The sequence below is a fragment of the Dryobates pubescens genome, chromosome 9 (genome assembly GCF_014839835.1).
Source record: "Dryobates pubescens isolate bDryPub1 chromosome 9, bDryPub1.pri, whole genome shotgun sequence".
Lineage (NCBI taxonomy): Eukaryota > Metazoa > Chordata > Aves > Piciformes > Picidae > Dryobates > Dryobates pubescens.
Genome location: NC_071620.1, coordinates 10,271,715 through 10,415,497, shown reverse-complemented (window position 1 = coordinate 10,415,497; position 143,783 = coordinate 10,271,715). Strand labels below are relative to the sequence as shown.

Genomic DNA, 143,783 nt, shown 5'->3' with positions numbered 1-143,783 from the left:
CTACATCCATATAAAATCATCACAGTGCATAGCATGAGCTTTGAGAAATCTAATCTGGCTTCAAAAAACCATCTTCATCTGATTTAGTTGAGTCCCTGGTGCAATTTTACTGTTTCACAGTCTTGAAATCCACTTACTGTGAGCAAGTGTGAAAAACAGACTTTAGCCAGTTGTAAGCGTACAAAAAAAAAGAAAGAACTGAGATCAGCGGCCAAAGCTCTTTTACATTGCAGTCAGTACTCACAGAATCACTTTCACATCTTTCTTTCTACAAAAAAATTGCACACAGGCCAATATTATGATGAATTATAGCTCAGGGTAGCTTTGTCTCATCTGTGTTGGACCTGTTTCCTCTTTGTCAGCACAAAATCTATAGGTCTTGTGGCTGTACAATAAGCAATGCAAGCAGCGTCCATCCTGCACAGCTCATCCTCTGCCTGCTAGTTTCCCGAGGGAGCAATTAGATGTGCAGCATCACGGTGTGATGGGATTTTGTAATGGATATAAAGGACTGACAGGAAAAGCAGCCAAAGTTCACAGGTTCAGTCAGTCCCGTGGATCTCTGCAACAGATGCAAGCTAATTAAAAGTAACACAAAATGAAATTAACTTCAAATAACTTACATTAGATTTGAGGATTGACTCAAATTAAATGACTCCCCATTTCCTTACTTTTGGTTTTGGTTGGTGATGTGGCCACTTACAGGCCATGCTAAATTTTGAAGCCTTTTTGAGAGGTTTGTTGTTTTGCTGGTGCTTTTTAAATCCCACTCTCTAGCTGCATAGAGGTCTCTGCTTGTATGGTCAATGCCCCTCACCCACAGACAAGACTCCTTGTGCAAGCAAGCATTTACAACTACAAATTAGACAACTAGACCTTACTGCCTCATGGCACTCAAGGAAGCAACCGTTTCATGCACAGATTAGAGGTTTTCCAGAGGTGAGCACATGGAGCAACATGGATGAAGACATGCTCAAAATGCTACCTGCAGAACACATGCCCACAGTGCCCAGGCTGGTGGGAGTGGATTTTAGGACACTTGCTCCTAGCTGCAATATGTTGCTGTACCTGCAGTGGGCTGCACAGTCGTCTCTTTATGATCTGCAGTTGCAGTTAAAGGGGGTATATTTAAATCAGAATACAGAATTAACCAGGTTGGAAAATACCTTTGAGATCATCAAGTCCAACCTATCACCCAACACCATCTAAATCAGCTAAACCATAGCTCTAAGTACCTTATCCAATCTTACTTTAAACACCTCCAGTGATGGTGACTCCACCACCTCCCTGGGCAGCCCATTCCAATGGCAAATCACTCTTTCTGTGAAGAACTTCTTCCTATCCTCCAGCCTAAACCTCTCCTGGCACAGCTTGAGGCTGTGTCCTCATGTTCTGTCACAGGTTGCCTGGGAAAAGAGACCAACCCCCACCTGGCTACAACCTCCCTTCAGTACATGCTGTAGCCAAGCTCCCATTACTGGCCTGTGGGGCTCAAAGAGCTTTTCATAGCTTGCAAGGACTTTTTCTGGGCTTCTCTTTGAATACAGAAAGCAGTGTTACCATGCTGCATCAGACCAGCTAGAGTAACACCCACCAAAATGCAGCTTTTTCCAAGGAGGACTGGGATGCTAACACCTTTGAAGTATCACTTAAGTTTGTCTTAGCTTTTATTTTGCAAGTGTTGTGGGGTTAGAATTGCCCCAACAATCAGAGATTCCCCTACCCCCACCCCCTGAATGGAAGGTTACCTCCAGAATAAATCACCAGACTAGCTCAGAAAAGTTCTGAAAGCAAAATGAAGCTGTACTTACAAAAAGTGAGCTAAGTATGAAATTATTTAAGGTGATAAAACATATACAAAGTATATTTACATACATTTACAACTCAACAACCATCAGAAAATGCTCCTTTATATAAATTCAGCTCTTCCCCCCCCCTCCCAAAGGAGGCTGTATACAGCTGACCTACTCTCTCTGACCTCCCTCCCTTTTTCCCATTACCTCACACAGTGTAATCAAAATAAAGGTTATCCCAGCAAGGTCAAAGGGAGAGAGAAGTTGCAAGCAGAAGCAACAGGAAAGAAAGAGAAAGAGCTGTCTGTGATACAAAAGATAAGCTTCTCAACACACCAATGGAATGATATTAACTTATCTGTTGTTATTACTATTCTGTGTCCAGTCCCCAATTTTATTTATCTTCTGCAGGAAGTCTCTGTGTCTAAGCCAGGTACTAGCTCAAACTGTCATAGCAAGCTATGCACTTGTTTGCTACTAGCAACCTAGGAAGACCTCTACTGAACGTGACAGAGCCAGGGTGATGTTTGTATGATTTTGACTAAATTACAAGATGCCTCATCCATCTCCACCCCACAACATTAGGCTGAACACCTCCCAGCTGGACCCAGCAGTAGTACAAGGGTGACAGGTCCTAGCTTGTGCCAAGCTGGGATCTTCTGTTGTGTCAGGCTAACTAGCCAGCATCCCACCAGTGCAGGAATCTCTGTACGCCATGCTCAGCATGATTTCTCAGGGCGTGACTGGTCCATTCTCATCCCTCTCCATTCTATCCTGTGCTTCTCCTTTGAGAATAGGCAATCTGTTTTCTTTGTTTCCTATTTGTAAAATGTGCTGAAGGAAAGCAAAGCTGCATTTATAGCAGCTATGCTGAACAGTTATAATGAGGGGCTGCATTTTTCATCACTGGAGACAAAGGAGCAGTAAAAGCCCAGAGACCAGTTCTAAGAATTACAGCAGGTGAGGGATTTGCTCTTAATCATGAGGTTTTGATTGCTCCCATCTCACCTTGTATGAACACTGAGAGCTGGCCTTAAACTGACAGAAGAGCTGGTGAAGAATTAACACAATTTACTATTTTCATCTGCTTTCCCTGCCCTCCTCCCAGACAATGCTTGCCCAACAGGGAAGGAGATGCACAGGGCCTCAGAAGGGTTGCAGGTGGTGAGGAAGCAATTGAGTACAGTGGGCAGCATTAGTGCTGATTCCCCAACTCGGGGGCTGCTCAGCCACTGTTTCACACAACAGAAGTAAAAAGCCCTTTTTATCTTGCTGGCCAGAGATCACAGCTCAGTGGCTTAATCTTTAAGCTCTTTTCCAGTCTCGGTCAGAGTGTTTGGTTAATGCTGCAAATACCACATTAATGCTCACAATTGATCAAACTTGGAGTAAATACATTACAGAAGACACCTGAGCTGATTCACTGTAAGAGAGTTCCTGATTTATAGTCTAGGAGTGTATGTGGAAAAGTCAGATGGAAGTTCTTAAAGGCTGATGGTTAGCAGCAATGAGATGTACTTTACTTGTACCCCAACATCAAAATAAATCCTGTGTTCCAGAATTTCTCTGGATGCTTGTCTATCTTACTTAGCCTGCTTTACTAAAAGATTAGCATTTCTGCTTACATCTGTTATGAGGACAGAGACACAAGTCGTAGCTTTGCCAGACTTTCCTGGCTCTGGAACACTTCCAGTGGGTGCAGTTTGGTCTGAGAGTACCTGTCTCTGACTTTGGAAGCTCCATGTACCAAGGAGTGCTGGTTACACCTGGGGTGTGCAACAGAACTTCACAGGCAGGAACCCAAAATTCAGCTGCAACTTGAATTAGACAGCCCTAAATTTCTGGGTACACATTGCTACACACAGGAGCTGTGTGTATACAAATGCATTAACACACATAGAATTAAATGTCAGAAATCCTGGATGGTATCTAAGCATGGGTTTTACAATTATTATTATTATTTTGACATTGTGAGTACTCTTCAATGAAACACAAACCAACAGTGATGTCTAATTGCAGGAACCATGATGGAAGAAAACACAGAATCCCAGAGACACAGCAAAATTGCCCTCTAAAAAATTCAGTTCTTCTGGAGGTTTGCTTTACACTGTAATTTAGTGTTTCTGGTATAAGCAACTCAGACCAACATTTAATTTCAATGGTTTGGAACTATGGAGCCACTGTGGAGCTGGGAATAGCTGGCTGCCACCATGTCTGGTCCAGCCCACTCCAGTAGCCAATTTCTGCTGTTGTCAGAGCATGAAGACTCTGTCATCCCTTCTCCCCAGCAGCAGGACTCAGCAGCATGCTACCTAGCTAGGGAGCTACACAGTGCTGCTGGGTAGGGTAAACCCTGAATAAAAAGGGTGCCTGGCATTAACAGCACCTTTTGGACCAACTGATTGTTAAAACTAGGCTACATAATTATTAGTGCACAGGTGGTAATTAGCAGCAAGTAATTATTAAATGAGGCTGGAAAACCTTGTTGTGCCAGCTCCTGAATCAATACCTGAGGAAAGATGTCCCTGCCCCAAGTTCTTACAGCATTGTTTGGTGACTGCTCCCCAGGTGTACACAGGAAACCACCAATATAGTGTGGGATTTATAGTTCAAGGGAAATTCTGTAATAAGCACATGCAAATCCTACATGCCACTCACAAAGGGAGCTGGTAGAGGGGAAGCTTGCAAAAAGCCTTGTAAAATATTTTGGGAAAGCACCCCACCTTATAACAGACTTATAACAACCCAGGGGTTGAAAAGCAACCTGGGATGAACAATCTTCATCTCTGCTCTAGGCTCCTGCTTGTTCCCTGCAGTGAGGAGATTGGTGAGCTGGCCTCTATTACTACCACAGGGAGGTCTAAGCATAGTTAATGTTTTGGGGAAAAAAAAAGTGTGTAGAGCATTAAATCACTGCAGACTATAGCCAGAGTAGGTGATGACATATAGATGAAAAACATCCTCTCACTGCATTAGGCCTGATTGGAACTGTTTCCTTGCAGTTGCAGGGTGGATTAAGGACAGGGTTTGGAACACATAGCATCATGGTCCCAGGGGACTACTTGTTCAAATTCATCTTCATATAATCATTGCAGTTTGCAATTTAAAACAAGAAAAGGATTTCAATCCATTTCTATCTGGATGTGTTTCCTCACCACAGAAACCACCACTGAAATATTTATGCAAAAAAAAAGTATTTCACCACCAGTGGGACAGAGAGCAGCTTTTTCTCAGGCTATCATTAAAGCCTGTTGACAGGCAGAGAGGCTTAGAAAGTTAGTGTGAAGGCGATAACTCCAATTAGGATTCATATTGGGGTGCTAGAGTGGTCCTACATTCTACTTGAGGCACCTGCACTGCTGGCTTTTTCCAAATCAGGTGGCTCTCCTTGGTTCAGGATATCCTTCTCTGCTTAATCCTGCCTATCAAGTTGCATTAATAAAAAGGCAAATCCTCTTGAGGCATGTGTGTGTGTTGGTCAATTATGAACACCCACCTGAGCAAACCAGTTACATGGGCCCAGTATGAATCCTGGAAAAACGTCACTGTGAGGTCATTTGGCAGGCTTGCCCAGGCAGAAAATCCATTTGTTCTCTGCTCTGAAGACATACTTCTGTCCAGCTTGTTCCCTTAAAGCTTTGCCTTAGTTTATGAAACCTACTATGTTATTTTGCCTAAGATTGCTTGTCCATTAAACATTGACATTGTTATGTCCAGGTAATGGCATTTAAAAGGTACTGCCCCAAGGATGCTGAATTAGATCAGGGTCACTGCTGTGCCAGGCACTGTACATGTGTGCACAGAGCTCCTGGCAGGATTTCAATTCTTTTTCTCTTAACCTCTTCCTACCAGACCTTCAGACACTTGAAGACTGATGACAGCACTGGTAGCCATTGTTAGAATCTGGCTGACTGCAGCTGTGGAGAAATTGCACCCAGTCCCGAGGGAACAGAAACTCCCTTGAAGCCACATATATAGCTCATCACACACTGCCTTAAGCATTCAGCCTCAGCCTGACCAGAGTTACAGCCAGGAAGGCCAAACAAACATGTTTCAAGTGCACAACTAAAGCCCCCCAAGGAGCCTTCTCCTCTGGGGTGAGAAGATGATCACAGAGTGAAACACACCATGCAACAGCTTCAGCCCAAAATTCAATCTGTTAAGGACACAAATGCTTTTCAGAAAATATGAAGGGGAAATTCACTTTGTTAGTTGTGGTGGGTTGAAATTCCCCCCACGCCCCAACATTACATTTGCCAGACCAGCTCAGCTGGAAGCAAATGAAAGCTCTATTTACAAGCAAAACTACAATCTACAATGGAATGCAATGAATATTTACAAAATTTACAGGTGTTTGCAATTAATAAACAGCAAAAGAATCCCCTTCCCGGGGGTAAAGACCAGTGCAAGCTATTACCTTCTCCTTCCCTGCCTCCCCCTTGCTCCCCTGTACAAAAGGGACAAGAGAAAGGAGCAGAGAGATGTTAGACTTACCCAGAACTATGCAGCCAAGGTCAAGCAGAAGCAAGTTAGTATCTCTCCCAGAGCAAAGAAGTGAGAAGAGAGAAGAAATTATTTTGGGAACTTAATCTTATAGTAGGTCATTCTGCCCCTGTACACTGCACTGGTTAGGCCACACCTTGAGTCCTATGTCCAGTTCTGGGCCCCTCAGTTTAGGAAGGATGTTGACTTGCTGGAACGTGTCCAGAGAAGGGCAACAAAGTTGGGGAGGGGTTTGGAACACAAGCCCTATGAGGACAGACTGAGGGAGCTGAGGCTGCTTAGCCTGGAGAAGAGGAGACTCAGGGGTGACCTTATTGCTCTCTACAACTTCCTTAAGGGAGGTTGTAGCAGGTGGGGGTTGGTCTCTTCCCCCAGGCAACCAGCACCAGAACAAGAGGACACAGTCTCTAGCTGTGCCAGGGGAGGTTTAGGCTGGAGGTTAGGAGGAAGTTCTAAACAGGGAGAATGATTGCCCATTGGAATGGGCTGCCCAGGGAGGTGGTGGAGTTGCCATCATTGGAGGTGTTCAGGAGAAGACTTGATAGGGTGCTTGGTTGCATGGTTTAGTTGATTAGGTGGTGTTGGATGATAGGTTGGACACGATGATCTTGAAGGTCTCTTCCAACCTGATCTATTCTATTCTATTCTATTCTATTCTATTCTATTCTATTCTATTCTATTCTAGATATCTCTCCAATGGGATTGTTTAGAATTATCTTTGTATTCCTTTTTACACCCAGCAGTGATTTATTTGCATTTTACTACTTTCTGTTCAAGATCTGTGAAAAATTTTAAAGGCATAGCCTAAAACTATCACACTAGTGGAGCCATCCTCTGTCCTAATAACCACAGAACACTTCTCTCCTCTGAGCAAACACCTTTATTTTCACTCTCTTCTTATGCTTCTCTCCTGCACACTAGCATATGTATTAGTGCACTGAGGTCCTTCTTCACAGTGCCACGGGAGACTGTTCTTATGTGGCAAAGAGAGGTGCTGAGAACACAAGCAAGCATAATTCCTACAGCATCCACCAACTGGTCTAGTATCTGTTACCAGTGACAGGGTTAGTGGAAACAGATTGACCTGCTTCCTTCACCTCACACTGATAATATTTATTTGATATAAAGGTGTCATCACTGCAGTATACAAAAGGCAAAATATGAAATCTCTCCCACTTCATCTGAGCCCTCAGCATGCTAAGAAGTTTCCAAAGACTTTTTAGACAGTGTGAGCTACTCTTTTATAGTGCTTTATAATATGAATACCCTGTCCTAAATCCCAGGTTGTGGTAGTGCTGCAAAATGGCTAAAAGTAACAGAATGGAAAATAGTAATAAAGTAGTTTTAGGATTCATTAATGTATCTTTTCTGCATCTTTAGGGGAGCTGAGATGCCCTTGCTGCTGCGTGGTGTTAGCCAGGATCATCTCAGTTGCTCACATCTCTGCACTGCATAGTTGCCCCGAGACTACTAACGTGTTCAGATGTACCAAAGGAGGAGTGTGGGCATATGAGGGAATTCAGGCTCCTTCAAATTCCTTGTCCATTGCCTTTCATACAAAAGGCATCCAGCCTTCCTGCAAGTAGTAGCTCAGCCTAATGTCCCAGCTTGGCAAATAATGCCAAGGCAGCAATCTGCTCTCAAACTGCCAGGCCAAGGCTACCTATGGAAAAGGTTGGTACCCCAATAAGATGAAAGCCTGTAATGGAAGGTCTCCATTACTTGTCCATAGCTGTGCTCCTAGAGTGCATAGATGCACATGGACTTCTGTAGGGCCCTGTACATTTGCTTAGCTGTTAATTCACAGAAAAGTTTCATGAAGCCAGCACTGCTTTTCTAACTGTGAGCCCCAGTTATTCAGGGCAAGTTTCATCTAGCTGCAGCATCATAGACTTCAATGTGCTAGTTCAGTTAGCTGAGTCCTCCCAAGGCAGACCAATGAGAGTAGCATTTAAAGGACACAATTTGCTTTCAGAGCTATTTAGATGCTTCTCTGCCTGGTAGCCATCAAGAGCAGAATACATATGAGCAAAACTCACTGAGCAACCAGAAAAGCTCATCACAGCAAATGGGGCAGATGCATGTAAGGCCTTTGTTTTCTTAGGGCCATTTGCCCTGGCACCTGAAATGCTCTGACCAGCAAATGCATCCTTGCTGTGTAAGAGTGTAGGCTTGCTGTGTAACCTAGTTACTCTAGCTGGGCTCAGTGTGACTTCTAGACAACTTCTGTCTCTGGTCTGTCTGAGCTCTCTCTTGTAGTATTACCACACCTTGTATATAAATGCCTGCAATATACTCTTGGAAATAATTATTTGCTTGTTTCTAATGAGGCATAGCGATAAAGAAGCAGACGCAAATGTTATTGTGAACATAATCCCAATGTGAATGTTTAACTAACTCACTTAAGTGTAAGTAACTGGTGACAGCTGGGTGAAGAAACTTCCAGTATCCCTTTCAAAGACAAATATTTTAACCCAGGTATGAGCAGTAAAGACAGTAACAAGCTAGGCTTGCTCAACTGACTGCTGACACTCATGGCCAGCATAGCTGCTCGAAAAGGCAGACCAGTCTCAAGATGCTCCTGGGTAATGAGGGCAGCCTTGAGCATGCTACTTCCCAAGGAGCTGCTCATGAAGCTGCAAACACCACTGGGGATGTTGCTTGAACACTAGAAGTCACTAAACCTCTTCATGTGATTTCTTGCCTGTAACCCAAAGATAAGGTTCTTGCTGTAACAAATGCATGGCAGATGCATAATTGGGCTTCCAGTGTCACACAGATGATGCAGTTTTGCTTCGTATATATGATTGAACTCAGCCTCTGCCAATCAATATCTTAGCCTAGGGGTATCCCTTAATCATTCTTTGAATGCTGTATTCTGACTGCTGACCATGTTATATTGGTGCTTTTCATTTCTCATGTGGTGCTCACTGAAAACAAGGTGTTTCAAATCTCAAAGCACACACAGTGTAAATAAGAACATGTAGTTGCTACCAGGAAACAGCTGAACAATATACAGTGCAACAGAAACATATAGGGAGCAGAATACACCCAGACTATAATAAAGGGCTATCAGGACCCATGCCCAGGATCCTCTGCACCTGAGGAGACAGGAAAAAGATCCATAAAAGAAAAGAATGGTTAGATAAGAGCTTCTTCTACAAAAGCAAGTCTGCTACTGGCCTACAAGGATGATGCTCACAGGATCACAGGATGTTAGGGGTTGGAAGGGACCTCTGAAGATCATTGAGTCCAACCCCTGCCGCAGTGAACAGGGTAATCCTCAACTAGGTCAGGTTGCTCAGAGCCCTGTCAAGCCTCACCTTGAATATCTCCAGGGCCTCAACCACCATATATATATATGGTCCTTCTCTAAGATTGTTTATATTGGAAAACATTTTGATCAACCAGTGCTGGTGAGAATTCCTTCTACTTTTATGTACTCTTCTCCTTTGCAGGCACTGGAAGAGGAGAATCTGGAGGGCAAAATAAACCAACAGGATTAATAAAACCCGTGCTCAGGAGCCTCTGCATCTGAGAGAGAGGAAAATGATCCAAAGGGAAAATAATGAATTTTTGGATGGAGAATGTCTTTATTTTATCAATATTCTCTTGTTCATACAGACATCTTTGGGCAAATCAACCTGTCAAAAGGCTTGCTCTGCAGGATGAGTAGGAAAGTAGTCAATCCTGAGTCTAGAAAACCACTGTGATCTTTATCACTTTCCCAGGTAATTCTGTGTTGATAATGGCTTGTTTCTCACTGCACACACACACAAAATTATCTTGTATTGAACCACTGCCCAGTTCTACTTCCCTGCAAGAATAACGCAAATCATTCCCTCTAGGTGGAACAACTAACTGATTGCTTACTTAAGGTCTAAGTCCTACAAATGCATAAGCATTTAACTGTGCTCTGGTCTCCCATAATACTGACAGCAAGAGACCTGTTCAGACAGTGAAACTTAAGTATTTATGTACACTGTAGCAATTCAGTTTTTTGCCCTTGCTTTTGCTATTAGTCCTGGCTCCTCAGAGTGTTTGTGAATGCAGGAGACTGTCCAAACATAGATGAACCATGAAATAAGGTCTGAACAATTAAGTGAAGGTCCAGCTGTGAATCCATGGCCTTTGCTTTCAAATTCTGCTTTTAATAGAGCAGCTAGATGTCAAGGGTTAGGGCTGGGCCAGCTACTAAACAACTCTAAACACTCCATTAACCCCTCTCCCTTCCCAAAGGGAAAAAGAAAGGGAATAAAGAGAGACTTAGGAACTGGAAAAGAGTCTAAAACTACTTAAATGAAAACAATAGCAATAAAATACTATATGTACAAATAAATACAAAACCAATATTGAACCCAAACCCTCTGATGGCAATTAGTCACTGCCACCACTGATGCTTTGGCAGAAGTCCCAGACTGGCCTCGGAAGCAGATAGGAACCAGATTCAGGAGCTGGATTCTGGAACTGGATTCAGAAGCTCATGGATCAGCATCAAAGGCAGAATGGACAGAACCCTATTGGGATGATGGTCATTGAAGAAAAGGAAAAAAGGAAGAAATAAAGGTCATTGAAGAAAAGAGAGAAGACATTTGTGATCCTTCCATTGTACTGAATATGATGTATATGGAATGGAATACCTTGTGGTCAGTTTGAGGTCATTTAGCCTGTCCAGTCCTCCCTGAAAGTGTCATCTTTTACTCTGAAATCTCAATGCTGTACACAAGATTTAGCATGGACCTTGGTCTGTGTGCCAATCCCTGGTATTAAGTAGAAACATCCAGCATCATTGCTACTAGAAGCAGATGCTGTTTGCGAAGACAGGCTCTTAATTTCAGAAATTGCAGTGGCTTAGAAGAGACTGAGCTGAAAAGTACAATCACTGAACAGAATCAGCTCTGTTCTAACTCAAACCAGTACACTGGAGCTGTTCATAAAAGCAAAAGTTTTCTTTGCAAGAGGGAGGATTTGTGTCAGAAACATTAAACTGTTCATCAAAGAGGCAGAAGCAAACTCAGTTGTGGTAGGTTTTCATTCCTCCTTTCCTCCTGGTGTGCAGCTGCTGCAGAGATAAATGCTTTAAAGCCAGCTGCTGATGGGAAAAGGTCAAAGACTTTGGATCCAGAGGGAGGGCTTCCAAAGACACTGCCTGAAGCATACCAGGGGGAAAGGGCTGCTGAAGAGGTTGGTTTTGGCATGATTTATTTGATATAACAGAAACTCATTTGGAAAACACATGATATAGTCACAGGCCATGTTAATATAAGTGGAGTGGGGGGACAGAAAGATGTGGTTGGACTTTCAACCATTGGGGCATCCCTGTGCATGTCTGAAAAAGGATCATGATGGGAGTTTGCTTTGGTTGGTCTCAACCATATTGAGAGACTGACAGAGGGTGAAGCCTAAAGATAAATCTAGAATTGTCCTTAATTCCTCTGGAGAAACTGGTGTCCCTTACTGGGGTCATCTTGCTTTTCTCTTATGTCAGCTGTTCTGCCAAATCAGGTAACGCAGCAGGTTTCTCTTACTTGGAGGTTTTACTTACTTGTTCAGCATAAGTTTATCTGGAGCAGAAGTTTTCTTCCTTGGAACAAAGGAGATGAGTTACTGCCCTTCTCTTCACCGTAAGTGACAACAAATGTCCAGACCAAGTAAGTACACACTACAGTTTGTGTTGGGATGCAGAACTGATGCAGAAGGCTGGATAAGGAGCGAGGTGCTTGGCTTTGGAGACAGAGCTAGGCTGTGGGCTGTGAGCCTGAAACCTGTGTGCTCCTGGTGAGGGTCAGGGGAAGGTGCAGAGAGGTGTCTGGTGACAGAAAGACACAAAATACTAAAAGCTGGAGAGCAAACGCTGATGTCTTGCTTTGCTCCCCTTGCTCAGTAGGGAGATGTAATGCCAGCTTCATCAGACTGTCAAAGAGAGGGTGTTGGCCCACTCTCCAGGTGATTATCAGGCAGGCTAGGGCTACACAAAACTAAGGCACCTCATCCTTGGTGTGGGCACATAGTGTCACAGACCGAGCTCCTCCCAGGCCACATCTTTTCCCCATGGAGACAGAACATCTTCTAAATATCAGGAGTCTCTCTCCCTGGAGGATTTGGCTTCTGTACAGCACTGGAAACACCATTAGTCAGCCATGGGAGCAAATCCTGCTGAGCTTGGTCACCAGTCAGCCTTATCAGAAATGATTGTACTTAGGACTAGGCAGATGCCAACAATTTAGCTGTGAATACAGTGTAATGGGCATGTCCCGAATGTACCTTTATGTATCAGTTGTAAGGATCCTTTACAAAGTGTCACATGTAAGGATTTAGACCCCAACATAATCGAACTTAATAAATTTGAAGCCATTAAAGGAGAAATTGGTCCATGATCTTTCCTTAAAAATAAGTTATAGTAATTTTTCCCATAAAGACATTTAAAAACCACCACCACCACCACCAACAAATCTTAAGGAAAAAAACCCAAACACACACATTCTCCAGAAATGCAAGTATCTCAACACAGTTCTAGGCCACAAATGATTTAGGAATCTCTTCCCCCTTCTCACCACTGAGAGCAGAGACTGAATTGGCAGGTTACTTTCTGAGCTTTTGAGACAACATTGCCTGAAAAAACAAGGCTCTGCATTCTTGACTTCATAGTCTGCAACAGCTGGTCACTTGTGTCATCATAATAGAAGCAAGGTGCTACAAAACCACACCTGGAATGTCTTGCGCTCAACATGCATCAGTGGAAATGACCTTGAAATGGACAAAATTGTAGAGAGCTGGACCTGTGAGTGCAAGAAAGAAAACCTTTGCACGGCCTCTGTACTCTGTCCCCTCTCTGCAGATCCACTGTGCTACATCTTCCAGACATGCAGTTGCACCGCACCAACACACAAGCACAGCCCCAGGAAACAGCCTTGCACCAACTTCAGCAAGGTGCTAAAAGGGAATGGTTTGGTAAAGATGGGCTTGGAAACACTGCACGTTGCTTTTGCACTTCTTCCTGTCACCAGCGCACGTGTGCTTGGGAAGCTCCCTGCAACTAGAGAGGGGTTTGCTGCGGAGATCCAAGGTGAGCAAGCCCATCCTCAGAAACAATTACTCTGGCAGTTCAGCTCAGTGTAATTTCTTCAGTCCTTTCCTCAGCTGCCTATTGGAACCACAAGAGAATAAAGTATATTTTATTTTTGATAGAGACTGATGAGAATTATGTCTTAATTACAAACATCTACCTCAGAGGGAGAGAGATTACCTCTCCAGCCTCTCTTTGGCATGGAAGAATAAGCTGAGCTCCAACTACATTGATCCCTGCACAGAAACCACATTCAGCTGTATTGGCTTTGTTTTGTGCTTGCCTTTTAAGATGAAGAATACATAGCTATGGATGTTCTCAACTAGTATTGCTGTATTTAGTATAATCTGTGTTTGGTAATTTTCCTGTGTCTTTTCTCTGATTTCCTCCAATACTCCATTCAATTATTTACATACTGCATACAAGCCTATCAACTGGAATGGATAATGGATTATGCTTTAAACTGTTCATTCATAATGTGTGCAGCTTGTTTGAAATTGCTTTTGGACAGTGGATGTTAAGACAGTACTCTCTGGTACTCAGTTCGGACTCAAATATGCTGTGAGCAGGGGCATGGTCTTTCAAAAATCATATTTAGAATCTGAAGAACTTCTAGGGCTCTTTTATATATGTTGTTGGACAATTAATTTCTTTACACTGACTGTGTGACTCAAGACACAGTTAAGAATTACGGTACCTGGGCCTAAGATCTGCTCTTGAGGGCAGGATGTGGAGAAGAATTAACAAGCATCAGACCCAAGTCTCTGCAGTAGCCTGAATGTAACAGTGCAACACAGATGTGTGTGGGGTTCTTTTTTCCCCTTGGAGCTGAAAAAAATATAAAAACATATTAAAAATGCAGACTGACCTTATAAGACAATCCTGATTTTGAAATAAAGTTAAATGAGCTCAAATATTCCATATATTGAATCAGTCAAAAGGGAAATGAGGGTCTGGGTTTACCTCTGTGTTTATTGTAAGACCACATGCAAAGACTAGTGCGGGGCAGGGGCCCCATGCTGTCGGTTCCACAAACTAAGGCTTTGTGTATCTTATCACGTTTAATTAAGGCCTGAAAACCTTGTGGCCAACAACAATTGTCTTGGCTCTGTTCATTTGTAATTAGCATGTCAATCCTTTCTCCTTAACAGGCTCTCAATCTGAAAGTCTTTAGCAAGTCACCACCCAAAACACAGATTTTGGATGCTGTTGGCTGTTAAGTCTTTTATCCCCTGATGAAAAAAGAGATACCCTCCACAGTGTTCTTCATAAATATTCCTGACTCTCCTTACCTCTGCTATTGTGTCTTACTCATGCAGTATTTGCTTATTCATTTCTGAAGGGAATTTTAAAACATCTGGAAGCAATTACCTTGTTTCAGGGGGCTTTTTATACCTGATTTTGTTGTTGTTGTTGGTTGTAATTTCATTCAGGCACTGGGGACTCTGAAGAACCCCTTGCTGTGTATACCTCAACACGGGTGAAATAGAACATCAGACTTTGCTTGCTGCCATAGGGCAGATTTTATTTCAGCTTAAATCTTAACTGATATTCTCAAACCTAATCCTGCCTCCTCCAAGGGCTCCTATATGGGAAGTATTAGCTAGTGCAGGCTATGCACTTGTCCAAAGAAAAAGAATCTGTAGAGCCTAAATCAAAAAGATTTGCATTAATTCACTGTTTTCTTCAGATCTGCTGAGTAGGTATGCCAGGGACATCTCCATTACAGCCCCCTGTCTCAGTGTGACATCTCCCAGTGAATAAAAAAGGGTGTCTTTTCAGCCATGTCAGTGTGGGTTCACGCATAGTGTCTCTCCTGGTTTCCAAGAGCTGGAGCTAATAATGGCTTATAGGTTGGACACGATGATCTTGAAGGTCTCTTCCAACTTGGTCTGGTCTATTCTATTCTATCCTATTCTATTCTATCCTATTCTATTCTATTCTATTCTATTCTGTGGCTGAGAGATAAATTGCCACCAGCCTCTCATGTACTTAGAGAAACAAGTACTTACTCTGAGCCAATTGTATGGGGCTCCTGGGTACCCTCACAGCATAGCCAGTGCAAGGTCCCATGCTTCTTTTCCTGGCTGTGGCCAACAGGAGGAATTTCAGACTAAAATGGAGGACATGCCACCACTTCTCATGAGAGGAAATTTCTGAAGGCACTGAGCACTTTGGGTCGTATACTAATGCAGGAGCAGTTGTAGCCCTTCTCCCACAACTCTTTGTCCTTGTCTACTTGATATGCCAAGCATTCACCTGTATGAACCCAGTCTGGACAATGTATTCCATATGCAAAACCTCTGGTCCTGTGTGACTCCTTGTGCACCAAGGCTGGCAAAGAAAAGGTAACAGCATCTTTCACTGGAGCCTCAAATGCTGTAGGGAGCATTTTTGACACCTGTATGTGTCTGCAGTAACTGTTCTTATTCTTATTGTTCTCTTGTGTCACATGATTTTTATTTTATGTTACTTAACACATCCAATAGAAATTAGTAAATGATGAAGGAAATACACATGAAATTGTGGTACTGATGATTTATGTCATTTCTTCCTATTGAACAGAGTAGGTTAAAGAAAGGGAAAAGAATTTTCATTTAAAAGATTGCAAACACATCTAAGTTTCAAGCACTTAAAAGGCACAAAAGGAGTAATATACAATACACAACTCATGCTGAAAAAGTCACTTCTGTTTGAAAAAGATAATCTGATGCTGTATAGTTTGGGATTCTTACTTAGCTTTTCTATTCATCTAATTGAATGGAGCTGTTTTCCTCTTATTTTTAAGATATACTCATTCTTACTCATAGGGAAAAGACATCTCAAAGCATCATACCTTTACCTATCTGTGCAGAGGTACACACACTCATACACCCAGTAAGGGCATATGTTACAATACACATGTATATGTATACATTTCAATATACTTTCAGATGCAAAACCACAAGGCAAATCCTCTCATCTCCTTGTCAGCTCTTTGTCATTGACAGATGTTTCTAACAAAGCAGAACCATTCAAAGGGTTAAAGGGCAGTTCTGCTGGAGTCAGTGTAGCTTCTGCCATGAATCTCTTGTAAGGCCAGAACTGCACTCCAATCTCTGCCCAGAGCAGTCTAACAGAAATGTTAACATCACAGGATTTCCACCCAGGTATGGATTCAGTGCTGATACCAAATAACCCGTGGACATCCCCTTCCTCCCATCCTTTTCTGAATGCTGCTAACAGCTTGAAAGACTCATGTCTAATGTCATAAGAAAACCAGAGAATATTTGAGCTAATAATGTACCTTGCCATTGCTCACATCTTTCTCTTGTATTTTCTGCGATTGCAATATATAAAAAAAATAGACACACTTCCTTATTTGCACATTATGTCAATTGACCACTTTTGCACAACACTGTAAATATGACTGTCTAGCTTTATCTGTAGGAGACAGAGCAAATAGCCCACAAAGTGAGGGTGCTTTGCAGAGAGTCTGAATCCACAAGTAATTTGGAAAGGCACTGCTGTGTACCCAGGAGTGAAAATCTCTCTGTCTGTTTTTTGCTCCCATTCAATGATGGGAAAACTTTGGGGGTTCTATTAGAAATGTTTCTGCTACCCATCCTAGTTTCTGAAATGGTTCTTTGTTAAAGCTAAAGGGAGACAGGAGACGTTTCCCAACTTCTTGTTTTCAGAGCAGTTTCAGCATCGGTTTTCCCTTCAGAATGCAAGGGTACATCTGCTCCACATCAAAGCTCATTCCACATTTCTCTGCCCTCTGTCATCTCATATTTGTAGTACATTCCCCTCACTTTCCTTAATTTTCTTTCCCTTTCCCTCATATTTGGCAAGCTTCAAGGACACTGGGAAATTCACCATTGCATGAGTTACAAAAACAAAGAAGAATAAGTCTTTGTTATTTGAGGATCGTCTGAACAATTTCTGATGAATTCTCAGCACCCTTGCATATGGCCTGCTTTGCTAATGCTGTTACTGATATAATTTCCAATATAAACTCTCTCCATACACTGTTTGTTTTATTAGGTTTCAGTGAGCTTTGCTGCAGATCTCCTAAAGGATTGCAGTTTAGGTTACAAAGGTACCTTTAACGCTGCAACAGCGAACATTACTCTGTAAAACATGAAACTTTCTGTTTGTTTATAGTGCAGAAGGTGCCAAAATCTGAAGGGGGGAAAAAATGTAAGTGTGACAAGCCTTGATAATGGTTGACCTGTCAGCATAGAACACGTTTACTAAAATGGCACGCTGCTGAGATCTCTGCTAGCTTAGTATGTTCCTCATAGAAGCAGCATAGGGGTAGAATTCAGCAGTGTTTTTCCTCACAAGGATGAAGCCAAAGGGTTCACCTGATGCTGATCTAACTTATGAACAAGTAAGTGGTTGGAGTGCATGTAAAATGCTGGATAAATTTGTGGCCTGGTCTTCTGGTGGGTTGTAGTTCTTTAACTTTCCATACTGCACGGAAGATACTGAGCGTCAAGAGTTCCCTTTGAAACAGGCTCTCTCATTTCCCCTAGTACCGTGTCTGGAGCTCTGCTTCTAAAGGACTGAAAGGATTCATGTTATAAAGCACAACACTGGGACTGCACTAGGTTTCAGTTCCACTCACCAAGACAGCATTTTGTACTTTGGACAGCTTATTATGCCATGTGTTAGAGCATGTAATGTGTTAACTTCATCATCTTGCTATTAACTCCCCAGCTCTGGCTTGCAACACACCCACTTCAGATTTGCTGAAATGAAAAATAAAGGTATTTTTGGGGTGCCACATCAGGCACAATAGAGCTAGGCCATGTGCTTTTCAGGGCAAGTGTCAACTAGGCTGCACCAGGGGAGGCTACCATGAGTGGGATGGATGAACCCTTTTCTGTCCCACTTAGCCTGGGCACTAGGGATCATGTCCTGCCATGGATATTGCTGTGGCTGCAGAGATGTATCTGAAGGCATTGAAAACTGCCCCACCAGTGATGCCAGGCAGGATTATTCCTCCCTATTGCACATTGAAATATGTAACAGCCCTGAGCACCACTTTTGCTGAGCTAGGAATGAACTTGGCTTCTATGGTGGGCACACAGATAATGAGAAAAGCTCTGAAAATCCTCCCTCTGCTGAAGGCTGTAGTGTGTTGAGTTGTTTTGTCCCCTGTTGTTTTCGTGTGAGCTTTTCAGTACCAGAATGTAGCATTGATGATCACAGCAGGCCAATAATTTGATCTGCTTGGAAAATGCTCTGAGAATATAAAATCTTCTCTTCACACAAACCAGGTAGCTTGTCCATAACTAATTTCCAAATGACTACACTATTTGTCCCCAGCTCCCTTACTCTTTCTACAGATTCTGCGTGCATAGTTTGCATGAATTTGAAATGGGAGAGGAAGACACAATTTTAGTTTTACACATACTCTTGGATTAGACTTTGGCACATGAAGCTCAAGCCACATCTTGCCTGTCTTTCCTCCTCTTGGGATTTTTTTAACAGCTAGCTCTCTCAGAGAACAGACTTGAGCCCTGGTCCTTTTTTCTTTCCCTTCTGTTGTCTTTCTTATCTGGGAAGACTGCTAGTGTAATACCTCATCACTTCAGTTCTTAGCCAGTGTGACAAGGGCCATTGTGGTGCTGAGGCCACTGTAAAAGACAGCATGGAAGAAAGTCTGTAGTTCTGGGATTCATTGGTAGTGTGGTTTTTTGTAATTCCCATCTGCTTTACATTTTGTGCCTCATTTTCCAGTCTGCTTTTGTTTTCAAGAAAGCATAAAAGCTTTGTGCCGTCACATTGCTTTTCTTGTCTATTACTAGACAAGGGGTAGCTGATGAGAATCCATTGTGGGTGTTCACCAAATCTCCCCTCAGCTCCTCACTTCTCTGCCTTTGAATTTTTTTTGGGAAAAAAAATCTCCCATTCTCTTGTGCCCATGAAGAAATATTTCAGTTTTAATCTTGCCTTTTAAAAGGGTTGTTCTGCTCTCCATCCCACTGCTGGTTTCACTGAACACAAGTAGTTGGAATATGCCATCTATGGGCCTAAGGAAGGCTTGCAAGATTTAATTGGTTATACAAGGCTGTTGTGCTATTTAAAAAGGGAGGGAAGCTGCATATTCCATTAAAGACAAAATGACAATGTTTGGAGGCAACTCCTAGCCCTCATTTTTAACCACTCCCATTCTAAATATAAACCTGTCTGACCACAAAAGTGCTTCCTCTAAGCAACTATTGATTGTGTCCTATTCAAAAGCACTTTACAGTAGGGATATAAAGAAAGAACAGAGGAAACAAAACTTATGTTTGGAGTTTTTTTCTGCTCAAGTATCCATGTGTTATTCATATGGATTAATGTCTGACTTCACACAGGTCCTACTAAAGTTCTGGCTGCTGAGACAACCTAAAGTTGCCTAAGGTCAGAGCTGGACTTTCTGTTACTGCTCCCAAAGTCATGTTTGGGGATAAATAAGGCTCATTTGGCTAACATCACCTTTTTAAGAGAAACAACATTTTGTTTGATAAAAAGCTGCAAGCTGAAGATCTCAGACACAGTTAACGGAGGTCTGTGCAAAGAAAGCTTTTCCTCAAAGTCCATGGCATGACAAATGCAGAGAAATCTCAATAACTGTGTAAACACAGCTCGCTGGCACTGAGAGATATTTAGGAGGGTCAGACTAATATTCTCATTTGTAAGGCTCCATTCACTGCCCTTCACACTGGAGCTGCCCAAGTATCACTAGAGCCAGAATCTGGCCTTGATCCATGGCATGCACTTCAGCAAACAGGGCTGAGGAGAAGAGAGGATTTCAGGCACGTGGTCAGTGGTCCCCTGATTCATGGTAATTAATTAGCCCATGTGCAGACTTTTAGCCCAAGGGAATGTGTTTTAACCCTCGATGACAGGCAGTTAGCTGACAAACTCCATCTCCTGAGCTCTGTCTTGAGCTTAGAGCATGCACAGGGACACTCACTCTGTGCAAATGTCTCTGTGCCTGCACTTGCCCACACCACCCAGGTGGGCCCAAATTCTGCTCCCAGTTACTTGTGCCTATGGAAACAGACATGTCATGAACTGAGATTAGTGGAAAGTGGTTCCTGTCTCAGTTTATGTCATGACCACCAGGAACTGACCCAACGAGACAGCAAGAATATCAGCCACCACTTTCAAATTTGGAGTCCTTGGTGCAGGCTCCAAGGACTATATTTAGGACCTTTTGACAAAGGAAGGGACATTGTCTGTTCAGCACTTCTCAAAAGAAAGCAACTTACTTAGTTTTTTTAATATGCTAGGCATTCAAACCAAAGAGGACAGCTGTTACTGTCTCCTTGGAGGGTGCCTATCAACAGTATGTCAAGCAAAGTCTTTCCTGGGATGAGCAGGTTGCTTTGCATGAGAATTTGCCTTAAGCCTATGTGGTTTGTTCACAGACACAAGAAAAATTGTTCCCAGAACAAAATGAAACATAAAAGTCCCTAAACCTTCATGCAGAACAATAGTGCTCAGAATCTATTTCCTAAAAATATTACAAAACCACACAGCAGAAAGTGCAATCTAGTCAAGAGATGGCACTCTACATGAGACACCGAGGATAAGCAAAGGAAGGGGGCTCAGGCCAGAGACATTCAACCTGCCTATGTTGCCACATCGTTGACTAAGGGTCACTTTCACTGACATGTTGATGTGACTCACTGGATGCTCCCTTGTAATGCAAAGCCCAGATGTCCTCCTCAGCCAGCCTCCTTAGGTGGTTCTTGGCTGTCCTTCCCAGTGAGTGATGTTATCTTGGGATTAGCAGCCATAAGACACTCTCACCATGTTAATCACACTCACTATAGAGAAGGAGAAGGATGAAAGGACAAAGTTTCAAAGATGTATGAAAGGTTTTTATAAATAGTGGCTTAAACTACAGTGGCTCTTCAATCTCTTTTAATTGTTTCTGAATAAACATATTAGGAAGAAGTTCTTCCCCATGAGGGTGGTGAGACACTGGAACAGGTTGCCCAGGGAGGTGGTGGAAGCCCCATCCCTGGAGGTTTTTAAGGCTAGGCTGGATGGGGCTCTGAGCAACCTGATCTAGCAAGAGGTGTCCCTGCCCATAGTGGGGGGATGGGGGTGGGGGTGTGGAACTAGATGATCCTTGAGGTCCCTTCCAACCCTACCAATTCTATGATTCAACACGAGGAGAAACTTCTTTACACTGAGGGTGACAGAGCACTGGAACAGGCTTCTCAGAGAGGTTGTGGAGTCTCCTTCTCAGGAGAGTTTCAAAACCCACCTGGGTGCCTTCCTGTGCAGACTATCCTGGGTCATCCTGCTTTGGCAGTGGGGTTGGACTCAACGATTTCTGGAGGTCCCTTCCAACTTCTAACATTCTATGATTCTGTGTTCCTCAGCAAAATGTGATACTGATTCTCCCAAAGTCACCCTTGGTACCTGCTCACTTGTTTGCCAGAGACACCACCACCATTAGGCTCCTCTCATGCACTTACAGCTTACCCACCATCTTTGACTTGCTGGTCTCTCCCTTTACATCCTCAGATGCTGACAGTGTTCAAATCATGTCAAACTTCTGCACAGCTTCTTACTCAGCTCATATGCATATCCAAATATTCAGCTTTCTTAGTCTGCTGAGGAGACTGAGAGCTGAAAGCTCTCCTTCAGGCTCATATTACTTTCTTTGCATTCCTACCACAGCCCCCACTTCACAACAGCATCAAACACAGGCATTTTAAAAGCCCTTTCACAAGTGAATTAAGGATCTGATCTCTCTTTCTGGATATAGATAGGACTCTTAAAGATCTTCTATGATAGGCAGAATCACTAAGAGGACTGTGGGTGCCTGCTGCTTGCAAATTAAAAACCTTAAAGAATAAAATGATAGCTACTGTCTGTATTAAAATGAGTTCTAGCACTCCTCCTCATCACAGAGCTCCAAAAGGAGCTCTGGGGATAACCACTCTAAGTGGCACAAACTGCATGACTTCCCTCCTTCTTGTTTTAACCCAGTGAGTGTAACTCATAAAAGAAGAAAAGTATGTACAGCAAGTCTGTCAGAGTCTATCACAGCAGTACCCATTTGGTGTGTCTTGAGAGCCGTGCATTTGCCTTGAAACAACATCGTCACCACCACAGCTGTAGGGGATTGAGGCTGTGCCATTGTGGAACTGTGAGATTTATGCCCTCATGAAGCACCAGCCTGTGCTCTGCAAATGCCCAAAGTTCAGTGGGGAAAAGGTTTCTTCATGCCTCAGCTCCAACTTCTCCTCTGTTATGCACAATTTGTCAGATGGGACAGGTAGCTTACTGTGGGAGCTCTGCTTTTCAAATATGTGTAGCCTGCTGGAAGTGATGGCTACATTATTATGCCAGGTGCAGAGAAGTACTTGGCTTTTTATCCACAAACAAACATTCTTTTCTGGCATATGTGCTTGAAGTAGCAATTGCAGCATTTAGGTTTTCTTGTGCTCAGTTCCAGCATTTTTCAAGTATCTGAGATGTTCCTCTCTTCAGATTTGGAGCACTGAAGAGAGAAGGTTTGTAATTCAGTAATTCCTGTAACTTTTCCAGCAACAGAAACAAGATAGGATCATATATGTGTGCTTTGAGATTGAACAGAGGAAAGCGGGGAGAGGGAGAGGGAGAGGGAGAGGGAGAGGGAGAGGGAGAGGGAGAGGGAGAGGGAGAGGGAGAGGGAGAGGGAGAGGGAGAGGGAGAGGGAGAGGGAGAGGGAGAGGGAGAGGGAGAGGGAGAGGGAGAGGGAGAGGGAGAGGGAGAGGGAGAGGGAGAGGGAGAGGGAGAGGGAGAGAGAGAGGCGCCTCTTCCTCCACTATAAATGCATTCTTCCAGATGCATGGCCTAAGTCTGATATGAGTAAAACATAAATCTAAACCATATGCTGTGAAGTGCTTGGCCTGACAGTTTAAAATAACCAAGAGACCACAGGATAGAAATCTCATTATGGCCTGATGGCTGTTGTGAAAACGCTTTAAGTTCATATTTTATTCTTACCCTAACGATCCTGGACATCGGATGGAGAGCAGAATGCTAATGTTTCATTCACTTGGCAGGAGACAGCTGAATAGCCCAGACTGCTCAGTGCTTATGTGTTTTGCTGCTTCATTTGTGGCTGCCTTCTCCCACTGCATTGGCACAAACACCAGTGAAACACAACATTTCCAGCCAACCAAGTGGAGGGAGTCACAGCTTATTAAAAGAGCAGCCTTTGGAAGCATGATGCAATTAACATCTTCATGAGGGCAATAAAAGGAATAACAGCAGTGGGAATGGAAGCTTCCCAATGTTGCAGCAGGGCTGGGGAGATGCCAGTAGTAGAGCCCATGTCTCTCCCCTCCACGGCTTTGCTCTGGGCACCTCTGCCCTGGTTCAGTGATACACACACCACCTGGAGCATGGGGCAGGCACTGCTCTCAGGAGACACAGCCCACCCCAGCTCAGAAACAAGCAGCTTGAGGTTTAATTCTGCTTTGACATGTTCAGACTCATGCAACAGTATCAACCCACCAATACTATAAGCAAAATAGAAATGTGAAATTGTGGGGCCTTTAAGGGGCTAACACAAATTATTATTTACTTCCCTTTAGTCCATGGTCTCACTGTCTGGCTGACTGTCTCATTTTACAGTTAAGAGATGCACACCTCCATCAGACTGTGCTTCTCACCTAACTCTAGACAAGCTCTGACATCTCCTTTTGTTGCTTCAAGATGAATACAACAGAAGCAGCAGCTGCTGTATATGGAGGAATTACACACATTGTGTGATTTCAAAAGAACAACATCTTCATCTGGTCTTTATGGAGAAGAAGTTTTCTTGCTTCAGGAGTCTTTGGACATCTTCCACTCGAAGTTTGGTGGATCCAAGTGGTACCTAGTATCTCCCCTGCAACCCTATGCTGGACTGTGTGTGCTCAACAAGTTTTGGTAACACCAGAAATTCCTAAGTTGTAATTTATGCTTATGCATGAAAACAATCAGCACCTGCAACAAAAGCACCTCCTACTGGGTAAGGAACTTTCCACTTTGCAAGGTGATCATTCATGCTGCTCTTATCTTCCCACACTACAGACTTGCCCTTAAAAGTTTGGTTTAAAAGTTTCCAGTGTGCTCAGTGATGGACCACTGCTAGCCCTTCAACACACTGGTATAAGCCCAGCCATAGAGAAAGGATTAAGGTTTGTGTTTCAGGTGTGCAATAATACTCTGCTCAGGAGAGGCTGTGGGTCCCAACAAAGTCAGGAACAAATGTGCCAGATGTTAGTTAGGTGTTTGCATACATTTTGGAGGAAAATATCAGTCTTCACCCTCATGTAAGAAAGTGCAGCAAGTGCTTCATGGATGTAACTTGGGGATCAGTGAGAATGTGGATAGAAAGTACTGGAGTAGGCAAAACAGGGTAATGCCCACCTCAGAGAGCAGATCCCAAGGAAGAGGGAGCAGAACAGCATTAGGTTGTTTATTAAATTGTTATCAAATAGGCCATGAATATTTTTGAAAATAACAGCAACACTGCTTTAAAATCTCCTTAAATTCACTGGAGTCAGCAGAAAGCAGGGTCTGGCATTTAAGTGTCCGCCAGAGCAGGTTTTATGTCACAATAGGAAGGTTGATCTGGAATTGGAACGGATAGTCCATATCAAAACAAGGTAGCCCAAATGCCATGTTAAAATACAGAAAATATTTTTCCTCCCTGTTCCCGCTCTTGCAAAGAATAGATAGGTGGAGTAAATGATGTATGGCTCTTCCCTCCTTTGGATGCATCCACTGCTGGCTGGAGACAGCGCAGCACTCCTCGGAGCTGGCAGAGGCAGGAGGAATTCCTTTCATAACATCTGCCTACGTGAGGGTCCTGGAATTTGCATCTTCCCTGAGCCTGCTTTAGCTCACCTCCCTGCCTTGGCATTCCCCTCTTGTCCAGCAGATAAGAGCATGTTTCCAGAACCAGTTTTGCAATTACCCATCTTCTCAGTTTTCTTTCCTGACCTTTAAAGGGGATGCACCAAATAAATTCTTTGTACAAGAGCCAGACCTTCTGATGGGTGGCTGCTTCAAAGGAGCAAATATGATCTTTTCATAAATACCATGTCAGGCCCATGTAACTCACAACTTATTTATAACAGTCCTAATGCACACCGTGGAAGCCAGGGATGGTGTTGCACAAGAACATTCATCTAAGGCATTTCAGAACAGCAAGGCAAGGTAGATAGCTAAATTTTTGAGCAAGCTGCTTAACAGCTGTGGACTTTTACTTGAGTTTCATGAAGCATTTAGAACTATGCAGAGTTTAGAAGAAAACAATAACAATATTGTAGCCTGTGAATTACTTGTTAAGCATGTGGTCTAGGCTCTCAAAACACAAACTGGTCATCTAGGTTCAAGGACAGAAAACTCCTCTGTGATGCTGAGTGCTATCAGTTTGTCACCACTGGCCAAATATATCAGGCCTCCTTCAAAGTCTTTTGGGGTTCACATACTCCCAGAGACTCACCTGAACTGGATAGAAAATAGGTTTAACTAAGAGCTTACTCAGTTTTCCTATAATTTGCTGAATGACATGTTCTTAGGAAGAATAAGTGTCTCCTTTCCTTTCTTTTGGTTTGTTATCTGCTCCATGCTTGTGTTACTAAACCTGGGAAGTAAAAAAGCAGCTTTTTGTTTTACAGAACAGCTTGGCATGGACCTAGGATGCCATTACCTAGGTGGTTGTCAAAAAGTAGTATTTGTTGGGAAGCACAGCAGGGTTACAAGCATCACCAGTTCAGTCAATCCCTTCATTTCCCAAACACAGAAGTGTATGGCAGTGTGGAAGAGCCATGGATGTAGAGCATCATACCTCATAGCTGCCTTCCCTTCTGTACAAGTACAGCATAAACAGCTGAATCTTCCTCCACATACCTATCTCACTCTGCACATATGCTGATTAGGTAGAGAACCTTGAGGAGATAGTGGCTCCCCGTGCTTCAATGCAGTTGTCTTAATGCATTTGGCCACAGTTCCTGCAATGAAAACTTAGTATGTAGCCCTAACAGATTAAGGCCAAATATTTTCTACTTAGTAGAAGCAAAGAAACCAGTCCAGCTTTTTTAAGTCTTAGTGAATGTCCCTTGGCATTTTTACAGGTCTGAATGCTTCTTAAAAATGTGCTCCTTAGACCTTCACTGGAAGCAATAGAGATTCCTGCTATTTGTCCTCAAGATGTGAAAACAATCTGTCTGCTAACATCTCTCACAAAATGGATAGATTGCTGCCTCCTGAGACAAAGGCTGGAATACCAGTACCAAATGCATAGGGAAAAAATAGTTGATGAGCAAACTGCATAGCATTTGCCTCGCTCTGTGCTCTATGGATAAGCATGCATAGACAGGTCTTAGCCTAAAAGGCTCTGATGTTCCACATACCACAGCTGAGGTTAAAAACTCTTGTGAACTCTTCATCTCACGTGGCCTGATTTTCTTTATTGACATGCAGGCTGGCACTTGATGTTTACCTTTTATCTTTATATCTGACTTCATAACTAGTGGTCAAATTCCCTACGTTATTTTGGTTTGATTTAAACATCAATTCTTTTCGGTGGTGGAAGTGTTTTGAAAGCAGCCAGCTCCCCTAGGAGTTTCCAGCAGGCTAGAGATTCATCTTGCTTGAGAGCAAGTATAACAAAATTGTGGATAATCACCCTTTTTCTTGAAATTTTCAGGAGGGTAGGATAAACCAGAACCACAAAAATGATGTTACAGAGTCAGCAAAGCAAAAGACATTTAGAGTTTAGCCTTCCCTGACACACGCTTTCTTTTCTCTGGCAAGATGAAGTATTTTGTGGCTCTATACCAACCCTGTCAGGAATAATCCAGAAAATTGTACTATCTGCTGAGCCCAGGAGTATTTTCAGTAGTACTGACCACATCTTATTTGAATTACACATAGGGTTGGGTGTTTAAATTACAGGAAGGCTTTGTGTTTAAGAGTTTCCGCATCATGCTGAGGCTCGGGAAAAAAAGGTCAGGTTTGTCACATAATAGGGATTGATGTGCTACTTCAAATGCTGGTATTACTGGAAAGGAAGGAACTTCCACAGGAAGAACAAGGGAAATTATACAGGAATCAATAAAGGATGCTAAAAATAGTGTTTGACTTATCTTCCATGTGAGTCAAAATACCCTACTCAAAGGGATGCGCATGCTATGCCTTGGCTGGTATATTCAGACTGCTCTTGCTGGTGTACAGGCTGTCAGAATTTCCTCATAAGTCAGTGGAGAGAGACAAGTGCCTCTAGAGAACAGTTCATCCATATACATCTGGAATTGCCAGCAAAAAAATAAAAGCAAAAAAGAAGGGAGTCCTGTAGAGCCTTTTCCTGATTGCCATCAGCTTTACATGCTGAAAGTCAAGCATGTGCTTAATTGTTTTCCCAGAGAGAGCTTGGAGATCTGAGTGCCTGGCAGGGCTGAACTGCTAGCTTGGAGCAAAACAAAGATTCTAGCAAATATTCTGGATGAACCTGATGAACAAAACCAGGAAATGCAGAGACAGAGCTTGCCTGCAAGGATGACTAAGTTGGAAGCCTAATAAGTCCCAGGAGAGAGAATACGATTAGTCAGGTAATTTACAAGTAACATGCTTTCATCATTTTCTACTTAGCATTAATGCTCTACAACACCAGGGGAAACCTTGCTCAGAGGGGAGGAGGGAGGCAAACAAGAGGGGATGGGATGGCATGGCCCTGCAGACTGCCACGCTGCATGGTGCAGGGAGCAGAGCTGTATTCCCGGAGCCCCACCACTCCCGCCATGTACAAGCTGTGTTTTTCATAGAATGGATTGGGTTAAAAGAAGCTCTCTGAGCTGCTCCACTTCCATTCATGAGCCTCCATCCATAAGGCCACTCTGCACCAGCACTGGCTGGCCATGCTGGTGACACTTGTTATTAGGGAAAGGAGAACCACCACAGTCACAGCCACTTGCCTACATATTGGAAAAGCCTTGATCTTTTGTGGTTTGAAACAGGAGCTTCAGCTCTGAATCTCAAGAGGATTTTGGCTGAGCAAAGTGGAAGTAAAAACTAAGCAATGCAAGTTCAAAGATACTGCTGCTAATCAAGGCACTAAGAAAGAGTGGAGCATGTGGCAAGGAAAATGATGGGTGTCTGGATAATTTTGGAGGGAACTTTCTTCACATTAAAATTTTCTTAACATTTCTAGGCTGTAGTTGCTGTATATCAGGCAAGCCCATTAATCAGATCTCTTTTAAACACATGAGCACTCTTAAAGAGCAGATTATACAACTGCAAACTACAGTAGTACCCAAGGTCCTTCTGCAAAGTGTGAGAAAAGTCAGTTTGGGCACAATTAAGAAGAAGATTTTTGTTTCTTAGACCATATTAAAGCCTATTACCCAAACTCCTCAGGGCTTTCCACCCTCTTTCACGGGGATTTTGTGCCTAGACTGAGACAAGTACAAGGCCCTAAATCTGAAGATTATAGCCTGTAACAAGTCACAAAGTTTTTTAACATCACCCCTGTTAATCAGCACCAGGCAAACATGTGCAAGAAATAATACCCTCCCTGCATGCCCCCCACCTCCAACCTTCCCATCTTGCAAACAAAAAACTGAAAGAGCCAACAGATCTGTTCCAGCTTGTTTTATTTCACTTTGTGTTTATTAAAATGCTGTGTTTGCAGTTTATATTTCTTGGCACACAGTTATTTCAGTGATATTTAAACAAGAACAGACTGAAAGAGTAGGCTGTTGCATTTCAATTTTTGGAAGGATCCTATGCAGTCTTACAATCATCAATTACATTATCTGTGCTGTTTATTTGCTTCTGATTTACTTACTTTGGAGGCTGCACACAAGCTCAGCCGTTTCCTTGTGTTTTCTACTAGTTTCCAGTTTCGGTTTCTCAAGTACCAACACTACAAGCAGGGCAACGACCAAGTTAATCTGACAGAAGCAAATGTTTACAACTCAAATTGTCTGTGTGGATTTTTTTTAAACTCAATAGCAAATAAATCTTTATTAAAAATAGAGTTTGTAACATGTGATTCACTTCCTTTTCCTCCACAAAGCTAGCACCGACATCCAAACTCCCTGGCATGGAGCAAGTGCTGCTACTGTGGCTGAACATCCCCTGGCTGGTAGCTGCTAGCTTATTCATGTGAGTTTTTGATGTAGCATCAGCAAAGACTGCCTGCAGACCTTCAAGGTTTGGTATCATCCAGAGAATTGCTGCAGGCACTTGTTTTGCTTGGTAAAGCCCCTTTTATAATTCACTGCTATTTTCCAAAGCATTTCAAGAGCATTGAAATCAAGTTCTGTTACTTTCTCCTCTGTAGGAATTGTAGTTAGTTTTGGACAAGTAAATTAATTGTGCCCAGCCCTGCTCCCAGGCACTAAGTGCCCCATGACCATGTATTTCACAGAAAACATCTGGTTGGAAGAGACAAAGATCATCCAGTCCAGCCCTTGATCCAGCACTGCAGGATCAACACTGAGCCATGATCCTAAGCACCAGGTCTACACACTGCTTAAACACCTCCAGGGATGGTGACTCCACCACTGCCCCGTGCAGACCATTCCAATGTTTGATAACCCTCTCTGTGAAGAAATGTCCCTTTCCTACCCACCATAGTGTGTGCCTATGGGAACCATCCCTGATCCAGGAGCTCTTTAGATGTTCTTTGACAGGAGCTATGCTGACAATTTAACAATACTTTGCAATTGTTCAACAATCTGAAACAAAATTGGTTAATGACAGAACAAGCAAGTTCTGTTCCCTGGGAACAATCCCTGTCATTGGTGGTGTGCCTGGACTAGTAAACCAGCATCCACATGTAAGTCCCTCCTGCCATTCACTGAAGTTCAGCTTGAAGCCACCCTCAAGTCCCAGCCTCAGGCTCTTTGCTCCCAGAGCTGCACATCTACAGACAAACAGCACAAAGTTGGTGTAATTCACAAACCTCATCTGTCTTTCAACCAGCCAACACATCATGGAACTCTGATTGTCCTTCACAAAGGAGCCCTTTTTATGAAATACTGAGCATACATGATTCCCCAGACAGTCCATAAAACTTTATCTTGAATTCAGGAACCAAAGTTCAGTTGACCTCAATGGTATGGTACACAGCTGTCTGGATACACAGGATCATAGAATTGTTTCGGTTGGAAAAAGATCTCTAAGATCATCAAGTCCAGCTGTTGACCTAACACCACCATGGTCATTAGATCATGTCCCTGAGTGCCATCTCTACACATTTTTTGAACACCTCCAGGGACAGTAACTCCACCATTTCCTTGGGCAAAGGTCAGGATGGTCAGGGTTCAGGCTACAGTTGGAGAACCCCACTTTACAGATAGCAAATTCATCTTCTGCAAGCCATGCAAGGGCAGTTTTAGCTCTGCTGAAACCAGGCTGAGATGAGAAGGCAAAATGCTTCCTTTCCCATAGCCCAGCAATGATAACATTTTCCATATCAGGTTCTTTTAGGGAAAGTATTCTATGCATGTGTATTTTATTTGGATGGGAAAAAAGCTTTCCTGACTATTTCATCTCTAATTTCTTCCCTCCTTTGTCAGCTTCTGTTTCCATACACTCAGAAATGAAGAGGTCTTTCTTCTGGAGATAAAGAGCTGTTCAATGTGAGCTTGTGCTTCAGGAAGCAAAGCTGAACCTAACTATTCCTCTACACCCTGAATATTGAGTGCTGAGTCTCTTGCATGAATCATTGGTGAAATGCCTGACAAAGGTCCTTGAAAATTTTAATCTTCTTAGACATATATATACACCCCAGCAGAATTCCAGTGGAAGCTTCCCTGTCTACCAAGAGCTCCCTCCTCCCCTGGATGTCTTTCCTGTTCTCCACCAAGAAATACAGGCTAGCTGTCTTCTAATGGTTAGGGAAGCTGGAGTGACAGTTAATCTCTCCACAGTAGACCTAATGTAAGCTAGTGTGGAAGTGCTAAAATAAGGCAACATGCTAACCACAGGAGAGCTATGCCTTCCTTTTAAAAACTGAATTGGGGATGCTTTATACCAGATTGCCCAAATGGGCAGGGAACTGGTAAACACAATCAGAAATTATTAGGACTCGGTGAAATGAACAGAAAGCATTTGGACATCAAGTGGCCTATGGCCTGAAGGAAAGAAAATATTTTATCAGGCAATGACAAGATGTGCAAAGGCAGATAGAGAAGTGATGAAGTTGGGGGTAGTATGTTCTTAAAGGCCAGAGGAAATTTCGATCATGGCACGGGGCCTGGTATCAAAGGCTCAGTCTGAAATCTGAGCAGGTGAATAGAGGCCAGTCTGATGGTAGGGAAGGCACGAAAGAGCAGAATAAGAGGTTGAAGTCAGTCATGAACAAAATGCCAACACAGATGTGCTGCTACAACAGCAAAGCACAGTTCTAAACTGGCAGTCAGATGCCCACTAATATGAATATTGTGAACATACATTGTCAATGAAAAGGGGAAAAGAGACCTTATGACTTTCTTTTCTAGGAATAAAAGTACTCACATCAAAGTCATAGAAACAGAATCATTTTGATTAGAAAAGACCTTCTGAAGGTCATCTTTCTCCAGCTGGGGAAACAAGGAGGACAACTGAATGGGCTCAGGCTGCCATGTGGAGAACAGTGACAGTGGGGAATGCCAAGAGCTGCAATATCCTGAGGCCAGCCCTGGTGGTCACATCAGTGCCATCAGTAACTTCACACTGAAGCAATGGTGGACAGGACAGGAGGCAGAACATGGGTAGTTTGAAAGGTGCAGTTTTCTAAAGGTACCCATTTCTATTGGGAACATATCTGAGGCCCTTCATTCAAAGGTGGGGTGATACTGGATGAAACCTGAAGATGTCAGACAGCTCTGTACTAAAGCAGCTTCAGACAAATTCCTACAGGAAGAAATAAACAAATAAGGACTCCTGCCCTGAATTTGGGTCTTTCATTCATACTGGTCCATTAGCAGCTGAAATGGTCCTGCAGGCAGCACTGGCTTTTCTTCCTCACACTGCTTTTCCAGCTTCTCTGACAGGAGGTAATGACTTGCCAATTGTCTTAGGCTCATTAGCAGTATAATTTCACATTTTAACTTTCCTATTACTATGTCTGAAGGCCAAATCCTGGCTTTCCAGTTCCTGTGAACTAAATCTTCCTGCTGTAAGAAAAACCTTGGCAGTGTATTAAACAGAAAAGATAGCTTTGGAGATTATTTTCTCTCTTTTTATTGTTTTTTCCCCCAGGAACATTCCTTATTCATCCACTTTGAAGCTCATTTAAGCTGGGAGACCTGTTCCTGCAGCCTGGCAGCTGACTTAAAAACTAGCAAGTTGTAAACTACTGCCTATCTTCTCAGGAGTATTCAAATCACACGTGACAAGCTCAGTGACAGAGGGCTCACTATTCTTGTTTTATATTTATGCCTGTCACCTACTCCTTTGCTTGATTTACTTCCAAAGCACCTACAACTGGTAACACATTAAAAAAAGAAATAGTTAAAATAACAAAGCTAAGCATTTCCCCTGAGAACCCCTAGGAATAAAAATGTAGGTTTTATCAGTATTAAATTCTTACCTGGCACTTCTTCCCACGAGTTACTGTTCCCCTAGGAAATGGTTATGAGAGGCAACTTTAGAACATAACTTAAAACATGCTGCACATTATTCCAATCTCATACTTTTTATGAGAAGACAAGCATCCAGCCAAAGCATACTTTGTACTTTGGCTGGTTTATAGACTGTAACCTTTCTAAGGAAGCAAACCTAACAGGAAAGGACTAGTGTTCCAAGCAGTTACTTGTAGTTGAAAATGAACAGCAAAAAATTGATCCCTGATGTAACTCTGCTGGTGCTGTGTTAATGAACTTCAAGCCCAGAAAAACCTCCTCTTTCCCAGTCGCCTCGAACGATAGATGGTGCATGTCCACAGCTGTTGCCCTGTCAGTAGAAGAGCAGCCATATATGTAATGCCACTTAGCCTGTAGTCTCTGAAAAAAACAAACCAAAAGATAGGAACAAAGAAGTTTAAAAAATCAGCAATCAAAGTCTAGGACCAGCATACAGTGCTCCTTGCTCTGGTGTGATCTACTGGCTTCTACCAGCTGGCAGCACAGAGGTTCCAAGAGTCAAAGGACATACCTGCAGGTCTATGTTTATTAGCCCTCAGTGCCTTTCTTCCACGAGTCTAAGTGCTTTTGAACTAATTTAATAATCTAGCCTTCACAGCATCCTATGGCAGCCCACTGTTTAATGGTATGCCTTGGGAGAAAAATACTTTTTAAACCTGCTATCTCATAACTCCGTATGAAACCTCCTAATTCTTGTGTTATGATAAAGTATTAAGAATTGCTCCTTATTCACTTTCTTTGTCCAGATAATGGTTTTTATAGTCTCTGCAGTTTCTCATCTCAGTTCTTTGTTTTTTTATTTTCTCCCCCAGACTGTGGATCTTTAGTTCAGAGAAGCTGTATCACACCTTTCTGCACCTTTTCAAAGCTTACTATGCCATATTTGAGGTGCTCACTGAAGCTTTGCCCTTGCTGTCCTAATAACCCCCAGAGTCAGTTTGTCTTTTCAACTGCAACTGAATCAATGTCCCAAGAGAGCACTACTTTAGAATCTGGGTACTAAGACTCTGCACAAACAGCCTCACATAGTCCTTACTGCTTCACATACTTCATACTCAGCATTTAAAAATAAATAAAACCAAAACACAAAGGTTGTTGGAGCTGCTTTTCAGGTGCAAGCTTGCCAGCATGAACTCATAAAGACCACCTGCCATGTGCAAACAATGCACACAATACGAGGTGCTGGTCCAAGCCAGGTGCAGTGGGCTAGATGGGCAGCTCACTTTGGGGTCAAGTTGCCTGGCATTTCCTGGCACGAGATCCTGCCTTTGCTTTCTTACAGCACTACCAAAAATGAGTAAGCTAAAATCTTTCCTGGGTGCCTGCCTCAGGCTAGTTTACTCTTGTTAAGAGCTGATTTTGGTTTGGAATTTTTGTGCTTTGGAGAGGGTTGTTTGGGGTTATTTTGCATCATTTGTCTCAGGCTAACAGCTCCACCATTGTCAGAGAAGAGGCTAGGGAATGCCCCTCTTATCCATGTTGAAGAGAAATAAATTGTGTGACTTTTCATTTGTAAATTACTAATGTCAGCAGAATTGGAGGGGGAAAAAATTAACATTGTGTTCATGCATATAATATTTACACAGTGTTTTCTTGAGCAGGAGGCTCCCAGCATCCCCTCTGGCATGCATCCAGGTTTTTTCCCCCCCCATACTCTTAGCCTGGGAGTAGTTGTCATTTGTATGATCTTCAGAGATCCAGATGGTTAAATTTGCAGAAAACCCTCCAGGTTAGGCAAGCTTACCTCCCGTAGGTCACCCTAGACCCACACCCCAAAATGATGTAGGAGGCCCACCACTCCTGTGAGCAGCAGGAAACCTAGTCTTGATGTGAAACAGATCAAGAAATGAATATCAGTCTGAGCAGGAGGAATGAAGTGGAGACAAGGAAGCAGCAAGGAAAGAGCAGGAAAAAAAGAAATAATCAAGATTCACCTTGATGCAAAGGACTGGCCTGATGTGGAGAGGAAAGAGAATAATGAGGGAAGTTATTTGTAGGATCCTGTTCTATTGCTATCCTTCAGCCTGAATCCAGTCCAGCGAACTTCAAGCCCTTAACAAGAGTACCTAACTCAGGCTTCTTCCTGTTCATGCATGTTGCTACCCCCAGCACCAATAAGCTGGATCCCTTGCTTTATAGGCAGGCATTTTCCTAACAAGTTACAAGTCTAAATATGGAGCATGCCAAAAATCAAACACCATCACTCCCCCGACAGACAAAAGCTCAACCAGGATCCATCAATGTTTAGCTGACTTCTTCCTGATCACCCACTCTCCAGAGACTGCTTTCTCCCGGCACCCAGAGGAAGAATGTCAGATCCTAGCTAGCTGTGTGGGGCCAGTGAAAAGAGAACAAAAGCCAAGGCAGTTGTGGGGAAAAGGCCATTGTTCCAAAAAATTTAAATGTCAGTCTACTCCTTAACGGCTCAATAAAACATCCTTTCCAACGGCAAGTGCCTTTCTTCAGCTGCCTGCAGTGAGAGAAGGCAGCATGGAATGGATTAGGCTGCTTTTTAGAGTCTAGGCTTTATGATAAACATCTAGCCTCTTTCTCCCTGAACACCACAGTGCAGGGCTGGATCCCACAAAGGGACCTCACCCCAACATGTGGGCAGCCATGATGACTTGAGCGTGTCTGTTTTCAAGGCAGGAGGGCTGCACATACTCCTCATTACTGAACTCCCTTGTGCTAGTCGTTGTCATTTGCATGGTGATATCTGCTAGAAATCTTAATCACAGGTTGTGGCCCTGATGGAGTAGGCCTGAACAGATGCAACAGTTAGAGTTCTAATTATCTTAACACCTTTCCAGCAAAGTGTCACGAGCACAAGTTAATTAAGCCTCGTGCTAACTCCATGATGCAGAGGGCACAGCTATTTTTTCTTCACTGTGATTTACAGATGAAAGAGATGAGGGAGCAGCCTATACCTGCTACTTGGTCCTCAAGCCCTCCCCCGGCTTCTCCATCTCATCCACTAGTTGCCATCCCACCTGTTTTCAACTGTTGCTGATAAAACTAACACACCACATCCTGTGCCCCTGTGAAATCCTAAGAAAGTTTTCTTACAAAGATGAAATTCATTAGGAGTTTTAATATTTGTTACTTCTACCTCAGTGCCCTGAAAGTATCTCTGGATTGGGCTGCCCTCTTTCAAAAGGAGAGGACCAGCCATGGACTCACCATGGATGTGCTCCCGAAGGTACTTGTACCCATATGAGTCATCATTCAGGTGAGGGATGACTCCTAATTGTATAGGATGGCTCTTAATTGTATCTGTCATTGCCCAGCACATGGCCCTTGTGATGCTCGTAGCTATGGATGAACCCAAGGTGCAAAAGTCACACTGATCTGCCTGTGTCATGGCAGATTCCAGCCAGCATGAAAAAATCTAAGCAAAGGATGACAGCTGAAGGTACTGGAAGGCTGCTCTAAGGTCTCCCTGGAGCCTTCGCTTCTCCAGGCTGAGCAGTCCCAAGCCCCTCAGCCTTCAGTACCCACAATTCAGAGTCTCACAGTACATTAGAGGTTGGAAGGGACTTCAAGAGATCTTCCAGACCAACCTCCATGCCAGAGCAGGGTCACCCAGGGTAGTCTGCACAGGAATGCACCCAGGTGGGGTTGGAAAGTCTCCAGAGAAGGAGACTCCACAACCTCTCTGGGCAGCCTGTTCCAGGGCTCCAGCACCCTCACACCAAAGAAGTTTCTCCTCATGTTGAGGTGAAGCTTTCTATGTTCACATCTGTATCCATTGGCCCTTGTCTTATTACTGTGCACCACCCAAAAGAGCTTGGCCCCCTCCACCTCAGATATTAATAGACATTGATCAGATCCCCTCTCAGCCTTCTCTTCTCCAGAATAAACAGCCCCAGAGCTCTCAGTCACTTCACAGGGGAGTCCCCAAATCATCCTCATGGCTCTCCCTTGGACTCTCTCCCGCAGGTCTCTGCCCCTCTTGAACTGGGGAGCCCCCAACTAGACACAGGATTGCAGCTGTGGTCTGATCAGAGGGGGAGAACAACCACCCCATCCCTGCTGGCCACACTTGTCTTGATACACCCCAGGATCCTATTGGCTCTCTTGGGGGCAAGGGCACATTGTTGTCCCATGCAGAACTTGCTGCCCACCAGCACTCCAAGGTCTTTCCCCATGGAGCCGCTCTCCAGCAGGGCAGTCCCTAGCCTGTCCTGGTGCCTGCTGTTATTGCTCCCCAGATGCAGGACCCTGCACTTGTCCTGATTGAACTTCCTGAGGTTTGCCTGCAGCCAGCTCTCAGCCTGTCCACCTCACAGACCAACTCTCTACACCACATTTCTTGAGCTTTTCTATGAGGATGTTGTTGGAGACAGCATCCAAAGCCTTACTGAAGTCGAGGAAAGAGCAGTAGATGTCATATACCTTATCTACTCATTTGGTCATGGTTTCATAGAAGGCTATCAGATTAGTCAGGCAGGATCTCTCCTTGGTAAATCCATGTTGGCTACTCCTGATAACCTTGTCTTCCACGTGGTTAGAGATGACTTTCAGAATGAGCTGCTCCATCACCTTCCCAGGGATGGAAGTGAGACTGACTGGCCTCTAGTTGCCTAGGTCCTCCTTCTTGCCTTTTTTGAAGACTGGAGTGATACTGGCTTTCTTCCAGTAGTCAGGCACTGTTACGGTGTGCTCCAAAACCCCCTTCCCCCATCTCCATCAGCGGAGGTTTGAATGGAGAACGACAAAGGCACGAAATTGCCTTCCCCTTCGCCTGGGGACAGGTAATTAGCGCCCATTCTTCCCACCAGGGCAGAGGTTCCTACCCCGTGGGGGAAGTCCGCTGGATTTGGGAGCTACGATTAAGCGGGGTGCTTCGCGCCCATTATACGTTGGCCTTAGACACTGTCTGGAAACACCTTAGCTAGGGTGACCAGAAAGCGGTTGGGGCTCTCACCTTCATCTTGCTCACTCCACTCGGACCTGCTTCTCGCCAGACCTGCCTGCCCTGGGGTCCTGCTCCCTGCCTGCCGCGAAGCTGCGGCTTTCTTGCCCTGTTCACAGGGTGCTGCTGCTCACAAGTTCTGCCTCGTAGCAGCCGTGCCTACAGACACTTTTATTGTGACGGGTCCTTTTCCTTTGGATTGTGCCACGTTATCCACAAATCTGATTATAAAACCTGCAGTTCCTGGAGCCTGCCACCGAATAGAGACCGTCGCCAATCTGCTCCATCCTCGTGAGTACAACCTGGCGGTGTCAACGGCTTTCCCTAAGCTTCCTGGCTTGCCTCTGACTATAAGTGAGGTAAAGCTATTGTGTGGCTTAGCCTTTTCCCTTTTCTGAATTCTCTAAACTGTACTAAAGTTTCCTATAGGCATCCTAGTAGAATTCGTGACCGAAGAGAACCTGTAAATCATTTAATAAGTTTTATACCTCATTTTGGGACAAGGCTTTCAGGAAAAGTAAAGATAACTATCTTTTTGTAATTCCTGCCTCGTTAGTTTAACCCAATCAAATCATGCACCTCTCTGTTCTCCAGGACTCTTCAAAGATGACAGAGAGAGGCTCAGTAGCAGTGTCAGCAGCCCTCTCAGGTAGCTATTAACAAATACCTGCCACAGAATCAGAGAGTGGTGGGGGTTGGAAAGGACCTCTGAAGATCAGCTAGCCCAATTCTCCTAGAGTATCCTTCCTACTCTTTTTCTGAATCAGAATTTATTGAGCCAGGCTGCAAAACTAGGCATGGGATCTTTCTTTCTGGAATGACACAGGTTAATGTATTGGTAAGACAACTTGGCTTTGAGTTATGAATTTACTTCAGTGTTTCCACTACCTACATTTCAGAAAAAGACTAACTTTTGCTGAGCAATGGTATTGAAACAGCCAAACCCTTTCTACAGGTTCAGTGGGATTTTAAATGGTTCTTACACCAATCATTTTTATTCACTCTTGAACTTCATGGAATAATTTCGTTTCTTATGTCAACATGCAGAAGACCTTGTTTTCAAAATCAGGCAGCTTCAAATCCAAAATCTATGCATCCATCATAGCTACAATATTATGTTTTGATTTCCATGTACAGTAAAAAACAAACAAATCACCTTTAAAGATGCTGCCTTGGTCTAGTGGAAGGTGTCCCTTCCCATGGGGGTTGGAACTAATCAGGGAGTCATAGAATCACCAGCGTTGGAAGTGGCCTCAAAAGGTCATCTAGTTTAAACCCTCTGCCTCCCCCTCCACCAGTCTTCATCTTGCCAAAGCAGGTCTTGCTCCCTCTACACCCTCCTCCACCCTGCCTAAACAGCTTCTGCTCCACTACCACTTTTGCACCTATCCCGGAGCCAAAACCCTCAACCAGCCAAGATACCACACAGAGGAGCTCAGCCCTAGTAAGGATGCCCAGCTAGCCCCCGTGGATGATATTGAAGGAGTCATCAATCCTGTTCCTAACAGCCGGGGGGCCACCAGGCCCCCCGGCCTTTGTTGTCACCACCACCATCACCCAGTGTGCACCATAAGGACTCACCAGCAATGAGAGGAGGATCCCTCAGCCCAGATGGGCTCAGCTTGGGGCTTCTGCCCTTCCTGGAGGGGATTAAATAGGGGAGTGGGAGGGGAGGGCAAATTGGCCACACTTGGGGTGGGAGGAGACTCCAAGAGAGCCCAGGTGCTCTAGGATTTGAGGTGAAAAAGGGGGAAAATGGAGCACACTGTGAAACCAGTGTTCTTGAGAAAGACTAGAGATTAAAATCATTGAATCATAGAATTGTTAGGGTTGGAAGGGACCTCAAGGCTTATCCAGTTCCAACCGCTCTGCCATGGGCAGGGACAGCTCATACTAGATCAGGTTGCTCAAAGCCACATCCAGCCCAGCCTTAAAAACCTCCAGGGATGGGGCTTCTACCAATTCTACAAATTACTGGCTTTTAGTGATTGCTAGATGCTTAATCTGGCTAGTTGAAGGATGTTCCACTACATTTAGACAGTAGACTGCAGGAAAGAGCTTGTACTGCTGCAGAGCCGTGCTGGTGCACCAGAGAGGCTCATGTGGACTTTGGGCAGGAAAGGGTGGAATAAGCCTTGCTATGTATCCTGCTCTCTCTCCACACTTTCACAGGAATGCAGAAGACAGTATCAGCCCCTGTCTTGGAAAGCATGAGCTGGCAGTGTGCTCTTGCAGCCCAGGCGGCTAAATGCATTCTGGGCTGCATCAAAGGAAGGGTGACCAGGAGGAGAAGGGAGGTGATTCTCTGCTCTTGTGAGACCCCACCTAGAATACTGCATCCAGTTCTGGTGCCCCCAGCATAAGAAGGACACTGAACTGCTCAAGCAGGTTCAGAGGAGGGCTGGAGCACCTACCCTGTAGGGACAAGCTGAGGGAGTTGGGGCTTGTTCAGCTAAGCCTCCAGTACCTGAAGAGGGCCTAGGAGAAAGCTGGGAAGGGAATTTTTACAAGGGCTTGTTGTAATAGAACAAAAGGGAACGGAGTGAAGCTTGAGGAGAGTAGATTTAGACTGGATATTAGGAAGAAATTCTTTACAGTGAAAGTGGTGAAACACTGGAACAGGTTGCCCAGGGAGGCTGGGGATGCTCCCTCCCTGGAGGTGTTCAAGGCCAAGTTGGATGAGACCTTGAGCAACCTGGTCTGGGGGTTGCAACTAGATGATCTTTAAGGTCCCTTCCAACCCAAAATATTCTCTGATTCTTTGAAACCTCTTTTCCAGCCCTCTTGCCACAACCCATGAACCGAGTCCCTTCAGGGCCACAGAAATATTCCTTGGCTCCACTAGCTACGGGAAAGAGGCTGGAAATGGGAAGGCTAGGGTAAACCAGGCTTGGTTGGTGGTGTCACTCCCTGCCTGCAGGCAAAGTATGTGCACCAACCAGGCTGACTTCCCAGCAGAACAATGATGTCTTTCCATGGGCAAACATCTCCTGAAATGACATTTTAGTTTTTCAGATCAGTTTCTACTAGGGAAAGCACAGGCAGTTCTGTCAGGGGAATCTCAAGCAGTCAGATAGCATGATTGCTAAAAGGTCTTTAAGGCAACTCGAAGCAGATACTTACAAATTGCAAAGAATTGCAAGAATTAAGCAGCTACAAACCCCTTACCTAGAGTTTCCAGAAGCCCGTCATTGTACTTGCTAAGCCAAACTTGATGTTTATGGTGATGATAAAAATCCCAGGCATCAGCCCTCAGTCTGAGGAATCTCATAAATTAAATTATCTGTTTTATTTCATAATCTTTTTATTGCATAATCACTCTGGCAAAGTGACCTAAGCCTAGAGTGCAGCATTCAAGCACCTTTTGTTCTAAACTCTTCTAGCTGTCAGGGTAAACAATAAAGAAGTCTATTTCAGCCATCCATTTTGAGGTTAGTGTTTTTATGATATATTCATTTATTGTGGGTTTAGAGGAATTGGCAAAACTGACCTCAGAGAAGGCTTAATTTGGGAATGGTTGCTGTAGCACTACACTCCTCTGCAGTGGCCTTACCAGTCAAAACAGCTTTTAAGAAAATACACCTCAACAAACATGCAAGCTATTTATGAAGCCCCTTTTAGTGGTGTCTTGTGTATTGAAGAAACCTGTATCATTGAAGACTGAAGCTCCTTTGTTGAACTGCTTATGCTGGTGAGCCACAGGCAGAACTGTATTTAGTGGGAATGCTGTTGAACAGATGGGATCCCTGTTTTGCACATGATTCTGGAATGCAACAAAATTGTTTGGTTCTGGGAAATAGTTTTTCCTCCCATGACACTATCAAAATGGCCAAGAGGCCTGGTTCTGAAATCCGTACTCCCAGGAGTAATTCTCGTTCCTGCTTCAGGGAGACACAAGTTATGAAAAATAATAAATAAATTAAAAGAAAGTACAGGAACATCACCCTTGCATAGAAATACTCTCGTTTCCTGATCTTAAGAGGGTGCAAAGGGGAACTTGTGTTGGGAGGAAACAGATATAGAGACCTTAAGTACCCTGCTAGCAGCAGAAACATGGGAAAACAAATATGTAAATGCACCACAACCAAAAACCTGTGATGACTTCAGCAAACTGTCTTGGAGAAGCGGTGTGGAATCTCCCAAGAGATTTCCCTTTTCAGCACCCTAAGCCATCAATCCTGAACACTTCCCATCCCTTCACACCTCATGGAGGACGTTGGTGCAGGATGGAGGTTAAACCAGAGATTACAAAAACGGGCCCCTTCAGCAGCAGAGGTCAGGAAAAGTCATTTGGCTGAAACCCTTAAGGCCAAATTCTTGGCTGGTATAAATCACTGTGGCCCCAAAAAAAAAGTCACACTGAGACTCCGTTGCTTTACACCCACTGAACATCTGGCCCTCAGCCTGTGGGAAGAGGATATAATGCGCCTCATGCTTCATGCATTTCTAAACAGCTGCTTTGAAGGATTCCTTCAAGTCTCACATGAGACTGTTTGCCCTCGGTGAAAGCTCTGGAAAGGATTGATTGCGCTCAAACGATTTAAAACTTCAGTGTTTTCAGGGCACAAAGGCATGCTGAAATACATCTCTGATGTAGTAAGCTGCTTCCTGGCAAATCTCTCTGCAAATCAGGTGGGTGAGAAAGAGATTATGTCCAACCCCAGACAATTAAAAGCTTCATGATGCCTTTCCATAAAGGAGTTTGCTTCAGTACTTTTGACAGGATCAGGTGGTTTCAGCCTGGTACAGCTATGTGCAGTGGTTTGGCAAATATCAGATAGATTTTGCTATGTGACTCTATATAACCTTTCCCTCCAACCTTTTTTTTTCCTTCCTCCCCCCCTTATTATTATTATTATTATTATTATTATCATCATTATTATTATCATTATTATTATCATTATCATTATTATTACTACTACTACTACTACTACTATTAATCTGGAACTACATCTTTGAATCTATCTTTATCTTAACATTACTAGTGGTCTAGCAGCTCTGTCAAAAACACCTTGCAAAGAGCAGACTTAAAAAGTCATCTGAAAAGTTTTTTTGTTGTTGTTACTGTTGTACTAAGAAGCTTTCAGCTGTAGTGTGCTGCATTTTTTAGGAATTCAGGGCAGTTAGTGAACAGCTAAGATCCATATATAGTATGATCCACAGCCCTGGGACAGTTTCTTGTTATTTTTTCCTCATTAGCAGGTGAGACCACAGGCCACCCCTTCTGAGAAGGCTTGACTTAATAGCTAGGCATAGTACCTTACAAATTGCTTATAGCTGAAACTCAGGAATATTTGGCTTGTTTATTCAGAGTGGCCTTCAGTCACTTCCCAAGTGGCAGTTCTCAGAAATGCTATTTTCACAAAGATTCCAGTTGCTTCCTCCAGTTAATTGCATCCTATGCCAAGTTAAGAATCTCTGAGTGTTTCGGTAAGAGACTGAGTTAGGCAGGGCAAAACCATATTACCAAGTCCCATGCTTCAGCTGCCAAGCTAACAAAGATGGTAGATGGTGTTCATATGAATTAAATGGTTCCTTGAAAGAGATTAAACCCAGGTTGTGATTGAGATGAATTGCAAACAGGTGCCAAAGGCATGTTTCCCTGTTCTACTAAGCAAGTTGGATAAGCACTTGGACCATAAGCAGAAGGAGGGCATGATTATGTCTTCATGACAGCAGCTTTCTTGTACAGACATTAACTTTTAAAATTAACAATACTACATTCCTCTCCATTTTATTACTTTGAGGAAGATCTGGTCAGCCTATCTCTGCTGGGAAATTTGGTAATTGCTGCAGAAAAATGGCTCTGGTGTGGGTTTCAATAGTCCATTCACACTTTCACACAGAAAAGGTGCTTAGGAAGATAAAGATGACACCAACTGCACACATTATTTGATAGCACTGGTCTAATTAGAAGATGTACCCTGCACTTGCCAACTTACAATTCAATTTACTCTAAAAGTAGGACTGGCAACAAAGGGATAAAGTGAAACACAATTTTCTCTTGGGGGAAGACAATCGAGTAGACACTTCCACACCCCAGGCCTGTGATCAGCAGTGCTGCCTTTAAATTGATCATTTTCAAAAATATTTGCAGTTGCCACTCTAACATCAGAAGCAGCTGCTATCTGCACAGCAGCTTTCATCTAGAGAGTGAAGGGAAATTAACTCAGTGTTTTCTGAACAGTCATTGAACGTCCCAGATCTGTATTACCAACCAGCGATATCGCATTCTTTATGACATCTACTTTCTTCCTTCCCCCTCCCCCTGCCTTTTTTTTTCTTAGCTCATCTTTGTTACACTTACAATCAAACCATTAAAGCATGGGCATGGAAACTTTGCTGTGATATGTGATTTGTATGAGCTGCCATGCATAAAGTTTGTGTTGATTCCAATGATTCATGGCGAGAAATCACTCTCTAAGCAACACTTCTACACCACATGGAAGGAAGAAGGACCTAATTCTGGACAACTCAGGGAGGATAAGATCTACTCTTCTGATGAAAATAATTATATCTGTGAAATTATATTGCTCTTTCTTTCTCTCTTCCTTTCTTTCTCTTTCTTTCTTTCTTTCTTTCTTTCTTTCTTTCTTTCTTTCTTTCTTTCTTTCTTTCTTTCTTTCTTTCTTTCTTTCTTTCTTTCTTTCTTTCTTTCTTTCTTTCTTTCTTTCTTTCTTTCTTTCTTTCTTTCTTTCTTTCTTTCTTTCTTTCTTTCTTTCTTTCTTTCTTTCTTTCTTTCTTTCTTTCTTTCTTTCTTTCTTTCTTTCTTTCTTTCTTTCTTTCTTTCTTTCTTCCCCCCCCCCCCCAGGAAAATGAAGAATCAAAGCAATTTAAAAAAAAGGGGGGAAAAAAATCACAAAATTCAGCAAGTACATGGACAGAATAAATATAGTTTGCATATTTCAATTATTTTGTGGGCAATGTCTTGTCCTGGCAATTCATGCAGCTAGAGCATACACTGGGGGCAGAATAAGAAGCACAATGCTTTGTCCTCCCTCCTCCCACCCTCAAACTCACCTCTGCCAACAAAACTTACCTTTTTTTTATCCTTGTACAGCACTGTTCCTTTAACCTAAATTTAGGTGTAATTTGAAAAGAGGACAATCAATCTGATTACTCACCCTGCTCCTTATGATGGTCAGAGTTTGCCACTGGGATTTGTAGCATCCCATCATCTTTGGTATCAGAATTATTTGCATTCTGATATACATGCCAATACACTACCAATTATAGAACATACATATAGTTACAGTGGGAATGGTCAGACACTGGAACAGGTTGCCCGTAGAGGTTGTGAATGCTCCCTCCCTGGAGGTGTTAAATGACAGGTTGGATGAGGCCTTGAGTGACCTGGTCTAGTGGAAGGCATCCCTGCTCATGGCAAGGGGGGTTGGAACTAGATGATCTTTAAAGTCCCTTCCAATCTAAACCATTCTATGAATGAACAACCACCAGTTAAGCCAAAGGGGCAAATTTTCAGCAAGAAAATAAGAGCATGTTGATCTGACCTGCTAAAGCTAGGGCACCTGTGTGTAGACAGCCTGCAGACCTCCATCTCGGCATGTCAGCAGCACCCACGCTTCTGAGCTGTTTCAGAACAGAAGCAAGCAGCCCTAAAAGACAGTGCCTCTGACACCCTTTCATGGACAAGTTCTCACCCCTCGTGCTTTGTCTGGTCTTTTTGTGGATGCACATGTGTTCAGAAGGCAATAGTGAGCATGGCTTTCCACACTGCTTTTGAGCAAAGTTGCCACACACACCTTTCTGAGACCTCCTGAGGCACAACCAGTTACAAGCAGTGAAGGCAAAGCCCAGCAATAGGTGGGGGGAGGGAGTGGAAATCTATAGGGAAAAAAAAAAAAAAAAGGGAAATGATGTCTGTAGTGCAGAGCAGCTCTCTGGAAAAAATCCTGGAAGCTGCAATAGCAAATGCCTGTCTTCATGCTGGCTTGTGAACTCTGCAATACAGCTCAGCAGGTGCTGTTCCCTCTGCTACAGCTTTGGCCCCTCAGTGTATTTTGTAGTAAAGTCATGCAAGAGGTTTCCTTGATGTTCCACCATCCTGGCAGAAAAGAGGCATTGGGTTTCCCCACCCCCTGAGAACAAAACCCTTTGCTCTTTTTCCTATTAAATGCACATAGCTCTCTTGAAGGCCTAAATGTGAAAGCTCTTAAAAGTAAAGAAAACGGAGACATTTCATCACTATGAGGACAATGGAAAACCACTGAAGCAGCTGGTCTCCTGTCCTGGAGCATCCATTACTGCTGTTGCTGATGGCATTATTCTTCCAGCTCCTCTCTAGTTAGGCTCCTGCACTTGGCATAACTGATGTTCCATGGCATTGTCCTCTGTGCTTGATGAAGTACAAAACAATCTCTCTGTGGCAGGAACACTGCTGGCTAGAAGCAAAACAATATCTGTCTTCCCCCCTCCTCTCACTCATGCTACGCTCCATTTTGGCTTGCATTTAAAGAAACCAAAACCAGCACATCATTGCAGCAGCTCCCCCAAGCCCTTAGGACTTGCTCTTTGTGACTCTTGAAAATTCAGCATGAGGATGGGGTGGAGAAAAATAAAACCTTGGATGTGAGCCCAGAGTATTTTTTCACCTCTCAGAATATGTAGACAACTTGTTAATACTAACGAGGCATGCAGCTAGTCAGAGGAAACCCCTTGCATGCTAAAAGCAGTGCTGCAGGAGTGCAAGTCAGGCACATATTGCAGCACCTTTCATTGGCATGGTAAACAGAAAGCTCTGAAAACAGGAATATCTGAATGTTTTTTAAAATGGTCTGTTAGGATGCCCAGAGTGTGGCATCCCTGCCCTCTTCAGAGCAAGAAATGAGGGCATTTCATATAGTGTTGCATGCAGGAAAGGACTATGTGGCTGCAAAACAGCTAATGTGCCCTGGATGCAAGCAGGGACAAGACTGCAAAGAAGGGCTGAGAGATGGACACCCAGGAAGAAACAGTGATTAAAAAGATCTGCAGGTCAGAAACAGGGTAAATTAACTATGGATTACCAAAACAGACAAAGATTTATAGAAACCATCAAAGGAATCCTGTGCCCTTGGCAAGCGATGAGAAAAAAACCAACCATGAAAGGTGCCTGAGCGAAAGCAGTTAAATTAAAACCATACTTGTGACTGAGTTTGAGGAGGAAAACAGCTGGTAGGGGCTGCAGCACCTGAGCTGGTGCAACCTCGTGCTGGGGCAGCCTGGGAGGATGCGCAGTGTTTTGGTTCCTGCTGGTACATGGAGCTGAACTCACTGCTCATTATAGCATGGGCATGGAAAGGGGAGGCAAGAAAAGGAGGAGCTTTCTCAAGCTGTTTAAATTGTGCCTCAGTTGTGCTCTGGATGAAATGAATTAAACGCAGTAATTTGGAAATTGAAAAAAAACAAAGTGTATCTTAGTGAATTTACAGAAATGGACTAAACCTCAGTTTCAATGAAGCTTCACTGAGGGGCATTCACTTTTAATGAATTATTATATAATAATAAACTCATAAAATTGTTTGGGTAGGAAGGGACCTTAAAGATCATCTAGTTCCAACCCGTCCTGCCATGGCAAGGGCACTTCCTACCAGACCAGGTTGCTCAAGGCTTTATGTTAATGAATATGTTAATAAATAATAGTAACAAATAATAAGAAGAAATGACAACAATATATTTCATGCATAATTACATATTACATTGGCTTTTTCTACTAATTATACAGCCATGTCTTCATACTGTGTCCTTCTACCCATGCATGTGTCTACCTTAGCCTAATCAATGAACTATCCAGAAGCTGATCATTCCCCAGATCAGAATGAGCATTGTTTACTTTAATTTACAGGAAAAAATGGATACTTAACTCAAATTGGATATCCTTTAAGAAAAACAGTTGTATTTTAAAAGCATGCTCATCATTACATTTTAAGTCATGGCAACATATATTAAAACCCAAACAAAAATAATGGAAATTAAAATATCTTTTTTCAGGTTTACTGATGGAGTAAAGGGGAAAACAGATCAACTAAGAAAAAGCAGCAGAAGCCTTGGCAACATGTATTAAAACCAAACCAAAGAAAGTGGGAATTGAAATATCTTTTTCAGGTGTACTGATGGAGTTTTTTAGAGAGGCAAACAGATCAACTGAGAAAAAGCAGCAGAAGCCAAATTTTGTTGAAGTAGTTTGCAAAAAACCTTTGAATAGCCTCTTTGGAGGTGTAAAGAGGGTATTTTCCTCCTCAGAACGTATTTAACAGAAGGCTGAAAAAGGGAGGAATGCAACAGCACAAAAGCAGATCTTTTTATGAGGCGATGAAAAAATCCAGGAGAGGCAGTGATCTACCACTTCTAAATTATTGTGAGATAGACAAAATAGAAACAACAGTAGCTCCACTCCCCAGATACAGTGATTTTTGTCCTCAGTACACCTGTGAGCTTCAAAGACTAGGGTAGATGAGAAGAGGATTGTGTATTCATGTGGCGGTGGAAATATGAACAAGACCGTCAGTGGCTGCTGCTGACGGCAAAGGGAGAGAGGGAGTTCCCGCAGCCCTGCTGGTAAACCAACCCCATCTTACACTTTTGCAAACTGTGTCCTTATTCTTTACAAATTCAGCATGACTTACCAGCTTGTAATTTACCCCCCAAATATTTTGTTCATTTTCTTTGAATTCCCATTACACACACAGCTTGGTAGGCATTATTAGTTTGAAGAGGCCTTGTTAATATAAAAGAGATGGTAATGAAGCATATGCACTCCCTGAAGGAGGCACAAAATAAATAAATAAATAAAAGACAAATGAGTTTAATCTGTGCTTCTCAAATGAACATCACAAATACAAGAAGCACCAAATTTAAAGTTAAGACTAAAATTAAATTGCTTATTGATTGCCATCTGTTGAGAACTTATTCTCTGCTATGAAAAAAACCAACACAAACAAACCAAAAATTCAAAGCAAAAAGAATTAATACAGATTTTTCTTTCTCTGTGTTTGTGATTCTGAATTCAACCACATCAACACATGCATGAAATGCCTAGGAGCACTCTTGGGGCTCTTTCCTGACCCAGGAGGTAATGCAAACAGCAAAGTCCCTTTCCAAGGGTCAGTGGGAGGACAGGTGGGCTGGAATAACATCCCACCTGAAATTTGTGCTCATGCTCCTAGCGATGCAAGTAATACCAGTATTTCCCTCACTGGATTTACATGACTAAACTGGTCTTTCAGTTACTGATTAACTTCACTGCAGTGAACTGGCCTTGCTGCTCCAGATGTTGAACCACTAAACCATGTGGACCCAGCTGTTGGATTTCAAGGTCCACCTTTAAATGGAAACATCCTATGGAGATGCTGTATCTTCACAACTTGGCCTTGGCCATCACAGCGGGAAAGCAAAGCCACTGCATTACTCATGCTAAGATAAAAAGAGGGAAAGATCAAGTTCATGCAAACATTTCCTTTCACAGCTGTCTAGAATTTATTTTTCCAGTTTAACTTGCAGCATGCCTTCCAAATACAGTGAAAGCCCAGACTCTATGGCAAATATGCATTTTAGATACATCAGTAAGCTGGAGCTGGTTTATAACTAGGGCAAATGCTTTGATCCTCACACTGGGAGACACAGTGGGGTTATTTTTTGCCCCTAAATTCATGGGTATTCCCTGTCACTGCCATTGGCACCTGCCTAGTGAGTCTGGTGAAGGGGAGATGGGTGATCTGTCATGTCTGCTAGGATTTTAGTCTCCTTCCTTAGATGCACAGATGATCCTAGGGGATGTTGAGCAGCACAGAACTGGTTGCACAGGTCTGTGCCCTGTCCTCAGCTTCTTTACATCACGACTGATGTTTTGGGCAGGACCATGTAGGAAATATTACTGTCAAAGGCTCTTGGTGAGTAAAAGAAATTGAAGGGGAAAAAGGTCTGTTAGAATTATAAAGGTCCTTGGCAGAAGATGGAAAGAACTAAGTTCCTTCAAGATCCTCGAATTAATAACCTACCTAGTTAATAAGGGCAGCTAGCAGAGAGAGGAAGTCCACTGATCTATTTCCAGGAGAGAGTGGTGCAAACCTGATGATCTGTGGTCTCAAATGAATGACTTGCAGCACTTTCCAGATCACAATGCTTTTTATGAATAGTCACGCTGTCTGGAGAGTTTATGCAGGTCTCTATGGCACACACTGGGCTTTTCTGAGCACCCCTGTGCTCTGGGAGGCCTGCCACATCACAGTTGAGGTGCTACATTGGATGCACCTCTGCATCTTAAATGACTTTGGCAGTGGGAGCAGGAGGCAGCACCTAGGGTACTAAGCTTATTCCTGTCCTCCCTCGTTCAAGAGACAGGGAACCACTAGAGAGAGTCCAGGAGAGGGCCACAAAGACACTGAGGGGACTGGAGCATCTCTTTCAAAGAGGAGAAGCGGGGAGACCTGGGGCTCTTAGCCTGGGAAGGAGAAAACTGAGAGGGGATTTTATCGATGCTTATGAATATCTAAAGGTTGGAGGCAAGCCTCTTTTCAGTGGTGCCCAGTGGTAGCACAAGGGGCAACAGGTACAAACTAGAACACAGCAAGTTTCACTGGAACTTAAGGAAAACTGCTTTGCTTTGAGGGTGACAGAACACCAGAACAGGCTGCCAGGAGAGGCTGTGGAGCCTCCTTCTCTGGAGACTTTCAAAACTCGTGTGGATGCGTTCCTGTGCACCCATCTCTGAGTGATCCTGCTTTAGCAGGTGATTGGGCTAGATGACACTCAGAGATCCAACCTCCACCTTTCTGTGATTCTGTGACCACGCAGTGTCCGTGAAATCTGACAGGTGCACAGGCCTGCCAAGCTCCGGGGCCTAACATCGGGCGGTTTTATTTCGAGCCTACACCTCTGCCAGCCTTTCGTGTCGATGGTTTAAAGTGGCGCCCGAGCAGCCCCTCCAGCCCCTATGACTGCTCGCCCTCGGGAGTGTGTGGCCGCGCACGGCAGGCCGGCCCTGCATCGCCTTGCGGTTTAACGGCACTGGGGGCAATGCCCGCGGTAACCTCCGGCTACTCTGCTGGGACTGCCCGAATCCGCCAGCCTCACCGGCTCCCTCGCAGCCGCGCACTGCACACGCGTGGGGCCGGGCCGGCCCAGAGCGGAACCCCGCGGCACGCGGGGGAGGGGAGAGGCGGGGCAGGGGAGAGGCTGGGCGGGCCCAATCGGGGGCGGGTGGGCGTGGATGTGGGCGTGCCCTGCCGGCCCCAGGCGCCCGCCCGCCGCCAGCCGCGGGCGCGCGGCTGTTGGGAGCCGTGAGCGCGAGGCCGGCGGAGCGGCCGCTCTCATTGGCGCGCCGGGACAAAGTGGCCGAAGCGCGAGCGGTAGCGGGGTGATCGGCTCGCGGGGGCGGCCCGGGGGCGCGCGGCCCGCTGCGGGCGGGTGGCGGCGGCGGCGGCGGTGCGGGGCTGGGAGGCAGCGGGGCCGGGAAGATGAACCGGAGTTTCAACAAATCTCAGACTCTGCGGTATCTGGAGTGCAGCGCAGTGGAAGTGAAGAGTAAGGTGAGGAGAGCGCGGCGCGGCCTCGATCGGCGGCGGCCGGGTGTGCCTTTGCCCCGCTCGCTCTCGGCGGCTTTTCCGAGAATGAATGGAGTTCCCCCCTTCCCGTTTCCCCCGTACGCCTCCCCACCCGGCGCTGCCGGAGCCGAGCCCCAGCCGCAGACCGGAGAGCGAGCGCTGACGGTTGGCGGCAGTTCGCAGAGAGGCGGGATCCCGCTGCAGGCGCCGCTCTCGGCCTCGCCCCCGGTGAGCCGCCCCTGCCCGGAGTGAGGCGGCGGCGGGGCGACCCTTCCCTGCCCGCCCCTGGGACGGCAGCGGGGCCGGAGCGGGCGGGCGCCGGGGGCCTCGCGCCCGCCGTTCCTGCTCGATCTTTTGTTTCGCCGCGGTGACTTCGGCGCTAACTTTCTGGGGCAGCTCGGAAAGCGGCTGCCGATTCGCCTGCGGGGATGGCTGGGGCTTGGACCGGGGGCGACGGCAGACGGGTGGGAGAGCTGAGGCAGTGCCGGTCCAGGGTTGCTCCTGCCCCCACAGCCACGGGAGCACGCCGCAGAGGTGCTTCGGCCACCTCCTGGGGGGGTGGGTTGGGTTCCCCGGCGCGGTTTGACAAGAGGAACAGAGTAGTGGGAGCGAGGAGGACCGGGTTCCCCCGCTCGCCCCGATGCTGGCAGCGCCGAAATCCTGCTGTAGATCGCAGTGGAGAAGCCGGAGCGAGGCCGGCTGGAATCTTCACTCTCCCAGGTGTTACTAGGGGGTGCTGGCACCCGCGTTCAGACAGCCGGATTCCGCAGCCTCGTGTTGCCGGGGATGGTGATGGGGGCTGCAGGTCATCTACGAAAACAGCACTCCGCCGCAGTTCGGCATCTTCAAGTGATGGTATCGGTTGTGTCCATGGTTGGTCTTGCTGAGTTTTCTTCGAGGGACTCTGGTCATTCTTGGTTTAACGAGTGCTTCCAAAGCTTGCCTGCCACCTCTGTGTTGCACAAATCAGTAGCGTTTAAGCAAAACTGAGAAATCTCCCTGAAAGCCTGTGTTTTATAGACACAGAAGGTAAATGGTGTAGGCAGGACTTGAGAGTACAGAATAGCGTTAGTGTGTCCTGGAATTATGCACAGCATTCCTCACCTGAGATAGTATTGGAGATGATGTCTTTGGGACTTATGCTTGGTGCTCCAAATTGTTGTCCCTTGGTGCTGCTTGTATTTGCGTTCAGATGAAACAGCCTTGAGTAACACATAGGCCTGAGGATGATGAGATGGCTTCAGTGGGATAGCTACCTTGCATCCAAGGGACTCTCTAGTCAATTCTAAATGTAGCACCTGAAGTGTGGATTGAGGCCTTTATTTTCTAACCTCCTGTTGCCACTTGAAGTGGCAGAGCTGGCCTGGAAGGTTCCATCCTGCGTCCCTTGCTGGAAAGTTTTAGTTCAGTTTGTACTTGTTCTGAGGTGTAATCCAGCCACAGCCCTTGTGGCCACCAAATGATCCAGATCCTGGTTGCTAGTTACCAAGTTAGACCTCATGCACAGTATGAGCTTCAAACTAAAACTGTGACCACAGCTAAAAAAAAATTAACTTCATCCTCTCTCTTCTACTTTAATACTGCCATTGCCATAGCCTGAGTTTATTGTATTAACAATTTAAAAGCAACCTTAAAATGAACACCTCCTAGCCTCCTTTACAGCTGCCGGAGTGCTGTAAGTGAATCCTATGTAGTTGTATAGACACAGAGTGATTTAAGGGCATTGTGAGTGTACAAATGACTGTAGGTTTCTGGAGAGAAGGAAAATAAATTTGTGTGGGTGGAAGGGGTTTACTGGAGGGCTTCTGTAGCCCAGGGTTGTTGCTGCCGATAGCCCAGAACTTACTTTAATGAACTATGCTGCGCTGGAAGGAAACTGAAAATAGAGGCTGAATTCAAAATATCCTGCCGAGGGCTTACATTCAGTGATGATCCATTAACACACACAGCAAGAGTCACTGGAGGCTGTGCTGCTGAATTTCCTGGTGCTGGTGGGGCTCTGCTGTCGGTATGATTTGTGCGCAGTAACATCTAGACTGTTTATGTAGCAGGCTGTTGCAGGTTGTTAGCAAACAGAGGTCGGTACTGACATTGCAAGATTGTTTCCTTTTGTCTGTGAAGCTTGCAGGTTGTGTCTTAGAGAGTTAATCTGTGGTTAGAAGCTGATCCAGAGAAAAGCTCTGGCCAGTGGTACCTGGCGAGGTACTGTATGAATGTCATATATGTCTTGTTAAAAACCTAATAATTGTGTAGGGTCAGTTAGGATGCTGTCTGTCTTGTCCCTGTGGATCACTTGGTTGTCCTGCTGTGATCATCTAGAGATAGTCTTCCATTTTATTGGGTGGACTACCTAAGGCCAGGGAAACAAAAGGATTCAGTAATACTGCTTTTGGAAGCTGTACGTAGTCAGCCTTTAAAACGTTTAGTTGCTTGTTTTGTAAGTATGAAGCCTGTCCTGGCTTGCCTGAGAACTTGAAAGTTGAGTCTGAGAACTCATGATTTTGCAGCTATCGCCTGAGAGCGCAGGCTACCAGGTGAGTGGAGGTGGGTGCAGCTCAGCCTCTGCGCTGGGGCATGCTCCTGGCTGCGGATCAAGGGATTCTCAGGTGGCATTTCAAAGGCTGGGGAAGTGGTGGGCCGTGGGCAGGTGGAATCCCTTTTAGTGGAGGAGTTGGGTGTGAGAGCATGCTGCTTTTACACAACAGCGTGAAGTAGCTTTTCTCCTTGTCTGAAGATGGAGCTGGATGTGAAGGAACTCTGGAAAAAATTGCTATGTGGAGCGAGATGGGGGATGGTCTGCAAATGTTGGGGGTTTGATATCACTGCCTCTGTAATGCTAACCAGGTGGTTCCTTCCTTAAGGATAAACCGCCATCCAGCTGGGGTGTGCACTAATCACAGTTGAGAAAGTGCTTCTGTGTAAAGTGACCAAGATTTTCCTGGATTTCCTGAATTTCTTTTATTTTCTCTTAAAGAAAGTTCTTGACAGTTAAATATGTGCCCTTGATTATTGGGAGGGGTGAGTTTGTTAGATCCTTATTACCATACTAAGCAAGACACTTCTCTGGCAATCCCTAAGTATGCTTAAATTTTACGAGTCCTGATGTGTGCTAGAGAATTATAGGAAGAAAAAAAAAAAAAAGAAGTGTGTTTGGTGGGGAGGGTGTGGGGAGGGTACATGGAACATCTTGATGGCTGGACTCACTCCAGTTTTTCAGCATCCTTCTTGTGCTGAAGGACCAAAAGCTGCAGGTGGTATTAGAACCATAGATCTGAGTTGAAAGGGACCCTACCGATCACCTTGTACCAACCCCCCTGCCATGGTCAGGGACACCTTCCACTAGATCAGGTTGATCAAAACCCCATCCAGCATGGCCTTGGACACTTCCAGGGAGGGGGCACCTGCAACCTGTTCCGGTGCCTCTTTTCTTGTGCTGTAGACACGTGAGCTTTGTGGATGATCACATTTCATCCAGGTTAAACCATCCTATGCCTTCCTTGAACCTAATCTGACTGATCACCCCTGCTGGGAATGTGGCCCTGAAGCACTCTTCAGCTCCCAGTGCTCATGTCTGTGGGTATTTTAATGCCTTGTGACTACCCAATGGAAACATTTGCAGTAATATGTTCTCTACCTACATGTCTTTGCAGAAGAATGGGCTTCTTGGTGCTGTATAATACTTTTCAGTGTAAGTTGGGTTGTTTCTTCTCTGGGCACCTGTGAGGCAGTGCAGAAGCCCCTTGGATCCTTGTGTTGCAGCAAACACTGAAGGGGAAAACGGCACAGCAGACATCTGTGCACACCTCTTGTTTTCAGATGTGGCAGTGATAGGAATTGCTCTAGCCTTCTGCTTTAAGAAGTCTTCTTCCTTCAGGCTCTGTGCTTCCTCCCTTCCTCTGTCTCCTCCCCTGAGAGCTGGCCTTATAATCAAAACACTTAAAAACTTATTGCATGATAGGAAAGCGGAAGGATAAAGTCAAATCTGCTTAGAAATTGGCACATATCTTGGGAAAATATTAATTGAACTGTAATTACACCTTATCCCTCTTCTCTTGTCGTTCACAGGAGAATACTTTAGAAGCTCAGTTCTTATCTAGGTGTTGTCTGTGTAGCTCAGGATTAATGTTTCAGCCTTTTGAGGCAGGATCTGAAAACACATTATCTTGCTGGCTTAGAGGGACTGTGTATTCTCACGTGTCTAGTACTCACTGGCTCCATTCCCTGTCTGGTGACAAGTGAAGTATCTGTCCCCTCTGAAGAAATTGCCTCTAATCTCTGAAAAAGGTTTCCAGATGACCCTTTCTCTCTCCTCCTCCCTTTTACCAAGAGCTCCAGCACATGCACTGTGTGGGGTTCTTTTTGTTTGTTTTGTTAAGAATCCTGCCTGTGGCCATAAGATCCCAAAACTCCTTTTCATTTTCTCTCCTTAGCGGGTTGCAGGCTTCTTTCCCTGTGAATTTAAGTCTACAGAAGAACAAATACTTTTCAGATAGGAATTCCTCCATTAATGGTGAGACTTATCTTTAATTACAGCTCCAGGTAGCTGATCTTCTTTCATCCTGCTCTGAGTGAAAAGAGATGATTTTCTTTTCCTTGTTTTGTATATACAGCATTTCAAATAGGAGGGCAGCTATCAGCCCAAGTGTGTATTTCTTTTCCAGTCACTTGGATATTCTGGAATAGTAGAGGTACGAGGTTGCCTTAGGCCTTTAAATGGCAACCCTTTGAAGTATTTGTGAAAGTGTGGCTTTTTTTTTTGTTCCACTTTGAAACTGACAGGTTTATGTTTTTGGCTTAAAAGCAGCAGAGAAGTATTTCTCTAGTACTGGTATATTATGTCCTGTAAACTGTATGTACGAGGAAGAATTAATTTTCATGTGTTCAGAAGTGGGTAAGTGCAGTTGTGGTTCCCTGATAAATCATCTTTTTGGGGAAAAAAAAAGACCCCCACCCTTTTTGTTACTGAACAATCGGAACCTCTGATGATGGCTGAGGAGTATAGAAACACGGCCAACTGACTCAAGAGCTGGCTGTGACATTCCTGTTGTGTTAATAGTTTTCTTGCACTGTAAAACTGATTTACAAATTAACAACAATGTGACTAACATCTTCCTACTAGAAACAAACCCAATGAGATAAATGCATCCAGATAACTATAACCATTCCCCCCACACCCCCTTCTCTGTTTTACTTTGTTCCAATAAATGGTCTTGTTCAGATGGATAAATTCTCAATCATATTTTGGTGCATCCAGAGTATAGGTATGATACTGTTCTGGACCTTGAAGGCAGAGAGTGGGTTTGAGGTCAGCTATGCTCTGTATTCTTATGAAGTCACTAGATGATAAAATGATTTTTGTTCTTGGGCAAGTGTAGAGGTCACTGCTTCAGCAAGCCTGCCACCTGATAAATTGATGTAATATCCAAACAGCTTGTGGGTGGTTTGTCCTGCTCGGGTGCCATCTCTTTTCCTTAGAAGTGTACCTGTGCTTATGTTAACAAAGCTGTTTTAAGCCTTTAACATCCTTTCCCGCAGCCCAGGCCCAGCTCCAGAGGTTGCTGATACTGCTCAGCGGAATTGCATGTCCACAGGACTGCCTGTTGCAGTCTGTGGGCACCTTGTGTGTGTGAAAGGTCTAAAGTAAAACATCAAGTGGTGTTAACTGTAGCAATAGCAGTAGGAACAAACCTGCTTTTACCAGACTCCTGTAAAGAGATTTTAAAGGTCTGGTTCTTCTCTGTCTGGTGTTGACTAAGTGAGAGAGATCTACAAATTGTCTTTTCCAGCCTTTTGTACTTTGATTTCACTCTAACCCTGAAGGCCTTACACGCCTTCTGAAGTTTAAAGAAATGTTTTCCATATGTAGCAGGCTTCAAAACTGATAAAAAGCATCACTTCATTAAACCTACAGGATGTTAAAATAGAGTTTAAGTTGCTTTAAGTTTTTAAGCAGTACTTTAGATTCTTCCAAGTTAAGGTCATTCTTGTCATACCTAGAATAAAACTAAAATAAGTGCAGTGAAAAGCCCCATAACCAGCTGATTTAACTTCTGGTTTTGAGCTTCAAAACATATTTGATTATATGCAAACCAAATGTGGCATGGACTTAGAAAACCGCAATGCTTCCCTCTCTCAAATGAAGACAATATGCCACAGCAAAAGCAATACGAGTTGGTCTGGATTGTTGCAAAACGTGTCAGGAGAAAGACTGTAAACATTAGTCTCTTAAGAAGTCTTCCCTCTGTTCTTTTCCCTCCCAGTCTGCTGAGCTTCTGACAGCAGGTATTGTATTTGTTCTGATGTGCTAAATAGCATCTACTAAGCTCTTGGCTCCTCTGTTATTACAAATCTTGGTTTTTCCTAGTAGGATGACTTTCTGGAGTGGTCATACCTAGTAAATGTAAGTCTTTAAATAGTTAGGTGATTGAGAGAAGGTGACCACATCTTAACAAGTTAGCATGCGGCAGCTGAGCCACAACAGTTGGTCCTGTGCGTGCCTGCTGCTCTCCGCTTCTCAGCTGAGAAGGTGTGGCACAGATAAGTTATTTTGTGATAGTTCTGTTCAGGTGACAGCTGCAGGAAGCACCAGCTCAGTGCAACTATCTTCTCTGACCTGCATACTGGCACTATGTGAGCCTGTAGGAGATAGAGTGTAGGCTCAGGCACATGCTTTGAGCTAGTTGGCATCACAGTGGATGGGATGGAGGAGGATATGCTCTGGTGCTCAAGTTACAATTTCAGATCCTGCATAACAGAGGGAAAAAAAAGAGGGATTAAAAAAAAAAATTAGTTATGGAAAGATGACAGTTTCTTTGTCAGTGTTCCCAAAGTTATTGATATGCTACAGGCTTGAGTGTTAGCTCTGGTAACTAGGTGGTTATCAATATCCTCATGAGTTGTGTTGTGTTTCAGCACCTCCCATACCAACTGGACAGATGGGCAGAGTCCAACAGGATGGCATTCAACAAGTCCAAGTTCTGGGTGCTGCACTTTGGCCACGACAACCCCATGCAGAGCTACAGGCTGAGGTCAGAGTGGCTGAAGAGCTGCCAAACAGAGAGGGACCTGGGGGTGCTGATTGACAGCTGCCTAAACATGAGCCAGCAGTGTGCCCAGGTGGCCAAGAAGGCCAATGGCACCCTGGCATGCATCAAGAATAGTGTGGCCAGCAGGAGCAGGGAAGTCATTGTGCCCCTGTACTCTGCATTGGTTAGGCCACACCTTGAGTACTATGTCCAGTTCTGGGCCCCTCAATTTAAGAAGGACATTGAGACTCTTGAATGTGTCCAGAGAAGGGCAACAAGGCTGGGGAGAGGCCTTGAGCACAAGCCCTATGAGAAGAGGCTGAGGGAGCTGGGATTGTTTAGCCTGGAGAAGCGAAGGATCAGGGGAGACTTTATTGCTGTCTACAGCTACCTGAAGGGTGGTTGTAGCCAGGAGGGAGTTGGTTTCTTCTCCCAGGCAACCAGCACCAGAACAAGAGGACACAGTCTCAAGCTGTGCCAGGGGAAGTTTAGGCTCGAGGTGAGGAGAAAGTTCTTCACTGAGAGAGTCATTCGCTGTTGGAATGTGCTGCCCAGGGAGGTGGTGGAGTCACCATCCCTGGAGGTGTTTAAGAGGGGATTGGACGTGGCACTTGGTGCCATGGTTTAGTCATGAGGTCTGCGGTGACAGGTTGGACTTGATGACCTTTGAGGTCTCTTCCAACCTTAGTGATACTGTGATACTCTCCTCTTCTTGATCCTGCCTCCAGGTTCTCACCTTTGCTTTCATGATCATTTTAAGCCTAGTGACTTGGGAATTTCTGATCTCCTTAAAACTTTGTCCAGCCAGTCTGTCTTATGAGTAGTGTTCTGAATTTTAGTCTCGCCACACTGACACAGTCTTAAAGGACACTAAACAATGGATCTTTAATTTTCTGAGGTGCTCTTTAAAGTTGAAAAGTTGTTTACAGCCAAGTTAAAAAGGAATGTCTCTTATGTGAGGTTAAAATACCTGTGGAGGCTCTGTCTGGCAGGCTGCAGGACTAGCCACCTCCAAGGAGTTCTCCAGGGATGCAATTAATAGTGCTTTCTTCAGAACTCCCTTATCATTCCCTTTGTAAGAGACTTTGCACATGCTTAATTTGAGCTTTTAGTAACTGAGAAGAAGTCTTCCAAGGATTGATTGCTTGCCCCTAATTACTTCTACAGTGCAGGCCAGAAGTTAAAAGATGAAATGTGCTTTTGGAGACATTCCCTCCCTCTAAGTGAAGGCAATGTCTCCCACAACATATAGTCCAGTTCTCATTGGAGATTCCTGAAGTTAATTGAGGCAGAAGTGTCTGGGGCAGGGTGTGGTGCACCAGCCCTAGGGCCACCCTCCCTGGGGGCATCCCTCTCACTTCCATCATGTACAGCTGTTCCCAGTCCCCAACCGGTCTGGCTAGGTGTGTGTGTATATCAGGTTACTTCTCTGCAGCTGTTCTTGGCCCTGAGCTCATGGGGAAACCTCTGGCAGAAAGTAAAAGGGCATTAAATAAGTTTGAACCAGCCAGAGCCCTTACTGGTTACAAGTGTTTTGTAACCATGAAGACATCTTTCTTAGTAAATATTCAGAAAATGGTTTGCTTTTGCCATGGACCTGTACTAGAGCCTAGGCCCATGGCTTTGCCTGCTGTTGGTAATGTTGACCAGACCTCCTGATTTAGTGGTCCTTTGTCCCTCTGGATGGCAAGGTGCCAAATGTTCTTTCCCCCCTTGTGGTGATGGTAATGTGCCATGGATGTATGCATGTCATGCTGCATTTGTGCTAAATCTGAGTGGTGTGATGATGTAGATAGTGTGTGTGGTGCTCAGCCTTTTCTTTAAAATAAAGAACTACCTTGGTCTACACCCTTTGCAAACAGACTGTGGTTTGTTCCCAGAGATGTAGGAAGAAAAAGAAGGAAGAGATTTGCTTTTTGGAAAGGCAGACCAGCCACTTAAGACAAAGATTTATTTTAAAGGCTTTCTTGAAGGAGAACAGCACTGTGGGATTAAATATCGAGAGCTGAGGCAGTATGGAAGGCGGGCATGCTTGCTGCTTGCAGGCAGTGCTTACTGAGAGCGATGGTAGGGAGAAAGCAGCCGCATGGGCGACCTGATAGGAGAGGAGCTTTTGGAGCAAGAGTGATGAAGAAAGGGAAGACGAGTTCAGAAGAACAGGTTAGGAAAAAGCTTTTGTGGATAGCTATTTTCACAGACTACCACCAACTAAGAAATAGTTGGTTGATAATGGGGCAAGCTAGTGTTTAGGAAAGCTTGGGGAAAGCTCAGAGCAGCTGTCAAGGCAAAGTCCCGCTGTGTGGAAGAATACTTGAATGGTGTCCATGGATTTAAGATGACGGACAGAAAAGGTCTGGGTAATTAGCACATAGATATATACAACTACCTGGATGACAAGTGTTACTGGAGTTACAGGTGCTGGGGAAGACAGGGTCAAAGAAGTGAAGCAGGAAGAGGGGTAAGCTTAGCTTTAAGCTGCCCTTGAGCTGGCAGCTGAGCATTTGTGAAGAGAGTGTATAGGAGGTGTCTCATGAACATAAGTTTATCTGAGAGCAGTGGGGACAGAGAAATAAACTAGATTTGTCTTCTAAGTAGATGCAGAAAAGTACTGCTCTGAACTGAGCCTCACAGACAGACCACTGGAGTGGGTTGAAGGAGTTGCAAAGGCTGTTCTTTGAATGGAAAGCAGAGACATGAAGCATTGTGCCCAAGAAGCATGAAAAAACCAGGAACCACTGTGTCACTTTGTGCAAAGCTATTCTAAGAACTGAAGGTATTAAAGCATGGCTGTATTTTTATAGGGGAGTGAAAGGGGAGAATACAACAGGGTAGGAGTACATACAAGGGCAGGAGTATGGCATTATGCCATTTAGGGGAAAAAGTTTAGAGGAGAAGGTAGTAAAATTGTGTCTGTCATGGAGTTCCTATGAAGAGTAAACAAAAGAGAGACTGCCTTGCTCTTTTGACTTGCGTCTTGGGAAAAACAGCAAGAGCTGAGCAGGGGACTGAAGAGAAGATTAAATCCCACACTTACACCAGCTTGATCATCAGGATGAAGCAGAGCTGCTTTGGGGCAAGCGCAACCACTTGAAGGGGAGGCAAGAACTTGTTGCAGAGAACATCTGCTTGGTCGGTGGCACCTTGCCACTAGTGAAAACCACTATGAGATTGGGAGCAGAGCAAGAGGCATGGCTGGAGGAGAATGAGGGAACAGAGAAACACAGGCATGTATGTGACAGTAGAGCCCTGAAGTCCTAGATGAAATCAGCCAGCACAAAACCATGTACATTAAGTGTTCTCCACTGTCTTGACCTCCTCTTCTTCTCCCTGATAAAGCAGTTCTGATTAGATTTCCCCATTTTGAATGTCTCACAGGTAAGCAGAAATTACAGTCTATGCAAGGATGAGCATGTTTGCTGTTCTTTCTGCTCAAGATTTTTACTTCATGGGAAAAAGTAGCAGGCCAACATAATTCATGTTTATGGCTAAATATTGGTCTTTGATGTTTTCTTATTACAATAGCCTGAAATCAAAGCCAGCAATAAACTCAAGGGATGGCACCTCATAAACATAGGGCTTTGTTTTCAATCCTGTAAACTTTCTGAAACTTAAAATTCAAAGAAAAAAAATTGGTCCCTTTTGCTTGCAAATAACTCTTCCATTTCAGAAAATAGCATCCTTCCAAGTAAACAATCCTCATGATCCTACTCCCTTGTCTTCTCTGACCTCTAATCTTCCCTGGGGAGAAAAAAACCTTAGTTGATTGCCCTTGGTCAGCCTGTGTCAGTTTTGGTCAACTAGTTGTGAGTTTCTTTTTCTTTAACACAACTTTTATCAGAAAGCTCTGCTTTTTTCCTTCTTTTTTTTCTTTCTTTCTATTTTTTTCTTAGGATCTGTTTTTGCTCAGGGTTTCTGCTTGTTGTATTATATTTCACTGGATGTTTTTTGTCCTCTAGCTGCAGACAGCTATATAGCTGCAGACAGCTGTAGTGGCTGGCTGATACTTCGATGGATCTTGGGACAGAGCTTATTCTTTGTGAAATAAAATGTGCTGTTCTTTCTAGGGTTTTCTCTCAGTCATAATTAGCACTCTCAGATTAAATGATTTTAATTTCTCTTGGACCCTCCAGTCATCTGACTTCTGCAATAGTAGAGGCAGTATTTGCATTAGATACATAGGTCAGAGTCATTTACTTCATATGGAAAACTCATCTGCTTGTTAAAACTGTTAGTTCATCAAACAGTGTAACACAGTATTGTTCTGGCAGAGGCTCTGCTGGCAGACACTGGTCCTTGTGTCTCTTTCTGTGGAGGGATATACTACAGAAGAACTTTGTTTATAGCTTAGGAAAACAGATAGTCATCTTGGCTATCTGTGCAAAGCCTTTAGAATTTGTAGTTTCTGGAAGATAAGTGGTGGATGTTATCTTGAAATTCTGTCTGAATACAATGCAGAGCACCCAGTCTCCATGTTGTGTGGTACTGCAAAACTTACTGTGATACTCTCAGCCTTATTAGGGATGATGAATGAATGGTCACTGCTGAAGTGGTTTTTTTTCCCTCTTCTGAAAAGATCTGCTGACAATGGTTACTGTCTGTGTATGTGCACAGATTGGATCAATCAGCTAAACTACTACTATGGGAATACTGACCTTTAAACAAAACCCCATCATTCTCATTACCTGCTTAAATCTCTTTTGAAGAGACTCTTCCCTTCTACACCTCTCTGCAGAATCACTTTCTAGCATCCTTGCCTCAAAGGGCTGTGTCATGCAAAAAGCACAAATGTAATCAGTTGCATTTGTTTATTGTTGTCTGTTCCTAAAGCAAAAGATTTTGTCTCTTGGGCTTTTCTGAGGCTGAACATGTGAAGAGTGAATTTGTACAGCGTTCAAGTCAGATCTTAGTGCCCAGGTCTGCAGTTGCATCCCTGTGGGTAGGCTGTTATTTGCATGGTGCACTCCACTGATGATCCATGTCTAGTATGCCCTCAGGGGCTAGGACGGGAGACATGGCCCTTTCACCAGCTGTCCTCTCATGTGGCAGCTTAAGTTCAGCTTTGGATCAGACTAACCTGCAAATAACCATCCTTGCTTCTTTCTTCTCTCCTTTCCCATGTCACTTGCCTGCTACACAGGATGCCCCAGCATGAGAGCTGGCCTGTGCCTCGGCATGTGTGTTGACCAGAGCAGGACTCTCCAGGTATACTGCAGGGCAGGTGATATGGGGGATTGTGTAGGATGGGTATTGTACTGTCTGAGGTGAGACTGTACAGCATCCCCTTCCTTGCAAGTACCATGCATGCTCACAGTCCTGGACAAGTTCCTGTGAGGGTGGTGAGGCACTGAACCAGGCTGCCCATGGGAACTGCAAATGCCCCTTCCCTGGAAGTGTTCAAGGCCTGACTGGACAGGACTTTAATCAACCTGATCTACTGGAAGGTGTCCCTGCCCATGAGCAGAGGATTTGGAACTAGATGGATCTCTAAGGTCCCTTCTGTCCTAAACCATTCTATAACCAATTGTCTGTGCAGTAAACAAGTGAATACTGGGCTAGACATTTGAATACCCTGGCCCGGCCCTTTGGCCAAAGGAATCCTGTGTTCCTGTTCAGGTATAGCATAGCATAGCATAGCATAGCATAGAATAGGTGTGCAGGCCAGGAAATGCATCTCTAGAAGCCTACAAAGATCTTGTTCCTGCCCTGTTAGTTTACTATGTAGATATTAAACTAGTCACGTCAAGATGGTTGCTTTTTGTTTGAATCTAGGAAAAAGCAAACTTTCAGATACTCTTCAAATAAAACAGACTTAAGCATTTTTTCAGCTTAAATTGTGTCAACAGAAGTAAGCTGCTGCTTGGATTTTTCTGGAGAGAAGCAGGGAGTGGAGGACAAAGGAGGACTGTTTCTCCTCCATTGGAACCAGCTGTGGTTCATTCAGCTTTTGTGCATTTGGATGGGCACTCTGAATTGAAATCCAAACTGGAACTAGCAGTTAATATTACAAACAAGCAGTGTAATTTGACTAAACAAGCTTTCAGATGGTCACAACTAGGCTTTGATGACGAAGAGTGGGATTTTCATAACTGTGGAAGTAATTTGAGAACACCCTTGCACCCAAAGCCAGGAGGGTTTGTTGCTGTCTTTTTCTTTAACTCTCTCTCTTTTTTTTTTTTTGCTTGAAGATGATTATGGTGATGATTCATACTTTTTGTTAGTCTGAGCAAGAGTGGCTTGCATATATAGTTGATTTAACATCTGAGAATCTCTAAGGAAGTCATTCTTTATTTTGAAGAAGAATTTATCTATAGGGAAGTCTCATTTGACACCCCCACCCCCTTTGTTTTCATGTTAGTTTTGTCTGGTTCCTTACCCTGACTTTGGAAATTAGAAGTTCCATGAAATCCTAGTCACAGACTCCCTTCTTTTTTAAATTTTAAAAATTTATTTCTTTGTGAATGTGGTTCCATAATTTTAGGAGTTGAGTTAGCATGGTTTTAGAGGTTCAATTAATGAACAGTAGTTAACTAGTACTATACAATCTGAATTATGAAATTAGATGTACCAGCAAGATCATAGTATCATAGTATCAGTCAGGATTGGAAGGGACCACAAGGATCATCTAGTTCCAACCCCTCTGCCATGGGCAGGGACACCCCACACTAGATCAGGCTGCCCAGAACCTCATCCAGCCTGGTCTTAAACACCTCCAGGGACGGGGCCTCAACCACCTCCCTGGACAACCCATTCCGGGGCTTAACCACTCTCACAGTGAAGAACTTCCTCCTCACGTCCAGCCTGAATCTCCCCACCTCCAGCTTCATTCCATTCCCCCTAGTCCTATCACTACCTGAGATCCTGAGAAGTCCCTCCCCAGCCTTCTTGTAGGCCCCCTTCAGATAATGATTAAAGATGATTAAAGCTACTAGATGCCTATTTTTACTCATAATTTCCTTAATTAGAAAATCTATTTTTTCCCTCCTGTTAGTAGAATATTTAGTTTCTAGTATCAGAAATAAGGTTTGTTGAAAACCTTTTCTTAATCAGTTTCTGACTTAAAATAATTTCATGGGTTTGTAACATTTTCAGTTGAGCCCAGTTACACCACCTCCATGTAATTTATATATATATATATACACACACACACACACATATATATGATTTTAACAGCCACTTAATTGTCTGTTAAGCTCATAAAAAAAGAGTGGAGTGATAGAAAACTTAAACCCATGAAAACTAACTTAGAGTAAGAGCTCTCCTCCTTCTGTATGGATTATGAGGAAATTAGGGGTCATGGAGAGTGAGTGCATTTTCTAATGACAAGCTGTGTGCTTGCATGCCACACTTCTTTTAAGGTCTTGTAGTTGAGATCCCATTGGTATTGATGACAGAATGTGCAAAGAATTTTTATAGGGTTTGAATAGCTGAGTAATTAACTTCTTTTGAAAGCAGTAGAGGGAATGGTTCTGTTTTGGAGAAGAATGGTCCTGTGGATGCCCAAGATGATGGTAATGAATTGTGGAACTTCAAAGTTAAATCCTACAAATGCAATTATCCTCTAGAGGATTTAATAAAGGCTTAGTGATTTAAAAATGCACTTTCTTTTAAGGTGGCACACTTGAGCATATCTACTGTCAAGTAGGATTATATCTTGGTAGGCATGGTTGTGCTCTAATGTGAGGACCTAAAAGGCCATTTGTAGTTTTGAAAGGGTCACTTTGTGGCTATATTCATCATAGGAAGAATGAAAGAGGTGAAGTACTGATGCTGCACTTTGGCCATGGCAACCCCATGCAGAGCTACAGGCTGGGGTCAGAGTGGCTGGAGTGCTGCCAAACAGAAAGGGACCTGGGGGTGCTGACAGCTGGCTGAACATGAGCCAGCAGTGTGCCTAGGTGGCCAAGAAGGCCAATGGCATCCTGGCATGCATCAAGAATAGTATGGCCAGCAGGAGCAGGGAAGTCATTGTGCCCCTGTACTCTGCATTGGTTAGGCCACACCTTGAGTACTATGTCCAGTTCTGGGCCTCTCAGTTTAAGAAGGGTCATTGAGACTCTTGAATGTGTCCAGAGAAGGGCAACAAGGCTGGGGAAAGGCCTTGAGCACAGCCCTGTGAGGAGAGGCTGAGGGAGCTGGGATTGTTTAGCCTGGAGAAGAGGAGGCTGAGGGGAGACTTTATTGCTGTCTACAGCTACCTGAAGGGTGGTTGTAGCCAGGAGGGAGTTGGTTTCTTCTCCCAGGCAACCAGCACCAGAACAAGAGGACACAGTCTCAAGCTGTGCCAGGGGAAGTTTAGGCTCGAGGTGAGGAGAAAGTTCTTCACTGAGAGAGTCGTTTGCCGTTGGAATGTGCTGCCCAGGGAGGTGGTGGAGTCACCATCCCTGGAGGTGTTTAAGAGGGGATTGGACGTGGCACTTGGTGCCATGGTTTAGTCATGAGGTCTGGTGACAGGTTGGACTTGATGATCTTTGAGGTCTCTTCCAACCTTGGTGATTCTGTACACCATGTTCAAATGCCAGGCTAGAGCATTGGGTTGTGTTGATGTATGACAACAGAGTCTGTGTTTGTTTTCTCTTGCAGTTTGGGGCAGAGTTCAGAAGGTTCTCCCTGGATCGCTACAAGCCGGGAAAGTTTGAAGACTTCTACAAACTAATTCTTCACATTCATCACATAGCCAACCTGGAAGTGATGATCGGATATGCTGATGTGCATGGAGACCTTCTCCCTATTAATAATGATGACAACTTCTTCAAGGCTGTTTCGAGTGCTCATCCACTGCTCAGGGTTTTTATACAAAGACAAGGTAAGATGCAATTTCATTTTGGTGCCTCAAAGTGTCCTGCAGCAGGGTGAAGAGGAGTGGATTTGTGCCCATCAATTAAAGGCTGAAGTGATGCAAGAGCCTTCTCACTCCTCTCTGGCACTTCATTGCAACTTGCCAGAGTGGCATGATTGCAGGGGAAGTAGACAGACTGCATTGCTGCTTGTAAGATGTTTGAAGGATAACACGCTGGGAATCACCATGAGCCCCTTCATCTCTGAGAGGAGCGTATCTTGTACTGCTGGGAGTGCATGCCGCTATAGCGCTCCACTCGTTTGAGGGAGCTGTGAGCAGCTGCTGCTTCACATGTAGAAATATTATCTACCAATCTTGAGAGTGTCATCCTCAAATGATTCATGTCTGTGTAGCGTGTGAAGGCACATAGATAGGTAATTATTAAAAAAACCAACAACCATAAATGAGTCATAAATGAGGTCTTGTTTGACTATGTCGTCCTGGCTGACAGACAAATGATTCTCCTCTCTATCCTTGCACTAAGAAGTGTTGAATCTTCCCATTTTGAGTCATCAAGCGAACCTTGGGCAGAATTGCACAAATGTCAGATGACATCAGATTTAAGTGGCTGTGTGTTGTCAAGCTTTTATTGCAGATATCTGAAGCCTTCTCTTTAAAGACCATGTTTGGCAGTTGCTTCAGATGGGGATTGTTTTTTATAACAGTGTGCCTTCCTCACAGAGCTCCTTAAATCCCAGGGGAACCTAATACTGTTAGCAGTACCTCCACAGTTTTCTTCTGTCATATAGTGATTTATAGCACAGGGCTTTTAGAACTAAAACCTTGTCAGTAGCAGAATCAGAAATGAGACTTGATCAGAGACTTGGAGCAGTTGTGTAGCTTTGTTGGCCTTTACTCTGCTGTGTGGGTGTTTCTACTGATAAGGATTTAGCAGGAGGCTCCAGCATGCTTGTTGGTGTGAGCTGGTGTGTGTGGTTCAATTCCATGTTGTCAGGTAACAATTGAGGGCTGTGTGGCCCTGCCCATTCAAAGTATGTTAGCTGCCACCTTCTTTTAGAAGGGAAGAAGTGCTCCAATGAAGCAGTGGAGAAGAGGGTCTAGAGCAGTTTGTTTTGCTTGTGTGTCTGTCAGATGAGTGGGAATGTCTATGGAAGAGGACTTGCATTGCTAGCTCTCCCTTCTTGTGCAGAAAATATGAAGGCAGGTGCAAGTCCTACTAAGTCTCCCTTCTGCAGTGCCTGCTAGGGCTTGTGAATGTTCACGGCAGGGTAGATCATGAGAAGCCCCTTGCATGACTTTGTCATACCTGCATCAGTTTATTAGTGTCTGCGTATCAGCCCTGTTCAAAATGCAGCTGTCCTTGTTCTGCTTGGGCAGACTGCTCAAGCCACTGAGTAGCCCTGACTCTCTGCTGGGAGGGGGGTTGCCACTGAAATGCTGATCACTGGGGCAGGAACATGAGAAAACTTTTGACTACATCTGGAAAAAATATTATCCTTCTCCAGTAGGAGATGTGTGCTAGTTGTGGAGGTTTATAACTTGTAACCTTAATGGAAAGGTGCAGTATTTGCTTAAAAAAAATAATTGTTTTACCTGTTGTTCAGTGGAAAGATTCATTCTAACAAGGAAGCTCATACAAGAGAGAAGGCAGGCCCACGATTCCTCATTTGTGACAAAGCCTGAAAGCTTTCCCAACACACATTCTCCTACACTCCCTCTATAAAGCTAAAGTGAACAGTAAATTCTGGACCATCACTTTGATTAATGGCACCTTTAATAAGGGACTCCTGAGGTTAGCATTTGAGATTCATGCTTGTGGCTGCTCACAAACAATCATGTCCATTTCCTTTTCTGAGAAGAAGCCTGTAGAAATTTATTCCCTTCCACAATAACAGGAGTTACTGAAATCTTGTTTGTCTCTTTCTCTTTTGTTTCCTTGCTGCTTCCCCTGTCTTCAGGCTGGGGTGACAGAGCAATGCTGGTCCTTCTGTTGGAAACCTGCATTGGAAAACAAGGTGACTAGCACCCAGAAATCATTGTGCCATCTGGGCCAATGTGGTGTGCCTGCAGTGCTTCAGCTCACGCCCTAAACTGACTTCAGAGACAAGAAATTAAGCTGAAAGGGATGCTAGTAAAATAAAAGAGCAGTCCTCTTGGATGACTCTGAAGGAGACTGCAGAACATGGCCTCTCTAGCCTGTTGGGTCAGGAATTGTTGTCCTTAGGTTGAAGTCCTGGGAAGTGGCTATCCAAGGTCATTCTTGCAGTTTTATAGAGTACAGAGGGTTTGAGAAAACTGGGCAGAAGTAGGCAGGCATGGAAGGACTGAATAGTTGAAGTTTAGGTCTTTCTCTAGCAGAGCAAGCTGTTTATCAAGTGCATGATTAGTCATCTTATCTGTTTTCCTAGTTTATATCTGGGTTAGCCTTTGTCTTGTCAAGTGAATTATACAGTCATGTTTAAACAGCTTAACTTGTTTGTTCCCAGAGTGGCAAAATAATTAACTTATTCTTTGAACAATAATCAAGCAGCTACTTTGATTTTTGTTTATCCAGTTGTTTTTTATCTGAGCTTAGTTTTGCACTTTATCAGCTCAAAATGGTTTCCCTCACTTGTTTCCAGAAGCAAGCCACACATTCACTCTTGCATCTCAGGTTGGTGTCCAGCTATGGGATGGCTATTTTATTCCACTTCCATCTTTATTTCAAGGCTCCTGAGCCCCAGATTCTTTGGAATCATGGTAGCCATTCTCTCCCCAGGCAAGGGATGTCACTGCTTGCTAGCCAGCCTTTTTACTAAGGACCTGAATTGCCATTCCCAGCATGCTTGCAACAATTTTTTTTCCATAGTTTTTTGGAGTCTTGAAGGCTCTGTGATGTTTACAAGTTGTGTTTGAGTTTATAGCTCATAGTGATCCGTCTGCTGAAAGTATGTGGTGCTTCTTTCGCCCCGCTTCTCCACCTCCCTCCCCCCTCCCCCCCCCCAAATTACAGTGCAGGCAAAAGCCCTAATTAGAGAACCAGGCTATAAAAAGAAAAGATGGTTTTCCTTTGACTTGCTTTCCCAGGCTGCAAGTGTGGGTCATGTCTTGTGTTATAAACTGACGTGGCTCTTTTGATTTCACTGGCACAGTAGTGATTTATATCAGCTGATGCTTTGAGCCCAAGAATTTACTCACTTGGCTGTAACTGATACCAGCTATATCCAGAACTCTCAGTGCAAGATGCCTGCTGCAGGGGAAGGGATGATGTCCCAAAGACCTTAGAACAATGCAAGGAATTACGGATGTGTTTGACTTGCTCTCTAGCCAAGGCATGCACGAAGGAAGAGTTTATCTGATGATGCAGTTGGTCACCATGTTTTTAAGATTCTATTTGTCCTGTGTCTGATTTAAACCAGAACTTTTAAGACACTCTCGAATACTGCAAAAATATGTAAGTGTAAGCTAAGAATTCAAGCAGAAACAAAGAACAGAAAAACCCAAAGGAGTTAGTATTATATACTGCAAGTGTTTTTTTCCTTATGTGATCAAATAGAATGGTACTGCTGTCAAATCTTGCTTTAATGCCTATCTCCTACAGGCAGAGCATACATTCAAACTATGCTGTATAGGAAGCTCTTAAATAGAATGGAATAAATAGCAGAATTATGACTTCTGCATATTAATGCTGCCTGAAATAACTCCTTGAACTTCACAAGTGGGGTATAAGGATCTAAGTGGTGGGAGGTCTACCAGGTATCAGGGATTTCTTTTTCTTGGGTTGCCTACTATGGTGTGTTTAACCTAGAAAGTTCAGAAGGTCAGGGAAGTGTTGCAAAATGAACATGCTGATGGCTCTGCAAGTACTCTGAGTTGCACTTTTTTCCAAGGAAAAGAGGTAGGTCGTGGACCAAGATGCAAAATTGCAGCAAGTGTAGTGAATGGAGTGATATGTGGCTCTAACTGTACATTCAGACTAATGACTCTGATTTTGGGAGAAGTAATGGAGGCTGCTGCTGAACAGACCTTCGCTTCCTACTGCTCTTCGAGATTTAGAGTTTGCATGGGCAGCAGCAGAAAACCTGCTGTGGCTCAAGTATCAAAGGAGATGAGAGAGGTGGTGAGCAGCCTGCCATGCCTCAGCACAATCCCAGGCCTAGGTCAAATGAAATCTCCTTCAGAGCAGCCTTTTTGTTTTGTATCCCTGTTGTAACTGGAGATGTGTCCACATAAGTGGATTGAGGTTTTGGATCTTTGCTTGCTTTGCCTGAGTTTCTGCAAGTGGCCTTGCTCCTATAAATCAGCTGGTGAAAACGTATCCTTCAGCAGAAAAGTCATCAAGGAAAATCTGAAGGTGTTAGGGGTTTGGAGAAATAAAAAGCTTACTCAGACACTCAGGCAGTCTTGACAAGACACAGAATGTCAGTAGGGACTGTGATCATGCATGTGGCTGTTCCAGGAACACAGCTACTGTCCCTCTGAATCAGCAGGTTTGTATTTGTATAGTATTGGTGTTTGTATTGCTTGTAAGTAACTTCCATGAAAATAACAGTCAGTTAATGAATGTGGGAGCACTTTGTCAATCCTCAGGCAGATTCTAGATCAGATTCACAATCCTCCTGTCAACAAACTGTAAAGCTTTCTAAAGGCTGAAATGGTTTCATGGTAAGCCTTAGTAGTAAGGTACAGGTGAAGTGCTGGGGTGGCAGAAGCTGGATCTTTATGTGAGCATAACTTTGTCAATTATCATACTTCTTGCAGCAACTTTAAAAGGAAAAGGGAAAAAAAATATAATCTGAAGAGTATCCTGACAGCAAATAAATCTGAAACACTCTCTTCAGCTAACTGGAGCAGGGCCTTCCATCATAATGTAGTAAATACCGCAAATGAACTGCAGCTGTTAATTGAGGTGGCCTGACGTTGGATAAGGCTGATGTCTTTTGATCTCCTATTTTGTGGTCTGGAAAACTGATTGTGTCTAAAAAGCCATTAAGTATCATCTTCAGAAACTTGCTGTAAGTGTCTTCTCTTTTGTAGCTGTATTTTAATAGTGCATTACTGTCGGTAAAGCAGTACCAAACACCAGTTGTTGCTTTTTTCCCTTTTCTCCTCGAGCTGCTGTCTACCATCAGTTCTCACTTAAAACTTGATCCAAAATCAACAGGAGAAGATGTGCATCTACCTGGTTGGGATTTGGATTTGACTTGTTTTAGTTTATGTTAAATTGAAGATTGGAAGACACTGTTTTTCTTCAGCTGCATGCAGTGACTAATGTATTTAAACTGCTGTGCCATGCAGCATATTTTGGCATGTTCAGAAGCAGTTCATAACTCTGCAATTTGTTATTTACCTGGCAGAGTTCTGGTCTGCTTTAAGTACCAACATCTGTGCCTAGCTTCCTTGTTATTATAAAATCAGAGCAATCACCCTCAGTTTTAAAATAAAAATGTGCTAATGGGAATCATGCCCAAGTCTGACTGAAAAACTGATGTTGGATTGTTTTATTGTCTTTCATACTCTAAGCAGATAATCCCCAGGAATGGTGGTTGGCTGTCTAACCACATGTGTTAAACACAAAAACTGGCTTTGAGACAGCAACTAAAATGAAACCTATTTCCAGCTACCTAAAACCTCTAACTCTGCTCAGACCTTCAGAGTGCGTACAGATGGAAAAGCGTGAGTTGAGTTCTTTCACATCTTTTTGGTTCTTCAGTAACCTTCCTGCTTGTTTTACAGCAAAGGCATTGACTTTGTCTTCTCAAAATGTTGCATTTCCAAACGAGGACAAAGTGATTTTACAGCTGCTTTTAAAGGCTTCTGATTTATTATATAATAAAGCAGGTTGTAGCACATGTTGAGGGGAAATACTGAACTGCTTCTGTTCTTGCTCTTGATTAAGCTCCACTGATTCTCACCATGGTCTTACATGAGTCTGAGGGAGTAAAATGAGGGTGCAGAGAAGGCAGCTTGAGGTCTTCAGAGTATCAGCTCCTGTATAAGAGGAGTGGGGTGGGGCAAGGAAACAAGGAGAAGAAACAGTTCTGATATTACGTGTCTCGTGGGCACACTGGAGGATGCGTCTCTGCTGTTGGTCAGACTGTCTCAGGGCTGCTACTCTGTTTCCTCTGCCCTGGTACTGTTGTAATCCTACGGTTGAGCTCTCCGAGCCTGCTCTTCGGCAGAAACCTAGCTGTACGAGTGAGGAGCTTGCATGGGATGGGCAGGACCACAGCACATTTAAAGAGATTTAGCACTGCCATGAAGCCTCTGCTTGCTGGGAGGAGGAACTTGACTGCTCGTAGCCCTTGGAAACGTGCAATGCCATTGGATTTGGAAGGGAGGCAAAGTATCTTGTCTTAGCTTTGACAAGATTAGAGGATGTTGGTAGATTTCATGCTAGTGTAATAGGAATTGCTATGAGGCTTAAATTAATCCTTTCATGTTTTCCCCTCAAAAATGTATCTGGTTTTGAGCTGGAGTGGTCTTTGAAAGCTTGTCAAGCCAAGTAATCTCTGTCCCACTCAAGTCCTTTGATATCTGGAGATAAATAAAATGGAGTTGTTTGTTCTAGTGAAGTCTGGCAACAAATTACTGTAACTTCTCTGCTCCACCTTTCATGTGCAAATGATGAGTCTGGGTAATGATTACCTTTCAGCTACTTTATTAAGCATCTTTAAGAACATATTATTTTATCTGGCTTGTCAGACATAAACACAAAACAGCCTTGAATTTTGTTGCTGGCATAGTTAGTGATACCTGGTGGCTGAGCAGAGCCAGCAGAAGACTGCGTCTCTGCTCCTTGAAAACTCTGTTTTCAGAGTATGAGGATATTTGATTTTCATCACCAGTTACTTAAATTGCAACTGGAACAGCCAGTGAGTAAGAATTTTCAGTGAAAGGAGGGGAAAGTTTGTGCAAATAGCATAGCTTACAGACAGGCTTTGTAGAGTTGGTCTATAACTGATAGTGGGAACAGCTGCAGAACTACGTGCTGCGAACATGGGAGTAGTTGCAGTGTACAGCAACCATGGGACAGAAACCAGGCAAAAATGCTGCTGCTGTCCTGTCACTGGCAGCAAACACTTGTTGCACTTCTGTGGTAAAGCTATGTGAGATTTGGGTTCAGTTTCAAAGCTTCATAATTTCTTAATAAATGCACATAAGCAAAATAGTCTAATGGTCGATGCTTCTTAAAAACTGCAGCAAGCTGGTACCAGCACCACACATTCTGCTGAATTTAGCCTAAAGAAAATAGTTTACAATGGTATTTTGGGTAGCCTTTAATAGGAGCCTCTACTCAGCTCCATGCTTGGCTTTAGCTGCTAACCCACATAAGAATGAACAAATAAACACTCTTTTCTGTCCCTCAAAAGTCACGTTTCTTGTCTTACAGTTGTCAGTTGCTACTCTGGCAGTATTTACAAAAGCAAAATAGAACCCTGCAATTATGTCTACTTAAAGACCTTCTCAAGTAAAGCTAACTCTTGTTTTCTTCCTTGATTGGACCCTTGGTATTTAAGATATTGAGGCTACTCTGACAGTCTAACAGGTGGCCTGACCTTATAAAAACAGTGGTGAGGAATGCTTGTCAAATGATCCACGTTTGTTAAGATCCCTATGAGGGAAATTTTCCACTATTTATCTTTCCTTACCTTAGTAGTCAAAACAAGATATTCTGTTTCCTGCTCATAGCTCAGGTTTTTTCCTGTTGTGCCTAGTTGTCATTTCCCTTCTGTAAGTGATGGAAATGAGTACAATGTGCAGCAAGTAATGAAATGCTGTTGACAGTCTCTCCTTTGACACCAGATGTTACCTGAAGAGACCTCACAAGCTCCAAGTAGTTTTCATGTAGTGAGAGAGGGTAGATAGCACAGTGCAAATACAAACATTAACTCAAGATTCAGGCCTTCAGCTTTCTGCTAAATTCCCAAAGTACTTGAAATTTCTTAAGCACACTGAAGGACTTAGAACAACTTTAATCAGTAGACTCTTGCACTGCAAGCAAGCATGCAGTGAAGGATGTTTCTGCTAGGGGTTTGTAGTAGACGTTGAAAAATTAGCTGGAAACATAACAAATACAACTCAAAACATTTTCTTTTAAAGTGACTGAAAGCTCTTTTTGGTTTTTTCTTTCCTTTTTTTTTTTTTTCCTTCTTCTGTTCCCACTGCCCGTGTTGTCAAGACTGCACACTCCAAATTATAATGTGAGTGTCATCATTCATACTGCATAAGAACTCTGGGTATTTTTCAAGTCCAAGAGAGAAAGCAGACTGGGGGAGGTAGAAAGAACTCTTTCTTGAACCTACTCCTGATGATGATCTACTTGAATCATATTTTTTTTCCTCTGTGCTATGTTTAGAGTAGTAAAGAATCCTGTGGGAATATTAAGGAAACTATTAACCTAGAAAACTTCACTGTTGTTCTTGCTCTTCAGTTCCCTGCCATATGCTGACATTAAATAACCTCTAAAAAGTAAAGATGAACAACTTCTATACCACTTACTCCCCTTCCCCAGCTTTCCACCCCACTCCCTCATTTTCCTGTGTGGTTTTTTTTTTTTCCTATTCCACTTCTTTTTTCCATTTAATGCCACTTTCTCCTTTCAGCTCTCTGCTTCCTATTTCTTCCCTTAGCTTTTTCATTGCCCTGCAAGACTGTCATTCAACAGGCAGAAGAGCGCATGTATTGGGTGAAAGCATGCAGGTGCTGGTGCCAGTTTTACTCCAAGTGTTAGAAGAAGGCTTGGAGAACATTGATATCAGTGAGGTGGAGCAGCAGTGACAGAGCAGATATGGAAATAGCAATTAGTGAGGGAAAACAGCCTGTTACCATGGGTTTTAGCCTCCTTCATTTTATTGTCTGATTATCCCTTTGCACTAGAAATAATAGAGCAGTGGAGCATTTACAAAACCTTTTGTAGGAGAACATTTATTTAATTTCACCTTACCTATGTACAAGAAATTATATACAGCCTGGTGTCTGTGGAAGTTGGAGAGCTGGAGTCCAGTGGAGTTGGTGGAAGGCTCCTTCTGCATGGTGAGGGCACGGTGAAGAACCTCAGCTGCTGGCAGCAGCTGAGACAGCATTTCTGACCCTTTAGCTGCTGTGGGTGATCGTGACTCTTCCCTTTTAAAGCTGAGGTACCAGGATTTGAAAAGGCCTAAAGCTGTCTTCCTCATCCCTGAATGCCACTGAAGTGTGCTAAGGGCAGATCTCTCAGTTATGACTTGAGGTTGGACACTGATGACAACTGTTTGCTTTGTTAGCCTGCTTTATTGCAGCTTTGTTTTCATTCTGTCAAGGAACTTCATAGTTTTAGTAGGTAGCTTTAGTGGTACATATCCAGTAGATGCATTTTTGCTTTTGTGCACTTACTGAGGTCTAGTTGGAAATGCAGCTGGCATGAGTAAAGGGGAGGAAAAAACATGTTGTGTTAACAAAAAAACCCTGTGAAGTTTCAGAAAAGAATTTCCCCCCAAACTAAGAATCTGAGTGAATAAATGAGTACTTTATAATAGAGCCCATAAATAAATCTGGGGTAGTGTCTTTGTGGCTGGCAACAAGAAAGAGAATGTTGAGTTCCCTATGCCTGCATCCCTTGAAGCTGCATAACTCTAACATGCCTTACCCTTTGTAGAAGAGAAGAAATTAAACAACAACAACAACAAAACTCTAGCACATTTGGAGTACTGTATGCAAGAAGATGTCTTGACAATTTCGTTTCGGAGCAATTCTTAGCCAAGACAAAGACTATCAATAGGAGGAGGAGAGAGAGTGTCTGTCGTGCCTGCATTACTCCTCAGTCACTTAAAAGTGCAGTGGACACTTGTGCGTTGTGCTTGTTGCTGTTGAAACTTCTGTCTGAGTTTTAGAGAAAGGAGGGGGTAGAATGCAGCAGGCAAACTTACTTTCATGTGTCAAGCCCTGGTACAGGATCGCTCCTCAAGCCTGACCTGTGTTTAAGGCTACAGATGGCATCTTCATGGATAGTTTTACCTGTATTGCTCACAAGATGAGAGACCCTTCTTTCCAGTGTTAAACTGGACGTGGGTCCTACAATACTAAAACGGAAAAGTTGCTGCTTTTTTCCTCGGGTTCCCTGTGGGAAACCAGATAATGTCTCCATTTATCAGCTTGTTGTACTTCAGAGGTTGTATCCCAGGGGTTTTCTCTGGAGAGACGGTGGTTGAGGCCAAACTGTGCTGCTGTTGATTTTGCTAGTAAGCCTCACATTTGCAGCAATGGCTGAAAATGCTAATTATGGTCGTGATTTTTCTGTAGGCCTGGCTAACACCTCTTTTGTAAATAGGCCAAGCCCAGAGGCACATCAACTTAAACAAAGAACCTGATTTCAGTAATTGTGTGGCTGGTGCCTTTCTGACCTGTCTGGGTATCTGTGCTTGCACTGGGCCACCAGTAGGAAAAACAGGAAACTTGTTTGTTTTACTTCAGTCTTCTGTTCAGGTCTCTTGCCTTCTGCTTTGTGGATGCAAAGGTGCTGGTGATACTATTGCAGAATTTCCCTTTCCCTGTTTTTTTCAGATGACTTCAAAGGCCATATGGCAGTATTACCTGGCAGCTCTTGTTGCAGTGTGCAGGGTGGTGTGTTAACATTTGCACTGAAAGGGCAGAATTGAATAGCTGTCTGCAGGCTGCTCTAAGGGTCCCAGCTTGCTCCCTAGAAGAGCACTGGCCTGGGCTGTATCTTGCTTTAAGCAGGATTTAATTTCTCCTTCTTTGATCTATGTGCTACCATACCATAGCACACCCTCCTGTGCCACACATACAGTTTCCCAGACACCTTACAGGGAATGAAGTAGTGTGGTATGAGTGGGTTGTGCCTTGTTAGAGGCTGATCCATGCTCTACACCACTTTTGTACAACCTCTCAGGGTATTCTGGGGTAGGAGGAGGTATTTAAGCTCATCTCAGGCATGCCATGTCATCCAGAGGGGAAGAAAATGAGAGGTGGAATGCTGGAAGACGCTGCAGACTGGATATCTATTGCGATGTAACATATGCTGCTGTGGGCAGAGTGGCTTGGCAGTACCTCAAAACCCATGTCTCCCTGAAATGTTCCCAGAAGCAGCTGGCCACAGGAGCCAGCTCATGGGTTGCAGATCACAGGAAACAGCTTGCTGCAACAAACTTGGCTTCCTCTGCTCAGATGACCCTCAGCAAGGGTACGTGTCATCTGCATCAGCTCTGGAAAGGGCACAGTAGAGGTGAGTGAAAGGAAAGATGTTGACGAAGGTGTTCACAAAGCCCAGTCATATAGTGGGCTTCACCAATATTCAACCCCCAGACCATGTGGTACCCCCATCCACGAGGTACCTCTGGATGCCTGAAGTAAGGCTAGACAGAGGTGTTGCACTGAGTGGGCTGTTTTCAGTTCTGTACCTCAGTTGGTCCCAGTGCAGTTGGTAAGTGGTGGCTGTGTCCCACACCCTTCCTCTCACCAGTTACATCCTGTGTTCCCATGCTGTCATGAGTACTGGAGCTGCAGTGTGTGGTGCAGGTGCCTTTGTACCCTGATGGATGTCATACAGTGTGTGCATAACATGCTCTTGAGTCTTGATCTGGTTTCTGGGTGAGTTGGGCTTGTCCTAGAAAACCAGAGGCACTAGCTCCATCTGTCTTCAGAAATGTTATTACCTCTGTCTCAGACCACTAAAAGTCCGTGTGGATGTCCCAAGAGAGCTAAAAGAAAGAAGTGTGAAGAAATTACTTCTGTGTGTGCATCAGCAGCAGCCGTATTCCCTGCTAGTGGAAGCCTGGATAGCTAAGCTGCTTGCTAGCATTTGCCAAATGGTCCCCTTCTGTGGTGGCTCTCCTGCAACTGGTGTGGGTTGAGAAATTTCAGAAAGCCAGGTCTTCCTGCCTTGAAGACCTCCTAGCACTACAAGTCATGCCAGTGTTGGCAACACATATTGCTGAATATCTGCTTGCATGTAGAATTAGTAATGAGAAGTTGCATGCCTTCTGAAGAGGGATTGTGTTGGAGGGAATGCTGCTGGAGCTATTTCTGGGGTTGTGCTGAGTTCTGAAGGTTCATAGAAGCAACTTCCTACAATCCCATGTCTGAAAGGTGCACAAAGGCTCTAGTGTGGCCTCTCATCTCTTCCATGATGGGGCTGTGCCAGCCCACATGGACTGGCATGGCTTAGAGCAAAGCATGTTCATACTGGCCTGTATCAGGTATAGTGTGGCCAGCAGGAGCAGGGAGGTCATTCTGCCCCTGTACTCAGCACTGGTTAGGCCACACCTTGAGTCCTGTGTTCAGTTCTGGACCTCTCAGTTTAGGAAAGATGTTGAGTTTCTGGAACATGTCCAGAGAAGGGCAACAAAGCTGGGGAGGGGTCTGAAGCACAAGCCCTGTGAGGAGAGGCTGAGGGAGCTGGGGTTGCTTAGCCTGGAGAAGAGGAGGCTCGGGGGAGACCTTGTTGCTGTTGACAGCTACCTGAAAGGAAATTGTAGCCAGGTGGAGGTTGGTCTCTTCTCCCAGGCAAGCAGCACCAGAACAAGAGGACACAGTCTCAAGCTGCACCAGGGGAGGTTTATGCTGGATGTCAGGAAGAAATTCTTCACAGAAAGAGTGATTTGCCATTGGAATGTGCTGCCCAGGGAGGTGGTGGAGTCACTGTCACTGGAAGTGTTTAAAATAAGATTGGATGAGGCACTTGGTGCCATGGTTTAGTTGATTAGATGGTGTTGGGTGATAGGTTGCACTTGATGATCTCAAAGGTCTTTTCCAACCTGGTTAATTCTGTATTCTGTATTCTCTGTGCCGTGCAGCTGTGGGGTCTGTTACTCAGATTTGGTTCCTGCTGTCTTTTTGAGACACAATTCCTGACTCAGTGTTTGCACTGTTTGAAGGAAAAGATAAGATTTGTTTACATTAGCTTTCACACAGCCTAATTTAAATCCCAAATGCTTGTTATTCAGAGCAGTGGGGGCTGGCTGCAGTGCGTGCAGAGGGCTTTGTGAGCTGATCCAACACATCAATAGCAGAAGCAGTACAGAGCACCAGGGCACAGATCAGGATGGAGGAGCAGGTCTTGTCCTGGTGCAGATGCAGCCTGGGTCTCTGAGCTCATATTGCACTTAACTTGCAACTGTGCTCTTGGCTGCTTCATCAGCTTGCAGGAGGGGATCTAATGCTTCAGAGATTGCAGTCTTCATAGCTCAGATTTCTTCTAGGATCTACCTACCCACAAACATGATGTTTTAGTACAATTCATAAAACAGGAAGAGAGGATGCACAGGAAAGGATGAATTTCTGTGAGAATTAAATTGAAAGAATTGAACCCCCCACCCCAGTAAAACCTCACTGGCTTTAACAAGGATTCCAGTAAGGACTTGGTTCCAAATTCACATACTTTTGTCAGCAAAACCTCACTTCCCCTGGGTCTTTTGCCTCAAGACTTTTTTATTTATTTTTTGGTTTTTTTCTAGATGGGTAAAACATGAGTAAATTAAAAGCAAATAATTGGCTTAGTATCAGTCAGAGTTGGAAGGGACCACAAGGATCATCTAGTTCCAAACCCCCTGCCATGGGCAGGGACACCCCACACTAGAACAGGCTGGCCAGAGCCTCATCCAGCCTGGTCTTAAACACCTCCAGGGACGGGGCCTCAACCACCTCCCTGGACAACCCATTCCAGGGCTTCACCACTCTCATGGTGAAGAACTTCCTCCTCACATCCCGCCTGAATCTCCCCACCTCCAGCTCCATTCCATTCCCCCTAGTCCTATCACTACCTGAGATCCTGAGAAGTCCCTCCCCAGCCTTCTTGTAGGCCCCCTTCAGATACTGGAAGGCCACAATTAGGTCACCTCAGAGCCTTCTCTTCTCCAGACTGAACAGCCCCAACTCCTTCAGTCTGTCCTCATAGGAGAGGTGCTGCAGCCCTCTGATCATCCCTGTGGCCCTTCTCTGGACACAGTCCAGCACCTCCAGATCCCTCTTGTAATAGGGGCTCCAGAACTGGAGGCAGTACTCCAGGTGGGGTCTCACCAGAGCTGAGTGGAGGGGGAAAATCACCTCCCTTGACCTGCTGGCCACACTTCTCTTGCTGCAGCCCAGGATCTGATTGGCTTTCTGGGCTGCAAGTGCACACTGAGAGCTCATGTTGAGCTTCTCGTCCACCAGCACCCCCAAGTCCCTCTCCTCAGGGCTGCTTTCCAGCCAGTCACTGTCCAGCCTGGATTTGTGCCTGGGATTGCCTCGACCCTGATGCAGGACCCTGCACTTGGTCTTGTTGAACCTCATGAGGTTAGCTTGTGCTCACCTCTCCAGCCTGTCAAGGTCCCTCTGGGTGGCATCCCTTCCCTCCAGCGTGTCTCCTGCACCACACAGCTTGGTGTCATAGCATGCAGCATGTAGCATTTTCAACCAGGTGGCTTGAAAATGCCTGTGCAGACACAGTAGCTGTTCTGAACAGCAATTTGAATGGCCTAAGGAGCTGTTACCTCACTCAGCTGTGTTTGACTATACCGAAAAAAGTTTTTTGTTTTCTTTTTTTTTTTAAATTTTAAAATGAATGAAAATGATTTAAAAATGAAAGCTCTTCATCCCAAAGAGGGCCTAGCTGAAGGAGTTACTGAAGGGCTATATGAGGTGATGTTTCTCTCCTGTTTTTGCCCCATTGGGAACGGCAGGGAGTAACATAAGCCCTAGACATTTTGTAGGTACAGCTCAACTAAAATAGGGTGCAAGTCAGATAGTTTCAAACCAGTCAGGATAAAATCTCCTTTCCTTCCTATAAATCTGTGCTTAAGCTTCAGGCACAAAGTACCATATTAGGCATTTCCAGAGGGATGCACATAGAGATGAACATGAGGCTACAAAAAGAACAAGAGGATGCAGTCTCAATCTGCGCCATGGGAGGTTTAGGCTGGATGTTAGGAAGAAGTTAGGAAGAAGAAAGAGTGATTTGCCATTGGAATGGGCTGCCCAGGAAGCTGATGGACTCACTATCACTGGAGGTGTTTAGGAAGAGACTGGATGGGGTGTTTGGTGCCATGGTTTAGTTGATTAGATGGTGTTGGATGATAGGTTGGACTCGATGATCTCAAAGGTCTTTCCCAACCTGGTTAATACCTGTCTAATTCTATTCTAGTGTCTTTTGGAGACACCCTACCAGAAAGGACACCATGAAGTAGCCAGATGCTGAATATGGGAGTAAAAAGCTTGAACCATATTCTGTGCATTACCTGTGTCAGTGGCACCAAGAATATTGTCACTTTGAAGAAACTGAGGTTGCATGTAATTTTGATCTGTACTTGATAATCAAGAACCATTCTATGATTCTACATTAAGTTGTTTTAGTGTGAAACTTTTTTTTTTTGTTTAGGCCATTCTGTAAATGTATGTTTGAGGCTATGTCAGTAAATAAAAACTAAAAGAGAAGGGAAGTATTAATTATATGTGTCTCTGAGGTGTTCAGGAGGAGACTTGATGGGGTGCTTGGTGCCATGGGTTAGTTGTTTAGGTGGTGTTGGATTGGTTGATGGGTTGGACGCCATGATCTTGAAGGTCTCTTCCAACCTGGTTTATTCTATGTATATTCTATGTATTTTATATGGACTGAAGCTCAAGGAGGGCAGACTTAGACTAGATATTAGGAAGAAATTCTTTACAGTGAGGGTGGTGAGACATTGGAACAGGTTGCCCAGGGAGGCTGTGGATGCCCCCTTCCTGGAGGTGTTAAAGGCCAGGTTGGATGAGACCTTGAGCAACCTGGTCTAGTGGAAGGTGTCTCCATCCATGGCAGGGGGGTTGGAACTAGATGATCTTTAAGGTCCCTTCCAACCCAAACCATTCTATGAATCTAACTTTCAACATCAGTTCTTGGCAGCTCACGTGTCAGTAAAAAACAAACAAAAACCCTCACAACTTGTGCTGTAAGGTATGGAAGAAGAGAGCTTCTGAAATACAGCTCCTGAATTTGCTTGCATTGTAGCGCTTCTGTGGAGAGCTTTTCTTTTCACCATTCAGGATGGTGTTGCCTGCAGAAACATGGGGCAGCAGGCTGATTACCAAGCTGACAAAAGTGGTGTGCCTGCCAAGGTGGTGGAACAGTCACTGCCACTCCTCAATACTGTAGTCATTTCCATGATAAAACATGTGAGCTTTTGCAACTTGCAGAATTTTGCTTTCCCAACAGCTGGAGGCTGGTGAGCTTTCTTTTTTGACTTTTCCACCCCCCCACCCCCAGTTTTATTTTTTGAGTTGGGCAACTTATATGCCTAGCTCTTTATCAACCCAATAAGAGCTGGGTGAACAGTTTTTGCCCTGGCCTGATAAAATTTTCTTGATTGAAACAACAACAACCATCCCAAAAATTCAGGTGTTTTAAAAACACTTAAATCCCAGGCAACTTAGTTGTTTTTAAAGATGAAGTGAGGCAGCACAAAAGAAAGCAAAAGAACTAAAGAGTTTGAGTGTGTTGTCCAGCGCACCTTCAACTGGAACTCTCTATCTTGGGAGCAGATGTTGATCTGTTAGAGGGCAGAAGGGCTCTGCAGAGGGACCTCAACTGACTGGACAGATGGGCAGAGTCCAACGGGATGGCATTCAACAAGTCCAAGTGCCAGGTGCTGCACTTTGGCCAAACAACCCCATGCAGAGCTACAGGCTGGGGTCAGAGTGGCTGGAGAGCTCCCAAACAGAGAGGGACCTGGGGATGCTGATTGACAGCTGCCTAAACATGAGCCAGCAGTGTGCCCAGGTGGCCAAGAGGGCCAATGGCATCCTGGCCTGCATCAGGAATAGTGTAGCCAGCAGGAACAGGGAGGTCATTGTGCCCCTGTACTCTGCATTGGTTAGGCCACACCTTGAGTACTGTGTCCAGTTCTGGGCCCCTCAGTTTAGGAAGGACATTGAGACACTTGAACGTGTCCAGAGAAGGGCAACAAGGCTGGGGAGAGGCCTTGAGCACAAGCCCTATGAGGAGAGGCTGAGGGAGCTGGGATTGTTTAGCCTGGAGAAGAGGAGGCTCAGGGGAGACCTCATTGCTGTCTACAACTCCCTGAAGGGAGGTTGTAGCCAGGAAGGGGTTGGTCTCTTCTCCCAGGCAACCAGCACCAGAGCAAGGGGACACAGTCTCAAGCTGTGCCAGGGGAAATTTAGGCTCGAGGTGAGGAGAAAGTTCTTCACTGAGAGAGTCGTTTGCCATTGGAATGTGCTGCCCAGGGAGGTGGTGGAGTAACCATCCCTGGAGGTGTTCAAGAGAAGATTGGACGTGGCACTTGGTGCCATGGTTTAGTCATGAGGTCTGTGGTGACAGGTTGGACTCGATGATCTTTGAGGTCTCTTCCAACCTTAGTGATACTGTGATCTGCTGGGAAATAGTTACCAGGTAATGGCTTTAAAATAATTATGATGAGTAATCTGCTCAGAACACACATATACGTTTCTGAGTGATTTACTTGGATTAAAAAGCCCTGTCAGTTGCACAGGTCCACTGTTTGTGTACGAAGTTGTTTCCTGTCTGTCATTTTCTCTATCTTTGCACGCCCCGGCACAACACAGCTGCTATGCTCTGCTGCTCATCATTTGTATCCTGATTCCTTATCCCTGCCAACAACCAGGAGGAGGGTGTTGAGATTCAAAGCTGAGGTGCCAGGTTCAATTCAAACTCCAATGAGCAAAAGTGTTCCTTCAAATTGGTTTAGAAGATTGTGAGTCAACATTTAAATTAGAGAAGGATAGATTTAGGTTGGATGTTAGGGGGAAGCTCTTTACCGTGAGGGTAGTGGAACACTGGAACAGGTTGTCCAGGGAAAGTAGTTGAGGCCCCATCCTTGGAGGTACTCATGGTCGGGCTCAACAGGGCTCTGGGTCAACCTGATCTAGTGGAGGATGTCCCTGTGCACTGCAGGGGGGTTGGACTAGATGACCTTTGGAGATCCCTTCCTATCCAAACCATTCTATGATCCAGAGCTCAGAGGATGTGACAAGTGGTAGACAGAATGTCTCACTTGCCTGTTGGGTGTTTAAACTGGGAGCTGGTAAACAGCTTCCCCTCTTCAGACATACTGTGTGTGTTTGTTTTCAAAGTAAAGATGATGTTTAAAGGATGTCTGCAACAATGGCTGTCTTTCTCATATTCATCTCTTATGTCCATCCCTCTGGAAATGCCTGATATGGTACTTTGTGCCTGCAGCTTAAGCAGAGATTTATAGGAAGGAAAGGAGTTTTATCTTGACTGTTTTGAAACTGCACGACTTGCAGCCTTTTTTAATTGAGCTGCATCTACAAGAATTCTAGGGCATATGTGACTCCTTCTGTTCACTATGGCAAAAATTGGAGAGAAACATCACCTCATATAGCCCTTCAGTAACTCTTTCAGCTAGGCCTTCTTTGAGATGAAGGATTTTCATTTTTAAATTAGCTTCCTTAATTAAAAACAGACAAACCAAAAACAACTGACAGCTCTTTGGCTTCTTTTTTGTATGCTCCCAAGCTTTTGCCGCTGCTGGGAGGTGCAATATGTCCAGCCTTATTTTTGCAGAAGTTGAGTAGACACTCGGGTGCCAGCATGATCCATTTGAAACAAAGAAAAGCTGCTTCAGAGTACATCATTCCTGTACACAAAGAGAGGAGCTACGTTCTGAGTGTGTTGTCTTGTGTACCTGTGTTATCTTTGTGACGCAGGTGAGATACTGGCTCCTTAATAACCCTGCTCATAAGCAGGTGTTTCATAATGAAGCTGCTTGACTCACCAGCTGCTGGGAGTAGCAGCCCAGATCCATTTTGCAGGTAGGGACAGGGCTTCCTGGGAGAGGCTTTGTGGAGGCTTAGTGCAGTTTGCTATCTGCAAGAGCATTGGTCTGTATTTTCTCTTGTGGTTGGGATGCAGTGTGCTGGTAAATGGGTCAAGCTTGGAGCATGAGGATCTCACCTATACTGCTCCGCTCAGCTCCGCCGTCCTTTTGCAGGGAAAAAAAAGAGAAAGAGACCCTGTTTTGGAGCGTTGCCACTGTCTCTGCTGAATCATGACCATGAAAACTGCTGAAGGGGGTCTGTGCTAAATAGCAAGTGTTGGATGCCAAAGGTTATTTTTGGTGGTTTCAATTACAATCCTCCTTTCCCTGAGAACCGCACTGGTGTTTGTGTAAGTGGATTCCAAATCACAACAGCAAAGCCACCAAATACCTACGCCAGATCTAAAAAAGAGCGGACACGTTTGCAGCTATGTGCCTGCTCTCACAGCTGTTCCAGCTTCTGCCTTGTGTAAACATGGATGGAAGCAGTCAGGGACTTTTTTTATTTCAGAGTAATATCAGCAGGCTTAACCGGGAAGAGGCAGCACAGAGGATGGAGCAGTGGTTAGGCTTTTCAGGCTTTGTCTCAGTGGAAAAGTATGAATGTGTTTAATACTGTATTTGCACTCTTGGCTGGCTGGGACCCAGCCCTGACCACAGTGCCTGCTGATAGTGCAGGGATTGCTTTGGCTTTTAGCTCATGGATGAAGGAAAAGCACTTTTGGGAGCTTATTGTGAAGAGCAATCTTCTTTGCTTCCTTTCACTTTTCTCTTTTTCATTTTTTTCCCTGTCCTTTCAGCAAGCCTTAGTGTTTGGACATCTTGTGTATGAATGGTGGAAAGTCTTTGACTTCTGTTTTGAGGGGAAGCCAGGAGTGACTAACATTCCTTAATCTGATTTTATTGCACATTCTTGTCTTGGAAATGTTTTCTCTTTCTTCCCCAAGCAGAAGAAAACAATCCTTGATGCAAGAGGCTTCTAAGCGCTGTCTTCCTGTAGCTCCGCATGTGGCTCTCTGAATCCATTTGGGAACCAACTTTGTGTATTGTTTTGTTTTCATGCAAAAGGTCTTTCTGCAAACTGTGACTTGAATAAAAGCAGAAGGGAGTTCAGATGCTGAGAATCCCTGGTGTCAGCTGAGGCAGGCAGCAGATAATCCCTGCTCTGTTCTGTACATTCATTAGCATTCTAGAAATACCTGACGTGTCTGTTTCCTAATTAGGAGATCTCTAGTCAAATGATCCTTTTCTCACAGGAAACAAAGTATTCAGAATTTCTGTGGAAAAATTTAGGAATGCCTTTCCAAGTACAGAACTGGCTTTTTTTATATTTGCACTTGTTGCTGGCCCCTGTTTTTGAGGGACCTCCCTGCATCCTGGTAAAGTTTACAGCACATAAAGCTTCCCTCTCTGCATGCACATTAATTGCAACTTCTGCTTCTTCCTTTAATTGGCAGATGTGGGAGATGGGCTTGACAGGAGTTGAGAGAGTTGAAAATGGTTTGAAGGGGAGGGTAGTCTGAAGAAACATGATCAAAGCTGGCTATTATCACTGAAATATGAGTCTTGCTGTTGGTGCTTGTTTATAGCTTGTTAAGTCTTCTGTACATCTACAGTTTCATTTTATAGGCAGATGGTTTTAAAGTAAAATAATTACTTCTCAGTGTGCTCTCCTGAAGTGAAGCACAGCTTCCTTCCTGCCCCTTGTCATGGCCCCCCCCTCCCCCCACTCCCCATAGTAAAGTTTCAAGTCTACAGCTACCAGGAGTGCTTGATTCTACCAAAGACAAAACGTATCCTGTTTGTTTAATAAATTATAATCTGGCTTTGATTTGGGGCTTAATTTAGTCCAAGTCCTTGAGGGTGGATAGGTGGGAGTGCAGTTTTGGGGGTGGAGGCTTTCAAGGAAGAATTCAAGTAGTAGAAAATTTAGTTAGCAGAGGATATATCCTCCATCCAGGCTGTCATGACAGCACTGTAGTGCATGGTGCTGCTCATAGCTTCGAAGAACAAAACGGTGATTCCCAGGGAAGTATGTTGTAGTTAACATACTCCTAGTTAGGTAAACTTCATCAGCTTTATTTAGCTCTGGCAGTGCTGGGTGTTTCTGTTTGCAAAGCCCTTGCTTCTAGAGCCTGTGGTCAACTTTTCAGATGCTTCTGCAAGTCACCTAGTTTTTGTGGTTACTAAGAAAAAAACTTAGACCTGAAAACACATGCAGAACGAATGTCTAAGGGCCTGGCTGCACAGACAGTGGTACAGGCAGCTGGATTTTGGCGGCTTCTGTGCTCTCTTGGCTGGACATGAACTGATTTTGCTCCAGAAGCCACATATTTCGGTTAATGTGGTGCCAAGCTCAGATTCCTGTGCCTGGTGTCTGGAGCAGGATGGGAAAGCAGCTGTGCACCATGGTCAGGAGAGCAAAGTCCTTGGCCTTGGTACTTCAGGGGTAAACCAACAGAACTAGGTGATTTTGGGGAAGGGGGCAGGGTGGCTTTATTGTTGTGTTTTGTTTAGTTTGTTGTTGGTTGGTTTTTTTTTTTTCCCCCCTGTGCTATGCCCTCTATTTTTGGTGAGGAAACGGAAGAGTGGAGTTGCAATGTTACATATTAATTATGCTTACTATAAATGGATACTTGCTCTACTACACCTCAATTTCCTAGCATGCATAGTGTGAACATATCTGTAGCAGTGTTAATTCAGGTATCTGCACCAGAAAGGGTTGTTAGGTGACAGCAAACAAAAGCATACCCTCCAGGGGCAGATTTTTCTTTAAAAGTTTGTATGGGCTTTTTCACCAGGCATTACAGGAAGGAAGAAAATTGGTGGTTTCCAGGGGCTAACATCGGTCCTTCAGTGATGACTCAGCTGCTGGTTCTAGAAGGAAAGGCAGCCTCACTGAAAACTGAGATGCTGTGTGAGGAATGGGGCTGAAGGATGCTGGTGTTTGAGCCCAGGAGAGCAAACCCTCCTGAAATCACAGGGATCTGGCTTTATTACTCACAGTGTTTTCCTAAGCTTGATTTCGGCCCCCTTTTGCATCCATTGAGTTATCCTGGTTATAGGTTCCTGAACTAGTTGGGGAGAATGATGCAGACAATAGCTGTCAGTCTCCAGAGCATCACTGCCTGGGGTGGAAGACATGAAAGCCAGCAGGTTGAGGTAAAACTCCTTCTGAACAGGAGGAAAATTATTTGCTGAATTTTTTCCACTTATACCCAGTTTTCTGCGGTGCCACAGTTCTTTGCTTGGTAAAGCCTTTCACATGGCTACTGCACTGAGGCTCATAAGACTTTGAATTATAGTATGAATGCTAATAAGAATGTATTGGGTTTTTTTCCCTTGAAATGAACAAAAACACTCCCACTCAGTATCTTCAGCCCAGAGAAAAGCACACTGTTCCCCTTGTGCCTTCCTCCCCACTTTCCCAGGCACCCTTTGGTGCTACGAGGAGTTGTTGCAGATCCGCTGTGTGGTTTGTGCAGCCTGTTTTCCCTGCTGCCAAAAGTGTAACCCATGCCTGTCCTCCTGCTGGCAAAGGTGGATCTTTGGAAAACTGGGCAGGACATGCATGTGGGAGAGGAAATGTATATCGTCCTGTATTAAGCTGAGACAGCAACTGACAGCCTTGGGAGTGTTTTGACTGTTGCTTGAAGTTCTTGGAGGCATAAGGGAGGAAGGAATTCACATTCTCTGCCAAAACTTCCCACAAGTTACAATCTCTTTTTAAAAAGGAGTTTATTGTATATGGCCAAATTGTGCTTTCAGACTCTGCAGCCTAGCAAACCATCCAAATTTTCTTGTCCTGTGTCCCCCAAGCCTAAAGCAAGCTGGTAGTAATACCTATTTTTGGGTGGGAGTTCTTCAGCTGGGGAGCTCTTTGAGTTAGCCTAGTGGCTGCTGCTGCCTCTCCTGCTCCTCCAGTGAGCAGTCTCAACTAGACCCTCTGTGTCCTTGCTCTGGCTGCTGCTTCCCAGCTACTGGCTTCCTTCCTGCCCCAGCAGCAGGCCAGAAATGGGCCCGGGTGATGGACATCTCTGTGCAGTGTTGCACTCACCCCTCAGGCTTGAGCCACTTTGTAAGCAGTGCTGCAGGTGGAAGAGACCACTTCAAGAGTAGCTGTAACTACTGCTCTTCAAGTCAGTAGTTTCATCCAGTCAATGGCACACTAGGGAAAACAGTACAGAGAAAGAGTAATGTGGTGGGTTGGATGCATTGATAAAACTAGCACAGTGGCATCTGAGAAGCAGCTTGGAGCAGGAGAAGCCTGTATTTGATGTGCCATGTCCTTTTTCTGCTGATAACCCTTCATCTCAGAAAAGTCCAGAAGTAAGCAGTGGGAAGGCAAAGAGGCTTAGGAAAGAAAATGTAAAGTTTTTCCCCAAATTAAGCAGATGAATTGAGGGATGAGAAAAGAGGTGTGACACTCATAAGGGGCATTGGAAGATAGATGACTGTCTTGCAAGTTTTGATTTGGATCAGGAGGTCACTTCTGAAAGAAACCTCTCCTCCCTGTCCTGTGTGCTGGCTGGCATTGCAGAGCAGTGTTGGTGTTCTTTCCACCTAAATGCAGCTGGAGGCTGCATTCCCAAAGCCTGCCCATCTCATGTGATGTGCTGGGGGTTTGATCTGTGGCAGACCTGGTCTCAAGTAAAAGCCTTGTAAACCTTTAATCTGGATGCCAGGACCTTTCATATCATTGTCTTATAGATTGCTTCAAGTGGGCTCTGTGCAGAGCTAGCTCTAGTGTGGTGGTGCAGACAGACTTCCTAGATGCAAGGCTGGAAATGAAGAATTTCAGACTTGTGTGGCTGCAGATCCCCATGTGCCAGTGGAGATGTGTGGCAGACTTCTATGATACCTTCCAGTGGGTTTGTTGATTTAGGGTGGAGTGATTTTGGGGGGTGTGTGTGCGCGGTTTGGGTTTTTTTGTTTGGTTGGGTTTTTTTACAGCTACTTTTCATGCTGTTAGTGAAGTTGCTAGGAGCCCTTTTCTCATAATCTTGCTGCTCCTCCTTTCTGTGAGATAAGTGACTTTTGTCTCATTGTAGAGAATTGCACTCAATGTTCTCTCGATGTGCTTTCTCAGTCCCTGTGTATCAAACCCCTTTACAATTGGTATGTGGTAGGATCTTTCCTCAATTGCTGTGTACTCCCACAGAGCTATTTAGGAATGCATGTGTATCTGTCACCATAAGTATATGCTTTTTTCTGCAGTCTTAGAGTATTTTGCCCAGATTTAAATGGTTAGAACAATCAAACATAAGGTGGAGAAAGAGGCATGCTTTTGTGTAGAACAGGGTAAGGAAGGATAGCATGAGAAATACTAGACCCTGTAGAAGTGAAGCACTAGCATTCCTTGTGGGCATATTATGTTGGCAGGGTACAGGAGGAATTGGTGCTCTGTGCCTTGTGTGTGCTACAATTTGCCTGCAGATAGTTTCTGCCTAATTGCATTTCTTCCTGTGTGTGAGCAGGTGGAGCACATAACAATTCAGCTTCTCTTAAGTCGTTGTCTCCTCAATCCTACTAGAAGTTTTTGTTCCAAAGCAACATGGTTTAGATGTACACCAGAGATCTCATGGTGCAGTCAGCTGTGACCTTGGAGCTGGATCTCCTCACCCCTTGCCCTCTCTCCTTCTGTGTGACTGTTTTCAAACACACTTGATCTAAAGAGGTGTATTATTCCAACCCTCTGAAGGCCAAGTCTACCATTTACCTCATGGAACAAAAGACTGGCAGGCTGGAAAACGCAGCCAGACTTGTGCAATGCTGTTGCCATTGGATTATGATCTCACCACTGCAATTCCCAACACCATTCATATAATTACTTACTGTTAAAACTGAAACCCCAAAGCTGAAAGTTGAGGGGTTTTTTTTGTTTGTTTTGGTGTTGGTTGGTGGTTTTTTGTTTGTTTGTTTTTAAGAAGAAAGAACATATTGCTTCTGCTTCCCTCCCCCACCCCCCCAGTTTTAAGTTGCCCTAAGAGGAAGCATTAGTGACTGAGGTGAATACTCAATAAATAAAACCTAATCTGAATTAAGGATGCTGTGTCCCAGGTAAGCTCATCATGCTGTATGTTTGGCTTTGGCCAGCTTGGAAACAATTCTGACCGTTAATCAGCCATTAATTGCTCTGTGTCTGTGTGGCTGGGATGAACTTCTAACACAGGAGAGCACAATGCATTGAAAGCTCACTAGTTTTTTGGTCTGAAGCTCCAAGGCAGTCATGTGTGAGTGTTCCTTAAACCCTTGGTGGTGTTGGTGGCATGATGCAGTTTCACAGCTCTGCACAGTGCATTCAACAAGTCCAAGTGCCGGGTGCTGCACATTGGCCACAACAACCCCATGCAGAGCTACAGGCTGGGGTCAGAGTGGCTGGAGAGCTCCCAAACAGAGAGGGACCTGGGGGTGCTGATTGACAGCTGCCTAAACATGAGCCAGTAGTGTGCCCAGGTGGCCAAGAAGGCCAATGGCATCCTGGCATGCATCAAGAAAAGTGTGGCCAGCAGGAGCAGGGAAGTCATTGTGCCCCTGTACTCTGCATTGGTTAGGCCACATCTTGAGTCCTGTGTCCAGTTCTGGGCCCCTCAGTTTAGGAAGGACATCGAGACACTTGAACGTGTCCAGAGAAGGGCAACGAGGCTGGGGAGAGGCCTTGAGCACAGCCCTGTGAGGAGAGGCTGAGGGAGCTGGGATTGTTTAGCCTGGAGAAGAGGAGGCTCAGGGGAGACCTCATTGCTCTCTACAACTACCTGAAAGGTGGTTGTAGCCAGGAAGGGGTTGTTCTCTTCTCTCTAGCAACCAGCACCAGAACAAGGGGACATGGTCTCAAGCTGCACCAGGGGAGGTTTAGGTTCGAGATGCGGAGAAAATTATTCACTGAAAGAGTCGTTCACCATTGGAATGTGCTGCCCAGGGAGGTGGTGGAGTCACCATCCCTGGAGGTGTTCAAGAGGGGATTGGACGTGGCACTTGGTGCCATGGTCTAGTCATGAGGTCTGTGGTGACAAGTTGGACTCGATCTTTGAGGTCTCTTCCAACCTTAGTGATACTGTGATACAGGGCTCTCCCTTACTGCTTTTGTGGCTTGCACTCTTTATAGAATAATGGATGTATTTGGGTTGGAAAAGACCTTAAAGTTCACTGAGTCCATCCATTAACGTAGCAATGGCAAGTCCACTGCTACACCGTGTCACTGATACTGCCTTTTGTTAGGGAGTTTGATGCTTGTGGTACTTGTTGGTCATGGTCTTTCATTTACACCAGATGTTGGCTGTAAAGTAGCTGAGTGTGAGAAAAGCCTCTGTCTTTGGTGGCTAGACTGGTTTCTGCACTGATGATGACTTCATCTTTTGACTATGCAATGTGTCTGAGACTAGGTCTGCTGGAGACACACCTGAGTAACTTCAGTTGTGGAGATTATTAAAGAAAAATGCTCCCCCTCTAGTTATAATAACTTCTGCCATCCATTTCCTGTGTCTTAGCATAAAGGTAGTCTCTAAGTGAACTACTGTATTACTTTTATTTTTTTCCCCTTTTGATTTGTTTCTTTTTTTTTTCCTTTTTATTTCTGTTACAGTATTTTTATACTTCTCCCTTGTTGTTTGGCCAGCACTCAATGCCAGCATTGCTAGATCAAGTTAAGTTCGGAAGACCTAGTTTTGTTGCCTTTATTTGAGGGAAGGAAATAACGTACTACTCTGTCCTAGACAAGGAAATTGGCCTTGGATTGAGGCATAAAAATGGATTCCATTTGAACATGGCATAGTGTAGCAGGAAAGGGCTGGAGTGCCTTGAACCTGCTTGGGTTTAGACTTTCTGTTGTCCAGCCCAGTTTCTGTTAACTTCTTAACGTTGTCTGCCGAAGTTTGCCTGTTTGGAAGCTGCTCTCCACCTTCTTGATCTTTTTATCTAAGTTGGCTATCATATGGTGTAAGGAATTCACAGCAGATTCTTATTGCTTAGTCTCTTCTATTTAGTAAGCAGAAGAGATCTCAACATCACACTATGAATCTCCAGATTTAGGATTAATTCAATCTGAAATTAAGGTTGCTTTGCATTACACCGTTGTGGTCACCTGCACTGGGCTGTACCTCATTTATAGAGTCTGCTTCTACCCCCACTTTTAAAGAAGTGTTTCCTGGCTGTCGTCTCCGTCTTGGGGCCTGTGGGATCTGGCATCAAACAATTGTTTGTGTTCATTCACGGGGATAGAAAGGAAAGGTGTGGAGCTCATCCTGCTTAATGGCATCTCCTTTTCTGCTCCTGAGCCAGACACTTTTGCATGTGGCCTTGGGTGCAAAATCATGTTTCAGCAGGTTGAATGGAAGGATTAGCAAGAGCCAGCTGTTGGCAGGAAGGCGTCTTACTCTCAGTGTCATGGCATGAAATCGATTAGATAAGTACAGCTCTTGTGTCTTACCAGGGAACTTCTTTTAACTGTGTTAATCACTGTGGGAAATCTAGAATCATATACATTTTTTTTTTCTTTCTTTCTAAACTGAGGCTAAAATCTGGGGATTCTTGGGTTTGTTCTTAATGACTGCTCTATGGGATAAATAGGGACCCTGCCTTAAAAAAATGCAGTGGGCTTCTCTCCTTATATGTCTTGACTGGGGCTGCCCAGAAGTTCCTCCTTCAAACTCTGAAATAAAGTTGCAGTCTTGCTGCATGCAAATGCAGCACCTGACAGTCAGTAATATTCTCAGGAATCTAAGGTGTCCCTAGAGAACTGTTTACATCCAGAAAATTCAATGGCCATGTTCTCTCACTTGGTGTACACTGGTTTTCACTGCAGGTGTTGTGGGGTGGCTGCTGGCACATTAGGAGTTCAGCGTTTCTCATGCCTGATAAAATCTTGCAGCAGTGTGTTGCAGAACTCTTGACCTTAGCTAGCAGGCAACACGGCAGTAATTCATTGTGTACTGGCAAGTTTTATTGAGATTAAAGGACTTTGGAGTCTACTCTCAGTAGAGCAGGCAATGGTCATTTGTCATGGTGTTTTTAGACTATAAATCTGGCAGTATGCTTTCCAGGGTAACTTGTTCTTTGTGTCTGTTCTGTAAGCCAAATATTTTTATACCTTCCACAGGAGTAAAATGAATAGGCTAATTGCTAAAATATGACTATTGTAGAGGCAGTGACTCAGGTGGAAAAGCAATGGGTCATTAATGTGTAGGCTGTCTTTAAAAGAGCATATTGTTTTTCAAAGTCCTTCCATTGTGCACATCAGGGTGTTTATCTTGGTTTGCAGTCATCAGTGATTTTCTCCCTAGATAAGCTGACCAGTAGCTGAGCTGTTGGGCGAATGATTTCATGCCTGCACAGCTTGGGCTGGGCACCTAAAAGAGAACCAAAGCCACAAACCTAGGTCTGCATATTGTGTGGCTGCTGCATTTCATTACTGCTGTAAAACAATCACAGTGGGGCTTTTCCTTTCCAAAATGTCAAGACAATAGAAACATTTCTTCTGAAGAAAGAACAAATGGAGGAGGAAGGCTCTAATTGCTCTTTAAAAACAAAATCCCTATCTTGCTGTGCTGCTTCTGGTCTAAAATTAAAATGTTATATTAATCTTTGAAGCAGTGCAAGAATCTCCAAGTGGTTTTCCTCTCTCCACCCAGCACGTGCCTGGGTTTCCCACTCGCTTGAGAAGCAAACGAGGGATGAGATGAATTTTGTTTGTCGCTGCCAGGAGCAATGAGATGGATTCAAAATTGGGGAGGAAAGGGGAGCAGCACACTGATCTTCCTTCCCCTCCTCCAAAACAAATAAGGGTTGGATTTTTATTAAAACCACGACTAAGTTTTGTTTCTTAAATGAAAACACACGCTTTATTGACTTTTAAAATCAGGTCTGGCCCTCCCAGTCATGTTCTATTATTAAGTGTGCCCTTCTCCCAGTCTCTCTGAAATCACTTGCAAGTGGAGTTTAATAAAGAGTATGTTTTTATGTTTTTATAGTAAAGAGGGAGGAGATCAAGCTGTAGCTGCTCTGCTAATGAGGCTCTTCGAGGAAATCTATTCCCAGTGTTCATTTCTGTTTCAATTACTTTTGCGACGGCTCACCTTTCGCTGTGCCTTGGCAGAAGGGCAGCTGCTTTGCCAGCAGGCAGGGCATGAGTTGCTGAAGCTGTTCTGATGTTTGTGTTGCTGATTTTGGCAATACTGCTCCTTCCGCCCCGGACAGCCCTCTGACTGTCTTTGGCAGCTGCCTCTGCTGAATGAGGAAAGCAGCTTTCTCCTGTCCTGCTATGTATGAGGAGGAGAGAACTCATTGTCTCTCTCTTATTTCTGGCTTCACCGAAAATGCTTTTGTCTGACGGTGGAATACAGATGAACGAGTTCTCATGCTTGAAGTATACAAAACAAATGCTTTCCTATCCTCGATGTTGGGACTTGGTGAAATCCTGAGTGTGCCTTTGAAAAGCTGTTCCCTGGAACCTTGCTCACTTGTGGGTCTGCCTTAGGACACCAGGTGTTGATAGCTGTTTTCCTTCTGACGCTAATGCCACTTCAGCTTGCTGGTTTTGGCCACTGTTTCTGCTTGCTAGCATTACATAGGTCTCCTCAGCACATTAAGCCAAGCTGTGACTTCCACAGATGCGTAGGTGACTGTGCAGAGGGCTTCTCAAACTGCTTTAATTTCCTCACAAATATGTCTGGGTTGGCAAGATGCAAGCTGACCATTTCACTGGTCTCACGGTGTGATGGCTATATGGGACAGGTGACCTCTTATTCCCTTGCTTCTGTGGAGTAAGGGGCTTTCCCCTGGGTAGAAAGGCTGCAATTGTTGGAGTCTGGAGGAGACCAGTGGCAGATGCTGTAAAGTGCTTTCTTCACACTACCTGCCATGTAAGAAACATTAGGTTCTGCTGATGTTAAGCTGTGACTTGGCTGGGGTTTCTTTCTCTTGCCTGGACTCTCAGCAGACCATCCTTGATGGAGATTCACAGGAAAGTAAGTGCCTGGAGGTGTCTAACTACATTATGAAAACATGTCAGCTGGGTGAGCTCTCTCTACTCTTTCACCAGGTGGTGCTTATACAATGGATAGCATTACCTGGGGGGTGGGAGGGCTGACTGGGTGAGGGGTAGTAATCCTGGTTTGACATACTTGAAAATGTTCAATCAGTTTGTTGGAGTCTTGCATGGTCAGGTCTGGTGTGCCGAGGAGTATCAGGGGAGCTGAGGGGAGAGAAACAGGTCCCAAAGCCTGGATTTGATTATCTTCTGTTAACTCCTGTGAAAGTGAAGGGTAAAGTTTAAATACAGCTAGAGAACATGAATGTTTTCTCAGTAAGTTTCTGGTCAAAATCATAGCTGTACTTTGGGGGTTTTTATTCCTTCACTTGCCACTGCCCTCCACGCACATTTTCAAGACCCAACTTGTCAAAACAAACATGCATATTCTTACTCTGTTCCTGTAAACTCCTAACTTCATCATAGCTGAAATAATGGAACAGCAGCTCTGAAATGCAGTCCAGGTCCTTTCAGGCCTTGAAAATGTTCAGAGACCAAAAGATAGAAACGGGGAGTCCATTAGATGGAAAAGACTTGGCTGTACCTGTCCCAAGGTGGCTGCCCCTGGTGAAAGAATCATGCAATGAGGAGTAGTACAAATGTCAGCATATGAAGCACAGATGGGTGGTGAGACTGTGGAAGGTGAAGGAGGCAAAGAAGCTGAAGGCATGTTTTGCAATGAGAAGGAATGAATGAATGATGCTGCAGCTCAAATGGTCTCTTAAGTCAGTGGAGCACTGATGCTTTTGATGAGCCTCCCAGGACGCAAAGTGGGTAACTCCCTTCAGGAGACCACCCTGTGATATTAGGTGTGGTAGTGGGAGACTGAACTTGTGCTCTGTGAAATTCCTTCCAAATGTGAAAATGTAGAAATACCATAGTTTGCCCTTCTTGTGCTGTTACCTCTCAGCTGAGGAGGAGGAGCTGCATGAGAGGGATCTATGCTGCTACTGGGTGTGCTGTCCTTGTCTGCAGACTTGGTAGAGAGCTATACATGCAAACATGAACTGTAAGCAAGTACTATATCAGTTTAGCATCTTTTTCACCTTTTTCACTTCCTGCAGCACAGAAGCACCTGCAGCTGGAGCACCTCTCCTGTGAAGACAGGCTGAGATAACTGAGGTTGTTCAGCCTGGAGGAGAGAGTGCTCCAGGGACACTTTATAGTAGCCTTCTGGTATCTAAAGGAGGCCTACACGAAAGCTGAAGAGGGACTCTTTACAAGGACATGTAGTGATAGGACAAGGGATGATGGCTTCAAACTGAAAGAGAGTAGATTTAAATTAGACCTAAGGAAGAAGTTCTTCACTGTGAAGGTGGCAAGGTATGGAAACAGGTCTCCCAGAGAAGTTGTGGATGCCCCCTCTCTGGAAGTGTTCAAGGATGAGTTGGATGGGGCTTTGAGCAACCTGGACTAGTGGAAGGTGTCCCTGTCCACAGCAGTGACGCTGAACATTCAGAAAAACTTCTGAGACTTGATTTGGGGTAGCAGGAGGCAGGCATTCTCGACTGCAGTGCTGGGCACACGTGCAAAGAATTTTACAAAGGTGAGTGCACCTTATCCCAAAGTCAAGCAATTTCTGTAGAGGGGGACTGTAGAGATTCAGTGGAGTTTCCAATAACTCATTAGCTTATTCATATAACTTCCCAGAGCTAATTAACATGTTCATTAGTGTGATATGCATGCTGTCTTATATAGTCCAAAATGAGTCATAGAACATAAAGAATAGTCTTTATAGACATGTCCTTCTGTGGTATAGTGCTGGAGTTACAACACATGGGAAACCCTGCTCTGCTGAGGATAGAGCAGTTTTGATAGAAATTGGAGTGTGTACTCACAGGGTAACATGACTGGGCTTGGACAGACAGTTCTTGGAGAAGGCAGGTCAGTCTGGTGGTGCTGACTCAGGAAAGGCTTGTTGGGAATCCTAATTCAGACCATATTTATCACGCTGTAAAGATCTATAAATCGAGTGACTTTTATAGCACTTGCTTTCAGCCCCTGGCTACAAGGACAGTGGGAGAGGAGTGAGATGGCTGATTGATGCTAATCAACCAGCTGCTAATGAAGTATACGTTCAGTTCTGCAAATTACGCAGAAGAATTTTGCAGTGGGTTGAATCCAGTATCCAGACTTGAATGGGCATGTTTTGAGGCTAAGTGTTGGGTACAGTTGTACTGGAATACCTTATAGCAAAGGTAGGGTGGAAGATCTTCTGTCTTAATTAGCTAAACAAGCTTAGGCAGGAATATGTTTTCGCAAGGCGGTGTCATTTTCTGTTCAGAATTCAGTCTGTAACCTGGTGCTAGCTGACTTGCTTTTTCCCCTAGGAAGTAAGCTGACCACTTCTGGATTGCTAATGTTATGGACAAAGAGGATCCAAACATGCATAGTAAACTAGTGGTGATAGTTTAGCATCTACTTTTCATTCTCCTGTTCCACGGAACAGCTCTGTGAATGATTCTCTTTTGACCAAGTTGCGTGACGTGTAAGTCGACTGAAGATTCAGTACATCCTTCCTTTAGCAGCTGCTTATTTCATGGGTGCAGTTTGGCAGTCACCACTCCTGAGGAGGAAAGGATGTTTTAGGAGAGTCTAATGTAAGTGGGAATATGAAAGGGAGTAAGCAGTGCGGCTCTGGTTATCCAAAGGAAAGGGAGATAGGAATCATTCCAAGCAATGGTATGGCACATGGGCATTTTGTACAGCTTGGCGTTTCCCAAACACAGTTTGCAGCTCTTCCTATGCTGCCCCTCTGCTTATATCTGTTCTCCTCCTGCCTGTTGAGAGTCTGTTAAGAGTCATCCTTCAATTCCTGTATTGTAAATTCCTTTCTTCAGGGGTTCAGTGGAGTGCACAGAATTGAGGGATTGATAAGCCTTCAGCTGCAAAACTGCTTTTACTTCCACTGCTCCCAAGAGACTGCAGTGTGGTTTTGGGCCAGCCCTGTTCTTGTTCAGACATCTCTTAACACGCCTGTCAGGTGTGCTTTCTCTCCTCTCCCTCCTCTCTCCTGTTTTTCTTGATAGCTGTGAGAGATCATCTTTTGCCACCACCCCCACCACCCTCATCCCTTCTCCCAACATCTAACATTACTGTGCACCCTTGGAGAATTTCCTCTGCGGTCTCTTCTTTTCAGGGAGAAAGAATTTTATACTGGGTGCAGCGCAGCTGCTGGCCCAACCTCTTGTCTCCTTTGCCTTTAACTGCTACTTTTATGTACTGCTGTAGAAGGGGAGCAGTGAAATTCAGTTACTTAACTGACTGAGTGGAGGAGCATGGGGGAATAGGCATGAAACCGCTTTAGGGGAGGATCAAAGTTTATTTTGCATCATGTGTTGCTGGGTTGGAGATGCCATGTCTGTTCCTAGTTTTCAGTAATGCTCTTGTATCTCAGCAGCACCAAAGTGGGATGGTGTACCTCCTACCCACTTGTAAGTTATGCTTAGTCTTCATAGGGAAGTCACCCAGACATGATGTGACTGATCTATCCATGTAGCCTGAAGAGCTTGCAAAACACTGCAGCTTGAATGCCTATGCAGACTTGGGACTATACAATCCATCTGTCTGCTTGTTGCCAGAAGTAACATTTCATTGTGAGGACTGCTGCCTAGCTGATGCTGGGGATTGCCCAGAGAGGGTGTCTCAGAACTTTTTTCTGCAAAAGGTAAAAAAGGTTTTACACACTAAGATTTGGAAGGGGTGGTTGGTGCCAAATTCTGAACAGTTGAGGGAGGAGCCAACTTTGAATGTTTCTAAATCGTCCAGAAGCAGCAGCATTGTGGTGCCCTGAGGTTCTTTGCTGAAAGGTGAGAAGTACCTCAAGAAAAAAGCATTTTGGGCCATCCTTGTTACCTCAAGCAACTCATCTTCATGAAGTGGGGAAGCCTGAAGTAACTGCTGTATGAAAGTAATTGTCTCTCCTGTTTAGGAAGCTGATGACTCCTGAGGGGAAAAGGGATTGTGAAGCTCAATGAGCTTCATGGCATTATGGAGTTCCACCACATAATGTGAATTAATGGGCCCAAACTGGCCCTAACAAGTAGAATTTCATGGTGAGTCCAAGTGCAGTATTTCAAAGGTGGATTGAAGTTCTTCAAAGCCCATGATGCACAATGAGAGACAAAGCAGGAAAAGGATTGAAAAAGACTAGGCACGGACCTTGAAGACTTGGCCAAAACCAAAAGGCAGGATTCACTGTGATGAGAGATAATAAATAAATCTCTAAAAGACAGGTAATATGGGGGGTTTTTTTTTGCAACTTAACAGTGCATTAGGCTGTGATGTTTAAACAGTGAAGCTCATGAAGTACATCCAGCTGCAGCTCCCATGATGGAGCTTCAGTGAACATGGTGATGATATATGACAGCTGGTGGTGTGGTCCTGTAAATCCCATCACAGCAGATGGATGCCCTACAAGTGAGTTTTTAGTCTGTCATTTGAGGATAAAAGCTAATGCTGCTTTTTTTGTCTTCTCTCTTTTCTAAAGGAGAAAATAAAAGGTTTTCATGTCCAGTTGGAATAGAGTTTTGTGTCTGAACACTGTCTTCAGTAGAGAGATTACAAATGAATGTGCAGTTTGTCTCAGAATGGTGTGAACCTGGGAACTTCATCATCATCTGCTTCCTGGAATCTGTATCAAGGAGACTGTATCTCAGACTGAAATGAGATGACAGAGGAATTTTGCTTAGGTATATTTACAAAGGTCCTCTCAGTCTTCAGCAGTGGCCTTAGTATCTTCCCCTTCCTGATAATGAATTTCAACTTATCTCAGTGCTGGTCACAATTTTCTTTTTTTACTTCATTGATCTGAAGCCAAACCATGTTGTTTCTTGCTTTGCAACCAACCTTTGAAGACTATGCAGGCTTTGACTCTTCTAAATCCTTATTGCTTCATTTTGGTAGTCATTGGTCCTTGTAATTGTTTACAGTATGTCACAGTAATGTAGTCATCCGCTCAGCATTAAACCTCCCTTTTTTCCTCTCCTTCCTCTTTTCCTCTTCATTTTGATTATTTTTCTTTTTCCTCTTCATACTGCTCTGAATACCTGTGCCTGAGTGTCCATGACAGCCTTTGGTCCTCTGTGTGTAGACTGGACTATGGCCTTGTATGCCTCTGAAGTGAAACCCAGATTCTTTGAATTGCTGTATGTAAGCTTGACAATCTGAAGAACAAACTGTTCTTGCTTCTCTCTTTCTGGAAGATTTTTATTTTACTTAACCAGCCACTGTTTTAAGAGGGGTCAACAGATGCTCAGACATTTTCTGTTCCCTCCACAGTAGCACTTAACACTGCTTTCATCTGCTGGCACATCACCATGGCTCTGCTAGGCTCTGTCAGTGACGTTGACCAGAGCATCGGTATTGCTATAAGCTCCTGTCAGAACTTCCCAGGACAAACAACCTTGTCTTTTATCTGGTTTTACCCCAGACCTCAGCTGATGTCAAGTGCAAACTTCTCCTTTTTTAAGAATATTTCACTTCAAAATTTGTCCATATTGTCAAAGTGTGCTTTGGCACTGTCCCCTTTCCAGGTCTCTCTGCTCATACCGAAGTAACTTGGCATCACTTCTCTGCAGATTGGACTGGGAGAATCTCCCATATTGAGACCCTTGTATTTGGGTACTTGGAAGTTACATCTGTGGACCAGCTTTCCTTTCATGCTAGAAGCCTATGAGCAGTTAAACATACAGCAGTCACCCTCTTGGAGCACATTGCTGGCCAGTAACAGCAGAAGCAGTGCACATCACAGTCAACAGTCTTGCTGTAAAGGCCGCTTTCTGTGCAGATATATTCACACAGAGTTTCCAGTCCCTCTGATGTTAGCCACATGGCCTGGCTTCAGGGAGTGCTCTGCAGAGCTTTCCATTATCTGTGCCCCAGCATGTGTGTGTGGTCACGTAGGGTTCTTTTCCCAGGAGACACTTTCTGAGGGCAGAGGTTCTTCACTGCCTGTTTGATCTGGGACTTCCTGAGGATTGCTAGAGAAATTTCAAAGATTTATTCTGAATCCAGGATGGATGCACAGCCAATTACTACCTCACCATCACTGGGATTTTTGTTAATGATCCTTCAGGTGGTCCTCCTTAAGTAAATGTCATTACTTTCTTTCCTACCTGCTTCCCTCAGTAGCTGCTTTAGAGGTGGTGCCTGTGTAATTGGGTGATAACATCCCTAACATTGCTGATTACTGTAAAGGCATAGAGAAATAGTTGACATAGAGCTATCTCTGTTATATATGACTATTTAACAGGCCTCTCTTGACTTGAAAAGCATCCTTTGCAAAGCAGTGTCTGCAAAATCAAACTTGGAGCAGGCTATACTCAGTCTTTTGAGCTGAGTGAACATAGGAAATTTTTGTTGCTATGGACCAGTGTTTTCAACCTACACAATAACTTGTTGGTTCTGGCCTGTTAGCCTTCTGCTACAAACTTGCACCTAAACTGCATGAAATAATCCTGTACTTCTGGAATATTTATGTGGGGTTTGTGGTTTTTTGTTTGTTTGTTTGGTTGGTTAGTTTTGAAGGGTTAGGATTTTTTGTTTGGTTGGTTGAGATGGTTTTTTTTTTCCAAGTTTATAATTATGGCAGCAATTCTGAGAGGAGGCTAACTGAATTAACTTGGCCTAGAAGCTTCTCCTTGTTTAGTTAGAAAATCTGAAAAAGAACCACCACTTAATGCTTTTGAAGTCCCACAGTCAAGAAAGGGTTAAGGTGAAAATAGGTTTATAAATATTGGTCTGTGGAACTGCTGGCAGTATTAACTGCTACTTCATTAACCTGATGAATTCCAAACACCTAGACTTCCACAGGCTAAAAGCCGTAATCAGTGACCTGCAGGAACCAGTAGTGACTTCTTCCAAATTGATCAGAGGCTGTCAAAGAGGAAGTGCTTCTACCTGGCCACAAAATCCACTGTCCTAACTGGAGAAAGATACAGCAGTGGCTTTGGCTTGCTGTAGCAATCCTGTGATAAAGCTAGGCTTATGGCATGGCCTATAGCAGCCTGACAAGACAGGAAGGACTGATTGAATTTGCCACAAAAGTTAGATGGATGTCTGCCCAAATTCAAGCTAGAATAGAATAGAATAGAATAGACCAGACCAGGTTGGAAGAGACCTTCAAGATCATTACATCCAACCTATCAACTAATCCAACACCACCTAATCAACTAAACCATGCAACCAAGCACCCTGTCAAGTCTCCTCCTGAACACCTCCAGTGATGGTGACTCCACCACCTCCTCAGGTAGCCCATTCCAATGGCCAGTCACTCTCTCTGAGTAGAACTTCTTCCTAACATCCAGCCTAAACCTCCCCTGGCACAGCCTGAGACTGTCCTCTTGTTCTGGTGCTGGCTGCCTGGGAGAAGAGACCAACCCCCACTTGGCTACAAGCTCCCTTCAGGTAGTTGTAGACCGCAATAAGGTCACCCCTGAGCCTCCTCTTCTCCAGGCTAAGCAACCCCAGCTCCCTCAGCCTCTCCTCGTAGGGCTTCTGTTCCAAACCCCTCACCAACTTCGTTGCCCTTCTCTGGACATGTTCCAGCAAGTCAACATCTTTCCTAAACTGAGGGGCCCAGAACTGGACACAGTACTCGAGGTGTGGCCTAATCAGTGCAGCGTACAGGGGCAGAATGACCTCCCTGCTCCTGCTGGCCATACTGTTCCTGATGCAGGCCAGGATGCCGTTGGCCCTCTTGGCCACCTGGGCACACTGCAGGCTCATGTTCAGCCTACCATCGACCAGTACCCCCTGGTCCCTCTCTGCCTGGCCACTCTCCAGCCACTCTGACCCCAGCCTGTAGCTCTGCATGGGGTTGCTGTGGCCAATGTGCAGAACCCAGCACTTGGATGTGTTCAATCTCATGCCGTTGGACTCTGCCCATCTGTCCAGCCTGTCGAGGTCCCTCTGCAGAGCCTCTCTACCCTCCAGCAGATCAACTCCTGCCCCCAGCTTGGTGTCGTCAGCAAATTTACTGATGATGGACTTAATGCCCTCGTCCAGATCATCAATAAAGATGTTAAAGAGCATGGGGCCCAGCACTGATCCCTGGGGCACACCACTAGTGACTGGCTGCCAGCTGGATGTGGCACCATTCACCACCACTCTCTGGGCTTGGCCCTCCAGCCAGTTCCTAACCCAACGCAGAGTGCTCCTGTCCAAGCCATGGGCTGACAGCTTGGCCAGGAGTTTGCTGTGGGGGACGGTGTCAAAGGCCTTGCTGAAGTCCAGGGAGACTACATCCACAGCCTGCCCCACATCCACCAGGCAGTCACCTGATCATAGAAGGTTGTTGGGTACAACAGGTGCATAAAGTTTTCAGTCTGAGACCTGAACTTATAGTATGAGGCACGGAGATGTATGCTGGAACTGGCTTGTGGATAGAGCCAGTCCTTCCAGCAGACCTGGTACTTGTAACTAACCTCTGGTTTTAGCCCTTCTTTGTAACTTAGCAATATCAATACTTCTTTCCTACTGCCTCTCAAGTGCATTTTCCATACTGCAAAGCTTTCACACTGAAAAATCTCTTCTGTGGCCGAAGTGGAATATAAAGCTGAGATGGCCTTTCCCTTCTCTTAGGTCGCTTGTTCACAAGCAGCATCACTGATACAGTTCAGCTGAGGACAAAGTTGCTTTTTGAATTAAATTCAGACAGTCTTTAGTCCTGTTCTGTCTAGATTTGGAAGCTGTGATATGCTCACTATAGTATGGCTGTCTTCCAGACAGCAGTGGGCCAAAGCAGATGAAAAGGAGGGACTTAAAATTGCAAAAGACTTGTTTATTGGTATTTCATATTGATAGATGCCAAAAAGATTGCATTCCTTTCACAGGAAAATGTCAAAGATTGTTTACAAACCAGTGCTTCCTTTGCAACCATCCTCTCTTCCATAAGCTTAAATCATCTCTATTTAGAATTTGAAGACTTGACGTACCAGAACTGTGGAGGGAGTCCCTGCCTTGAGATGTCTGTCAGGAGAGACTGAACAGAAAGGGTTGCTGCATGAGTAGAGTGAATCAGGCCAATAGCTGTCAAATTATTTGTTCTCCAGATGATTCACCTATCAGTGGCCCTGGTTTACATTGGTGTGAGGTTGCTATTTTTATTCCCCCCTCAACCATTCAGTGTTGTGTAGATCAGGCTGCTGAAGGGCTGCTTTTATATTAATACAATCAGCAGTAATCAAAAGTAGTTTGCTAGTCAGTCCTGAGCATCCTGAACAGCCTAGTTGCTTGTCAGGATGAAAGAGCAGAGGGTGGAGTTTAGATAGCAAAGATCAGGTATGTTTGTGAGGAGCTGGCAGTGTTGGAGGGTTCCACCTGGGCTTGTTGGATGGGTTTGGCAAAGGTGTGCAATTGGTGCAAATCTGCCATCCTTAAGTAACCAGAACCGAAATCTGCTGTGTATGGCTCTTAATGAGCCAATTACCATTCTGAGGGGCTTGCTGTCCTTGCTTATGAGAGGTGTGGTGACTGTCTGAGCAGGTGTGTTCATCTCTCCCAACTCTGGGAAGGCATCTGGCTTTTATTTGGAAGTGGGAGTGCTCATGAGAAGACTCACAGTTTGTCTACTTCCCCTCTCCCCATTCTGTGGTGATTGCTTGACTGACAATAGGATAGGGCTGTGCTCAGCCCTGGCTGGAGCATGTGGAAGCTACTCACGCGTGCTGTGGGATGTTAGGTATGTTCTCCTCACAGTGACTGTCCTAGCTTTGCCAGTGTTATTTCACTGTTGGAAACTGTAGTGGTTCTTTGCTTACCTTTGTATATGGTCAGGTTTGAATTGCACATTTGAGGTACCTCTTAGTGAGCCAACATCCAATAAATGTCTCGTGATTTAACCAGGAGAGCCAGGGAGCTGAAAGAGCATGTCTGAAATGCAGAACATCACAAACTCAGGCCAGTCCTAAAATAAAATGACAGCTCATAGCTTTTGTAAGCTGAAGTCTCTGTATTCCTGGCAGCTCAGTATCAGAATCTGTACAGCAGTTCGAGCCTTGGGAGTGCAGTAGCATGACACAGCATACACCTTTGTGCGTGAGTGTCCTCTGAGGACAAGACCACGTCTCTCCTCTGGTATTGCTTCCTACCATGAACAAACATTGTGCAATGTCTTCCTGTGTGTTCCATTCTTTACATGGTAGTTGCTCCTCACCTTCTGCAGTGATTCTTCATCAACAAACTTTAGGTTGGTCTTCTAGATAAACAGATGTGCTCATGACACACAAATTGGTATTTCAGGTATTATCTTTTAATTAGGAGTCCCCTCCCAAGTAAGTTTTCAAGTCGAACAGTAAACAGGAATGTCTCCATTTTCTGCATCCTGCTGACAGCATGACTTCCTCCAGTGGAAATTGTTTGAAGGATGCAATCCAGCCTAGTTTTTACATAGAGCTGCTGACAGGTTATAACTGAGTCTGTAAATTTTAGAGCTAGAATCTCTTGGGTGTGTTGCTGGCAGCAAGTGACAGCGAATGGGATAGAGCAACAGCTTTCATGCTCCATTAGACATGATGAGGGGGAAATAAAAGTGCTGGAGGAGGAAAGAGGCATGATACTTTGTGTTTGTTGTTTTGGGGGGCTTGATTTTTGGTTGTGGGGGTTTTGGGGGGTTTCTTTGGTTTTTCTGGGGGTATTTGATTTGTGGTTGGGGACTTTTGTTTGGTTTTGTTTGTTTCTTCTGAGTGGCCTTCCCTTCTAGAGCAATTGATAGTTATTACCAATATTGATCTTGTGTAAATTCATAGAAACAAAAGAACTGCTCCCTCACTCAGAATCATAGTGTTCCACAGTACAAGAAGTCTGAACTTTCTTGGCTGCTTTACCTTGCCCTTAGACTGTGAATCTCAATAGAGAAGTTGAGTTTGGAAGTGGTTTCTTAGATGGTGACTGCTGCTGAGCTGGTGAAAACTGGTAGCAGGCAACAGAACTAGCAAAGCCCCTTGTGAGAGGAATTGTGGTTCAGAGTTGCAGCCTGTTTCTAAAGGGACCTTGCTGTGCAAACCTTCTGCCTATGCCAGGTTTTCAAACTTTACAAGTTACTCCTATGATAAATGCTTTAGCAAGCTGATCACTTGCATCCATTTATCTCCATTGTAACACAAGTGATGTCTTGAAATGAGTTTAGTGAAAACACTATCGTAAAAGGGCAGGCATATTTTGAAGAGTCTGCAAATAATTGTGGTTGGTGATGTGTGTGTGCTGACAGCTGTAATACCTGCATGAACAACTACCAGTATCTGAAATAACTGCAAATGCCAGTTAGGGACACTTTCTGTGTGCTGCCCCATGCACTGGTACTTCAAAAATGGAAATTTAGGAGCAAATTTCAGGAAGCTGTTTACCCCTGAGAAGAAATGAACGCTGGTCTTGCAATGGTGTCCTGTTTGCAATGACAAGAGTTTCCATCCGCTTAGAAAACAAGGGTGTTTAAAGTGTCCTACCAAATGACCAGTGGAGACCTGATATTCTATTAAAATAAAATTGGGCTCTTGACAGTTTTAGTTGTTTGCTTGGGAGTGGCACTGTTAAAAACATGCCATCTTCTGCTGGTTAACCATAGGCAGCTGACAAGGCAGAGACTGTACATCAGTGAAGGAGATAAAGCTCGAGGACTGAAGCATCTTAGTCAAACTCTTGCACCTCATTTTAATGCTTAAATTTAGCAGCTATAAATTCCAGAGAAGAGGAAAGAGTTTGTGGTGTTTGTTGTTTTCTACCACTTGAGAACTTCAGAAAAGCGTCCTAGAGACTTGCTGTAACGTGCACAGATAAAAGTGCTAGAAAGGGCGTTTATGTAGTTTGATGATACACAGATTAAAAATTTCTTAGATCTTGTCACCTTCTCCCTCTCCTATCCCCTGCTTTCTGAATCAATGTAGTAGAATGGGGTCGTGTCCTTAGTGTTTGCAAATCACTTTGAAAACTTGCAATTGTTGCATTTGATCCTTGCTCGTGTAAGCATCCAGCTTTTATTATTGGTAAAGCATTTCTGGTAATGAAGGCAGTTGGCTTGCTCTGGACAGAATAAATCTGTTGGGGATAATAGATCTGTAGACAAAGGAAAGCCAGCTTAAGGACTTTGCTCAATTAATACACTTTCTCTCAAGTGACTGCTTGGTGATATTTTCATGGCTTCTTAGCTAGCCTGTAGTCTGACATTGATCCTAACTCTACCATGCTATAAGCCTCTGTGCTGGTGTCCTCACTGCTTCAGAGGTGAAATTGATACATCTCCATTAACTCTTCTTGAAAGTAAGCTCCTAGCTGAAAATGTAAGTAAGCCATGAGTAAGTTTATTTGATGTGAAGTAAGGAAGACTTCCTTAAGTGCATTACTATGCACCTGTAGCACTGCTCATCATAAAGGTAGCAAATGTGTAAATTGCTAGAGGTTATGTAGTGTTGATTGTGTAGTATTGATGTATTGAGAGCCCTTAATTCCTCACTTTATTCTTAGGTTGAGATACTGAATAGTTGTCACTTTGTAGAGTATTAAGCATCTCATTTGACGCAGTGATTCAGTGTCTCATCTGTTGATACTTCCCTGAAAACTGAGTTGACCAGTACAGAATTTATTTGGATAGGGTTTTTTCCCTTTTTATCCTATTTTTCCCCTCTTCTACCTACCTTGCTCACACCTTGTAAATTCTTAATGATAGGCAGCTTTAGCTTCCGAAAGCTAAATCTTCTTCCGGCTGTCCAAGCCGCTCAGGCTGGCAGCTTCCTGTCCTGTTCCTGTCTATGCTGATCTGCTCTGGTTACTGTTGCCATGGGTGCCCTGTGACACCACACCTAGCTCCTATTTACAAAAACTTCCTTTGGTTTGCTCTTTCCCATGCTCCTCCTGCTGCCCAGAGAGGACAAGGTGGCAGCTCTCTGGCCTCATGCTGAGCACATCTCCAGTGTCTGGACTTCCCGTTCCCACTCTGCTGAAGACCTTGCGGAGACTGGGCAAGGGCAATGCACGTATGCAAAACCACTCACAAGTTGGGGTGATCCTATTATCCAGTATTTTTCCTCATCAATTGGGATATCTTTTAAAGATCTCAAATTTTCAGGCATATTAAGCTGTAAATTACGTCTGAACAGAATTTTATGACTTGTGAATTGAAGATTTGCTGTTGGCCATACTTAACTAGAGGTACTGAAACACAAACTTATTTAAGCTGGTAAACATAGTTGCTGCCTCACCAATTGGTGACATGATTTCCTTCTGGATATTCCCTGTTGGCTTGCAAATCACTGCCAAGGTATATAGAGTGACTCACTTCTTGTAGCACTTCCAAGTTGGAAATTCTCGAGTGTAAGCTAGGAGGTGACAATAGTAATATTTTGCACTTGTTGGGTACGGGGTTGGGGTGAGCCCAAAGGTGACACAACCATAGTTACTCATCCGCTAGCAACTGCCTTTGTTTGAGTGGATTTTTGTGGGGCTGGCTGCTCATTTGGGAGATTTACTTAGATGGTCCTGCCGTTTTAGGGAGGCTTTTATGTTGCACTGCTGCGGAAAGCTCCCATTGTGAAGGAGCTCAGGCTGACTCTGCATAACAGGAGGAGTCTCCTACGCAGCATCCTCCCACAGCCTGTCAAACCGACAGCGCAACGCTGGCTCTGCCCGTAGCATTGGTGGGAGCGCTGGGGGCTATTGACTAACTGATTATAAAGTGAGGAGTCTCCTCCTTGCTTCCTGTGCACTGCGTAACACAAGAGCAAGACTTTTTAATTAGCGCAACAGTCTGAAACGGGCAAAAGAGCAGAGCTCAGCTAAAGCAGTTTCCCCAGCTGTTTGAGCAAGCAGGTGATGTGAAATCTGGCGTGTTAACTTCACATTGGCTTTTGGCTGATCTGACGTGAGAGGCATAAAACCAAACAGGATGGTGGTGCTTTCCCAGGAGAAACGTGTGTTACAAGTGTTACAACCCACCACAAGAAGTCAGATTGTCCCTTCTCTTGACTGGCCTTTTGATATCTATGAAGCCTAGCTGGTCTTGAGTGCCTCAGCCCTCTTTCAGTATATTTCAGGTACTCTTATTTCCCAAACAAGCATGTGATTCACATTCTCAGCCTTTTTCTTTTTCCCCATTTTATTTCTGAAACTTTCAGTACTGTGTCTGTGTATCAAAAGGTAGAGTCTGTGGGTTTGAAGTGATTCCTTTCAACTAACCTGTCATTTGACTTGTTGCGTCCAAAGGCTTGCCTTGTGTGAAATGAATTGTTACAGACAAAGGCAAGATGAGAGCTGTCTTGTGTAGGGTTTTGGTGTGGTGATCTTGACATGAAATTGCATCCATCCAGAAGGAAAAACTGGAGCTGAGCAGAAATATAATCTGGATGTGTAAAGGGAAAAGAAGCCCACAAAAAAATTTTGCTGCCTCTCTATTTTAATTCTCCTCACTGCAGCTTTCTGGATTAATGTGGTACTAAGCCAAGGGCAGGTGTGCTTAACTTTATAACCAGTTTAACCTGTCTCCTTGGTGCTCTATCTGTCCTTCAGCATGGGAGGAAGCACTTGGATCTTTTCAGTTTCTGCAGGAGGTACCCTGCACTGATGTTGTGCCTCGGAGTACTGTACTGAACACAAAGGTTCTGTACTTCCATTCTTGGCCACTTTTAAACATGTCTGTCAGGCTTAACATAAGGACAAAGCAAACGTCAGTTTTTAACTAGTAAGAATGAGTTGTTGGTTCTTAAAGTTGATCTCTATGCTGCAGCTGCAAAACTTTGTGGTCTTGGTAGACATTAAATTAGCTGTTTCATTGGCTAGTGTATTAATGAGTACATGTTAAAATAAAAGACAGCTTAGTGCTATGTTTATGTCTCTGCTAAGAGCATCTTAGCAAGAAGACACATGATCCCATCAATCTGTGAGCCAGTTTTTGTGTGTTAATATTTGTCTTCGCTTTTCAACCTGAAGGGAGGTTGTAGACAGACGGATGTTGGTCTCTTCTCCCAGGCAAGCAGTACCAGAACAAGAAGACACAGTCTCAGGCTGCGCCAGGGGAGGTTCAGGCTGGATGTTAGAAAAAAGTTCTATACAGAAAGAGTGATTGCACATTGGAATGGGCTGCCTGGGGAGGTGGTGGAGTCGCCATCACTGGAGGTTTTTAGGAGAAGACTTGACAGGGTGCTTGGTGCCGTGGGTTAGTTGCTTGGGCGGTGTTGGATTGGTTGATGGGTTGGACGCGATGATCTTGAAGGTCTCTTCCAACCTGGTTTATTCTATGTATTCTATGTATTCTATGTATTCATGTCCTTGGTACAGTTGGTTTGTTTTGCTTTTTTTTTTCCTCCCCCCCCCCCAAGATATAATGCATCATCAAATAAATTCTTGACTTGGTCACCTTTTGGCTCCTGCTGTGGGAATTTAATATGGATTTAGTAATGCTGCCTGATCTTATTATTAAAGATCTTGCCAATTTCTAGTGCTGTCTAGCAATTTAAGAGAGTGAGATGAGGAAAGACATTGAAAAGGAAAATTTTGGCTTTTGTTTAAACAGAGGGGATTTTTACTTATTATTTTTTCTTGTTTCATATGGGGGAGGGGGGGTTGAAGATGCAAATTAGCTGCTCACAGTAGTACCCCGGGAGGGACTGAAGGTGGAGGAAGGTCTTGCAACTAGAGGCAAGATGTATGTGGTGAGGCTGGGTTAATGGTTGCAGTTTGCTGTCTCTGGGCTGGGACTTGGCTTGTATCAAAACTTGTCCCAGTCAGCTTAGCAAGTACTTGCTTCTGTTGAGAGCATTCTTGGAAGCAAGCTGTTATTCAGCGTAAGAAACTAAGTCCTAACATACCACATCTGTTCTTTCCTGCCTTTGAACCATGCAAATCCCTCCTCCTTCCTTTAAAGCTGCCGGGCTTTGCGTAACCTCTGATGTATTCTCCAGGTTTTTGGCTTAACCATTCTAATGGGAGCTTAGTCCCTCGTGAACAGTAAAGTTTTATTTTTAGCACCTTGGGATCCACAGATAAAAAGTGCTTTATGTAATTAGCCCTTTTGTGCGGGATGCTTTTTCTTTAAGGTGACTTTTCTGGAGCTTACAATTCTAGTAAATGAATCAGCACACACTAAGGAGCAGCACGGCTGCAGTCTGGCCACAACTTCATTAATCAGGCACATATCCCAGCATGATCCATGCACTTCACTTAGAGCAGGGATCAGGCTGTGAACACAGTTGTTTTCTTTTGGGTGTCTGTCTGCCTCTGGCCCCCAACATTGTCACTTCTTGAGCAAATGTAGCGATGACTCAGTGCCATCCTCTGTGTAACAGGGAATCTGAAATAATGAAGGGAATTCCCAGTGGCAGGAATACTTCTACCCAAGTGTGGCACTGGGAACCTCCACTCTGTGCATAGTGGAGAGACAAGCACTGAACTGGAACAGTGTCTGCATTTAGCACCCCTGGTGCAGCCATGCCAGCAAAACTGTGAGCAGCAGTGCCATCAGAGACTTGCTGCTGGTACTACTGGCAGAGCTATGCTTTCACTGGAAAAAAAACCCCAACACTTGTTTGGGTGGAAGCTGGGGGTCTGTCGTGAGGTGTTTGGCATAACTTTGCTGGTGAAATTACAGGGAGTAACTTGTGCTCCCCTAGAGGATATCAGTGCTCACAGATGCCAACAGCGATGTCCATTAAAGAGATAAAATGCTTAGGTGAGCCCTGAATTACGTTTAATAAACAAAGACAAAGTTCTGTTACATTTGAGCCAGTAAATGTCAGTTTCACTTGCCATGTGTCATGTTTTGTTCTGATATCATGGAACCTGATCTGATTCTTTAATTTCTGAATAATCACTTCCTGTCTGCCACTCCCTTGTTTGTGTCATGTGCTCACAGGAAAAAACACATTTTAAAAGAAAAAAGTACACCAGCCACTAGCTTACCACGCTCAAAGAATGATGGGATGGCTCCAAAATGTTTTTAAGTGGTGGAAACATTGCTGGTGCATTTTGGGGTGGTTTCCTTTTCTTCTTTTTCTTTTTCTTTTTCTTTTCTTTTTCTCTTTATTTTTCTCTTTTCCTTTTTCTTTTTCTCTTACTTTTTCTTTTTCTTTTTCTCTTTTTCTTTTTCTTTCTCTTTTTCTTTTTCTTTCTTTTCTCTTTATTTTTCTCTTTTCCTTTTTCTTTTTCTCTTACTTTTTCTTTTTCTTTCTCTTTTTCTCTTTCTCTTTCTCTCTTTCTCTTTCTTTCTGTCTTTCTCTTTCTCTTTTTCTTTTTTCTTTTTCTTTTTCTTTTTCTTTTTCTTTTTCTTTTTCTTTTTCTTTTTCTTTTTCTTTTTCTTTTTCTCTTTCCCTTTTTCTCTTTCCCTTTTTCTCTTTCCCTTTTTCTCTTTCCCTTTTTCTCTTTCCCTTTTTCTCTTTCCCTTTTTCTTTTTCTTTTTCTTTTTCTTTTTCTTTTTCTCTTTCCCTTTTTCTCTTTCCCTTTTTCTCTTTCCCTTTTTCTCTTTCTCTTTCCCTTTTTCTCTTTCTCTTTCTCTCTTTCTCTTTCTTTCTCTCTTTCTCTTTCTCTTTCTCTTTTTTCTTTTTCTTTTTCTTTTTCTTTTTCTTTTTCTTTTTCTTTTTCTCTTTCTTTTTCTTTTTCTTTTTCTTTTTCTTTTTCTTTTTCTTTTTCTTTTTCTTTTTCTTTTTCTTTTTCTTTTTCTTTTTCTCTTTCCCTTTTTCTCTTTCCCTTTTTCTCTTTCTCTTTCCCTTTTTCTCTTTCCCTTTTTCTCTTTCCCTTTTTCTCTTTCTCTTTCCCTTTTTCTCTTTCCCTTTTTCTCTTTCTCTTTCCCTTTTTCTCTTTCTCTTTCCCTTTTTCTCTTTCTCTTTCTCTCTTTCTCTTTCTCTTTCTCTCTTTCTTTTTTGTTTTTCTTTTTCTTTTTCTTTTTTCTTTTTATTTTTTCTTTTTTTTTTTTTTATTTTTTCTTTTTTCTCTTCTTTTCCTTTCCCTTTCTTTTCTTTTTTTTCTTTGGCTTGTTTGGTTTTTTGGTTCAGTCTTGGAGACCAGTGCTTGATATTCCAGGAAAAGAGAAGCCTACAGTCCAACTAGTAGTCATCTGAGAGGTGGACTCCTCAAGTACGCAGGTTCTGCTAATGTCCACAGCTCTTGGAGAGTGCCCTCACTGTAAATTTTGCCCAGGGGTACCACTTTGAATTATTTTGTGTACACAAGTGGGCATGGAGCCTTAGCCAGTGAAGAAGAAAGGAATACAGCATTAAAAGACAAATGATGGGGAAATCACTTAGCCAATAATGGTACGCAGCGGATCCTTCTGCTGGAATCACCCTGATCCTTTAAGCTCCTTTTAAGTAAAACATGGAGGTTTTACTAACAGAGGAGGGATGACAGCTAAGTGCCTCCTGCTTTTGGTGATGGCCAGCAAAGGATAACATGAAAAGTAACAAATTTACTTTGCTGTCACTTGGAGAAGCCAAGGTAGTTGTATATTAGGCAAGGATTCATTTTTGGTTTGAGGAAGACAGGTGGTCACAGTGCTGTGATCTTCCCACTTCGTGCTGATATGATGCTAAGGAGACAAGGTGCTGTAGCCCAGGTGAGTGCCACCATCACAGCAGAGGTTAGGGGTACCATGCAGTAATGTGCCATACAAGGAGGGGGTGAAGACTGCAGGGAGTATGATAAACTTCATGTTGAGAACTCATGAGATACTGCTTTTAATCTTCAAAAATCCACTGTTGTGCTCCACTGAGATGATCAGCATATGCTTGGCTCTGTGTGCTTAGGACAAATCCCAGACAGGCAGCCCTCCTCAGAATGACTTTTTTTTTCAGCCCTTCCTCAGCCTGTGGGTAGGGCTGGGGGTACAGCAGTAACAGGGTTCAGCTCAGAGCAACCATGTGTTAGGGATAGAGTTGGAATTTAGTTCCTGAAGTGGGGAGTTGTTCCCAGCCACTCTCTGTAGGGTTGGTCAGCTCAGCATTGCCTGGCGAAGGGCTGTGCCTCTGCTGGAGCAGTTGAGCTCTCCAAAAGAGTAGAATTTGCTTGTTCCCTCATGTTTAATCAGCAAAAATCTTACTTTGCCTTCAGCAGGCAGCTGCTTTGTTTATATCTAGAAGAAGCAAGGATTTCCATTTGTGAGGTGTTCTCCAAAGGGGGAAGAATGCCAGAGGGGCAACTTGGACAAGTCAAGCATTACAGATGTAATATGAATTGTAATAGATTAGGCTCTTGAGCTTGCTCCTCCTCTGCATTAGAAGACGGGCCATTAAGTAGACTTATGGAAAACATGTTTGCAAGTCTTCTGCTTTGTACCAGAAGTGCATTAAGGTTGCTTTTCTCATGGCCCCCACCACCTGAAGGACCTTTTGCTTAGCTTCTTCATGCTCCTTTTTCATCCTATCATTTCCATGTCTGAAGCACACACAGGGTTACATTGGTCACTGCACTGGTCACGCCCCTTGGTGCAGAGGATGCCTGGCGCTAACCCACTTTTGCCAAGGCTCCTTCTTCTGCCTGCCAGCTTGCTCCTGCCCACCCTGTCCTGCTCCAGCCAGGCAAGCAGGGGACTTGAAAATGTCTGCACAGGGACACCGCTGCCTGTTCCTGTGCCACCAGAATGCAGGAGATGAACCAGGTGAGTTTCCTGCAGCTCCTTGCCCCAACAGCTAGGAGGGCATCACGGCGTATCTGGGAGGCTGCAGGTGGAGACAAGAGGCCTCTGGTGCTGTAAGGCTTGGGGCAGCATGGCAGTGGCTGGTGGGGCTGATGAGCGGGTGCAGCTGTGCCCTGGCAGGGCTGGCCCAGGAGGGCTGTTTGTCTAGTGACTAATCTGACTCCAGCCAGCAAAGTATGGGAGACTCTAAGAGGTCACAACTTGAAAGGCAAGTGTTGTAATGCATTTCTTATGCCACACATGTTTTGAAACTTCTTTAATTCTGTGATAAGAGGCAGAATCTGGATTTTGTTTACAATCTGCTGGCCTGGAGGCAGGAACCAGAAAAGTGCTTTGCAGAGCACTGTAAATGTTTTTCTCTCCATCTCCCCACTGCAGGATGTATGTGGTATTATCACACCACAGCTGTGAAGCTGTAAAAGCAGGATTGCATCCTTGGTTTTTTGTGGGTTTTTTCTAAGACAGAAAATACATCCTAAAGGAATTTAACCTGCATAAACCCACATCTTTCTGTGAGAAGATGTGATAGCAATTTTTTTTTTAGAACACTTAAGGCAAAGAGTGTGGAAGAGACCACCATTTATTTCTTTGGGCCTTAAATCTTCATTAAATATGAACTGCTCCACAGTTCAAGTATTTCAGTTCTTTTAGTTATTTTTGCCAGGTATGTAGAAGGATAAGCGAGGAGGCATTTCCTAGCTTGCTTGTCTGAACTAGCTTGGGATGAATAAGGTGTTACTCAGCTAAAGAATGCATGAGAAAAGAATTGACAGAAAACAGTCTGTCTTGGTAGTACTTTTGTATCTCACAGATTTGCAACAATTGAACGCCTCCATTGCCACTTCTGAGTTAGCCCCTAGTGCTTCAAGCTCTGGGATATCTTGTCCTTGCAAACAGAAGAACCACTGGCATGCTACAGAAATGTGGTTACCAGGACATAGCATAATAGAGGATTCTTTGTTTGCTATCAGTTTTGTTTTTAACTAGGGAGGGAGGATTACATTGGACTGAGGAGGAGGAGAGCACATAGCAGAGAAGGCAAGGGTACTGCAGAAAGCTGCAAGAGGGAGTATGAAATACCAGATTAGATTCAGTTTCCTTTGGGTGAGCTACAAGTTGTGTTAGCCAGCTAATACAGGTCCTGCCTTCCCAGGGTGGCTAGCCTCTGCTTGCTGTTGAGCAGAGCCCTGAAATGGCTTTCAGTGCTGATGAAGTTACTTCTGCAAAGAGGAGAAAGCTCTTGTTTTAATATCAAGGTCTGTAGGATAATAGTTCTGATTGGGTTCTGTGCCTCCTCAAAACCTTTTCCTTTGATCTGTGACTGTGTAAATAATCTAGTGCAAATACACTACCTTTATCTTGCTTCATTTGCAGCTTTCAAGACTACTATGAGACAACAAATTTTGTTTCCTGTTGGAAATAGAAAATTTCCTTTTGGAATGAATATGATCTTGTGTTTTTCCAAATGCTGCTGCTGTGAAAACCAGAACTGTACTCTCCTGAATTTATTCTTTTGGTCCAGTCTGTCAACTCTACTTCCTCTTCTTAGCCTTTTATAAAGAAAATTAAATATTTTCCTAATATCAGTTGGGAAACAGTTGTACTCAATATTAAAGAAAAACCCCAAACATATGTAATCCACCCTTTTTGGGGGGGGTCATTAATAAGATTTTTACTGTATTGGCAGTGCATAGCAAGAGTTATTATCGTTTGGTCTTTCATTTTGCTTCATTTTGGTTTGCTTTGTGTAATGTGCATGTTCTCATTTGGAAATCAGAGATTCCTTTTGTGTGTGTGTGTGTGTGTGTGTGTGTGTGTGTGTGTGTGTGTGAGTACATGGTGCTCCCACCAGCTGCCTAAGTTTCTGACTAAAAAGAAGAGTGTGTTGTTTGCAGGTCAGAAACCAAATGGATGAAATTAAATACATATACATAGAATACATAGAATACATAGAATAAACCAGGTTGGAAGAGACCTTCAAGATCATCGCGTCCAACCTATCAACCAATCCAACACCACCCAAACAGCTAACCCACGGCACCAAGCACCCCGTCAAGTCTCCTCCTAAAAACCTCCAGTGATGGCGACTCCACCACCTCCCCAGGCAGCCCATTCCAATGGGCAATCACTCTCTCTGTATAGAACTTTTTTCTAACATCCAGCCTGAACCTCCCCTGGCGCAGCCTGAGACTGTGTCCTCTTGTTCTGGTACTGCTTGCCTGGGAGAAGAGACCAACATCCGTCTGTCTACAACCTCCCTTCAGGTAGTTGTAGAGAGTAATAATGTCACCCCTGAGTCTCCTCTTCTCCAGGCTAAGCAACCCCAGCTCCCTCAGCCTCTCCTCGTAGGGCTTGTGTTCCAAACCCCTCACCAACTTCGTTGCCCTTCTCTGGACTCGTTCCAGCAAGTCAGCATCCTTCCTAAACTGAGGGGCCCAGAACTGGACACAGTACTCGAGGTGCGGCCTAACCAGTGCAGTGTACAGGGGCAGAATGACCTCCCTGCTCCTGCTGGCCACACTGTTCCTGGTGCAGGCCAGGATGCCATTGGCCCTCTTAGCTGCCTTAGCTAATGAACAGGTTGCTTTTTAATAACTTAAAGTTTATACTGATGACTTGATGAAGAGATTGTAATCACAGTTGGTGAGTGATGGTTTTGGGGAGTGATATATATGTGTATATATATATATATATATATATATATATATATATATACTTTTTTGTTATTCCCCCCCAAGCATCTTTGAATAGGATTGAGAACCCTCCCATCAGCTGAGTGAATGCAATTTTTGATGGCTGTTGGGAGTTGTTTGGTGCATGGGGATAGGATTCATTTGTGAGGCTTCACCCAGCAGGAGCTGCTTGCAGGTGGATCTATTGCTGTCTGCATGCATCAGCAACCCTTTACTGCTGCTGGGTGTCCGCTTGACACCAACTGGCCTAGGAAACCATCTTGCCAATAAAGTTTGCAAAGCAGCACCTGCAGCCTTGGGATGGACATAATAATGATTGATGGCTGAGATGTGCAAGACAAACACAACTTCCTCCAGCTTCCCACCAACTCCCTGCAGGAAAAGGGAAATATTAACTAATACTTTAAAAAACCCAAAAGGACAACAAAGCCAAAGCTCAAAACTCACATTTTTCCAGTGCTGCAATAGCATAACCTTGGCATGATGTGGTTTGTGGAAGGAAACAAGGGGAGAAGGGCCCTGTCTGTTGTGGCTTAGAGTAGAAGTCACATACAAAAACATTGTGGAGGTAGATCCTGATAATTGTAGTAAAACACAATCTCCAACTTCACCTGTAAAATTTGGAGTCCTATAACTGGAGTTTGTGCTAGTTTGGGGAGCTGGCTTTGGATGTTTCTGAGGGCAAGGATAGCTTTGGGAAGTACAGGCCTGGGTCTTTGCTTACATCTGGCTGCACCCTTCTCCTCCAAATGCCTCATCACTTGTTTCATGAAGAAACTTTCAAGTCAAACAACAGCTTTTGCTCCTTTGGAGCAACAAGTGAAAAAAATTAAAAAGACCAGAAAGTAAAGTTCAGCAAGGGAACAGTGGCCTCTGATGACAAGCAGAGAGAAGTGCAGGAGCCCACACCGAGAGTGCAGGCTAAATTCCCAAGGGGTTGTCTCCATCCACAAGGCAGGTGGCCTAAAAATATTCCTTACACATTTGACACAGTAAAGAGAGCCTGAGCCTAATGCAATTGTAGATTTGCCTGCTGTACACACTAAACCAAGGAACTACAGAATGTTCACTTTCTTGAAGGAGGGTTTTAAGTTTATTAACATGAGAGATACATTTGTGTTCCTCAGACTATAATCCTAACCTATTAAGGAATACTTACAAAGTAGAAAGACAAATGTATCTTTTTACTACTGAATTACTATAGAAGGAAGGTAACCTCTTGCAAAACAGCAGTTTACTGGATTCAGTAGGGGCTAGACCAGAGTAGGATGGCATTCTCAAATGTTCTTTCTAGTGCAGTTATTTGGTGAAATGTCATTTCAAAAATATGTCACCAGTTTTACAGCCCACAAACAAGGGTTTGGAAAGCTTTGGTTTAGAAACCAAAGCATTGAGATTAAGGATCCCAGGGATAATGTGCTCTCTTATTAATTTGAACTTAGAATCATAGAATGGTCCAGGCCAGAAGGGACCTCCAAGCTCATCCAGGCTGACCTCCCTGCAGTCAGTAGGGACATCCCCAACTAGATCAGGCTGCCTAGGGCCGTGTCAAGCCTCACCTTGGGTATCTCCAAGGAAGGAGCCTCAACTACCTCCCTGGGCAACCTATACCAGTGTTCCACCACCCTCATAGTGAAGAACTTCTTCCTGATATCCAATCTCAACCTGCCCTTCTCTAGTTTGAAGCCATTGCCACTCATCCAGTCACCACAGGCCCTTGTAAACAGACTCTCCACGTCCTTCCTGTAGGCCCCCTTCAGGTACTGGAAGGCTGCTGTCAGGTCTCCTCAGAGCTTCCTCTTCTCCAGGCTGAACAACCCCAGCTCCCTCAGCCTGTCCTTGTAGCAGAGGTGCTCCAACCCCCTGATCATTTTTGTGGCCCTCCTCTGGACCATCAGGTCCATGTCCTCCCTACATTGAGGCCTCCAGATCTGCACACAGTACTTCAGGTGAGGTCTCACCAGAGCAAAGTGGCAGAATCACCTCTCTGGATCTGCTGGCAACGCATCTTTTGATGCAGTCCAGGATGTGATTGGCTTTCTGGGGATCAAGAGCACACTGTCTGCTCATGTCCAGCTTGCCTGGTTTTGATCTTATTTGTGCTTCAGGAGCCCTGTAGAATGTCATAGATAAGCCATAATGATTAGGTAGTCTTCTAAATGTTTCTTGCAATACTGTGATATAAAGGGAGAGAGAGGAGTGACTTTTTGTCTGCATGTGTAGGATACAGTACTTGACTTTCAGTGACATAGCAGCTACAACTACTTTACCTACTGTCTCTTTTTCAGACTGGTTTACCCAAAGATTGTTGGCAGCAGAGATAGCTGGGGGTTTTTAATATTCCTGTAGCCCACAGAATGCAGTGTTAGCATTCAGATAACCTTATTTTTCACCCCATTAAATACTTCTTGATGAGTGATGTTGGCAGTGGACCTCTCCCCAAGTCATAGTTCACTTCATATCTGTTTCCTCCTAAATCCCTTTGCATGCGGTCAGCCTCACAGGTCACAAATGAGAGACTGCCAGCTTATTTGTGCCTGATTGCTTTCACAAATGCTTCTGGGTTTGATCTTTCTGAGAGAACAGAGAGTGAATACAACTTGTGTCAAACATGGACAGTGTTTTGTAGCTGGAGCACGGAAAGGTAAAAGAGTTCAACATGACACATTCCATTGAAACAGTTTTATGACTGCTGCTAATTTGAATGCTCGGTAATAGGGATCCGTTGGATGGAGGGGTTACCCTTCACTATTAATGATTCATTGGCCTCCTTCCCGAGCTGCCTGAAGTGCTGCTCTCCCTAGTGGAAGTAATTTTGTCTTTGAAGTACTTTCCAGAGCTGTCAACTAATGTTCCACAGTTCCCAGAGGAAATAATAAGCCATGAGTGCATGTACACTGAAAACGTAGAGTCTGAAATGAACTGTTCCTATAGGAGCCTGGCAGTCTGCTTCTCTGTGGAATTCAGCTTGTTTATACAATCTTATCTGGCTAAGCTTTGGTATTTCATCTGGCAGTCAGTTCCTATGAAAAGCAGCTGTCCAAGCAGTGGGAGTGGTGCTCCTGGTGTTGTTTTTTTTGGTTTGGTTTGGTTTTGTTTTTCAGAAGGTCTATAATTTCTTGTTTCATGTAAATGAAAGAAATACAATACTCCTTTGGCTACAACCAGATGCTCTAAGCAGTTTTCCTTCCCTGAGTAGCCCTTTAAGTATGCTCTGTTCTTATGTACTCTGTGACTTAAGACTAGGATTCACAATGCCCACCACGAAAGGCTAATAATGTATTCTGTAAAGTCACAGGCTGACTACAGAATTGTTAGAAGGCTACTTTGAAGATGTCACCATCTATAACTTTCCAGATATAGTTTGGGGTGTTTTTTTTTCCTTTGTTTGTTGTTGTTGGGGGGGGGCGTGGTGTTGTTTGTTTTTGTTGTTGGGGTTTTGTTTTATTTTGGGTTGGTTGGTTTGTTTGTTTCATTTAGTTTTGTTTTCTTGTTTTGGGTTTGGTTTTTTTTTTAATAGCAAAAATGAAAACTTCCTTTCACGAATTTTACTGTTTCTGGACAAGTAGAAGTAGTTCTACCATTTTGGGGGTGGGGCAGGGGTGGTGGTGAAGCATAACCACCACCGTTGTCAAGAAGGTGAGCACAGGTACACCTCTGTGTGAAGGGACCTGTAGAGATCTCTAACAGAAAGGTCCTTATATGGGTTTGTAGGTAGTGACAACTGTATATACAAACCCAAAACACACAAACAAACAAAAACCCTAACCAAGACCAAACAGACTACAACAAAAACAAACCACAACCCCCCAAAACAAACAGACAGAAATCCACAAGCAATTAAAAGAACCAACACCATATTAACAGAAAGGATGCAAGGATTCAACCAAAATACTTAAGGTTTTATGCAACTCAGTGTCAAATAACAAAATCTTTCTTAGAAGGTACCAAACCCTCAAGCTTTTGGGGGAAAAGTTGCAATAATATTTAGTGCCTATGGAAGAGTTCACGGTATTTTTTGTGCAGGTTTGGGTTGCAGTGTCCAGTTCTTTCCTATTTGAAAGCTGAGGAGTCCTTCTCCAACTGTGGTAAATGTTCTTCACCTCTTTATACTGCAACAATATTTTCAGTAGGAAGCAAATTATGGGTGTGAGTAAAATTCAGGTCCATGACTTCCAAAGTTTAGTGGTCATCCAGGCTTATCTGTCTAGTTCATACATAGTACCTCTCCATCTGAGAATACAACATCTTGTACATGAAAATGCTCCATGTCATCATCCCCATTCTAAGAAATGGGGTTCATCTTCAGCATCTATAAGATGAATTCTCAGTCACCTGCAAGTGCCATGTCACTCTGGCCTCATTCAAGACATGAGACTGTAAAATACAAGGCTTTAAAAAACACTGTACCTCTTGGTGGCACTTTTGCCAGTTTGAGGGCAGATTTCTGTAGACTTTTTGCTCTGCAAAAGGAGAATTTGATACTGCAAGAAATGAAACATGAAAAATTATCTTTCTGGTTCCATATGGTATATGCTGGTCTTCAACAAGACCTGGCATCAAGCACAGTCTGTTTCATTAGCTGAAGTGGCATTTCTGCTCGAAATCCTATATGTTGAGAAACTTAAAACCTTACAGGAAGCTGCTGACCGTCATGAAAAGATTATCACTGTAAATTATGCAGTGACACAGTTTTCATTTCAGTCTGCCACATGCCACCTGAGCAGCGTATTAGCAGAAATAGGTAATACACCACTGTGTGACCACCCTGGAGTCAACAAGAGTGAGGGACGTTGGCTGACCTCTCCCAGTTCCCTCATGAAGAAGGAAATTTGTTTTCTTTGTGCTGACAGATGACACTTTGCTGCCACAGCAACAGCAGATGTTAAACTTTTTGCAGTGTGCCCAGGCAGCCAGGAGGGCCAATGGCATCCTGGCCTGCATCAGGAACAGTATGGCCAGTGGGAACAGGGAGGTCATTCTGCCCCTGTACACTGCACTGGTTAAGCCACACCTTGAGTACTGTGTCCAGTTCTGGGCCCCTCAGTTTAGGAAGGATGTTGACTTGCTGGAGCGTGTCCAGAGAAGGGCAACAAAGTTGGGGAGGGGCTTGGAGCACAAGCCCTATGAGGAGAGGCTGAGGGAGCTGGGGTTGCTTAGCCTGGAGAAGAGGAGGCTCAGGGGCGACCATTATTGCTCTCTACAACTACCTGAAGGGAGGTTGTGGACAGGCAGAGGTTGGTCTCTTCTCCCAGGCAACCAGCACCAGAACAAGAGGACACAGGTCACAGGCTGCGCCAGGGGAGGTTTAGGCTGGAGGTTAGGAGGAAGTTTTACACAGAGAGAGTGATTGCCCATTGGAATGGGCTGCGCGGGGAGGTGGTGGAGTCACCATCATTGGTGGTGTTCAGGAGGAGACTTGATAGGGTGCTTGGTTGCATGGTTTATTTGATTAGGTGGTGTTGGATGATAGGTTGGACACGATGATCTTGAAGGTCTCTTTCCAACCTGGTTTATTCTATTCTAGTGTAGTGGTTCTGAATAGCATGAGAGTGGTAGCTGGCTTGTTTGGGGAGTTGGGGGGAGTGTGTATGATCTTGTTTTGATTTGCTTTGGTTGGTTGTTTGGGGGGGGGGGGGGGGGGGGGGGTAGGTGTGGGGGTTTGTTGGTTGGTCATGGGTTTTATTATTTTATTCTAAGGTGATGTCCCAAGCAAGTAGAGCTGCTGGTGAGCAGTTCATCTTCAATACAAGTAATGCAGTAATCCCCCTATTGTCAAGGAGTGTGTGTTCCACACTTGAGCTTTCTCTAGCAACAGGGTTAACTGGTATTTTTTTCCTAGTGGCTCCCCAAGTTAGCTCTCATTTCTCCAACCTTTAACAGGTTTTTAAGTTTTTCTTACATGTTATTGTGTTTAGGGTCAGAGTTGGAAACTAATGTCTGACACTGTTTTAAAACAAAAAGTTCTAGTCCTCAGCAGAACATAGATTATGTTTTGGGTTTTGTTTTTTTTATTTTTAAAAAGAATCATCTCAAAATGCCAAAGCCCAGAACGGTCAATGTCCAACACTGAAAGTAGCCTGTATCACTTGTAATGTGCTCTCTGCTTCTGCCTGGTTCACGTTTGGAGGAGGCAAAAAAAAAAGGCATTTTGGTGGTAAGCGGGGCTTCTTGTTATTAAAGGAGGTTGTTCTGAAGCTGCTCAGAGGTTAGGAATGCTGGCAATCATCAGGGGAGACAGATTAGTGGGCTGAGCACAGGTGAGGAGGTCACAGGCACAAAACAACCACTTCTTTTGTGCCACTGCCCTGGTGGTGGTTCAGCCAAAGCAAATTGCTTCAGAAGTGACCTACGTGTGTCTGGAGAACATCATACTTACCCTGTGACATTGATCATCACAAGCTTGCATATTGTGATAATTGACCCTCTGGGTTGTTGTTAATTTAGGGAGAAGAAAAGCGTTGCCAACAAATCTTCCCAGGTTAATTTTTTGTCAAGCTTTTCCAGTCTGCCTTAGAGTAATTCAGTATTAATGATGATGGCAGAGAGAGCAAGAGAGCAGTTACCTGGGTGCTTTCAGCAAACAGATGGGTAACTAGGACATATGGTTCATATCACAGAATCATTCAGGTTGGAAAAGACTGTCAGGATCACCAAGTCCAACCAATAACCCTACTCTACAAGGTTTACCCCTAGAGCATATCCCCAAGCACCACATCCAAATGACCTTTAAACACAGCCAGGGTTGGTGACTCAACCACCTCCCTGGGCAGCACATTCCAATGCCTGAACACTCTTTCTGTGAAAACAAAACTTTTTCCTAATGTCCATTCTAAACCTACCCAGTCATAGCTGGAGGCCATTCCCTCTTGTTCTATCACTAATCACCTGTGAGAAGAGACCAGCACCAGCCTCCCTACAACGTCCTTTCAGGTAGTTGTAGAGAGCAATGAGGTCTCCCCTCAGCCTCCTCTTCTCCAAACAGTCTCAATTCCCTCAGTTGTTCCTCATAAGATTTATTCTTCAGGCCATTCACCAGCTTCGTTGCCCTCCTCTGCACTTGCTCCAGCACCTCCACATCTCTCCTGTATTTTACCTGCAGTGCAATACACCATACTTTGCCAACCTAACTTCAAGTCTCCTGTTTGGAGTTTGGTTTGCCAGTACTGCAAAAGACAGCCTTAAACACATAAACCCGTATGTAATTTTAATTGCCATCTTAAATGGACATTTGGGGATAAAGGCTTTCAGGTACAGCACTATTCTACAGCTCTATGTTTCAAGTGAGGAATAATTTTGGTTCTGAATCAGCATCCCCAAGTAGCTTTTCATAAGGTTAATTGTGAGGATGAGAAACGCTTGAGACTGTTGTGATGAAAGACATCTCTTTGGACACAAAATTTGGAAAGAAAAAGTACTTGTTGCCAACTTTTAAAGTCTATCTGCATGCAGTTAAAGAAATGGAGTAAGTGGCTTTGGCTGCTGCAAGTGGCTCATGCATTCAGAAGAATTAGATGCTGCACTGACTCTGCTTGCCAGGTGATCACCTTGAGAAGATGCCATCTCCACACAGTTGTTGTCTTGACTTTGAATACAGTCCCAGGAATCAGTTGGGAGCTTCTTGTGTTTGAGTGATTTTAACTGAGTCCTGTGCCCCACCAGTCTAAATGACATGTAGGGCATGTGCAGATGGTATGGCTCTGAACAGCCTGAGAGGAGAGAGAAGAGGCAAGTATTAAGTTAAACACAATGAACTTGTCCAAGGAGTATCTTTTCCACAGAAGCTTTTCCTCTGGGATGACCTTCTAGATGTCTTGTGCTGTCTTGTTACATAACCAATGTAAATAAGTTATAGAAGAATGCAGAAATAGTCTTTCTGAACTCTTCTTTTTTTTTTCTTCCCCCTTCCCCCCCCCCCCAAAGGAACACAGAATAATTTAGGCTGGAAAGGACCTCTAGAGGCCAGTTAATCCAATACCATGCTCCAAATAGGCACACTGAGATCAGGTTGCTGTTTAGCACTTTTTTTAGTGTCCTTTGAGCTGTGTGATTTAATGTCACTTAATTGAAATCTGTCAATAGTATGCCTTGGAAGGTGACTTGAAAAGGAGACCTTGCAAGTCAGAAAAATGTAATTATAAGCTTGTTTTTACTCACCCTTTCCCCCTTCTCCCATCCCCCTTTATCAGGTGGAGGCATTGTCTTACTTTCTTAAACTATTACCATGCAAGGTTCATTTGTTGGAGAGAAAATTTTCCTAGTGACAGTTCTGTAATTGTACTTTTGTATTTTGCTGCTCCTCTTCAACAGCAGAATCAACAGAAAGTTTGTTAGTTTATCTGAAAAGTGTTGGCATGCTTAAACTCCTGGTCAAATAATTCTGCAGCTATTGCATGACTCATGTATAAAACATGCACAGTATTTTTAATGTGAAATGCAGTGACATCTTTTATACACTAAAATTTTCTGACTGAGCCTTTTTTATGCAAAGCACAATATGAGCTTCTTTTATGGAACAACATGCCATCACTTGGCTGATTTAAAGTTGATCCCTTTGCACATGCCCTTGAGATACTGCTATAGAAATTGAAATACTGAAACAATTCCTTAAACAGTAGACGTAAAAAGGCTGCGTCCTGTGGATCTTCCTCTGAAGGGCAGGAGTGTCTGTGTGAGTCCCTATTTGTTCTGTGATCCTTATCATATGGACTAGGCAGCAGAGGAATTCCTTTCTTCCTGCTTCTCTTTCTACAGGGCCACTTGCTTGCACAGAACTTTTTTGGCACTTGGCACTTGTTGCTGTCAAATTCAGCTGAAGTGAAGTAAAATATTCCAAAGAGAAAAGTGCTGTACTGAGAGATGCATATTAATGTAAATCCCTTACTAAAAGGGCTAGGCTAAAAACATAGCCAGCTACTCTCTCACACTCTTCTTTCATGTTTGTACCTAAGGTCTGCAATCAGTTAAGGCTGTGTCTTAGATACTAAAGTGCTCTCTAATTCAGAGGTTTAGGTTAGGAATGTGTATGCATTCCTTGCCCACTCGAGATGTACATGTCAAGTTGCAGTCCGACTGTGACAATATGGCCTGGAATCTAAGGTGGTGTTTCAGAATGCAGCTGCAAGTAATTGCATTCTGCACAGCTGACAACAGAAGTTAAGAATCAGAAGTCTTTCTCTCTCCAAAGGTGACAGAAATATGGCTAGCCATTGCAAACAGCTCATTCTGAATGACATGGTGATGGACGTAAAATGAAACAAAGGTTCGAGTAAGTGGAAGAAATAATTTGACTTTTTTTTCTGTGTTATTAGGAGTGTAGCTTCACGGAACGAGACTGAAGAGGGAAATCCCCTATAGACTGAATTACTCTGCATTTGATTGATACATTGCTACTGTTTCTTTTTCAGATGAAGTGGACTACTGTAATTTTGGGACCAACACACTGTCGAGGAAGAAGAAGGCTCTGGTGACTCTCCGCACTGACAACCTTCGCCGGCGTCCCCACATTAACATTAGCATGCCTCATGATTTTAGACCGGTGTCCTCCATCATCGATGTGGACATCCTTCCTGAGACACACCGGAGGGTGAGGCTGTATCGGCACGGCTGTGAGAAACCCTTAGGATTTTACATTCGCGACGGCACCAGCGTAAGGGTTACTCCTCACGGACTAGAAAAAGTACCTGGTATCTTCATCTCTCGTATGGTTCCTGGAGGCTTAGCAGAGAGCACAGGCTTGCTGGCTGTGAATGATGAAGTCCTGGAAGTTAATGGCATTGAAGTAGCAGGGAAGACTCTTGACCAAGTCACAGACATGATGATTGCCAACAGCCATAATCTTATTATCACGGTCAAGCCAGCAAACCAGAGGAACAATATTATCCGAAGCAGTAGGACGTCTGGTAGCTCTGGCCAGTCTACAGACAGCACTGCGAGTCACCATAGTTTGCCCCCATCCCACGTGCTGCAAAACTTCCACCCTGATGAAATGGAGAGTGATGAAGAGGCTGACATTGTCATTGAGGGTGGTCTGGAGCCACAGCACATTCCTAAACTGCACAGCTTTACTTCCAGTAGCCACTCCAGAATCAATGGTAGCAGCCTTAGCCACAGACTTCAAAGGGACCTGATGCTCAACAACAACTCTGGCCGAGAAAGCAATGGCAACATCCACAAATTGCTCAGTTCCTTAAAAACTGATCCCCGACAGAGTCTGGTTATCCCCAGAGGAGGTATTGAGGAGGATGGAACAGTCATTACACTTTAGTAGCAATTCCTGCAACTGTCCTTCCAGTCTTAAGTGCCAATTGAGACAACTGACTCTTGCAACAGACTGTGCACACAAAACAGAGAGCTGATATTCTCATAGACCTCATGGGTGCAGAAAATTGTTGCTTTCTAAGAAAAGTGGAATCTGGAGTTAGACATAAAACTGTCATGCACTGCAAAATTTGTCAGGAGAAAGCCAGAGTGTCAAACCTGGTTTATGTCCCGGCCCTAAAGTGAGAACAAAGAATTGTTTTAGTTGGTATAATCTCAACAGTCTTAGAGGCTACCAATGGCAGTGCTACGTATGTGGATTTGAATGCATGGGTGGATATATCTATACATGCATGTATATGAATTAGATTTTAATAGTAACAGACATGTCTATTTGAGGTGGAATCTGGCTTTCTTCTAATACCAGTTTAGAGAGTGCTTTTGAATAGCCATCTGAACTTTTGACTGTTACATACAGACCTTCCACTAACTTGTTTACACCATACTTCCAATTTACGTCTAATCCAGACAAGCTCTATAAAAGTAGCAGTTTCCTACTCTGGTAGTAAGAATATTAGGGAGATGCTGCAAATACATTTTCTAAGTGAAACAAGATCCCTATATACACATTTTAAAGGCCTAAGGAGGCGATGCAGGCGGACGTTGCTGTCATTGCTGTGAGATCAGCACCACCCGCTGGTCAGAGGCAGGCCTGCCTGCAGCACAGGCGTCTGCTGTGCTGGGAAAGGACTTAAATCACAGTAAGGACTTAAAGCTAGGTTCAGCACCATTGTGTGTAGATGTATTCTTCTTCAATATTTATTAGACAATACCTCTTCCCCCCTCCCCCCATCATCTCTGTTTTTTCAGTATGGTGGTTTGTGTGAATTTTAGGGATGCAAGCAAGAAGGCAGCAGAAATGGACAAGTGTGCTAGGACTGTCACTGTCATCTCAGAGCTGGCACAAGTGCTTGCTGTATCGCTGGGGCAACCTAAATCCACAAAGGTGTTTCCTTACAAAAGATTGGCTAGTTGCTCTATTGAGTTGCTGACTGACTGTCAAACCTAAGTTAGACTAGTTCTGTTATTTTTGGACTTTTCTAGTAATAAATCTCAATACCTACACAGGATTTGTAGAAACGTAAAATACCTGGATGTTTGCAATGGTCAGGCATGTTTACTGGCTGCTGGCTAGTGGGTAACCAGTGACTCTTGAGTCACTAACTGTCTGCTTCTGAAAATGTCATGAATTTATGAAAGTGGTCTAATCTAAAGTATTTTATTATATCATGAGCAGTGTAAGGAACAAAATATAAATGTTTTACAATGTATTTTTCTACTTTTAGCTTGTGTAATTTTCTTTTTGTTTTTAACTTTGTAGTACATTAAAGCTTTTTGTTTGTTTGTTTTTTTATATATATATATATATGGTGGAATAGACATTTCTTAAATACTGTATGGATATGAAAATTCAGAAGTCTTGGTTTGAAGCAAAACAAAACCAAAAAAAAGAAAAAAAGGCATTCCATTTTGGAATCTGTAATGGCTGGGCAAAAGGATGTGTGCGCTAATTCGTTGTCGCCAATTGAGAATACCTGTGGAACAACCAGTCTTCTTCTCTTTGTTAAATATGTTTGGGACATGGAACTTAGTAGATTTCTTTTAGATTTGCTTAAAAAAAAAAGGTATTTTTAAATCCTTTCACTTCCTCTCATTAAAACTCTTCTAGGTATCGCAGCAGTTATAGGGCTGTACGTATTTTTTTTCCCAACACAGTAAGAATAGAACATTGATCCTGTTTGTCTTAAAACTGTGCTTGTACTTTACCAAAGGTTTTAATTAAAAAAAAAATAATAAAAATAATTAAAAAAAATCTGATTATTGGTGCAGTAAAAACCGGAAGAGCTGGATGTGCTTCAGTCAATCAGACCATCTTATCAGGGGAATTTTGTTACACCTTCAATAAGACTACTTTTATGAATAAGAGGACTTGTCTGGCTGAAGTTACTAATTTTACCTTATTTAACTGATGAAAATGTGACCCATATGCAATAAAATGTGCACTGTCTTACTCCTACACTATATCTTTCTCCTTATGTTAAATCACATCGTTCCGTGGAAACAAGATACCTGATTTTGATGACTCGCTTTTGAAAAATGTAACCATTTGGGAAAACTTTGTGCAGTTTGGCCACTTCTTTTCTGTGTGGTACAGGCTTAGATTCCTCCAGATGGTGTTAGTGATACCAAGTTTCCATCCCTGTTTCTTCCCAGTAATGCTTTTACTAAAGGGTGCTGTTTTACTGATTCCCATAGGAACCATATAGTTTGCTATGCTATTCATAGCAGGGCTTGCTTCAAACTTCATAGCTCTGAGGCCTTAGGGTAGTTTTGGCTCTTCAGGAAAAGCCCATGGTCCCTCTAGCTTAGTGATGCTCCAGGAAAAGCCCATGGTCCCTCTAGCTTAGTGATGCTCCAGGAAAAGTCCATGGTCCCTCTAGCTTAGTGATGCTCCAGGAAAAGCCCATGGTCCCTCTAGCTTAGTGATGCTCCAGGAAAAGCCCAAGGTCCCTCTAGCTTAGTGATGCTCCAGGAAAAGCCCATGGTCCCTCTAGCTTAGTGATGCTCCAGGAAAAGCCCATGGTCCCTCTAGCTTAGTGATGCTCCAGGAAAAGCCCATGGTCCCTCTAGCTTAGTGATGCTCCAGGAAAAGCCCAAGGTCCCTCTAGCTTAGTGATACTCTGCCACACTGCATGCCTTTGCCTGGAGCCTGCTCAGCATGGCTGTCCACAGTGTGCTAGCACCAAATATCCCAATGCTTCCACCTCCCTCATCCTAGCAAGTATGAAACCTAAGTTGTATTTCACACAGCATCAGCATGAAAGACAAACTACCAACTGAGAATAGCAAGCTATTGATGTATTGGGAGATAACGCTTTGCAAAGTATCTTGAGGCTTGCAAATGTTTTCTGCTCATTTGCAAACATTTTGTGCTTATTTGCATCAACTGGCAGAGAGCAAGTGATAATTGTGCATGTACATATTGATACTATTTGTCTTTTTAAGATTAAATCCTTTCCCAGGCAACTGCTAACAGCAGAAACCTCAGTGTGGAAACAGACTGAGCCCTTTGGATTTTGTACATGGAGGTCCTTTTGGCTACGAGATTAACTTGTTGAACGGGCTTTAAGCTCAAGTGGCTGAGTGAACAGAGGCACGGTAGTTAGTCCTCCTTAGAGGCCTGCAGAAGGGGCCACGCTTTTGCCCTTGACAGGGCAAACAGAGGTAGAGCGCAGCTCGGAGGCGAAGGCCCCGGGGCCGCTGAGAGGCAGGGGCCGCTGCCACCCTGCGGACCCCGATCCCCGAACTACCAGGCGTGAGGCCGGCGCCTCAGCGCTCAGAGAGCGGCCGTACGCGCTCCCTGCCGCTGCGCGGCGCAGGCGAGGCCGCAGGACCCGACCGCTCCTGGCGCCGCCTGCCAGGAGTGCGCCTGCGCCGGGCCCGCCTCGCTCACGTGAGCGGCAGCCGGTACCGCCTGACGGGGGGCGGGGGGACCCAGGCGGTGCGGGGGGCATGGCGGCCGCCGCGGGCCAGAATGAGGGGGCGGGAGCCGACCCGCCGGGCTCCTGCCCTGGCGCAGACAGCGGGCACGTCTCCCAGAGCCACAGCAACACCTCTGGCCTCGGCGATCCGGAGGACGAGGACGCCATGGAGGCGTCGCTCAGCGCCACAGCCGCCGCCTATTCCTCGTACCTGCTGGCCGATCGCAGCCTCTTCAGCGAGGAGGTGAGGGGCGGACGCGTCTTGGGGCAGCAGCGGGGGGCTCGCACCGCACCTGACGTCGGGCTGAGAGAGTTGGAGCTGTTCAGCATGGAGAGGAGAAGGCTCCTGGGACACCTTTTAACAGCCTTTCAGTGGGGGCTACGGGAAAGATCTGTACCGGTTTTAGTAGAATCGGTACTGATAGGACAAGGGGAAGATGTAGTCTAGATATAAGGAAGGCATTTTCTACAATGAGGGCGGTGAAACACTGACACAGGTTACCCAGAGAGGTGTTAGATGCTCTATTCGTGGGATCGTTCCAGGCCGAGTTGGACGGGGCTCTGAGCAACCTCATCTAGTTGGTGATGTCCCTGCTTACTGCAGCGGGGTTGGACTCGATGACTTTTAAAGGTGTCTTCCAACCCAAAACCATTCTGTGTGCTAGAACATTACAGTTTGGTCACCTGTGCTTAACATAGCCAAGAGGAGGGGAAACTGGGATTTCAGTTAAGGCTGAGTTCAGTGCGGCTGATGTCTGTTGTTTGTGAGGGGAATATGTTTCCAGGTACCTTTGAAGTGTTTCTATTTTGCAGATAGAAAGCTTAGACAAGAGTCTAGAAGATTTGCTTACCAGAGTGGATGAATTTGTGGGAATGCTGGACATGGTGTGTATAACTTGCACGTAGCTGTGTTTTTGAAGCCAGTTTAATGTCTTCTTGTGTTTTTAAATGAGATAGGAAGCGACCTTTGGTCTAAGAAGGTTCCAGTATGAAAGCACATTTAGAATAGAATAGAATTGACCAGGTTGGAAAAGACCTTTGAGATTATGAAGTCCAACCTATCACCCAACACCATCTAATCAACTAAACCATGGCACCAAGTGCCTCATCCAGTCCCCTCTTAAACACTTCCAGTGATGGTGACTCCACCACCTCCCTGGGCAGCCCATTCCAATGGCCAATCTCTGTGAAGAACTTCTTCCTAACATCCAGCCTAAACCTCCCCTGGCACATCTTGAGACTGTGTCCTCATGTTAAGCAGATAACTCATTTTGATATTTGGATAACTCATGGATGGAAACTACCAAACTTTAATGTCAGATACCAAAATGTATTTGAATATTTGCCCATGAACATATGTGGATTCTCATTTCAGGTGGCTGGATGACACATGTTCAAAAGAACAGTGTGATATTCTACCTTTCCTATAAAATACATAAAGATGCTGTCTGTGCCTGTTGTAATCAAAGTATCTAATCAGAGTTCCCAAACCTCGTCTTTGGAGGACTCTTTCATCAGAAAGGCAGCTTTGTGTTCACGAGGGGAACTGAGTGGCAAGTTCCTATAAGCTGAGAATAGTATACAGGCTGTCTATGTGATAAAGTGTAGCACATGTGATTCTCTGCAGTACTCTGAGGGGAACTTTACTATATGGGCATTTTTATACCAATGAAATAAGGGTTTTTTTCACCTGGCTTTTTTTTAGCAGAGTTGGAGAAATGTTCAGGTAATAAAATTTAAGTAAACATTTTAGTTTAATGTATTGGATTCTTTAGTATGTCTTGGGAAATGTTCCATCTCTTAGTTCTCATAAGGCTGGAGCAGCCTATTTTTCATCTAATTATAAAGGCAAATATTTGCCTATGCAAAACAAATCCTCTTCAAAGTCACTTTCTAAACTGTACAAAGAAGTTAGCTTATTAATCTACCACTGTTATACTAAAACTAATCTAACATTTTAAAACTCTGAGTTGCAGTCAGTTAATTGGAGCACAGTTCTAGTTTCCAGGATGAAATCTACTAAACATTTTGGTTTGTTCAACCTGTTTTGTATTATTTCTTCAAATACTAGATTCGAAGTGATTCCTCTCAAGTCGTCAATGAAAGCATACCTCAGATTTACGCAAAAGCGACGCAAATGAGACAGATATACAGGAAGATTGACAAGCTGGACGTACGTATTTGGTATCTTAGAATCACAGAATCAGCAAGGTTGGAAAAGACCTCAAAGGTCATCAAATCCAACCTGTCACCCAAGACCTCATGACTACTAGACCATGGCACCAAGTGCCATGTCCAGTCCCCTCTTGAACGCCTCCAGGGATGGTGACTCCACCACCTCCCTGGGCAGCACATTCCAACGGCTAACAACTCTCTCTGTGAAGAATTTTCTCCTCACCTTGAGCCTAAACTTCCCCTGGCACAGCTTGAGACTGTGTCCTCTTGTTCTGGTGCTCGTTGCCTGGGAGAAGAGACCAACCCCCACCTGGCTACAACCACCCTTCAGATAGTTGTAGAGAGCAATGAGGTCACCCCTGAGCCGCCTCTTCTCCAGGCTAAAAAATCCCAGCTCCCTCAGCCTCTCCTCGTAGGGCTTCTGCTCAAGGCCTCTCACCAGCCTCATTGCCCTTCTCTGAACACATTCAAGAGTCTCAATATCCTTCTTAAATTGAGGGGCCCAGAACTGGACACAGAACTCAAGGTGTGGCCTAACCAGTGCTGAGTACAGGGGCATAATGACTTCCCTGCTCCTGCTAGCTGCACTGTTCCTGATGCAGGCCAGGATGCCATTTGCCTTCTTGGCCGCCTGGGCATGCTGCTGGGTCATGTTTTGGCAGCTGTCAACCAGCACCCCCAGGTCCCTTTCTGTTTGGGTGCTCTCCAGCCACTCCGACCCCAGCCACATCTTCTAGATGTGCTCCATCTCCTGATGGGAGGAAGAATCAGTGATGTGCTCTAACTGTGTGTGTGTGCACGTGGGATGGGCTCGGATCCGTTTTGCTCTCTGTGTGTAATCTGGGCTCAGTGCTTCAGGATTAATGAAGAGAACACAATTTATTAAGACTTTCTGGAGACTCTGGGCATCCTACAACAAAATACCTTTTTTAGAAGTAATTTTTAATGTATGTACTGCTTGAAGCAAGGCAGTGGTACCACTTTTTCCTTCTTTTTTTATGTTCTCTTGTTTTTTCCAAATGTCTCTCACAGCTACTGTCCCAGGAGCTGTTCAGAGGTCTGTTGACCTCAGGTAAAAATGCAAAACTCTGATTCAGATCCTTGATCCTTCTTCTGGTAGAAAGGCAGATGGAAGTCTAAATTAGTTATTCCAAAGACAAATAGGAAAAGGACCACTGATTGTTTCATTAGATTTAAGCTGGGTTTGCAACCTTTTAAGTATCTGAAGTAATTTTTTTAGAAGTACAATGGGCTTGCTGTAGGTACAAGAGAAGTATAGCATGGAGGTTTTGACTCCTTACTGAAGCAATGGAACCTCATGCAGTATGTAATTCTGTTTACACTGGTCAGTGAGAAAGTTGGAATTCTGGTTTTTGGGGTTTTTCCACACTAGGCTTTTGTGAAGATGGTTGGAAATAGCGTGGCTGGACTGGAAGAACGCGTCGTAAAGGCAGAAACAGACCTCGGAGCTTTCCCAAACACGTTCAAGAAGATCTTGCACACAATCAGCATGCCATCCTTCCTTAATGTAAGTAACTGTGGGTACCCTGTGGTTACCATATGACCAGCTTAGTTGCTCTGCTTACCACAGTGGATGGTTGGGCAGCACATTCCAATGGCTAATGACTGTCTTAGTGAAGAACTTTCTCCTCACCTCGAGCCTAAACTTCCCCTGGCACAGCTTAAGACTGTGTCCTCATTTTCTGGTGCTGGTTGCTAGAGAGAAGAGACCAACCCCTTCCTGGCTACAACCACCTTTCAGGTAGTTTTAGAGAGCAATGAGGTCACCCTTCAGCCTCCTCTTCTCCAGGCTAACCAATCCCAGCTCCCTCAGCCTCTCCTCATAGGGCTTGTGCACCAGGCCTCTCCCCAGCCTTGTTGCCCTTCTCTGGACACGTTCAAGTGTCTCGACGTCCTTCCTAAACTGAGGGGCCCAGAACTGGACACAGTACTCAAGGTGTGGCCTAAATTCTTACAGTGATTTGCATAACTTTCCAAAGTAAGCCTGAATAAATACATGGAGAAGAGAATGTGAAGGGCACAAAAAGCACAACAAGACACAAGCCTTTGTATTAAACCACACCTGATGGCTTGCAAACGGAGTGGGAAGAGCCTGTGCAGACAGCACTTTTAAGGGCTCATACTGCATGAATAATGCCAGGTCAGAAATACTACCAAATAAAAAAAGAAAGCTACACTGCACAGTGTGTTTAAAATAAAGGTTCTCTTTTCACTCGGTCCACACAGCTCAGTAATAATGTAAGCATTTTGTTAAACTCTCTATAGATGTAGTTTTCTCTGTCTTTCCTTGTTGCTACATGTAGACTTTTTTTACCTGAAGTGCTCTCTCCAGTGCATTTCAAAGAGATGCCTTACCTAACCTTCAGTTGGCACTCTGCCTTAGTTTTAAAATAAACTTCATCTTGAAAAAACCACATCTGAACTCCTGATGCTTCTTGGCATCACACGCCAGGCCACCATTTCTAAGTACTCCTCCTTCTGTCTTCAGCTTCCAGATTCTCTTCTTTATATTTTCCTATATTCATCCTGTAGTACCTCAGCTTTCCTGGTGAGAATGCTGAAACAAAGTAGGCTTGCAGAGGGGGCAAGGAAGAGGGTTGTGGCTGTTTGAGGTATTTGTGTTCCTACATATTGCAAGCATGTGTGGCAGTAGAGAATAGCTATACAAAGAATATGCATCGCCAAGACTCAGTTCGTGAAACCTGTTCTTGACTCCTATTTGCTGTGCAGTCTTTAAGTTACCTAACTTCTCCATCCTTAATTTTCTCTGATGTTTGTAAGTTCAGAGTGATGTCATTTATTTTTGTTCTTTCAAAAAGATCACACAAAGCTGCTATTATGGACCAATTACAGAAGCAAACAACTGCAGCGTTTGCCTTGAAGAATGCCCAGCAGTGTTTTCCATTTTGTTGCTAAGAGCTTTTGTCAGCCACAGAATTAAGATCTTCAGTTGAAGCATTTGAAAGTTCTAAGGAAGTGCTTTTTTAGTGCTGCATGGGAACACTTTGCCAGCCTAGCAATTTTTCCACAGATAATAGGGCAGCAAGTCTTTGAAAGTATCAGCAAGCTGAAGGTGGCATGTCCAGTGGTTTCTTGGGTTGAGTATGAGTATCAGTAAAACCAGCACTCAGAACATTACTTGTGTTAACTGATTAACTCAAAGATGGGTCACAGTGGTACTGGGTATTGCATAATACAATACCCAAGAGGCAATACAGGATAGCAGAGCTTTGACTTCAAAGATTTTGTTTTACAGTTGGCCAAATTTCATATTATCTGTTATTTATAGATCTGATCTTGGTTCATATTTTTCATTTCATTAGAACTTGAATGGCAAAATAAACTTATTTCAGATAAACAAATGGTATTTTAAAGTTAAAGACATCTATCTTAAATGTCATACATCAGCAATTTCAAATATGACAGGAGAGTATGTTCTTAGTTCATATGAAGTACTAGTATACAGTTCAACTCAATAGGGGGAAAATTCCACTTAGCTGTTTCATAGGTGTGCTTAATCATGTCTTCATGTTGGTACTATAAAAGCATTCCAAACTCTGAATATATTAATGGTATTTGGTACACTTTTAATGGCTCTCAGTGAAGAGTCTTAATTTCCTCATCTCAGACTGGCAAAAAGTACCTGAAGAAGTCTGCAGACAAACTGATTGAGAGTTCTACAGCGTAGTTAGTCAAGTTTACAAGTCTAAAAGAACTTTTAATGAACAAAGTCTTGGTTCTAAGCCTTGTAATTAAGTCTATACATAGAAAATACACACTAGGGCAGTGTCCAGTGCAGTGCCATATACATGCAGGGTGGCAGGCATATGTTCAGTAGTGGTCCTTGCTGTGGTCTCTTTAAATGAGCCATTTGGTATAGCAAAACAAGATGCAGCTAATACTTAAACATGTATACTTTTCTTTATTAAGACAGTGCAACAGCTCTTTTCCAGGCTACTAACATACTATATTCAATGGTAATAGCATAACATTTAACATATAGTGCATATATTCCAGCATGTACTTGATGAAGCAGATCAGCAGGAGCAGCTACCTTCTCAGAAGAAATACTTGCTAGGTGTGTTTCCATATGATGACTTTTATTTGAGTAAAGAAGAACACAGGCTAGGGTTAACTCCAAGTGGCTGAAGAGGACCTAAAGGCTGGAGCAGGGAAGGTAAAGGTATGTGGCTTTGGAAGGATGAAGGTTACTGTGATTATACCATCAGCTGGGCATGATGATGTGTTTGGCTCCTGCAAAGCAGGCAGGTCATACACTTTCCAGGATTGAGCCTGTTCAGGTGATAGAATATCAAAGGTCAATGGCATTAAGAGTATGCCAGAGCCATCTGAGCTATGATAAAAAATTTGTCTGAGGAGATAGGCCTTGAAAACTTTCCTTATTTTGCATTTCAGCTCTGTAGACTTTGTTTTGAATCTTGTTCTTTTAAGAAGGCAAAAAATAAACATATCTGATTTGCAGAAATCATCATCTTCACGACAACAACAGACCCTCTATGAACCTCCAGTCCTCTTCAAGACTGAAGACTACTTCCCATGCCTTAATGAAGCACCTTACTGATGGTTTTTGCTTTGGGATTGATGTGAATCAGCCAGAACAGAGACAGCCAAATGAACAAAAGAAATGCCAACCTCAAAAGAGTTGCGTTTCTGAACATTACTGATGGCATATTGCCATCCCGACTCTCGTTGTCTTCCTTCAGGCAGTATTTTTCAGGTAATCCTTGTGTGTGTACATTATTTCAAGTCTTCCTAAAACACAGTCTAGATTTTCAGATTATATTGGAGAAGGAATTTATGAATACTTATGCTTTAGATTATTTTTTTTAATAGGGAAATAATAGGAAGCATACTTTCATATGTAAATCTTTTAACATATAAATATCTGTGCTGCTGCAAGTGTAAATAGCTATACCACAAGGGTGTCTTTCTTTTTTTAACTGAGATGAAAGAGAAGCTATGCATAAACATCTGCTCTTGAGTTTTGGAGAGTGGTCCATGCAGTTTGTACAGAGAAATGCACAATACTGGGATGTCCAAATTGCAAGGCGAGGACTTGGAAGACTGATGAGAAGTCAAGAATATGGATTAGTACACATGATCTAGTCCCAGTTCACAAAGCAAACATCCTGCCCCCACTGATGACCATTAGATCAGCGACCCAAGGTTCTAATTATTGCAGCGTTGTGTTGTTTGATGTGTATCCAGGTGGGCATGGTGTATGTAAAACCTGCTGTTGAGAAGAAAAAGTATACTGAGGGAGGGAGATGCCCCTGGATGGAGCCTCCATCAGTTGCCTGTCCAGACTGTCCACTTTTTCTTCACAACCATCCATGTGGTTACTGGGGCTCCCTGTACTGATTGCAGCGTGAGTGTGTTGTCAATAAACTAATAACTGCCTAACTCCTGCTGTGGTCTTGCATTTCACCTGACCATACCAAAGTGCTCCGTTGTTTCTGAGAACCTTTTGCATGTGGCCTCATATAATACCTGATTATAAATCGAGTATTCTTCTGGCCAACTTTACCACTGCTGTTTCACTGCCACCATAACTCACCAGAAATACCCAGCATTCACATTTCAGAGGAATGCATTAGGGAAGTGACACCATGTCTGCTGATTTTGTGTTGCAAGCACGGAAAATGATACGCAGTTACAGAGCAGGGATTCTATTAGTAGGTAAAGCTTTGAAAACCAGATGGACTTGTCTCCCAGCAGCAGAAGGATCCAGGATCTGAACAGTATCTGAAGCAACATCTAGGTAAAATTAAAGACTGTGACATTAAAATTAGCAGACTACAAAAGCAGTGCTAATGTAACACTTACCTGTTCCACACACAGTTTAGAAAACTCATCACATGCAAGCATGCAGAAAGCAACAAATTACTTTGAGGAAGGCTGCCCTCCCATACTCCTTTCTTTCAAACATATTTCACTATTTAGTTGTTCCACTGTAGCAACAGTTGTGTTTCCAAAAGGTGTGGTACATTTCAGTTTATGCATAAATAATCCTTGAAGGTTTATCACTCCTCAGTGAAATCTCATGAAGTGACCTACCTATAATTTAGCATAGCAACGTAAGACTATGTCCAAATAGCACCAACAAAATGAACTTTACAACAGCTTTCTAAGGCAATGAATCAGTTGCACACATAACAACTTTGCCCTCTGCTGAATGGAGCTAAAATGCAGTTATTTTTAAACAGATGATATAAAGTATTAATAAAGATCCCAAGAAGCTTATGCAGCTGAGTGTTTTTCATGCAATATTGCTTGTAGGAGAAGAAATTCACATATTCTGAGATGGGCATTTATGTTAAACAGTTGGAAAATTGAAGTTGCATCTGCAGAACAAACGAGTATAGGTGTGTGTTGGAAATTAATACAGGAAGGATCTGGACATGCAGGAGTGTGTCCAGAGAAGGGCCACAAGGATGATCAGAGGGTTGGAGCACATCTCCTGTGAGGACAGACTGAGTGAGTTGGGGCTGCTCAGTCTGGAGAAGAAAAGGCTCTGAGGAGACCTAATTGTGGCCTTCAGTATCTTAAGTGGGCCTACAAGAAAGCTGGGGAGGGACTTTTTAGGGTGTCAGGTAATGATAGGACTAGGGGGAATGGAACAAAACTAGAAATGGGTAGATTCAGATTGGATGTTAGGAAGAAGTTGTTTGCCATGAGGGTGGTGAGACACTGGAACAAGTTACCCAGGGAGGTGTTAGAAGCCTCATCCCTGGAGGTTTTTAAGGCCAGGCTGCATGTGGCTCTGGGCAACCTGATCTAGTGTGAGGTGTCCCTGCCCATGGCAGGGGGTTGGAACTAGATGATCCTTGAGGTGCCTTCCAACCCTAACAATTCTATGTTTCTTTTACTGAAAATAATGGACAATACATGGAAGATTTATGAAGGAAATGCTCTAGGAGTGCAGACAATAAGTTGTGGTGCTCTTTTATAAATGATACAGAATAATGGTCACAACTCATCTGTCTGTGAACTATAGAAAAGTTATAAAAGTAAACTGTAACACTGACAAGATCCACACATGCACACTGTAGCTGAATTTTGCTATCTTGGCTGTGTCTCTGTTCATGGTCAGTCTCACCAGGCAGGAATATATGACAACAATAATGATAAGACTGAATGAGGCACTTAGTGCCATGGATTAGTTGATTAGGTGGTGGTGGATGGTAGGTTGGACTTGATGATCTCGAAGGTCTTTTCCAACCTGGTTGATTCTGTGAATAGCATGAAAAAATCCCAAGTGTTCACAGAAAAGAAAGACTCATAGAATATACTCTTTTACTGTGTCTGCTGTTGTTACCTTGTATCAGTGTAAACCCAGTAATAACTAAATTATGAATGTCTCAATATCTACTATTTTTGTCAGCTGCAAATCTAAAGGTCTGCTGATACCAATATTCATACACCTCAACAGCTGCCCTTGCATCTTTGTACAATGTTTGTCTTTCTCCTCTTGCTTGGGTTCCAAGATAGAAAGCCAGTAACGGTAGCACTGAATTAACCTCATTTTAACATGAAGAGCTCTTCATATTGCACAGAAGTAAAGCAAGACATTTTTAAAGAGCTGAGCTGCTGAAGGTTGGATATTGAGTATGAAATGAGCTAATGTTTAATATCAACAAAAGTCTACACAAGAATCTTACTTTTCTTCTATGCCATGAAGCAAAAATGTCTAAGTTATCCTTGCAGAGATAATGCTAAAAATTCTGTTCTCCTTATAGTGAGGTGAATTTCAGGCAAGTGTCTAAAAGCCACTGCAGTGACTTACTAAAAGATACCTGTTTACTGTAAGATGTGTGAATACTTAGTTATGTGATAAACTATGCCTAAAGTAGGCACACAAAGATTGATGTTTGTATTTAATTATTTTTGCACCTACACATTTTGTTCTGCTCTTGAGCAATGCTACTGAAGGTGCCATAAAGCCTAAAGAAGGTCTAGGAGGATGCACATTAAAAGACACGACAAGAAACAAATATGATGGTTTGTCTGACCAAATAAAGTAATTGTTTAAGAGTGTACTGGGTTGCACTGACATCAAAACCCAATGCAGTTCATTACCTCTGCTGACAAGGTTAAGTTGTTTTACCTGCAATCCTAACAAATCAGTCTCAAGCTTGATTTGGATTGCACATGAACTGTTTCCAAATACTAAGCTGTAGAGAGTGATCCTGAGTGAAACCCCTTCCAGAATGAGAAAGAAGAGAAAGATAACTTGAATCTACATCTATGAAGACAACTTTCCATTTGCAAATGGTAAATTATTTAAGGTTCCTAAAACCAGTTTAATTAAATATGTCAAAGTCATGAGACTTTAAAATTCCTTCAGTTTTCAGAGAAAAAAAATCATACTCTTTGATCAGCTACCAAGAAAACCTCATATACCCAGACAGAAGCCCTGCTTTGAAAAGCCAAA

General features: G+C 43.9%; 2 protein-coding genes across 2 annotated transcripts; both read left to right on the top strand.

Annotated features, from left to right (window-relative positions):
* Positions 1 to 51,323: 51,323 nt before the first annotated feature.
* On the top strand, positions 51,324 to 130,395 carry PARD6G (par-6 family cell polarity regulator gamma). Its single transcript, XM_054164381.1, has 3 exons — positions 51,324 to 51,416; positions 67,037 to 67,259; positions 128,738 to 130,395. The coding sequence occupies exons 1-3, from the start codon at positions 51,345 to 51,347 to the stop codon at positions 129,595 to 129,597; spliced, it is 1,155 nt and encodes a 384-aa protein (XP_054020356.1). The 5' UTR covers positions 51,324 to 51,344; the 3' UTR covers positions 129,598 to 130,395.
* A 2,725-nt stretch (positions 130,396 to 133,120) lies between these two features.
* BLOC1S4 (biogenesis of lysosomal organelles complex 1 subunit 4) lies at positions 133,121 to 140,995 on the top strand. Its single transcript, XM_009907018.2, has 5 exons — positions 133,121 to 133,376; positions 133,946 to 134,017; positions 135,204 to 135,305; positions 136,701 to 136,835; positions 139,812 to 140,995. Exons 1-5 carry the CDS (start codon positions 133,164 to 133,166, stop codon positions 139,908 to 139,910), a joined length of 621 nt encoding a protein of 206 aa, XP_009905320.2. The 5' UTR covers positions 133,121 to 133,163; the 3' UTR covers positions 139,911 to 140,995.
* Positions 140,996 to 143,783: the final 2,788 nt, after the last annotated feature.

Coding starts and splice junctions, on each gene's coding strand:
- PARD6G (XM_054164381.1), top strand. CDS start 51,345: ATGAACCGGAGTTTCAACAAATCTCAGACTCTGCGGTATCTGGAGTGC. Junction 51,417..67,036: donor CAGTGGAAGTGAAGAGTAAG/GTGAGGAGAGCG, acceptor TTTCTCTTGCAG/TTTGGGGCAGAGTTCAGAAG. Junction 67,260..128,737: donor GGTTTTTATACAAAGACAAG/GTAAGATGCAAT, acceptor TTTCTTTTTCAG/ATGAAGTGGACTACTGTAAT.
- BLOC1S4 (XM_009907018.2), top strand. CDS start 133,164: ATGGCGGCCGCCGCGGGCCAGAATGAGGGGGCGGGAGCCGACCCGCCG. Junction 133,377..133,945: donor GCAGCCTCTTCAGCGAGGAG/GTGAGGGGCGGA, acceptor TCTATTTTGCAG/ATAGAAAGCTTAGACAAGAG. Junction 134,018..135,203: donor TTGTGGGAATGCTGGACATG/GTGTGTATAACT, acceptor TTCAAATACTAG/ATTCGAAGTGATTCCTCTCA.